Here is a 144,179-nt window from a genome sequence, read left to right as displayed (position 1 = left end):
ACCCTTATATACAATGAGAGGGCGGGGAGGGGTATTACTCAGAAGGGTGGTGGGAACGGGTGATTGGCTGGTAGGTGTGGTTAAACTGTTGACTACTGTTAACGACTGCAATTGGTCTTACAGGAAAAAGCAAGGGGTGAGATAGCTAAAAATAGCTTTATCATGTATAATGAGATAAGAATCCAATGTCTCTATTCAGACCAGATCTCTCCATGGTTTTAAGTTTGGTAATGTGCTGGTCCCCGGGGGGGGGGTTACCGTGCGGCGTGTTCTGAGTCCGGTCCTGGGTCAAGTGTCTGTAGGCTGTCCGTTGAGGGTGAAGCAGGGTCCAAGGCAAGGGGCCGGGCGTGGTCAGGAACTCAGGGAGAGCAGGTCTGGGTGCTGGCAGGAACAGGTTTCCAATGATGTTGCTCCCGCAACCTGGGACTGGGCTGACTGGCCTGTATCTCCTCTGAGGCCTAGGGCGGTCCCGTCCCACAGGTGACTCACCTCTCCTTGCCTTAAGGCGAGCACTCCTCCTGTGAGAACTTAGTTCCCTCCGCCTCTCTACCCTGAGCCTCTGCAGCTCCGGAGAGGCTGGAGGGTTACTGGACCCAGAGGCAACCTCACCTTCCTCTGACAGGGCAGAGAGAGGCGCACCTGCAGGCAATGGGTCCTCGATCACCTCTGGAGCCAGAGCGGATTCAGCTGGTGTCTGCTCCTGAGGATCCGGCACAGGTGAGGGCCCTTCAGGTTCAAGCCCCAGCCCCGGCTCAACCGGTCCTGGAGGCGGGGACTCCTGTGCAGGCTGGGAATCCTCAGGTTCAGCCTTTGAATCCGATTCCCAGGCCATCACAGGTAATAAGTTGCAATTCAGCAACTTCTCTTTCCAATCTATTTCTGAAATTCTTTTGTAATAAGACAGCTACTTTGAGATCTTGTATAGAATGTCCTAGGAGATTAAAGTGTTCTCCTACTGGTTTCACTGTCTTGTGATTCCTCATATCAGATTTATGTCCATTTATCCTTTGGCATAGGGTTTGGCCTGTTTGTCCAATATAGAGAGCTGAAGGGCACTGTTGGCATTTGATGGCATACACAATGTTAGAAGATGAGCAATTAAATAGGCCTGAGATGGTATGTTTGATTTGTTGGGGCCAGTAATGGTGTTGTCCTGGTGTATGTGGCAGCAAAGTTGGGAACTGGCTTCCAATATATATAGAATTCTACTTAGCATAGAATCAGCCTCTTCTTAGGGGCTACAATTCGTGTGGGAGAATGATCTGGATCTCCGGATGGGGAAATACAGGAAGCGATGTGGTCTAAACCCCCACTTGAAACGATTTCTGTAAGAATACAGGAACGCATGCTGAAAACAGTGTTAAGATGACATTGGATTACACTCCGCTTATCGAGGGGGCTGCTAGGGGCGCCTTGGAAGATGGCCGACAATACCATCTCTCCGGCTCACACGAGGTAATTAAGGGGCTGATGATGGGAGTAAATCAGCCTCCCAGGGTCTCCCCAGGGGATGGGGAGACACAGCCTCGTCCAAGGTTGCCAATAAATCACCCCCGAGTTCGAAAGAAGGAGGGGGTGTGGGCACTGGACAGAAAGCCCTCGAGTGAGATTCTGGATCTCCCAGACGCTGCTTCTGAGTGCGACCTAGTTGCATTGCTTAAGATAAAATAATTGGATGTAAAAAGTAAATGCACATGTTTCGAGCGAAGGAAAGGGTGTTTTATCTGCTAATCAAATCTACCGCTGAGAAGTTAAGAAGTTAAGAGTGATGGGATGGATTGAACAGAAGACTACAGCAAAGAATCACAGCTATGTCGGTATGTTGAAACGGAACGGAAGGGAGGGGGGAAACTTCTTCTTTTTCAATATGTTTTACCTAACAACCCCTCCCCTAGAAGAACCGTCACAATGATTTATAGCAAGTGAGACTGGAAAATAAACTGTGTATATAAACAAAGATTAATTAAAGGCTTTGCTTTGTGGAAGATTTGGAAAGGAAACAAAAGGCTTTTTTGGTGACGCAGTCATAAATCGGGATCCGCCATTACGAGACAGACTTTGTTGCGAGATTTACAGTCAAAGAGGCAGGTGAGCCACTGTTCTGCTATCTTGTTTGGATTATATGTCTATTTGGCAATATCCCCCCTGGAAAGACTGATTTATGGAGCAACTGGTCTGGGAAAATTAATGAGCAGACGCTTAGACTTTATTTCATCGGAACTGTCGAAATGGCGCCTGCCGCGCGAATAAGACTTTTGGATCAACATGTAAGCCCACACAGAAACATAATATTGTTTGCTTCATCTCGCTTGTAGAAACAACTCAGAGGTTATTAAGAAGAAAAATAATAACAACAAGAAGAGTGGAAGATGGGACTTGTGAAATATTAAAGCAGCAGAAATATGAGATGATTGGACCCTTTCTGAACTCGAAGCATGGGTACCCCCAACAAAAATTTAAAATTAAGCAAAATATTTGGATTTTTATGATATGTTTTGGTTTAATTTGGAGTAATTAATGTGATATGATTGGATTGTTAAATGGAAAACTAATATATATTTTTTTAAAGGATTACACTGCGCTTATCCAGAAATGGCAACGGTTGCTTTAATTTATGTTGTTGGGGTTGTGGTCACACTGGAACATTGCTTCATATGTGGTGGGATTGCTTCAGTTCAGAGATTCTGGACCCAAATTTTTGACACTATTTCCACCATCACCTCTCAGGTACTGTCTCCAGACCCAGCCCTGGCGCTCCTGTCCTTGGAGCCTGGTACCAACTCACCCATCATGCACAAATCTCTTGCGTTTATGCTACTTACTGCAGCCAGAATGCCAGTGGCTTCCCATTGGAAATCCAATTCACCACCTTCCTGAGAGGAGTGGCCTGCGAAAGTGTGGGATATTGCACTGCCAGAACACCTGGCGCACAAACGGAGAGTCCTTAATAGTTCATCAAAAATAGACTACTTTTATTTGACTTGGTATAAGTTTTTCTCTTGTGCTAACTAGTTTGCACAGCCCAATAAACCCCTTGCTCCATAGATAAATATGTTGAGAGGCTTTATCCAGAACTAATTTGACTCACCTTTTTCTTCTTGTATGTGATAAATGTACGTGGCACTGCATTCTCAGTTTTAACCTGGTTTTCCCCTCTCATTTTATTTTTGTTTTTATTTTTTACATTCATTATTCTTACTGCATTTCATATGCACATGTCAATAACCTTTCTTTATGAAAAATGACCATAATAATAAAGTTTCTTATTCAAAATGAAAAACTCTTTAATATGTGATACTGAAGTATCCTTTTGGTCACAATATAATGCAAAATATGCCAGCTTTTGGAGGTGCATCTTTTGGATTCCAGTGCTCCTGTGAAATTCTGATGCTTCCCTAGCAACTTGCTAGAGCAGCAAATGGATGATATCATTGCTCTTCTGCAGTGCACACTGTTTTTTCACAATATGGATAAGCCAGCCAAAGAAATCGCCTGCACTGCAAACACTTCTTAAAGTCATACATTGTTTTAATGAACCCAAAATAAGCAGGATGATGTTCTGAATCTCTGAATCCCAATTTTGCTGTCACTGCACTCAACAGGGCTTAAACAGAGGCTAGGCTCCCTGCTCTACCCGTTTACTCCTGAATGTGAGTTTAGTTTGAAATCCCAGCTTTGGAAGGGAAGCATGCAATCTAACAGGAGAAATGTAGGAAAGGAAAACAAATTTGCAATGCTCAGCTCTGCCTTGATACCAAAAAGAAACAATCCAAGAATCCTTATTCCATTTCTGTGAAGCAGCTAGGGTTACATTAACAGTTTGTCCTTTAAAAGCATGTTTGCTCAGATTTTTAAGTGTTTGTGTTTTCATATAAACAGAAAACAAAATCCTAAATAGCTCAAATGAAACCAAATCCTATGACTTTTTAAAATTAAAAACAAAATCAATCTCTCTCCTCTCTTTCCCCTATAAGTGTGTGGTTCCTGAGACAAAGTGGGCTGGATAAGTTCAACCTCAGTTCACAGAAGAGAACATTCTGTTCTCTGCACAACAGGCAGGACTGCTGTAAAACAAGATCAACAACATGAGCTCAGCAGCAGCAGAAGCCCCACAATAGAGACGGAGAATTAGTCAGAGGATTGCTCCATCTACATTGGAAACACACAGAGACGGGAGTGCGCATGGATGTGAGATCAAGGTCAGTGAATTAGCTGACTTTCTGCCCTAGGAGCTGTATTGTTGTTCTCCACCTGAAAGGGCTTCTCCCCTCCTCCCTCAATTTAATTATAGCTAAGGCAAGCCCAAGGAAACAATTCTCTGCTCAGTCACAATACGCTCACATGTGCTTTGTGCAGAAGGCAGTTAAAGTGCGTCAGTATTTTTTGTGTCACACATCTCTGAATGCTGGATTCCACCAAGATTTTTCACTGCACTATCTTAATCTCATTGATTTCAGTGGGATTGCACAAAATAATTCAACACAGAATTCACCGGGTTAGTGTTTTGGATTAAAATGGACAAGAATCTGTTTCCTTTAGAAATGGAGATAAATAATAATAATAATAATAATAATAATAATAATAATAATAATAATAATAATAATAATTTATTATTTATACCCCGCCCATCTGGCTGAGTTTCCCCAGCCACTCTGGGCGGCTCCCAATCAGTATTAAAAACAATACAGCATTACATATTAAAAACATCCCTGAACAGGGCTGCCTTAAGATGTCTTCTGAACGTCAGGTAATTCTTTATCTCTTTGACATCTGATGGGAGGGCGTTCCACAGGGCGGGCGCCACTACCGAGAAGGCCCTCTGTCTGTTTCCCTGTAGCCTCGGCGCTGGATCTCAGCGCCGAGGCTACAGGGAACCGCCAGAAGGCCCTCAAAGCTGGACCTCAGTGTCCGGGCTGAACGATGCAGGTGGAGATGCTCCTTCAGGTATACTGGGCCAAGGCCGTTTAGGGCTTTAAAGGTCAGCACCAACACTTTGAATTGTGCTCGGAAACGTACTGGGAGCCAATGTAGGTCTTTCAAGACCGGTGTTATATGGTCTCGGCGGCCGCTCCCAGTCAGCAGTCTATCTGCCGCGTTCTGGATTAGTTGTAGTTTCTGGGTCACCTTCAAAGGTAGCCCCACGTAGAGCGCATTGCAGTAGTCCAAGCGGGAGATAACCAGAGCATGCACCACTCTGGCGAGACAGTCTGCAGGCAGATAGGGTCTCAGCCTATGTACCAGATGGAGCTGGTAAACAGCTGCCCTGGACACAGAGTTAATCTGCGCCTCCACGGACAGCTGTGAGTCCAAAATGACTCCCAGGCTGCGCACCTGGTCCTTCAGGGGTACAGTTACCCCATTCAGGACCAGGGAATCCTCCACACCTGCCCGCCTCCTGTCCCCCAAAAACAGTACTTCTGTCTTGTCAGGATTCAACCTCAATCTGTTAGCCGCCATCCAACCTCCAACCGCCTCCAGGCACTCACACAGGACCTTCACTGCCTTCACTGGTTCTGATTTAAAGGAGAGGTAGAGCTGGGTGTCATCTGCATACTGATGAACACCCAGTCCAAACCCCCTGATGATCTCTCCCAGCGGCTTCATATAAATATTAAAAAGCATGGGGGAGAGGACAGAACCCTGAGGCACCCCACAAGAGAGAGCCCAGGGGTCTGAACACTCACCCCCCACCACCACCTTCTGGACACGGCCCAGGAGGAAGGAGCGGAACCACTGTATAACAGTGCCCCCAGCTCCCAGCCCCTCTAGACGGTCCAGAAGGATGTTATGGTCGATGGTGTCAAAGGCCGCTGAGAGATCCAGCAGAACTAGGAAACAGCTCTCACCTTTGTCCCTAGCCCGCCGGAGATCATCAACCAGCGCGACCAAGGCAGTTTCAGTCCCATGGTGAGGCCTGAATCCCGATTGGAAGGGATCCAAATGGTCCGTTTCCTCCAGGCGTGCTTGGAGTTGTTCTACTGTCCCTTCCAAGCCCTCATCTGTGCAATTAAACCTATTAGCTACCACATCTTAACCTTTATTATTCAGAATGGTCAGTGATTAACTGTTCACACACTTCCAAGACCTTGCCAAAGGTCAGAAGCAATATGAACCTTATTTTATGTCTTGCATCTTAAAATCCGTATTTGCAGATGCATTCAGATGCCATGCATGAGCTTACCCCACACTGATGTTGCACATTCAGCACAGCTTTGCAAAGCAGTTGGAAGAATGGTCTCTCGAAGGTGGCGTGCACATAATCCATCCTATGTATTTATTCTTAAAAGGCCTAGGGCTGCTCCAAGACACTTTGCTGCTTAAAGCAAGGGGCAAGATAGAAAAAAACCCCTCCCCAAATTCCACATACAGAAACTGAGTGCACTGACAGATGAATCTTACTTCAATGCTGTTGACACGACAGGGTCCTCCACTAGGGTCCTCCACTGCACCTGAGAGCAGCAGACTAGCATAGGGAGCATAGGATAGCCCAGGTGGCCCCTCTTGCCACTCCCTGCCACTCAGCATCCACCACCTGAAGCTGCCTCGCTCTGCCTGAATGGTAAGGCCTGCCTTGGACAGAGGCAGTTCTAAAAGCTGCTGCTTCTGTTACACAATACTGTAACTGCATCCTAGTCAGTTCCATATAGCAGGCAGAGAGATGATCAAAGACCAGGGCTTGGGCTGGGAGAGGCGACTGGCTGCATAGGCACATCGTATCCTGTGACTGGCCTGGCCACAGTATAAAGTACCGGTAGGTATTTTAGATGTTCAAAAACCACTAGTGTGTAATAATCCTTTTTCAAAATTTACAGAACGCATTGACATTTCCTGCCAGGAATTCGTGAGGCAGCTCTTAGAATGTGTTTCCTTTAAAAAATAAAATGGGAGTGTTGGAAGTTAGGTGAAACAAGGGAAGTTGTCATCCTCCTTGTGACCTTTCCATGCAAATTGTAACAAATCTCTACCCCAGCAGGCACCAGATTTAGCATGAAGCTCTGACAGCCTTCTTCCTGGAGAAGAAGAGGAGGTTAAGGGGAGATATGATAGCCATGTTCAAATATATAAAAGGATGTCACATAGAGGAGGGAGAAAGGTTGTTTTCTGCTGCTCCAGAGAAGCGGACATGGAGCAATGGTTCCAAACTACAAGAAAGAAGATTCCACCTAAACATTAGGAAGAACTTCCTGACAGTAAGAGCTGTTTGACAGTGGAATTTGCTGCCAAGGAGTGTGGTGGAGTCTCCTTCTTTGGAGGTCTTTAAGCAGAGGCTTGACAACCATATGTCAGGAGTGCTCTGATGGTGTTTCCTGCTTGGCAGGGGGTTGGACTCGATGGCCCTTGTGGTCTCTTCCAACTCTATGATTCTATGATTCCTCACAAAGTAACCAATCTTTTTTGTCTTTGCATGCCTTGCAAATCTGGGTGCAAGGGCTATAGAAGGCAAACATTCCAAGCTATGAAGAGGAATGAGGGAAGAAATCCTGTGTAACAAGAATTGGAAGCGGCATGCCTTTTTTTCCAAAACTGCAACTTGAGGATGTCACTGCGGCTATTATCACGAAAGCTCAGAATCCTGTCAATCACAGTCAGGACCAATTTGGACAACAGTGCTCCCCACAAGGAGCCCTCAAAACACCTAACCCAGCAGGAGGCTAAGGAAAGGCTTATGCATTTTCTCTTCCTCTTATTCCAGGCTGCCTGTGCTTTCTAGCCTCACATCCCTCAACAATAGCAGGCACTGAACTAATAGAGTGCATGACAGGGACTACAGGAAATGGAGCACAGAGATAGGTGCCATCAGTATAACAACAGCCCCAAATTCCAGGTTCCTCCTGATCTTGTCCAACGACATCATATACACAGAGATGATATGTAAGAGGTGGTGATCTGACCACTCCTGAAAAAACCAACCCTGGACCCAGGGCTTTGTGACTGCTACTGCCGGCTCGCAAATACCCCATTTCCAGGACATGGGATTGGAAGGGTTGTGGTGCAACAGCTGCAATGAAACCAGTTCTCTGGACCCGTTCCAACAGGGATTCAAGCCTAGTCATGGAAATGAATTGGCCTTGGTCACCCAGATAGATGGCCTTCGTAGAGAGGACAGGAAGAATATGACCCTGCTATTCTTACTTGGTCTTTCAGAGGTTTTTGATACCACTGACCAAGGCAAAGGCACAGCATGGGAGGAGCGAAGGGGACCATTGCCCCAGGCACAGTTTTTCCCAGGGCACGTTTTGCTCCTCACACCACCCCTGCCAGCCCTGTGCTGCTTTGCCAGCGTGGGTCTGCCAGGGCATCAGGAGGATGCAATAGGCATGTGCCCTTCCCATCAGACGGATTGGGCGGATTGGAAGGGTGCTTGCCTACCCTGCTGCACCCTCCTCACATTGCCCTCTGTGCCCCGCCCTGCCCTCAGCACAACTGGACAAGCCCACCTCAGATACTGGGAAGATGCGCTTCGCCAGTGGACTAGGGTAGCCTCCCAAACCAACAGTGTAAGACGGATATTGGGGACAATGTTTTGCAGTGACTAAAGTCCTGTCTCCAGAGTTGGTTTCAAATAATAGTGTTGGGTGGTTATCTCTCGGCCCCCTGGCAGTTGTGCTGTGGGGTGCTGTTGGGTAGCTTCCTGTCCCTGATGCTGTTGGAGAGAGAGGTTTGGAAGAGAGATTCTTTACTCTCTTATAGCAGAATTAAGCACAATGACAAGTGCTACCAAGCACATTAAAACTTGGTTAGATTTACATCTGCCCTCATCCACCTTTAAACAAACATTCTCCACAAAAATACTTAGGCTAGAATAAATCACCAACACCTAGTATTGCAAATAAGTGAAGATTTTACTCATAGAGTTTCAGGAGTTACAGCAGACAAGTCTCCATCTGTTGGCAGTAAAACAAAGATAAAATGATTCCAAATGCTTCAAAAGAAAGGACTTGGTTTTCTTGCAAAAAAAGATCATGCAATCTTTGGGTTAGCAAAATCAGGTTATGAAAATCTATTTTTTGAGAGATCCAGTTCATTTGGCTTTTCCTGCAGATGAGAGTCTTGCTGCAGCTTGTTCTAGGAAGCAGAGAGAAAAGGAAAGGGGGTGGGAAGCAAAGGCTGCTGGGATCCTGTTAAGCTCCACCCGCAGGCAACTTGAGCTCTAGGTTGGATTGCTGCAATGTGCTTTGTGTGGGGCTGCCGTTTGAGGTTGACCTGGAAGCTGCAACTAGGGTAAAGTGGGGAGCTCCATTGCTCACTGGAGCAGAATATCAGCATCCTCTGACCCCACTGCTCCAAGATTTGTATTGGCTGTCAATTAGCTACTGGGCAAGGTTCAAGGGACTAGTTTTGGTATACAAAGCCCTATACAGCTTGGGACCAGGATACCTAAGGGGCTGCGTCCCCTATAGACGGTCAAACATGGCAGGAGAGGGCATCCTGCAGAGACCATCCTACCGAAAGGTCTGTTCTGCATGATGTCAGAATTGGGCTCTTTCCCTTTGCACAACAGACAAGCACCTTCTCTATTATTTTTTTAGCAACTGCTAAGGAAATTACTCTTTCAACAAGCCTTCTAAAATCTTAATCCCAGTTGGTATCTGTCATGGATTTGCATGATTTTATACATGTGTTATTGTTGTTTTAAACTGTTTTTTATTTATAATTTTAATTGTTTGCATATATACAATTGTGTTAACTGTTGTTTTTTTTATGTGTGCAACACTTTTATATATGTGCTTACATTGTAAATCGCTTCAGGATGCCACATGGGAGGCAATTCATAAATGAAATGAAATTTATAAATAATAGAGGAGATTAAGAAAAGAACTTGCAAAATATATCAAGATAGTTGACAAGCGCCATCCTTGAGTACATCCCATCGAGGAAATAGCAGTGCTTAAACAGAGGAAGAACCAAGTTCTACCATGTGGCTTTGACCTGGCAAAATGCAGTCAAACTTGTAACATACTCATTCCTGCGCTACTACCAATCCATCCACACACACCAAATTTGTGGGCAATACTTCTTGAAACTAAGCCCAGACTAGAAGGCTGTGTTTTACACATTAAATGTGCAGTTCTGACTCACCCGTTGCACAGAATTCATGTTCCTTTTCTCAGGGAGGTTCTTCCATTTTTTAGAGACTACACTTTTACAACACTTGTATATTTGTGATAGTGAATGTGGCTTGAAATATGGATGCACAATAGTTCTGGACATCCCTTAGTTCTGGACATTCCTGATTCCTACCACATTGTAAGCTTTGTTAAAGTAATTTTAAACTAAGCTAAGCTTTTCCCATTCCTCCTGCCATTTTGCGAACATTTTGCTGTTGTAACATTCATTCTTATTTCTGTTAATTTTTTGAAGGCTGCATATTTCCCCTCTACAGCACTAGATCATACATCTTTCCTTGTTTTTTATTTTTTTAAGTGAGTAAGCTATTCCCTGCAGCAAGTCTGCTTCTCCTTTCCTATCCATTAGATGAAAATCGGAGGACAGCATCCTACTGGTGCTGGGTTGGAGTTACTGTTAATTCTCTAATCAAATCGCAGCTCAAGTGTCAAGAAAAATATACAAGCAATTCTGTCTGCAAGATCAGTACACACAGAAAATTGTTAAAGTAGGCAGATGACAACTTAGCTAGAAGGAGAAAGCAGCCAGAATTTGCTGGGTATTCACCACACAGAACAGTTCTGACAGATGACACTTCCCCATTGCAATGGCAACGAAGACATTCTTACATTACTGTCAGTGCTGTGGAAAAGCTTTTTAAGACCTCTCCTGCACTTGGTTGGCTTCAATGCAAATTGAGAGCCACCTGCCTGCTAGATGTCCACCTTTCCACTTCACTCCCCTTGGCTCTTCCACTGCAGAGCCCTGGTGCAGTGAAGAATTAAAGCTCTAGGCTTCTTCACATGGCACAAACATTCTAGGGATGAAAAGGCCCATCCTGGCATCCAGTAAAAGGTGGTGGGTATGTTTAAGGATATGTGTCTGATATCAGACAGACAGAGTCAGTGCTAGCAGGAGCTGATCAGGAAGAGGAAACAGTCATTCATGTGCTATGGATTTTGAAGGGAGCATTTACTGAGCCCTTTCATGGGTGCTAGAGGAGGCACCGGTGGGAACAGCTCAGAATGCAGGCACCACTCCGGTGACTCTGGCATAGGTAAATGAGCCATTAAAATGTCTGTCCTTTGGCTCTGCCCGTCATTTCACCCTACCAGGTCAGAGTTTGATCTGAGCATGGTCATTATCACTCTTTTGATTCATGTCATGCCTGTGTACCTTGGGCCTGGCATTAGTGTTTGGCATTTCTAGGTATCTGTCAATGTCCATCGCTGAATAGAGTGAGAGGAGTTAGCCTGTTTCTGCTCCCCCACAGAAACCAGCCAGCTCTGCACAGCCCCCAAATGTCTGGAAAAGGCAGTGGGACTAGGACAGTGGGACATTGCTCTTGTTGAAAAATGGGAAATGGTCCCAGAGGCCCCTAAGATGAAGCAGAAACTACTGGGTTGATCTCCCATTTCCTTATTAGAGAAGCACCTAGCAACAGCAGAGGATGACACTTCATACCCTCCAACATTTCTCCGATGAAAATAGGGACGTCCCATTCCATGATGACCATTTTACTGTATACCCTAGCCACTCTGGGCAGCTTCCAACATATATAAAAACATAATAAAACATTAAACTTTTAAAAAAAATCCTTCCCTATACAGGATTGCCTTCAGACAGCTTAGGGGGTTGGATAACTCCATACCCTCCAACATTTCTCCAATGAAAATAGGGACATCCAAAGGAAAAGCAGGATATTCTGGGATCAAATCAGAAACTGGGAGAGCTTCTATAAATCAGGGACATCTAAGGAAAATAGCAACACTTGGAAAGTCTGACATTTTTGCACTCCTTTGGGCCCTTCCAGCATCCAACTCCATATTTCAAAGTGTTAATATCACAATAAGTTAAGCCGTAGCAAAACCAAAAGAAATACATGACATTTGTTTCCTCTTCTGATACTGGGTGCTGCTCTCATTGGGAAATAGGGGACTCCACCACCACCCCAGTGTTATTACAGGAACGATGGAGGTGATCAGAGGGAGTGGAGCAGGAAAGAGTGAGCCTTTCACTTTGCTTCCTTCAGCACCTTTGTCTAGGAAACTAGAGGTTGCCTTGGGAAGCGTACCTGGTGGCTGAGTGACAATGCAGCCTCCCCCCATTTTAAGGGGGGATGAGCGAACATAGGTAGGACCCCACTGTATACATTAGAGTTCATTCTAGAAACTTTATATTATTGAAGTTATTCACAGGGTTGCATCAAGTTTGTGCAGCTCATGTGATATAAATGCAAACCACTTTTGTCTGTTCATCACTCTTTTCATGTGCAGCCACTGTATTTAAAAATGCCACCTCCTCTTTCCATTATTGACTGTCATCTGCTTCCACTGACTTGGCAAACCCACAGGAAGGCTTTGATCATGTTCAGACGGGGGAGGAGGGAAAGAACCATATTCTGTTCACCCTTCTTCATGTGAATGGATTGTCTTCTGTATGAATACTGTTGCCACATTAGTACCCCAATATTCATAATTAATTTCTGGAAGTATCCATGTTTTGATTTCTGCTTCAAAGGGATTCTTTCAAAGCAGTTTTCTTTGCTGCTTTTATCATACCCAAATGATCTGCAGCCTGAGTTCTAGAGATGCTCTTTTGAAACGAAGGGCTTTCCCCTAACATCAGTGCACTAGGAGAAACACTGGGCACGATCCAGCCAAGTTAAGCATTAAGCCCGACTAAACTCAGTGAGAGTGCATGGATCAGTGGCAGTTAGAATTGCTTTCCTTTGAATGGACCGTTCCCCATAATGAATATGTTCTTTTGTAAATCACCTTGGTTAGTCTCTCTCCCCACCATGCCCCAATATTTACTCAACCTCAGTCTTGGTTTCTGTGTTTCCTTTGTAGGTGTAAAGCTAAAGGAATTTGTCAGGGGGCTGCCAGCTTTCAGAACCAACACACATGGCAAAAACTGCAAGTCTACAATAAATGAGAACTGACTTCACAGAGACAACTTGATTTATACTACCCCCCCCCCCACACACAAATTTTCCAGGTTCTTAAATTCTAGCAACACTAAAGCAATTTATTCTGCTTGCAAAAGATGATTTATTCCAAGTATTGTTGTGGCATTGCATAAAGCATTACACATATGCAGGGCTGGCCCAAGACATTTCGTTGCCTGAGGCAGAGCACCAAATGGCATCCAGCAACCACCCACCGACCGATCAAGTCGTGGTGTAAAGGATCCAAGGCCAGCCAAGTTATCTTGGCACCTGGGTCTGAACATCCCACAAGAACCTCTCCCCCTCCCTGGCAGAAAAACACAACAACAATAAATAAAATAACTCACAATTTTCTGCCTTTTCATAGCACCCAAAATCCACAGAAGTTGACTAGACCATGAAGGTTATGCCACAATAAATTTCTTAGTCGTTTTAAAGTAGCACCCATTGTTTTGCTAGAATACATGGTGTTCCCCTAAATCCTTTTAAAATATATATATATAATATTTATTACTTTTAAACACTACAAAAAAGGAAAGAAAAAAGAGGGGGGGAGAAAAAAAAGACAATACAATATAAAAAAATTACACAACACTAACACAATAAACTAAACTAAACAAAACAAAAACAGTTTAGCACACATCATACAATTTCAGTCTCTTATCTTGCATTCACTTGTTTCAACGACCTCCTCACACCTCCCTTTTTGTATTCCACTTCTATTAATTGTTTCAGTGATTCCTTTCCATCTTCCTCTATTTTCTGTCCTATAATTATCTTAACATATTCTAACCTTATTTTTCCTTTAATACTCTAATAATCTATTTATACCTAATTCCTTATAACATTTCTACTAAAGCCATATAACTTCATTCCAACATTTTTCTAACATTCATTAATTTTACAATATTTCTATAAATAGTCTTTAAACTTTTTTCCAATCTTCTTCCACCGACTCTTCTCCCTGGTCTCGGATTCTGCCAGTCATTTCCGCCAATTCCATATAGTCCATCAACCTGGTGATCTTCTGTCCGATGCTCTTAGCTCTTTTCCAAGTCCCTTCTGCAAATCTTCTTCGTATTTATACAAAAACTACTTTGTCTTCTACTGATCTTATTTTTATTTTCCTTCCTTTAAAGCTGAAGAATAGACCTTGGGGAAACTCCCACCTAAAGATGATTTTATTCCTTCTCAGCAGGGCAACCAAATCTCCGTAGTTAGACCTAAGATCCAAAAGGTATTTCGGGACGTCTTTAAAAATTTCCACTCTTGGCTGTTGTACTTCTAGATTCTTCTGGTAGTGCCAACAGTCTCTTATTCTGTTCTTCTCTTTTTTCCCTCCTCTTCCAAATCTGAAGGCCCTCACAGTTTTAAACTCTTCTTGACCCAGATCCAAGTCCCAAAAATCAGCAAATTCCTGTGTGAAGAAGTCTATCAAACTTTCCTTCTCCAATTCAGGTAGGGCTCTGATCCTCAAATTCGTCTGTTTTTCTTTAAATTCAATCATAGCAAGCGTCGACTTATGGTCATCAAGTTGCCTCTGTAAGGCTGGGACTCTCTCTCTCACCAATTGTGTTACTTTACATTCAGCAGCAACGGCTTTCTCCCTAGCTTCCTCCACAGTCTGCCGTATCAAAGTAGATTCCTGTATCAATTTATTGATTGTTTCTGTATTGATATTCACCTTTTGTCCCAGATTATTTATACTTTCTGTATTTAAGTCAATTTTAATAGTTGCAGCGTCCACTTTCGCATTTGTCACATCTGGAGTACTGTGTCCAGTTCTGGGCACCACAGTTCAAGAAGGACACTGACAAACTGGAATGTGTCCACAGGAGGGCAACCAAAATGGTCAAAGACCTGGAAACGATGCCTTATGAGGAACGGCTAAGGGAGCTGGGCATGTTTAGCCTGGAGAAGAGGAGGTCAAGGGGTGATATGATAGCCATGTTCAAATATATAAAAGGATGTTACATAGAGGAGGGAGAAAGGTTGTTTTCTGCTGCTCCAGAGAAGCGGACACAGAGCAATGGCTCCAAATTACAAGAAAGAAGATTCCACCTAAACATTAGGAAGAACTTCCTGACAGTAAGAGCTGTTTGACAGTGGAATTTGCTGCCAAGGAGTGTGGTGGAGTCTCCTTCTTTGGAGGTCTTTAAGCAGAGGCTTGACAACCATATGTCAGGAGTGCTCTGATGGTGTTTCCTGCTTGGCAGGGGGTTGGACTCGATGGCCCTTGTGGTCTCTTCCAACTCTATGATTCTATGATTCTATGATCTATTTTCTTGTTAAGCTGTTCCAGTGAATCACTTATCTTACTTAATGCAACCGCTAAGGCCTCTTCTGTCGACATTCCTCTTGATTTTAAATATACTGTTACAAAAGCAATAGCGGAAGAAGCAGGGGGGCCTGATATTGAGGCTCTCCTAGATTGCTGCCAAGTCCTCCCAGACCTTAATGTTTATTCAGGAATTGACTAGTCCGTTTTTTCCTTTCCATTTGCCATAACACTTAACTGATTCAAGGTCAGTCCCAGAGTCTCACAGCTTTTTATCTTGCAGCTGGAAATTCCCCAGTCCAGCTCTTGTAACAGTTTCAAAAGCTTCCTCTAGGGGGAAACAGTTTCTGTTTACCGTATTTTTTGAACCATAGGGCGCACTTTTCCCCTCCTAAATAGCAAGGGAAAATGTGTGTGCGTCCTATGGAGCGAATGCAGGGGGGAGGCAGGCGGGAAAAGCCCCCAAGAGCCGCACACAAGCTTCGTGCACTCTTGTGGGCTTTTCCCCAGGAGGGAGAAGGGACTGACTGGCTGCATCAGTCCCTTCTCCCTCTTCGGGGAAAAGCCCCCAAGAGCGGTGCCCCCTTTAAAGGCTGCACGGCTCCTGCGGGCTTTTTTACGAGGTGGGGGAATCCCCCCACCTCCCAGAAAAGCCAGGAGAAGCCGTGCAGCCCCTTTAAAGAGCGTGCGGCTTCTGCGGGAGGTGGGGGAAGCTGCAGCAGATTCCCTCCTCCTGGGCTCCCTTTGAAGCGGCAATGTGGGAGGGGAGCAGCTTACACTCGTGTAAGCAGCTCCTCTCCCACTTTCCTGCTTCAAAGCAACTACGGAGGAGGGAAGGAAGGGGGCCATGGATCCTCCGCTGCTGACGGCTGCAGCGGATTCCCTCCTCCGTGATTGCTTTGAAGCAGGAAAGTGGGAGAGGAGCTGCTTACACGAGCTTCTCTCCTACTTTCCTGCTTCAAAGCAATCACGGAGGAGGGAAGGAAAGGGACCATGGATCCTCCACTGCTTGCGGCTGCAACAGATTCCCTCCTCCTGGGCTCCCTTTGAAGCAGCAAAGTGGGAGGGGTGAGGCTTACACTCGTGTAAGCAGCTCCTCTCCCACTTTCCTGCTTCAAAGTGGAGGGAATCCTCTGCAGTTGCGAGCAGAGGATCCATGGCTCTGCTTCCTTCCCTCGAAGCAGGGTGCAGGGGTGCAGGGGGGAAAGACGGCAGGAAATAGATGCCGGGCAGGAAGACACAACCACACTTTGACCACTGAAAGTCCACCCCAGCCCCCCCAGATTTCCACTGAGACGGCCAGGCTAATCTCGATGGCCATAAGTCTGGCTCAGCATTATTAACTGGACTTAGATAAGCCATGGTTCCCCTTCCTACCCTCCTCTGAGGCTCGATTTAAAGCAGCAAAGAGGACAGGAGCCGCCCGCTTTGCTGCAACATTTTATTCAGAATATTTTTTTCCGTATTTTCCTCCTCTAAAAACTAGATGCGCCCTATGGTCAGGTGCGCCCTATGGAGCGAAAAATACGGTATATTAGTCAATAATGTCCTCTTTTAAACACAGCTCAAACAATGAAGTTAGTTTCAATTTTCAGTTACTTTTACTCCTTTTTAAAAGCAGACGGAGACAGTAGAAACAATGTATTTCTCTTATTAGCTAGCTGTCAACGAACATTCTAATCGCTGTCAGTGAGCCTTCCAAAGAATGTCAGTCCTGCTAGCAGCCCGTTTCCAGGGTCTGAGCGGCGGTATTTTAACTCTCTTCGCTCTCTCCCGCAGGCATATTCAGTTCACAACTTCCCCCCTCTTCTCCTGCCTCCAAGGGGGGGTTTTATGTTCTTTACCGATGGAAATTTAGTCCTTTACAATAGGCTTTCCAAGGCTTCAGCTTGCAGCCTCAATGCTTCAGTCTATTTACAAAAGGGGAAGGCGGACTTCCTGTATTGAACCTCCCCGTTACGATACCAAATTAAACTTTTAGAAATCCAATTCTCCCGCGTCAGCTCTACTCACGGGTAATTACTTTAAAATCAAATTGTCCACAGGAAAAAGTCAGCACTTTCCGGCAACAGCTATGCGGCTTTGCTCCGTGGAAGAAGCAGACGATTCGAAGCACCGCGCTGCTCACCCCACGTCGCTCCAGACCCCCGAAACCGGGTTTCCCCGCGAGTAGGGGAGGCGCAAAAGGTGCCCGCCGAATCCCACGCTCACAGGCTTCTCCCACCTGTGATTTTTTTGCGGGTCTCCGCCTTCGCCATGACAGCCAGACCCAAATTCCCACGGGGCAAATTCCTCCCGATCAGAGGAATTCCGCCATTACCGGAGGCACCAACCCGGAAACCTCCCCTAAATCCTTATTGCCCAAGTACTACTAGCTTCTTGTTCTGAAATCCAAATTGTGAACACAGGAACACAGTACTAATTTTAAAGGTTTACCGTATTTTTTGCTCTATAGGACGCACTTTTTCCCCTCCAAAAATGAAGGGGAAATGTGTGTGCGTCCTATGGAGCAAATGCAGGCTTTTGCTGAAGCCTGGAGAGCGAGAGGGGTCAGTGCGCACCGACCCCTCTCGCTCTCCAGGCTTCAGGAAGCTATCCACAAGCCTTCGGAGCACGGCGGGAGTGCCCACCGGGCTCCGAAGGCTTGTGGATAGCACCCTGCAGCACGGGGAGCGCAGCGCCAACTCCCGCTGCGCACCCCGGGCTTCAGACAGCTATCTGCAAGCCTTTTCTTTATTCCCCCCCCCTAAAATCTAGGTGCGCCCTATGGTCCGGTGCGCCCTATAGAGCGAAAAATACGGTATTCTCATTTCACTTTTTAATATGTGTACTTTTTAATATGTGTTTCACACAGCCTCTTCTGACTCATGGAGCGGAAGAGCTATGTATAATCAGTGTACCGATGACATCTTGATCCAAAACTCTAAAGGAGCACTCCCACTGGCTTCATATGCACATTATAGGAACACGGGTGGTGCTGTGGTCTAAACCACTGAGCCTCTTGGACTTGCGAATCAGAAGGTTGGCAGTTCGAATCCATGCAACGGGGTGAGCTACCGCTACTCTGTCCCAGCTCCTGCCAACCTAGCAGTGCAAGTAGATAAACAGATACTGCTGTGGTGGGAAGGTAAATGGTTTTTCCGTGCGCTCTGGCTTCCATCATGGTGTTCCATTGTGCCAGAAGCTGTTTAGTTCTACTGGACACATGTCCTGGAAAGCTGTCTGTGGACAAACGCCGGCTTCCTCAGCCTGAAAAGTGAGCTGAGCGCAGCAACCCCATAGTCGCCTTGGACTGGACTTAAACATCCAGGTGTCCTATACCTTTTTACATATTTAACAGCACTGGGGAGAAAACAGGATGATGTGGAACCCCATAGCAAAAGTGCCAGGGGGCTGAGGAACACTCACCCAGTGCTAATCTCTGGACACGAGTCTGAAGATACAGATGGAACCACCGTAATTCAGTGCCACCACCAACTTTGCAAAGCAAGGGGTGTTGGTGACCAGTCTATAGTTATTACACTGGGGCTAGAGTGGGTTTTTTAGAAGTGGACGCACCACCACCTCTTTAAAGACAGTAGACTCCACTCCATCATGCAAGTATCTGCTTACCACACCTCTGACCCATTCAGTCAGTGATTCAATGAGCTAATATTAAAATATTGCTTCTTTTGATAAATCAACAGTTGGCATTTTTCTGGTTCCATACCACAGCTTGTACTAAGTGAAGAAACAAAGTCATTGCCAGGAATATCAACTCACAGATACAAATACAACTGTTGAAATATCCAAGCTCTGAAACTTGCCACTGCCTCTGCTCTGTTTCCAGCTACTGGCATAGGAGCAAGTGATTACTAGGGTGATAGATTATCCGAGAAGGTCTAAAGTTCACAGGACAATAGTTCTTTGCATTTATGCTGAAGGGACTGGATGGACTTTTCCACATATATCCTGAATTTCAACAAGTAGCATTTTGGAATTAAAAGCCAGCAACAATGTGCTGCAGCAGTCATTGGATTAAACATAATTCAACAACAAAGCAGCTGGAACTGCAAGGTGCATAAGATAGTTGATGCCCTATACTCTTCTCACACACCCCCCCCCCGAGGCAGAATTTGGTGACTACTTCAGTTGATGAATGCTGGCAGTGGGGAACAGGGGCAGCTATCTGGTTGTTCCTGCTGAGCCCCCTGGCTCTTTCCTTCTGTAGGAGGACCCACAGCTGTGTGCCCTAGCCTGTGCCTCCAGAGCTAGCCTGCTGCCCTCAGGCCTGGTGGAGTAAAATTTAACAGCCACTCTCGGCAGCTTCTGCATGCAGAAAGTGGGTGGGAGTGGTATAATTGGAGCAAACACAAATCTGTGGAAAAGCTGAATTGCCATTTCTTGCGCTTCAGCTTTAAAGAGAGTTTTTACAGGGAAAGATGGGACATGGCACTGCAAAGCATGGACCTGTGCAGAACAACAGGTGTGTTTCCGAGCACAATTCAAAGGGTTGGTGCTGACCTTTAAAGCCCTCAACAGCCTCGGCTCTGTATACCTGGAGGAGCGTCTCCACCCCATTGTTCTGCCCGGACACCGAGGTCCAGCGCCGAGGGCCTTCTGGTGGTTCCCTCCCTGTGAGAAGCAAAGCTGCAGGAAACCAGGCAGAGGACCTTCTCGGTAGTGGCACCTGCCCTGTGGAACACACTCCCATCAGAAGTCAAGGAAATAAACAACTATCTGACTTTTAGAAGACATCTGAAGGCAGCCCTGTTTAGGGAAGTTTTTTTAATTTATTGTTTTATCCTGTTTTTACTATTCTGCTAGGAGCCGCACAAAGTAGCTGGGGAATAAATGTGCCAGATGCACGGGGTATAAATAATAAAATTGTTGTTGTTGTTAGGATAAGTCTTAGATTCCGATCACAGATGGTACTCATCATCTTTGCCATGGGATATGCCAAGCAAAGGAAAACACGGAGCTGGAACAAGGAGTTGTGTGCCATATGCAGGCTCCCGAGAGGTCCAGGAGAGCCAAAAAGGTGCCCTCTCCCTCTCCCCAGCCCAAACCATCCACGAGGGCACCAACCAATCCTGTTTCCATTCCACAACTGGATTAAAATGGATCTAAATGATCACTTTTCTCCAGGACTGTCTGGAAGAGACTGCAAACCTTAAGGTGACCTTCCTTAGATGGTGAGAACAGTAAATTGAGTTCACTTCCTGACAATTATTTATGTTATTTGCTACAGTTTATAAACAGTAAAAGTATCCTCATCGCAATACAACTTAGAAATGGAGTTGCATTTGTGTTTTGGGGGGAGGTTGGTGGGGGGAGGGGAGTCAAATAAAAGGCATGCAATGCTGACCTAATTAAGACTGCTAGACTGCAATGAGGTTCCAGAATCCAAATAAGCAGACGAGAATAGATTAAGCTCTGCCATTTCACTGTTGACTGAGTAATAGACCACACATTTCATTTACAGGTGATTTGCACAAAAACAGGATTTTGTGCCAGCACTCAGTTAGAAGAGCTAATTAATAAAAATATTTTAAAAGGATAAGACGCAACAGAGTTGATAAGCCAGTAGTACCGTATAAAATCCAGATGTGTCATTTGCAGCTCCTTGTAAAGAGTAGATCTCCCTGGTAACTGTTGGTGTTACAGTTCATCTCTTGATTTCGCAGGCCTTTACATGAACTTTACAGGTAGGCCCTTTACATGAACTAGGAATAAGCCAGGAAGTCTCTGATTAAACAGAGTTTCCCCTTTTGTCAAAATTGGGAATCTATGGTTAGCATAAACCAGGATCTTAAACCAACTGACAGCTGTGAAGGGAAGAGTGATCCTTCACATCTCATTGCTCAGTCAAGCTAGGTTCACCTGAAGTGGGCCGTATGGTCCTCTGCTCTTAAGACCCCAACCTATCTAATGTGAAAGTGGGCGAGCTGAATAGGATACCAGCTCAGGCTGCAGTCCTATACATCTGGGGTGGTAAACTTCAGCCCTAGGGCAAAAGGTGATCCTCAAGCCCTCATGACTCTTCCCCACGCCCAGCACCTTTCACTGACTCTGCTTGGCAGCTTCCTGGAGGGCTTTTGCCCCAGTGGAATGTCTCTTACTTGCTTGACTAGAGGCTGGTAAGAAGTGTGTGTGTATACATATTTTTTGCAGATGGAATGTCACCTACTAAAAACAGGTAAGAGTCACCTCAGTTGCTCCTCCCACTTTGCCTTTGACCGCACCCATTGCTGACATGCAGCACTCCAGAAGGGAATGTGCCCCTCAGGCTTTAAAAGGTTCCCCACCAAGCAGGCATGCCTAGAATTGCACTGCAAGTGGTCTTGCACTCGCTTCCACCTTGCACCACAGTAGCAACCATGCAACTGCATTAAAGCATCTAAACTCTGCAAGATCCCAAGTAAGAGCCAGTGTGGTGTAGTGGTTAAGAGCGGTGGACTTGTAATCTGGGGAACGGGGTTCGCTTCCCCGCTCCTCCGCATGCAGCTGCTGGGTGACCTTGGGCCAGTCACACTTCTTTGAAGTTTCTCAGCCCCACTCATGTCACAGAGTGTTTGTTGTGGGGGAGGAAGGGAAAGGAGAATGTTAGCCGCTTTGAGACTCCTTAAAGGGAGTGAAAGGCGGGATATCAAATCCAAACTCTTCTAAGGCAAATATGAGGTGTGGCATGGGAGATGCAATGGCATTGTGTTCGTGATCATGTCTGAATAATGGTTTCTAGAGTTAGGATAGGATACTGTTGCTTACTGATTATCTTCCTTTTCACCATTGTATTCCTTCTTCCCTCAGCAGAGTTCAAGGTGCCATGTTGTTGTTTAGTTCTTTAGTCATGTCCGACTCTTCGTGACCCCCTGGACCAGAGCACGCCAGGCAATCTTGTCTTCCACTGCCTCCCGCAGTTTGGTCAAACTCATGTTTGTAGCTTCGAGAACACTGTCCCACCATCTCGTCCTCTATCGTCCCCTTCTCCTTGTGCCCTCCATCTTTCCCAGCATCAGGGCCTTTTCCAGGGAGTCTTCTCTTCTCATGAGGTGGCCAAAGTCTTGGAGCCTCAGCTTCATGATCTGTCCTTCCAGTGAGCACTCAGGGCTGATTTCCTTCAGAATGGAGAGGTTGGTTGGCTCTTCTTGCAGTCCATGGGACTCTCAAGAGTCTCCTCCAGCACCAGAATTCAAAAGCATCAATTCTTCGGCGATCAGCCTTCTTTATGGTCCAGCTCTCACTTCCATACATCACTACTGGTCAAGGTGACATACACAGGGTTATTCCATTTCCTCCTCACAACCACCTGAATAAATTACAAGAAGAAATAATGACGTGCCCAAGATCATCCAATGAGCTTTTAGCACCACCTTGGCCACTGAGTCTTCTTTGTGCAACCACATGCTGCGTATGGTTGTCTGCAGAGACATTCCAGTGAGGGAGCACTTGCTCATGCCTGGGAGCTCCACACAATCAGGACACCTGCCCAACCTGAGTCGTGTGGTGCTCCTACACAAGCAGGTGTCCATGTGCTGGAGCTTCTCTGCAGACCACTATCCCATCCAGTCATTGCAGGAAGACCTGGTGGTGGGGCAAGGCTAAAAGTGCAGCCCTGCTCTGCTGTCAGTGCAAATATGCCTCGCACACTTGTTAACACATGAGACTCTTGAGATCTAGAAATGTGCAGCTGTAGAGCTTTTCAGCAATGACCTCCCTAGCTATAATCTCCTAAAGAGAAGAGGGGCCTGTAGGAAACACAGAAATGCACTATTGGCACTTAGTCAGCAGAAGTTGGGCATATTGTCTGAGGAACTGTCATGTCAAGCTTTGAAGAGGTAGAAGCAAATTTGGAGACCTATGAAACCAGTCAGGCTGTATAAGAAACTGGGCTGCAAACAGTCCTGTGTGAAGCTCATGCCTTCCCATTATCTCCATCCTGTAGTTCAAGCTTCAAATAGGTAAGAGGACCACTTTTCCCCATTACTTCATCTAAGTTACTCTGTGGATGTCCTTGTGGCTCTTTTATAGGTTTGTGAAATCCATATGAGATGTGCATGTGCTAGCCTGTTCTCACAGATGGCACTATCTTCTCCTGGCGACGGGCTGAAAGGAGCAAATTCTGAAAATGTTGCATTATCTCCTCATTTAGGAGGAGAGCATTTAGGGACTGTAATTAAGGAGGTGTTGGAAGGTTTTTACATCACGTTTTCCAAGAAAGGTTTTGCAATATTGTTCTGTTTGGAGAAGTGCTATCCCTTTTGATCGTTCTCCCCGCCCCCAAAAACGTCTGGCTGAAAAACAACACTCACTCCACCCTCTCTTTGCAGCCTGGCCGCGAGAAGGGCTCCTGGGCTGCTCCGTCCCTCCGTGGCCCAGCAGCAGCAGGAGGAAGCTCCCTTCCTGCCATTCCGCCGCCATCCCCGCCCCCCGCAAGCCCCCCAGCCGCAGCCGAAGGAGGCGGGAGGCGAGCGGCAGAGCCCGGCCTCGGAGCCCACCTGCTCCCGCCCGCCCGCTCGCCCGCCCGCGCGGCACTGCGGGGGCGCCTGCGCAGAGGGAGGGGCGGGGGCCTCGCGCGGCGGAGTCTGCGAGGCGAAGGGCGGGGCTGGCCAAGGAGGGAACAGAGGGTTATTCGAGGTGAAGCGGGGCGGAGTCGCGCCGAGGGGGCGGGGCGGGGGCGGGGGCGGGGCCGGGAGGGAGGGAGGGAAGACGCGGCGCCGAGAGAGGCAGGCGCGGGGGGGGGGGGCTGTGCCCCATTCCTCGCTGCTCTCTCTGGGTGGTTCTGGGGCTCCTTCTTCGGGGGGGGGGGCGCTCGGCAAGGGGGTCGAGCTGCGGGCGCAGTTCCCTTGGGGCACGTGTCAGGTCACCTCCAGAGGGGGCTGCGGGGGACCAACGTGGGGATCTGGTGACTGAAACGAGGCAGCGCCTCTGATGCGGGGGGGGGGCGGGGGGGAGGATGGAACAAAGTGTTCGAAAAACCAGCCCCAGGAAGCGCATCCCTCTGACTCACAGGGAGAAGCTGCAGGCAGGAGCAGCAGCACAAACAGCCCCCATCACGGCCAATGTGTCATTTGCGTACACGCGTGCTACGGGGGGGGCGGCCTTTTTCTTAAGAGGAGGGCCCTATGGTGCCCCCCCCGGAGTGTACTGCTATGTCTAATCGTGCTATTTATAAATATGTACCAAACCGGGTTTATTTATTTCTCTCTCTCTCTTAAGCCCGCGTGGGCGGCGTATCCTGAAGCCCCCTCCCCCCCCCCGCAAGTAGGTGGCTGCGCGCGTGAAAAAGCGAGGGGGGAGCGACCTCCTCTTCCTCGCAAGCAAGCCATCCGCTCTCCACGCATTCGCCCTCCCTGGAAGCTGTTATAGGGGGGGCGGAGGGGGGGGAGGCACCTGATTGCAAGACTTCATTTGTGTCGAGCAAACGTGCCAGGCTGTCCGATCTTGTATTTGCCCTTAAAAATAAAAAAGTACAGGGAGCCCCGCGGGGGGGCGAAAAGAAGGTCTGCAGCAGCTTCCCCGGCGCCCCAGGGCGAAAAAAGGGACGCGGTGATCCGGCGTTTCCTCCGACTGACATGCAGGCTGATGACGGCCGGGGCCAGAAGTCACGCCCCCGCCCCCCTTTGCTCCCCCCCCCCGCCTGCCTGCCTGCCTGTCTCGGAGGTGGAGGTGCTAATTTCAGTGCGGCTCACGTGGGTGCGGGCTCCCTGCGCTTCCTGCACGAGCTGGGGGCGGGCTTACCAGCCCCCAATCTAGGGCAGTTTGTTCAACTGCAGTAAAGGGAGCTCGATGTTCCAGCAGCGAAGGGATTTCTGAGAACTGGGACTGTGTCCTCAGATGAACTCTCCTCCTCCTCCTCCCCCTCCCTTCTGCTGCCTGCAGAACAGCTTTAAAAGGGCGATGTCTGTACTTTTGCCTGAGCAGCGCGTGGCTTCGGTGCACGTACATCTGCAGCCTGCAGTGCAGTCGCTTGGTGCGGCCCCACCACCGTTCGCTCTGCATTAAAGAGGCGAAGGCTGCTGAACTTCGGCAAACAAAGTTGTGTGGAGGGGCTCGGGGACGCTTCGGGGACCTCAACTTCGCCGTGTTGTAAGAAACGTGGTACACGTAGCCAGTTCCTTATACTGTACGTGCAAGCAGCCGAATACTTGCTCACATCCCTCGATGTGGAGAATTGTTCTTCCTGTAAGGCAGAGAGCACCGTTTCAGCCCTCCCACCACTTCGCCGCCCCTCCCCGCCTCCGCTTTCTGCAGATTTCCTGTACAGAGTACATTTCCTAAAATGTGTCATTAGCAGAAGCAGTTGTACTAGGGCAGTTCTGAAGAGCCTTGCATCCCTTCATAATGCCTCGCCTCACTCCAGACAGACAACAGGATCAATTCCCTCTTTGTCTCTTCATCTCACATTCTTCGGTTCTTGCCCACCCACCCAACGCCTGGGAATGTTCTTCCCATAATTATGTCCAAGGCCTCACCCACTTTTTATTCATATCCCTTCCTAGGACCTTCAGATAGGGGAAAGCTGCTAGATTCTTCATGTGTTTCCTGCATGTCCTCCTGGGCGTCAAAGTTGAATATGTCAAAGGGGTTTTTAGAATAAGCACCACTCAGTGGATAATACTGGTGACAAGGCCAAATGCAGGGGCAGGTGACCCCAGGAGCCACCTGCTGTGTTGAGCAAGGGGTCTGCAGGGACACCTGCTATCCTCTATCAAACAAAGTCAAGGCGCTGCCCTCCACATGTTGTTGGACCATAAGTCACATGGTCCCTGACTGTTGGGCATGCTGGCTGAAGCCGAGGGGACCAGGGGTGCATCAACCTCTGGAGAGCGCCGTGTCTGCTCTCTACAGGCTATCTAGTCAACTATCCACCCAAAAGCAGAGACAAAGGGCTCAGGCCAGTCCTGGGGAATCTGTCCGTCCCCACCCCACCTGCAGGGCTCCAACTTCCATCAGTCACAGCTAGCATGGCCAAATGTCAGGCAGGATGGGAGTTGGAGTCCAACAAAATCCCTAGGGCTAAAGGTTAATCACTTCAGGTATAAATAGTTTACATGGCATGATCCTAGCATGCAAATTTATTCCCTTAAATCATGTCTGCAAATCACAGAACTCATTAAATGGGGGGTGTATGCGTAATTAAAATAAGGTATTTGAAATTAGAGGAGGGGGCACAAAGGATGTTCTTGCCCAGGGGGCCATTGAGTGTTGGGCCAACACTGATAGCTGAATATGGCCAAACTCTCTCTCTCTCTGTCACTGGCCTTGGCCTTTGGCTTCACATTCCCACTCTAAAAGGAGAATAACAGGCTCATTCATGAGGATACTGTAAGATTGAGCTAATACTTCAATGTGAAATAGCATCTGAGACATAAACCTCACTATTTTACCTACCAAGCACCAGGGCACCTTGTTTCACTTTTTGTTTTAGTTCTCTTTCAGCATCCTAGTACTAATACTATTCTATTTATTATATTCTTACATTTATTTTAGGTTGTCAATTACATGTTTACTAATATGTGGACAGACAGCTGGGTGCCCTACCATGTGAGAAGAGGATGGCCTTGGACTTGTATGTGGGAGGGTAACACAAGAGTGTTCATATAGTAGATCTTCACTCTCACCCCTGCTCAGGTGGGGAGGGGGTGCCATTTTGTGGATGGCCTCAGGTGCCAAAATGTCTTGAGCCAGCCCTGCACTTTTACCTCAGGTCTTGTGTGTGGAAAGAATGCTGCTCTAAACCTAAAATTGTATTGGGGTTTTGTCTGTTACATTGCAATATCTCCATTCACATATCAGTAGTGTAAGAAATGGAGCTGTCTGGGCCAACTCTGTACTGATAGCTGTGAATGATCACTTCAGAAAATTCAACTGCCCATATTAAATCCTCAGGCTCTCTCAGGCTGCATCCACATTAACTCATTTGTAACACAAATTGTAGCTACACTCAATATGCCAGCAAATATGGAAAAAAATCAGCAATGGCCAGAGGATTGGAGATGATCAGTCTACATCCCAATCCCAAAAAAGGGCAGTGCCAAAGAATGCTCCAACTACCACACAATTGCATTCATTTCACATGCTAGCAAGGTTATGCTCAGAATTCTACAAGGCAGGCTAAAGCAGTATGTGGACCAAGAACTCCCAGAAGTACAAGCTGGATTTCAAAGGGGCAGAGGAACCAGAGACCAAATTGCAAACATGTGCTGGATTATGGAGAAAGCCAGAGAGTTCCAGAAAAACATTTACAGTCATACCTCTTGTTATGTCCGCTTCATGTTACGTTCTTTCAGGATATGTCCCGCGGCGACCCAGAGGTACCGAAAAGGGTTACTTCCGGGTTTCGCCGTTCATGCATGCGCACTCGCGCAAAATGATGTAACGCGCATGCGCAGAAGCGGCAAATCGTGACCTGCGCACGCACAGATGCAGGTTGCATTCTGCTCATGTTGCGAACGGGGCTCCGGAACGAATCCCATTTGCAGCCAGAGGTACCACTGTACTTCTGCTTCATTGACTATGCAAAAGCCTTTGACTGTGTCGACCACAGCAAACTATGGCAAGTTCTTAAAAAAATGGGAGTGCCTGATCACCTCATCTGCCTCCTGAGAAATGTCTATGTGGGACAAGAAGCTACAGTTAGAACTGGGTATGGAACAACTGATCGGTTCAAAATTGAGAAAGGAGTACGACAAGGCTGTATTTTGTCTCCCTCTTTATCTAACTTATATGCAGAATTCATCATGCGAAAGGCTGGGCTGGATGAATCCCAAGCCGGAATTAAGATTGCTGGAAGAAATATCAACAACCTCAGATATGCAGATGACACAACCTTGATGGCAGAAAGTGAGGAGGAATTAAAGAACCTCTTAATGAGGGTGAAAGAGGAGAGCGCAAAATATGGTCTGAAGCTCAACATCAAAAAAACGAAGATCAGGCCACTGGGCCCATCACCTCGTGGCAAATAGAAGGGGAAGAAATGGAAGTAGTGACAGATTTTACCTTCTTTGGCTCCGTGATCACGGCAGATGGTGACAGCAGTCACAAAATTAAAAAACGCCTGCTTCTTGGGAGAAAAGCGATGATAAACCTAGATAGCATCTCAAAAAGCCTTGTCGAAAAATATCCATGTACTGAAAGCTATGGTTTTCCCAGTAGTGATGTATGGAAGTGAGAGCTGGACCACAAAGAAGGCTGACCACCGGAAAATTTATGCTTTTGAATTGTGGTGCTGGAGGAGACTCTTGAGAGTCCCATGGACTGCAAAAAGATCAAACCTCTCCATTCTGAAGGAAATCAGCCCTGAGTGCTCACTGGAAGGAAAGATTCTGAAGCTGAGGCTCAAATACTTTGGCCACCTCATGAGAAGAGAAGACTCTCTGGAAAGAAAACCTCTGATGTTGGGTAAGATTGAGGGCACAAGGAGAAGGGGATGACAGAAGACGAGATGGTTGGACAGTGTTATAGAAGCGACCAACATGAATTTGATGAAACTCCGGGAGGCATTGGAAGACAGGAGTGCCTGGCGTGCTCTGGTCCACAGGGTCACGAGGAGTTGGACATGACTAATCAACTAAACAACAAAGCACAAAAATATGCAATAGTTCTAGACTCCATGAGGACCACAAACAAAAAAACAAGCACTCAGTCTCTATTGATTCTAGAATAAGATGTCATGTGTACATAGCCTGATGGAGACCAGCTCTTTCCAAAGGCCACACAGCCTAGAAACTCCCCATGTTGAGTTGATGAAGTGAAATATGGAAATATCCTTTAGTCAGAGTAGAAACTACCAGAGCAAGGTCCAAGTTTATTATGACAGCTTTTATTTTAAAATTGTGCTCTTTCCTACAGGGTGTAACTTTGTTAGCTGGAACAGGTTCTGTAATATATATTTTTAATGTGATTTTCTTAGCTGAAACTATGAGCTGTCTGTATTACTAAGGCACTTACTACATTGCTATTTAAACACAATTGGATGCATTCTGAACTCAGATTCCTCTGACCTATTTTGAATGCTCTGAAACCTAGACTACCTTCCATCACACTAAAGCCAATGGATCCTAGAAAGCATTTGAAACAGAAAGCTGTCTTTTTTTGATTAATAATAAATACAGTGCAAAGTATACATGCAGTTATAGCTAAATGATTTAAAGGTCAAGCAAGAAAAAAAACCTAGGCCCGAAAGTAGCAAAGCTCTTGATACTTAGAATTTTTTTAGCACTTTTCCTTGTCGCTGGCTAAATCTAGCCGGAGTAGTCGTATCTGCCCACCAGTGGCGTAGCGTGGGGGGTGCAGGGGGGGCCGGCCGCACCGGGCGCAACATCTGGGGTTAGGGCAAATCCACGGGTTAGGGGGCGCAAATCCACGGGTTAGGGGGCGCAAATCCACAGGTTAGGGGGCGCAAATTACTTGCCTTGCCCCGGGTGCTGACAACCCACGCTACGCCACTGCTGCCCACCAATAACTTGATGCCTCTTCACCAATAAGCATCTTGAACTGTCACTGAAGGTTCAGACTGAAAGACCTTGTACACACTCAGAACACCATAGAAGCCCCTTGTGATAATGTGGTTTTTACATATTCTTTAGCATTGCTGAAATATCAGTGTTAAAACTGTGTAAAATTTCAGAACATAAATATATCAGATTATTAAAATTTCACCATCCACTATGAAAGGAAATTTCAGTCCAACATCAGTTTTATCCAATATTTCAAAAGCCTATTGTCAGAAAATAAAAACACATTTTAGATATTCTGCATTTATTTTATGATTCAGCCCTTGTTGAATAAGTAATGAAAGCAAAATCAACCAAGAGAACCATATACAATAACAGTGTATTTAATTTTTCAAACTTTTCAGTCTGAATAGATAAGGATCATATCACTTCTGAAAAGTTCTCAGGATTCAGTTTAGTACATCCTACATAGCTATTATAAGGTGTCATAAAGGCTGCAATCCAATGCCATTTACCTAGAAGTTAGTCCCACTGAATCCAATGGGAGTTACTTCTGAGTAGCCATGCATAGACTTGCACTGTAATACTTTGATATACAATATTTAATATTTATACATTAGTTTCAGTTCCAAACGGTTGGCTATATTATGTCTTAATCTCCTAAATAAGACAATACTCTCACAGTCACTCTCCTTTGGAACTTATCTTGAAAGTGGGCTTAACAGTCTTGAGCAATAGGGCAAGCAACACTCATCCTAGATAATTTTACATTAACCAATTCTCCATTGGATGATATTCAATTATGGCATTCTGCTTGCACAACAGGACTTCCCCTTTCTCTCCTTCCCTCTTCGGTCCCCCCTCCAGGTCATATGCTCTGGAGAGTTGGGGGACACACTAAAGAGCTGATGGGGGCAGAGGGGAAGAAGAAGGAGAGGACCTGCTACATACGCTGGTACAACATTGGATCTCACCCATATATTCTTTAGTTCATTCTTTAATTTTATTTCATTTGGATTTTTCTAATTCTTGACATGTTAGTTTATCCATGTCTCATTTCAGCCCTTCTGTTTTTTAAAATAATTGGCTCAACTTATGCTCTCTGTTTAGAAATATATCTTTACTTCTTTGTTACTCTTTTGCTATTGAATAATGAATCCTTTTCCTATTCAGTTTAGGAGTCTGTAACTAACTTTTATTTACATTTTTCTTTACTTTTACTTCCTCCTCCTCCTCCTGATGCCTAGCATACTTGCCAACTGGTTGAATGGATTTCTTTCAGCACTGAAGAAATCCTGTAAACCTTTTTATTTTATATATACCCGATTACATTCCCTTATATCTTTTATCTTTGATTGTCTTCCCTTATATCTTTCTTCTTTCCTTCTTCTTCCTCTTCATTTTGTGTGGCCAATGAGATCTGGACAGAGTTTCTTTGTAACTAGTATTTATTGTTTGCTTGCTTGCTTTGTTTCCTGAAACTACAGATTCTTGAAGCCTATAGAAGAGCGTACAGGGATGGAAAAGTCAGGAGGTTTTACTCCTAGCACCACAGATGCAAGAATTGAAAAGTCCAGGAGTTTCTTCTATCCTTTGGCATGGTAAAGGAAGCAGGAAGAAAATGAATGTTTGCGTTACATCACACTGCCTTCTTATCTCTCTGAACCGCAACATATTTTGCTGAAAGACTAAGAAGTCAAACTGTCAGAGAGGCACTGTGAGATGGGCCTGTGAATTCACGGGGCAAGTCCATTGTATTTCAGGCTCCACTACCCCATCTATAAAGGTTGCTGGGAAGATACATAAAACAGGAAATGCATCTGCACTAACCTCAGGTATAGATTGCTCTGTACATCTAAATGAATGAAGGGGAAAGCTGTTAACTCTCTCTTGGTTCACATTTATCTGGAACTTGCTTATATGCTATAAGAATAAAGAAAGTTCTTTTCCCTTCCCTCCCATTTACTCTCACAGTGTCCCTGCCTTTATTCAAGAATGGCACCCTGACCTGAATGCTGATCTGTTTGTCACTCCTTTACCCTAAGGTCACTATAGTCCTCTGTTTTGTCCCTCCACTAGAGGCAGCTTATGGTTTGTTTTCTTCATTCTGGTCAGTAGCCATCTCAAAGTCCTTTCATGACTTGAACTTCATCTCAAGCAAAAGCTGTTGGTTGTGCTCAGTGTCTACACAAGAGACTTTGCCACAACGGGAGCACCCGTCCATTAGTTAACTGATTAGCTAATAAGCACCTGTGACAGCAAAGCCAGACCAGCATCTGGAGATGCAGTCCCTCAGAATTCCACCAGAGGGCTGGAGCCTCTCTCTGATTTGCTCCCAAGACAGCCAGTCAGAGGGAGGCGGAGCCAGCACTTTCGGAGGGAAAGTGAAAGAAGCCATTTCTGAGGGACAGACTTAGATAGGGCTTGATTTGAGATGAGACGTAGGGCTCAGGTTGAGAGATAGGGATCAGGAGAGGTTTGTCTGAGGGAGAACTGGTTCTGTTTTGAGTGGAACATCCATTCTGAGGAGAACATCTAAAGCCAGAGAAAAGAGCCTCTCAGCTTAGATAGGAAGACCCAGTTGAGGGTCTTGGGAAAGTAAGAAAGGATTTAAACTGGAGGGTTGAGTCTGAGGCAGGAGAGGAAGAAACTGTGGGAAGACACTCATATTCTTGGGTCTCCTTCCAGTCAGGAGGCCAGAGATCTCCTGGGAAAAGACGACCCTCAAACCAATAACAAGGGCTGTGGGGACCCCCTGGGTCTGTTATACTAACTGGGATACCTCAAGAGTGAGATTGTTAAGAGAGAGGGGAACCGAGGAAAAGTGGCCCTCACTCGGGAACCAAATTGCTAATCTGTGAAGGAAGCTGTGCAGCATCAAAAGTATTTAACTAACACCTCTCATAACTAAGTAAAGGAACAAGAAACTGAGTTAAGCATTTTACCACCTATTCTGGAAACCTGAGCATCTACCTGAAGTGTAACAACTGATTTTTAGCAACTGAAGTTTAAGAAAAGATGTGCACATACTACTGTGTTTAAGCCTGTGACATCCTTGTATTTAGTTTAAGTGATATGTTACCTTTTACTTGAAAGAACAAATTGCCTGGCCCAACTTTGTTTCACAAACTTCTCTCTGTAAATAAAACTCTTCTTGTTTGTTTGTTCAGCTTCTGCTTAAGACTCTGAATCACTAAGGTAAATTGTAGAAATGTAATTGGTGTACTGTGAGGTCGGTCCACTATATTTAATTGGGGGCAGTCAGCGGAGTGAATCCGCTCATTGGGATAGAAAATCTACCTGCTTCACTAGCCAGTTTGGAAATGTTACTAGGACTTGACAATGGTTATTATAATGAACAACTGAATGCATTACATAATCAAATTACTCATTTTTAAATGTTTTGACATGATTGTCTGGAACTCTGGGAACTTTAGTTCCATAATAGAGCTAAGGATCTCTGTCTAGGAATTGTCAATACAACAAAACAAAATTTAACAGCGATAAATGCAAAGGTTTGCATTTAGGTACAAAGAATCAATGGTACAAAAAAGAAAAGAAAAGAAAAGAAAAGAAAAGAAAAGAAAAGAAAAGAAAAGAAAAGAAAAGATGGGGGAGACCTGGCTTGGCAGCAGTACTAGCGCAAATAATGTGTCTTAGAAGATCACAGGCTGAACAAGAGCCAGCAGTGTGATGTGACGCTACAGTAACAGAAACATAGTGCCCAAATCACGGGGTTGTAATAGGATCTGCACAGTTCAGACCATGTCTAAAGTACACTGTCTAGTTCTGGACACCACATTAAGAAGGGCATTAAGAAATGGAGTGTGAACAAAGAGGATGATCAGGTTGGTGAGGGATTTTGGAAACCAAGTCCTTTAAAGAATGATTGAAAGAGCTGTATATGTTTAGCCTGGAAAAGAGAATATTAAGAGGTGACATGGTAGTGGTTTTCAAATATCTGAAGGACCTTTATGGAGTAGATGGAGCAGACATGTTCTCTCTTGCTCCAGCAGGCAGGACTAGAACCAATGAGTGAAAGTTAAAAGGAAGCAGATTTTAGTTAAGCATAACAGAAACCTCTAATAGCCACAGCTGTTTGACAGGAGAACAGACTGCCTCAGGAGGTGGGAGGTTCTTATCTCACTGGAGATGTTTAAGAAGAGGCTGAAAGGCCACGTGTCACTGATTCTGCTCCTGCATTGCCAATTCTGCACTGAGTAGAACTTGGACTAGATGACTTTTTAAGCCAATTCTGATTCCATCAAATATCCCTTGTTGCTGTTGACAGTTTTATAAATGGATTCCAGGAGAAAATGTGGCCACCTCAATTCATCCCATCTTTAGACGAATGACTTTAGGCCATTTGTTACCAGAAATCCCACAACTTAATTTGATCAACATTTTCATCCACTACGTTTAAGTTACTTTTCCAACTTTGGGCACATGCTACTTATCTGTATCTAGAAGACTTGTCCATTCAAGAAAAAAGGACTTCTTGTTGCTGTGTATGACACACACACTTTATCACGACCATTTCACAACCCTTTATGCACATCCAATGACACAAGAATGCACCTAGGTGGGTTCTCTGAATGGTAAGCTTGCAGAAGCTAAGCAGGTCTGGATGTGATCATCGCCTTAATGGGAGACTGCCTACAAACCACATGCAAGATACCTAGAGTTCCTTGATGGAAGAAAGGGAAGAAAATCAATAATAAAGCATGGGGAAGGTCTTAAAATGGTTCTCATGGCACATATATCAGTGGTGCTACATTGTTTCATTCATGAATGCCATTGCCTTGGAGGCAGGGCCTTCACCTTGGGAAGATTTTATGGATGTCCTCGCAGAAGATGTTACTGGCTTTGGCAGTGTATTCCTGTGCAATTGTGTGGCCTACTCCCACAGTTCCGTGAGGTATCTTGCCCAGGCAATGACTGTGGGTAGACCTATGTGAAGAAGAAATATGAATTGTCCACTAGGCATGAACTGGTTCTTTCCCTGCCTGTTGCATCATTTTCGAAGTGGTTTTGTGCAGTGACTTCATGAAGGCAGGGAGCACCTATTTCCACAAGGATGCCCTGAGCAAATACCTTGGGAGTAAGGTAGATTTTGTTTTTAACCAGAGACTTGAAGGCCTACCACGTAATCTAATAAAATACTCATTCCACACACCATCTGTGGGGACGCCAGGAACAGGCTTTTGCTCGTGCTTACATAATCCCCCCCCCCCCCGCCGCCGCCAAACCTACTCTCTGAAGTTTGCCTTTGCTCCCACCTCTCTAGTTTACAAGTGAGAACTGCTCGGCTTGTATTTTGGATTGGCGGAGCCGCGGCGAGTGACATCAACCCCATCACTTTCGATTGGCCCGCTGGTTGCTGGGACTAGAAGGACTTGGGGTGGGCCAGTTAACCCCATCTCTGCCGAAAGTGCAAACTTCGGAGCTCTTGGGGAGGGCGCGGGGCAGGACGGGGGAGAGCTGGCCCGGGAGGGAAACGGGGCCGAAGCGGGCGCAGCGCGGCGCCGCGGGGGGGGGGGGCGAGCCGGGGGGAGGGAGAGCCCCGCCCCGCCCCCCACGCCGGCGCGGGCGAGAGCGGCGCGCGTCGCCCTTTTAAGCGGGGTGTGCGCGTCTCCGGAGCAGCACGCGGCTTGGCGAGCGGAGGCCGGGATTGGCCGCGGCGCGGGCTGGCGGTCCCGCCTCCCCTGCCCAAAGGCCTTCTGAGTGGCAGCGCGAGAAGGTAAACAGAGTGGGCTCGCTCTGGCGGCCGCCCGGGTGCTGCGGGCGGGGCGGCGGCGGCGGCGGAGGCGCTGCTGCCGCGGGATGGGCTTGGGCGAAGCGGGCGCCGAGCGAGACGCGGCCGGAGCAGCGCGGAGCGGCGGGCGGGAGGCGGGCAGCGGCTGACAGGGAGCTGCCTCTCTCTCCGGGCGGGAGCCAGCCAGCCAGCGAGCGGGGAAACACCCCTCGGTGCTCCTGGAATTACTTGAAATCGCCACTTGTGACACTGTTCTGGCGAGGAGGCAGCAGCCGCCGCCGCCGCCGCCGCCGCCAGGATCGCAGCCCAGCCCGCGCGCTCCCTCCCTCCCGGAGCTGGCCGGCGTCGAGGGCGCGAGGGCGGCCAGGTCAAAAGGTGGGGCTGGCGGCGCTTCTCCCTCTTTCTCCGGGGGGGCGGCGGTCACGGATGGTCGTGGTTATGTAAACGCCGAGGCGCGGAAGTGGATCCTTCGGCGTGAGCGCCTCCCCCCGCGATCTGCAGCCTGAAGGCAGCGCCCGGAGCCGCCCGGAGATCGCGGCCCCCCCGCGCCCCCTCGCCTCGCTCGCCCGCCTTCGCCCCTCCGCCTCTCCCCGGGGGAAGCGGGGCCCATCGGCGCCCGCAGGATGTCCGCGGTGGCGTACATGGACTTCGTGGCTGCCCAGTGCCTGGTGTCCATCTCCAACCGCTCCGCGGCCCAGCCCGACGTGACCCGGGAAGCGGAGCTGCTGAAGATGCCCGAGGAAGAGGAGGACGAGGCCGCCGCCGCCGCCGCCGCCGTCACCAAGGAGATGAACGACCCCCGGGACGCCTGGAAGGATTATTGCACGTTGGTGACCATTGCCAAAAGCTTGTTGGACCTGAACAAGTACCGACCCCTGCCGACCCCCTCCATCTGCAGCGACAGCCTGGAGAGCCCCGACGAGGACGCGGGGTCCGACAGCGACGTGACCACCGAGTCCGGCTCCAGCCCCTCGCGCAGCCCCGCCGAGGGGCAGGAGGCGGGCGGCGGGTCCGACCCGCTCTCGCTGCTGCGCGGCGCCGCGCCCGCCAAAGGGAAGCTGGCCGCCGAAAAGAGACACAAGTGCCCCTACAGCGGGTGTGGCAAGGTCTACGGCAAGTCGTCCCACCTGAAAGCCCACTACCGAGTGCACACAGGTTAGTGGGGGGGGGGTCCCGGGGGGGGGGTCGGGGCTGAAGCTGTTTACAGAAATGCTTCCGTTACATAAAGGCAAGCAGGGCTCTCTTCTCGCTGCTGCTGCTGCTTTGCCTTTAAAAAAAAGATGTCGGTTGTCCTCGTTTGAACCCTCTTAAAGATGCGGCGGTGATTTTCGCTCTCCTGGGCTTCCCGGCCCGTTTCCGCCTTCGCGGCGCCCGAGAGAGCAGCCTGGCTTCCTTTGGGTACAGGGTGTCGATGCAAACGGCACGTCCAGGCGGCGGGTGGGTGGGTGGGAGAGCAAAGGGTGTTTTCACGGGCTTGTCAGGCTCCGGAGCCTCGGGTTTCCCCCTCCCCTCTTGCTTAGGTGTGCTTACACTGAGAAGCTCAGGCCAGCAGAGGAGCTGTTTAGTCCCAAAATGCTTATTTGAGGATGGAAGGAATGCAAGGGCTGGGAGAGGGAGACAGAGAGGCATGCACTGCTAGAGCTTCTAAGGGATGCATCTGATTTCATGATGACTCTTTGCTTCTTGCCAGGGCATCTGTCCAGGGGTCTGCCTGCAGATCTTGTATTGTGTTGTCTAGAATTATATTTCAGTGAAGTAAAATAGAGAATGGCAAGCTAACTTCATTCCTCCTCAGCTGTTTCCTCAAATAGCATATTTTCTAGAGCTGCATTTGCTTGGGCCTCCATGGCACATCTTGGTTCCATAGAACTCACTGGGCGTGGCCTGGTTTTGGCAGTTGTTGTGGATTGATGAAGTCCTTTCTGAACTCTTGTGAAAAGACGCATGGGTGATCCTGATGTTCACTGCATTTTCATGTATGATTGACGGGGCAGAGAAAGGGATAAGCGTGTGAAGTCTCTGTCTTTGGAAACTTTCCCATCTATCTTTTGAGATGACTTTCAGTTTTCATTTAATCCTCAATAATACAGCAGCCATCTTCATTTGAGGCATTTGAATGAAGACATGTTGCTTGACTGCCTGATGTCTTAGGTATTAGAATCAGCAGTTGAGTGTGTCTTCAGTAAAGGGTTACTTCTAGGGGAATGCTTACTGTTTTATTCCCAGTTTAGAACCCAACCCACTGTAAGGGTCACACCCTCAGCTACTGAACACAGCTGGTTTTTCATTGCAGTATTCAATGTGCATTGCCAAAAGAAAAATGAATTGCTTCACAGGTGCATGTTTAAGTAAAGCTTTTGTGGAAGACCAAGTGATTGGTGAATGTCACTTTTTTCCAGCAAAGGACATGTTATCCATTTATGTGCACACATGTGTTGGCAGCTTCTAATCATGGTATGATAGCACACAGGGCTATGTATTTCTGGGGTATGGCAGTGGCAGAACATGGCTCTTTCATAGTTATGTGGTTATACATTTGGACTCAAGTCCTAAGAAAATGGGTGTCTATATTTTTAGTCTTAGACATGGGTGTACCCTACATTCAACTGGTACTTGCCTTGGCAGTGTCTATAGACTGGGAGAGAAGGGAAGTAAATGCTGAATTCACAACCCTAATTATCCATAAAACAGGATATTTTGTGCCCTGAGTTGGATGATATAGCAGTTTTGCAGCATGTTAACCTAGTAATCTAAAAAGGTGTCTGTTTTAGCAATTAAATTCTAATTCTAAATTCTAAAAGCTGTGTTTTTAGATTTTAAGGTTTGGCTGAGAGCACTGCATGATGCATACAATCTGCATGGCTTTTTAAAAGTTGAAGCTGGCCTGATAAGGGGAGAGACTGAGTGAGGCAAGAGAGAAACTCATGTTGCTCAATATTAGCATTTTTCTTGTAGATTATTTTCCCACCACAACTTCCCCCCTTAAAAGCCAACTGGAAGAGGAAGAGATCTTTGTTTTAGGAACTGACACAAGACCAGTAGTGCTGCAAACATCTGTGTACTAAAGTATCTTTCTCCTGGAGGGAGTGGCAGAATGTGGATTCTGGCTGAACTCCCCGCTGAAGTGTCTTTCTGGCCTAGTTCTGTCTACTGTGGGAGGGAGTCCCGGTGCCGCTTTCCTGCTGACAGAACTGGCATCGTATGCAGTTCAGAACGGAAGATGAACAGGAAAAGGAGGGTCGTGTGTCACTCAGCAGTGATTCCTGTGGTTAAAACACAGAACATAGGAAAGAAAAGAGCAAGAGCAACACCAGCCAGTTTCCTTAGTAGAGCAGGAGTTCCAGTTCATTTGTGAATGTACAGAAGTCCATCACCTGAGGCTGTCCCACCAGCTTTCGGTGCCCATGCTGAACCAGTCACATCAGAATTGGATTGGATTTATGTGCTTTTGGCAATTAAAATGTTTCAGTTATCATATTATTTTGCAAAGTATGGATTTAATAGATTTGGTTTGAAATGTGTACTGGATTGAAATTCTCCCCAATCCCTACCTGCCACTGGTTTATATTCTACCGATAATGACATCTGCTCAATGGTCTGCAAGTTAGGAATGCAAATTACTTGCGTTATTAATTGACCTGCTAGGTGTGTACATACATGCATTTATGTACATACACTTGTGTACATACATTATGTACATACATACATACATTCAAACTTATGTTCTACTTCCCACCAAGGATTTTGTTCTCTGCCTTTTACTAGCTGGAAAAGTGTTATGGGTGAGAAATAATAAACTCTATGCTCTGTTTAGCTCTTTGAAATTCATTTGTATCACTGAGTTATTTACAGCTAGTAATAGCTTGTAGTGGTTAAATATCCCCACCCCATACAAAGTTATTCCTTTTGCTAGTAAATCCCCCACATTTTCTAGTGTAAAGTTGAATTATTTTTATTTATAGTGGGGGGGAAAGACAATACCATTGTATTAATGAGAAAATCAAAGGAGCCTTGTTTAAAGGTTTAAGTCTGTGTCCTTAGCAAACAAGACACTTGGACTCTACATTTGAGTGTAAAGCTTGCTTGCCTGATTAAAACCCCACGAGGCCCATGGCATATACTGTGTGTTCCGTAGCTATATGGTGGCATTTCCTCAATGGTACCTGCCTGCCCCCACTCCATGGGCTGGCTCCCATTGGACATTGGGGATCTCTTTTTAAAAAAAGCACATTTCTGCTTTTATTACGTACAACTTTTAATGTATACTTAAATAGGCCCTTTTCTTCATTGGAACTTGCTTTCTGGGCCATCGAATCCACTTTCCCATGCAGCCTTTCACAGCCACTGTGTAAAAGAAGGTGCAGGTAAACCCTTGGCTGCTCCATTGTCTTACATTTTTAATGCATGCGCTCACATTTTATTCTGAAGAACGGTGTCAGAATCCTGCTCAATCCCCCTTTCAAGTAAAATGTTTTTTCAGTGAGTTTTTATTCATTATACAGTGCAAAACTACAGGTGTCATAGCAGTCTGTGCCATAGCTTATGAGGGCAGCTGTACCGAGCAACTTACCAGAGCACAGGGCATACTATTCTAGTTGAAGGGGCTTCCTCAAATTTAGGGTGTATCTGTTCCATGTCCAAGTGGGAGGGGGGCCTGGAGGCACTTGCATGGTCCTTGTGGACACTGTGGACATTTTGCACCTGGCTTTCAACCACCTGCGATCAAGGAAAGATTCCAGGGTGCCAGGATGGCAACTGCCATCTCCACCACCTGGCAGCAAGTGCCTGGGAATCATTGGATCTGGACTGTTCTCTCACATTAATAGTCCATCCTGTAGAATTCTATCAGTTATATTTTATCTGCACATTCAGAATGAATTTCTGGAGCCAAAATGCTTTTTCTGTGCAGTCTGAACAGGAGCAGTTGCCATTAAGAAAAAATATTGGAATAGGCCAATATATATGTGGAATGTGACTTTTCCTCTTTGAGTTCTCAAAGCTCTTAACTGAGCTCAGGTTGTCATCTGAACTGGCCAGATATTTAACTGAGAATCAATCACAGTCAGCCCATCATTTGAAGAATAAGACTTGAGAGCCATCTTGCCCCCAAATGGCCACTAGACATTCTGTTTGGGGACTGTAACCTTGGTTTAAGGAGCCATTAGGAGTTTCTAACCCTGCTTTGGGGGATCTGCATCAGCGTAACCCTAACCAGCTGAAAATCTCTCTGAAAGTTGTGGAAGGTCATAATGTGTGAGTTAAGGTGAAAGAGTTAAAAAAAAAAGCATTTATGGGTCTGTAAACCATGATAATCACAGCTGTCTCCCAAACAGGCTCTTTCTCCCTTCTGGGGTCAGAAGTACATCTTGCTTTGAGGGCTGCATGTGACATAACAAAGGAACAAACAAAGCCCCAAATCGCAAAGTTAGCAATGGATATGAACTTCATGGTAAAACTGTGGAATAACAAGTAATTGAGAAGTTCAATACGTGTCATTTGGATCTCAATACAGATAATGGTTTCCTATCCTTCTACTAGTATTTAAACTTATACAACTACCTTGGCAAATCCTTAAATAATTTAAATTATAATTGAATTATTACTGGTGGTACTCTTTGATGTCATTGCCACTCAATCCCCAGTGCAGCTATCATCAGCCTCTGGCAGCCTGGTAGTGCCAGTGGCGTAGCGTGGGGGGTGCAGGGGGGGCCAGCCGCACCGGGCACAACACTTTGGGGGGGGGCGCTCGCACTCGCAGCTCTCTGCCCCTACCTGGCTCACTCTCTCTCACTGCAGTTCTGGCTGTCCGAATCCAATCCGAGCTGCCAGGTCGCCGCCCACTGTGGAGGGGGAGGGTGCCAGGCGTGCGTTGCGGTGCGGAGCGGAGAGAGAGCGAGGGAGGGACTATCTGGGGGAGGGACAGTGCAGCGGCCGCCCACACCCGACCAGCCCAGGCAGCAGCAAGAAGAAGCTGGCAGCGGCGGCAGGTTAGGGGTTAGGGGCGCAAATTACTTGCCTTGCCCCGGGTGCTGACAACCCATGCTACGCCGCTGGGTAGTGCTCAGGGATGTTGCAGTCCAGCAGCGTCTAGAAAGCCTCACAGCTACCTCTCTGGATGTTGATTATATGTGTGCCATTGGAGGTCTCCATGTAAGTTTCTCGTTTCTAGCATACACACTAAAAACAAGCAAACATTGGTATCTTTTTAATAGAACTTTGGGTCTAAATCCATGATGGTAATTAAATTCAAAGTGCTGCAGTTATCATGGATAAGATGGAAGTTACATGTGGTTTCAACATCTATCCTGTGTTTGAGAGAAAGTTCTCACAGTAAGTTGTGTCTTCCACATCAGAAGTCCCAACCTTCCCCTATTATTCACTCACAGGGAGAAATGCAGTGTGTGAATGGATGGATCGAGGATATGCTCTTGTGAACACAATGCCTACTTGAGGTGACTGGCGCGACAGTAAGGATTTCTCTTGGCAAGAATCCTTTTATTTTTAAAACTCTTATGCTAGTGAAAATACTGTGTGAATAGTGAAATGCATTATATTTGACTCTAGTACTATATTGATAATGCCTGTTTAAATGGCAAGATCAGTTTCTATTACTCACAAACTTTGTTTTCTAATGTTCATTTCTTCTTCATCTCAAGTATAAAACACACATATTGTATCCTAAGGGGGATAAAAATGCATATTGAAGAGGAAAGCAGTGAGCAATAAGAGTCAGTTACTCATAAGCTTCATTCTTTCACACCAAAATTGGTAACTATAATTGCCACAAATGGACATTCTGAAAATGCCAGCATTAATGATTTATTGCTCCATGTTGTCCCTTTGCAGAAAAGAGCATGTTCTGTATTTGTTTGTGCTTTCTAGAAAATGAAGTACATTACTTTTCCGTAGCACTATAATATTCACATTATTTGTTTATTTATATCTATAGAGATAATATACAGATACATGCACACAAACACCCCTCTCTATATTTTAACTTTCAAAAACACCAAATTTAAAAACACCAAAAGAAACTCAATGCAGCTAACAAATCAAAACATTACACAACTTTTAAAGCATATCTTGCAGTTCCTGTTCCTTGGCACAGTCCTGAAACCAAACTGTTAACATCATGAACTAACCACAATAATAATTTCTAAAATAGCCATCAAATTAAAGCAGTGTTAACTGGAAACCATCTAAAAGCTTATATATACACACACACACAGAGAGAGAGAGAGAGAGAGAAGGCACACATCCCACCTCCCCTTCCCTCCACCCCCCAGTTGTACAGCTTTCATTACCAATCTCGACATACGACTAAATACCTGGTGACTCCCCTTCCACCCTTTTCCTGGTGTCTCCTTCCCCCCCCCATCGCGTATTCAAAATTTTTAATCTTCGAATATCTTCTTCTGTTAAATTCTATTAACTCCTATCCTGCTGGATTTACTCAAGACCTGCTAGGTGGTATTTACTTGTTTATACTGCTTCTTAAAATGTTCAATAAACATCTTCCAATCATCCTTATATTCTTTATCATCTTTTTCTCTTACCCTGTTTGTTATGCTTGCCAATTCAGCATATTCAAACATTTTAAACTGCCACTCTTCCTTGGTGGGTACTGTATTTGTTCCCACCTTTGTACCAATAAGATTCTAGCAGCAGTGGTGGCATATAATAATATTTTTTTGTTTTGATTTTTAGGGACTTCTGTTGTTACCATTCCCAAAAGGAATGCCTCGGGCTTTGGGGGAAATTTTTTTTTTAATATCTTTTTTAATGTATTGTAAATTACTTCCCAGAATTCCCTGATTACTTTACAGGACCACCACATGTGGGAAAAGGATCCCTCTACTTCATTGCATTTACCTTTTTCTTTTTTCAACATTTTCACTAGTTTGACAGGTGTTAAATAGTATGTTCTTGCTGGCTGACTAAAACAATAAGGTGATGGGACCTGACATATCTCAGTTGGCAAAGTGTTCCACAGGCTGGGCATCGGAAAAAGCCCTGCCACCGGTTAACATCAGTCGTATTTCATGGGGTCAAGGGATCTGGAGATGATGACCAGAACATATGGAAGAAGGCAAGTATTTGCTGAACTGAACTGCCATCCCAAGACTGCAATGGCTTTGGAAATCAAGTTAAGATTCTAATATCTGGACCTTCCATTTTCCAATTGCTTGCAAAGAGCCCATTCCCTAATATTTCAAAATATTTGACTCATGTAATATGTAGACTGGCTCCTATAATATGTAAACTGTTAATGCCTAGGAATGTTTGGGCTCAGCCAATGTCACCCTGCACTTTCTGAACCAGAACAGGAATCTGCAGTATATTTATTGCATCTTGCAAAGTCAGTGGGTTACAGTTCTCTTTCTTAACCATACAAAAAGGAAAGAAAAATGGTTACAGCGTTCTCAATTCTGTAAATCAGTAAAAACAAAGAAAGAAGCAAGTTTGAAGCTTTTGAAAACAGCAAGCATATTAAGTATATCAATTTTCTAAAAAATGGAAACATCTTGCCATCTTGAAATTTGTGGTTTTTAATACAGGAGACTCCTGACTCCTTGTATAGATTACAGAATGCAGCTGTGCAGCAACAGAAATGTCTCACAGGGACAGGTAGATACCTAACCCAAATGCTGTATCCACGCTTGAGTAATCCAGAGACCTTGTCCTCCATTCTTGCTGCTTGGCTGTCCTGCACTGTTCAAATTACCTTTGTTTCTTCCAAGTAAGAAAAACAATTTTGCTAAAGTTGAGATATTGGTGCTAAAGTCTATGAAGCTACTGTTTTGTGTCTCAGTGGCTTCTCTGGTCTCATCACTCTTCTTTATGGGCCATGTTTTCCTAGCAAGCCGATACCATGCCTCTAGAAATGCACATACTGTGGCTCTAAATGCATTTTCTTCTCACCAGCATCAGTATCTTTGTGGCTTCCTAACAAGCTGACTATTTATCACATATATGAAGGAAAATGATGCTTTGCAGATCTGCTGCCAGCTGGCCATGAAGTATCCAGATGCTTGTAAACTTCAGGATTCAGTGAGAGTGGAATTCTTAATCTTGAGTCTTTGGAACTGGGTGTTCAGACTCTGTTGCCCAGCCAGGAATCATTTCCTTGGGATAATCCATGCCAGAAGAAGAATGAAGGAGTAGCATGGCCAGTGCCAAACATTGGGGGATGACAGCAGCATTCTGGAACAAGGAAGAAATCCTGATCTGGACACATTCCTATACTTCTCACCCATCCATTGAGACTTCAGTCATTTCTGGGCAATTTGGATACATCTCTGGCTAAGATTGACAAGAACTGCATAGCCTTGTGCTGATGCAAGCTGGTGGGCGGGTGCTTGGACAGCGCAAGAGCTCAGAAGACCCTAAGCACTCTCGGAAGAAAGCAGGAATGCCACACATTCCAGAGGCCTTGGGAGACAAAGAGGAATGCAAGGTATTTCAGAGTGTTTTCTTTGTATTGTTTGTGGTAACTGGATTTTTGAGTTTGGGGATTGTGGTGACATTCATTAATTCTTCCTATACCCCTTTTATTTATGGGGTGAATGCAACCTTTCTAAGAGCTCCGTTTTTCCTTTCTTAGTTTTCACTTTATCTGTTTAAAAGCTGCCTCAGGCTGATGCGCAACAGTAAATGGAAGCACAGTAAATCATCTGCAGGATCCCAGTGTTCGCTTTGCAACTGTGGGCATCCAGAGGCCCCTGAGGAGCCCACCCTAAGGTTGCAAAGGACACCCACCCACAGCTGTTTGCTGAAGCACTGAGGTTCCATTTAGCTATCACAGATAATAGTTGTAGCATGTTATATGCTGAGTTCTATAAGTTGGTTGTGTTGCAGGAAATACTTCTTTTCTTTTCTTTCCTGCCCTGAACCTATTGCCAATCAGGGATACATCATGGTAACCCATAGTAAATAGTTACCTTGAATGCACAGATTGCTCCCACTTCACTACTCCTTGCTAGTGAGTGGGAGCAACAAACAGTGATACAGGATTTAGTTTGATATTCCAACTGGGGGTTGTGATCTTTTTTGCTCCAAACAAGCCACTTTGCAAAGTCAAGGTGTGTCGTTGACTTACCAATTGTGGTTTGTATGAGCAAAACAAACCACAATCCATGATGCATCTGTAATGTTAAATCAAGGGTTGTAGTTTGTTGCTGCCCATTGGCAGGGAGCAGCAATTTGCACATTCACAGTAAATCATTAATTTTTGGGTGAGCCTGTGTTTCTAGTATTATGAAAGGGAGAGAAAGTTCTCTGTATTTTCTTCAAACTAGTCACTTTTAAAAAATTGTCTACCATGCATGCTCCAATTCATCTTTTTTATAAAAGAGCTCCAAATGCTTTAGCCCTTTTTGTGGTGCAAATTAGAAATGTAACCTGTATCCCAAATGTGATTGCACCTTAGATGTCTGTAAAAGCTTTATGATAAATGTTTTGTTTTGTTTTCATTTCCTTTTCAATCCGTATCCTAATGACTCATAACATTAAGGCTGCAGCTGGGGACAAGGATATAGAGAAGCATACACTTGCCTTCCATATGTGTATCTGGTCCTTCACCCCTCCCAAGTGGCAGGCGCCCTCCTTATCCCTGAAACTGCTCTTTAAATTCCCCCAAGTTCCAAAAGGGGTATATATGTGTGAGGGATGCACATTTCAAAGGGAAATGCACCCCACCTCTCTTTTTTGAGCTTGAAAGAAGCTCTTGGGTCTTAAGGTACATGGGTGTAGCCAGGATATTTGTTGGGGGGGCAGGCCTTTTATTAGGGGGGCAGAACCTCAGTTTGTTATGTATTTTTATTGAATTTTATTTATTTAGGGGGCAGCTGTCCCCATGCTCCCCCCCCCCCGGCTATGCCCATGGCCCTGGGCCACCTCTGAAGAGGGAACTCCACGAAGGAAGGGAGGAGAGCATGTTCAGAATGTGGGCATGCACTCTCTATGGATCTGACCAGTGAGCCAGGTTTGGGATTCAGATTAGGGTCTCTGGATTTGGGATTTAGGTGGGCATTGGCTTGTTCCCTATGCTGTCAAACCTATGTGGCTACGCAGTGTCACCGGCTATCATTCCTATCAATTAAGATGGGCTGGGGAGCGGCTTCCCCAATTTCATTTGAGAGAGCTGGGAGTGGGAGCCAGGCCTTTTCAGAAGCCCCTACACTTCCATATAATTTCTGCTCCAGTGATAGCTGCAGATGCCCAACCCTCTTGTAGTTCAGAAAGTTATTAGCATTCTGGAGGAATATTTTAATTCTTAATTTTACTGCTGGTTAAATATTATATGCTGAAGGAGACTCTTGGGAGTCCCATGGACTGCAAGAAGATCAAACCTATCCATTCTGAAGGAAATCAGCCCTGAGTGCTCACTGGAAGGACAGATTGTGAAGCTGAGGCTCCAAGACTTTGGCCACCTCATGAGAAGAGAAGACTCCCTGGAAAAGACCCTGATGTTGGGAAAAATGGAGGGCACAAGAAGGGGATGACAGAGGACGAGATGGTTGGACAGTGTTCTCGAAGGGACCAGCATGAGTTTGACTAAACTGTGGGAGGCAGTAGAAGACAGGCGTGGCTGGCATGCTCTGGTCCAGGGGGTCACGAAGAGTCGGACACGACTAAATGACTAAACAACAACAACAACAACAAATATTATAAACACCCAAACACAATTTTTAAAATGTGGTTGGTACTCTTTCTCAGGTAGTTGAAGACCAGCAGCAAAGACTTGAGCCAAAGCAAGGCCACTGAGAAACAAGTGGGAGATGCCAGAGGCAATACCTTTTTTAAAACACAAAAGGGACCAGCCTTCCTCCCTACCACCCCCTCCCTTAAAAAAGAGAGCCCAGTGAGGGCTTAGTCGCCTCCAGGAGCCATAAAATATGGAGTGTCAGTTTGAAAAGCAAAATGGACTAAGAGAGGGAAAGGGACTGAGCTGGCCGGCTGGAGCCCCATTGAGGGCAAGGCTGGTGCTGGGAGCCTGGGAAGAGCAGCTCCCCCATTAGAGGGAGAGGAGGCAGGGAAGCATTTTGTTTCAGGTCTCATGTGGGGGATCTAGCTATCAGTGTTTGATTGTAACTTCTATATTTACCTCTTGGACTTTTTTGTAAGTAAAACGGCCTATTTGGCAGCATAATAAGTTTAAAGCACTGCTTTATGCGCAGTGCACTTTTTAAATGGCCAAGGTATGGAAGCAAGGAGTGTCAGCTGTCCGGAGGATTTGGTTCTAACCCCCTTTTCTTTCTCTCTGTGCCCTTAGAGTGCACTACTGGAATAAAATGAATGTTGCGTAGTATACTCCGACCACGTGGGCGCATCGCAGCATTTGCCAGACCAGCCATTTGTTTGCAGGGATTCGGTGTCTGGACTTCACTTTAATTTACAGGCCTCCCTCCAGCTGATCTACTGAAACGGTTGCCAAGTAGGCAGATTCCAGGCCAGCCAGCCAACTGCAGGGTAGTAAAGTACATACAAGACAAACAACTGACCTCCTTCGGCAGTAATTTACCTCAGGCCACTGGCATAATCTCTGTAAGTTTTAGGAACAGCAGTGTTCCATTGCTGCAAGTTTGTGAGTACAGTATGGCTAATTCTTGCTCTGCCCCTAGGGAACATTATACTCTAGGGTCTGGATGTGTTTGGTTTCCATCCATAGAAGTAGAGCTCTGTAGCTCTGTTTTTTATTTTCTTCCAGAGCAGGGCTAAGACAACATGGAGCTTTCCAGGTGTCGCTGAGCTCCAGTACCCAGCATCTCTGACCATTGGCCATGTTGCTTGGGTCTGGCAAGAGCTGGAGTCCAAGACCATCTGGAGAGCCACACGTTTCCCCATCTGTGCTCTATCTTGAGCCTTGGTCAACAGTGTTTCCTGGCAAAATTCAGGACCGTTGTTAACTTGCTCCCTGTCTTCCGCTCCCCATTTCTGTTTCCACATAGGACCCATTTTCCCTCTGCAGAAGCTGAACTCTCAGAGCAACTGACACTTTGCTTACCAAGCTGATATGTGCAAGAAGGTGAATGCAAGTTGTTTTATTTTATTGGATTTTCTGCTACTCTGTGGGCACTATTAATAATCCTGTTAACTGCCTCCATTTCTCATCCTAGAAACCACTGTTATACCAGAAACGGTTTGGAAGGGAAGCTGAATACCTGGGCACTTGTCACAATGAGAAGCAAAGGTTGGCTGTGATGGCCAAATACCTGAGCAAGTTCAGTAGAATGAAATAGAAAACTCTACACTTAACTCTTCAGAGAATATGGCAGGAAAAGTTTGGCAGACTTCTACATTCATGAAGGCATCTAGATAAGCTTTCTTGTATAAGCTAGAGGAAAGCAATGTGTTGCCAGAATCTATCCAACACTGTATCTAAAAGAGGTGTCAGCAGCAGGCGTTTCACAGGACTCTAATGAAAACAGATGCACTTTTACCTCCTGACACTGGTGTGGATGTAGGATTCACCACCTCCCTAGAAATTCACGCAGGTACAGAATGGTCATTGGGCTGCTGCATCCTGTCTGTTTGTGCTTTCTCATGGCTTTCCTTTCTTCTCAAGGAGCAAAGAGTGAACTTCCCAGGAAGTAAATATGGTAGCACCTGGTTGTTGCACCTGACCCATGTAATCGGTATTTTTCTAAATAATTTTTTTTTTTTGGTACTGGTCATCTCTGTGAATCTGTTACAGATACTGCTCTACTACATCATATCTCAAAACTATTGCTAATACATTTGTCTTTTGAAATTATCCTTCTGCCACTTCACATGAAAACCACCATTGTTAAATATATAAATGGTCACTAACACCAGGCACCCACCAACCCTGGTTTCTGACCTCAGCAATGTTATTCTCTCCACCTACCATTTCCGTAGAATGAAGATGTCCTTATTAATAATGGCTTATTTCATATTTGCAGAAATATTTCTGTTTACTACATTTCCACATGGCACTACTAGAGTATCTAGGCATATTTTCTTGGACCTTCAAAGTCTGTCGTAATAGTTGTTCTCACAGATTTGCAGAGGGAAACAGACATATGAGACTGCCAGTTACTAATACCGTGGTACCTTGGTTTTCGACCGTCTTGGAAGTCTAACATTTTGTAAAACCCCAAGGTGGTTGTCACCAATGGAAGCGAAAGCCTTTAAAAGACTTAATATGGAGTCCAAATGGCCAAAATATTGGGAAATTTTGGAACAAGACGGAGATAAATTGAAATTGCAGAGTTTTGAGAAATTAAAAAACAAAGTGCGAGACTGGCTTCACTATTATCAGATAATGGAGGCTTACAAACTGGACAAGAAAATTGGATTCCAGGTGGGAAAATCGAAATTAGAAACAGAATTGTTAGAACCTAAAACTAAGGTTTTGTCAAGGATGTATAACTTGCTGCTGAAATGGAACACTCAGGATGAGATGGTGAAGTCTGCTATGATTAAATGGGCACAGGATGTTGGACATAATATTATGTTTGGGAACAGTTATGGACCACCGGTATGAAATTTACGGCATGTAATGCCTTAAGAGAATATTATGAAAATGATTTACAGGTGGTACATGACCCCAGTCAAGCTTGCAAAAATTTATCAGTTGCCCGATAATAAATATTGGAAATGTAAAGAGATTGATGGTACATTCTTTCACCTTTGGTGGACGTGCCCAAGGATTAAGGCTTTCTGGGAGATGATCTATAATGAAATGAAGAAGGTACTTAAATATACCTTTTTGAAGAAACCAGAGGCCTTTCTCCTGGGCATGGTCAGCCAATTGGTGTCAAAGAAGGACAGAACTTTTTTTATGTATGCGACAACAGCAGCAAGAATACTTATCGCAAAATATTGGAAGACACAAGACCTACCCACTCTGGAAGAATGGCAGATGAAGATGATAGACTATATGGGATTGGCAGATATGACCGGCAGGATCCGAGACCAGGGAAAAGAGTCGGCGGAAGAAGATTGGAAGAAGTTTAAAGACTATTTGCAGAAACATTGTAAAATTAATGAATGTTAGAATGATGTTGGACAGAAAATTAAGTGGTTTCCAGCTGTAATGTTTTAAGAGATATGGAAAATAAGGTTCTGAAATAAGCAAAAACTAATGGTGAGGATTTGCTGAATTTACAATTTGAATTGGAATATAAGAAAGGGAGGTATGAGGAGGTCCGGAAAATAAGTTAAAAGAAAATAGGTAAAGGGAAATTTTATGTGTTTTTAGTTGTTTTTGTATTTTTCCTTTTCTTTTGTATTTTTGCATTGTTGTTACTTTTTTTTGTCTTGTTTATTCTGGAAAAATTCTATAATTTTTTTTTTTTTTTCAAAGGAAGTCTAACGTTTTGGTTTTCAAACGCCCAAAACCCAGAAGTAACTGCTTTGGTTTTTGAACGCTTTTCAGAAGCCAAGCGTGCCATGTGGCTTCCGTATTGAGTTTCCTGGAAGTAAATGCTTCAGTTTTCGAACGTTTTGGAAATCAAACAGTCTTCCGGAACAGATTATGTTCGAAAACCAAGGCACCACTGTACTTGATATTTAACCAGTCCCAGTCCCTCAATAATAACCCCATGTAGCACAATGAATACAGTTCTTTCCATGGGATTTGTATAAATCCATTCTTTTTGTTATAGATATCCTTTGTACTGTGAGCTGAGGTTGGGCTTTTCCATTATGGTTTCCCTGCCCTCAGTAATCTGTTGCTCGGATGGGACTCTGAAGTCTTTAGGTGGTGAGAAAAAGGGTTATTTTGTGAAGAAGAGGGAGGAGAAATCCAAAGGGCAGGGAAAGGAAGGCAATGTGTTTCCTTTGGCATTGGGGAATAGTGGTCCTCGGAGGCATGACATTTTCATGCCGTGTGCACTTAGCCCACCATGAGTCCAGGGAACTTGCAGGTGCCTGGAATGCCCTGCTGTTTTAGGAAAAATCAGTGCCTAGCAGTGTCCATCCACTAACTCAGTTTGTTCTGTAGGGAAGGGATGGGGAAAGCTGTGGCCCTCCAGATGTTTGACTCCAAGCATGGCCAGCCTGCCCAGTGGTCAGGGATGAAGAGAGTTATTGTCCAATAACATTCCTGTGTGGGAAATACAACCACTTCCCGCTGTACAGTGGTACCTCGGGTTACATACGCTTCAGGTTACATACGCTTCAGGTTACAGACTCCGCTAACCCAGAAATAGTACCTCGGGTTAAGAACTTTGCTTCAGGATGAGAACAGAAATCGTGCTCCGGTGGCGCAGCAGCAGCAGGAGGCCCAATTAACTAAAGTGGTGCTTCAGGTTAAGAACAGTTTCACGTTAAGAACAGACCTCCAGAACGAATTAAGTACTTAACTTCAGGTATCACTGTACTCTGCTTATCTTTTTTAACTACCATCCAACAGTTGCTAGCAGGTCAATGAGAAGGGTAGTTTGTTTGCTTTGTGTTTCAGAGAATCCTGCTAATCATAAAGAAGAGTACAGAAAATCCCCACAGCTCACATCCATTTTCCGTTAGCTGCTGTCTATGAAAGCAGCTGTGAAGACCCATTTTATAAGCACCACAACAGAGTCGGAACTTGGATCATAGTATTTTCCTGGCGGTGGAGTTTGGTTAATACATGTGGTTATGCAGAGTCTTTCTGTTGCCCATGTACATTCTGACAGAGCGAATGCCCTGAGCCCTTGACGATTTCCAGCCCATTGCTCACCTTGGTTCTCTCCACTGCCCCCCACCCAAGGTATGTGTTATTTCACCTGCCTGCATAAGCAGGAGTCAGGGTAAACCTGACACAGACGTCTTTCATTACGAGAAAAGTCTGCCATTCTTTCTTTAAAATAATATTGTGCTTCATTCTTGGATTCAGTTCGTCAGGGACATAATATTACTCTTCCCTCGAGCACAGCATAATGCGGGCTTACTTATTCTAGCAGAGGGCTTGTCGCACACCCCATTCTGTCTAGCAAAATTTAGTCTTGGAGTTGTCCATAGAAAGTCGAGTGCCCAGAATTCAAAGGACATCTGCCTAAGGGCATTGTGTGCCCAGTCCTTGTTATTTTCCTTTGAAAGTGACCAGAAACCATGTGCTGCCTTTTGTTCATTCAGTAGAACTCCCTCCCAGATGAGATTAGACAGGGACTTTGGGCATATGACTAAGGTAGTGTTTGGTTTTATGATATTTTCTGTTGTTTTATTGTTCCATTTTCTGTGGAATGTTTTTATGTATACTGTTAAGAAATGTGGTATATAAATGTCTTAAATAAATTGAAATTAAAATAAATGGTATTTGGGAGGCATTTTGATTGTTGACTCTCAGGGAAGAAGAGCTTAAAATACACTGATGGCTATTCCCCCCCCCCCATGCAGCACTTAGTGGAAAGTGGCTGCAATCCTGCACCTACTGAGCTGGAAGTTATTCAGACTTGACTCAGTGGACTTACTTCTGAGTAGGCACGTATAGAGAGGATTGTGCTGTCATTTTGTAGGCGGGTGGAGTACTTTGTAAGTGGTCCTAGTGGTGACAAATGAAATGCTCAGAATCTGGTTTCTGAACATGTTGTGCTGAAACAGGGTATTGGATCTCCATTGGAGCTTGTCTGAGTGGCCTGCCCAGTGAATGCTCTCTCAGTAATACAAATGACGTTCCAGATCCGTGCAAGCTGTCACTATTTTTTGCTTCATCTGTTTGACTCCCAGGTTGGGCCCAAGTGTGGATACGGCTCCACAATATGCCTCTCAATACTTTGCCTTGGTTAGGTCAGCAGAAGAGAGGACTTGGATAGCAGAAATGTTCTGAGGTATCCCCAGGCGACCACATTATGATGCTGTTTGAGAACACTTTAAAAAAAAACATGCTTCTGCCTATAATAGTTGTCTGGCCACATAATGAGATGCCTTAGTTTTCTCCTTGATTTGTTAGCTGCTTCTGAAGCTACCAGTTCATCTTTTATAATCTTCTTCTTCTTCTTCAGCAATCACTTGTAGCTGCGTAAGATTAAGATTGCCGTCCATAAACATGGTTTTAACAGTGAATCCGTAAGTGACTGTGGAGGCCAATTCTGGACCCACATGTCTTTCCACAGTGGGGACATTGGTTCCCGGGCGGGAGTTGATCTCTTAGCACCTTTCTCCCTTGCGTCCTGAGTTCGAGTATCTTCAAAGTCCATGACACCTTTGGGAAAGGCTGTTCTCCAACTGGAGCGCTCGCAGGCCAGGGTTTCCCAGTGTTCTCATCTTTTATAATACTGCCATTATGAAATAATGGGAGGACTTCAACATCACATGCAGGTGATCGTTCTGTCTCGGCAAGCGTTTTAACTTTCCAAATGGAGCAACCCCTCCTCTTTCCCTGCACACTGTTCTGGGGGTGCTCTGCCCCCCAATCCAATTGCAGGGAAAGGAGGGGGGAAGCCCCATTGCACAAGTAAGTGGGGGCCCTTGCACAGGGCTCCTGCTGATGGGACTCATGTGTTGAATCCCGCCCAATGATTAGACAATCATTCTCCTATTTCTAAGCCCTCAGAGATGCCTCATGGGGAATGAAGCTTAGATTCTTCCATATCTATTAATGTTGTGTTTTTTTGTCTTTTACCAGGTCTCCTAGCCTGCCAGTACATATTTGCATGGACACGCCTAACTATATTTCTCTTTAGCATGGATCAATATTAGTGAGTTTGAACCAGTGAGTCAGCACCATTGCTGCAACTGTGATATTTATTTCTAAATTAATAAAAGCTGAAGGGTGATAGCATGCCCATTGAGCAGCAAAAGCTGCTTTGTGCCCACTCCAGAAACACAGGGGGTGGTGGGAAGGGTTAATGAAGCATTCCCAGGCAGGCGCTCCCACATTCTTAACTACTGTTGTGGAGATAGATGGCAGAGACTAAAGAGGAAAAGTGGCCTAAAGTGAACAATGAGGTGAAGTCTGAAAGATCCAGCTTTGCTTTGGGGAAATATAACTTTCAAAGTGTTATTTCCAATGTGTAATGTAATGCAATCTAGAGCCAGATTAGAGAAAAATTGGGAAACTAACAGACAGAGAAAAACAGGAAAGTTGAGGTGCAGTGGTTGGGTAAGGAAAACAAAAATAGGGTGATGATTCAAGTTTTAGGCCTTCTAGCTGTAACAGGTGGGGGCTCCATCACAAAAGGGGGCAAAAGCACACAGAATCCTTCTCCAATGTTATTTTGCTCACACTTTGTAGAAATGAATCTGTCTCCAGGCAGTGGTGAGGGGCCAGCAATGCAGCCCTTGCACCAAAGTATGACTTTGTTTTGAATCTCTGAACCCTACTAAATTGGTTCAGAAATAGAAAGGCACTGGCTGGTACCTCTCTCCACAGAGGGTTCCTGTCTAGTCCCGAAAGAAAACAATAAATGTGGCTTGGAAGCCGGGAAATGAGGGGAGAGAGAAGGTAAGGGGAGTCTAGCTAAAGCCTAGGTCACGGAAGGAAGGAGCCTGCTCCTGAGGCTCATGCTGGGGCCCAGTGCATCATGGAAAGAAGAGTCTGTGTAGCCCTTGCAAAGCAGCAGAAAGACTGAGATGTGGAGACGCTTGGAACAGCTTGTGCGCAAGGACTGGACCAGAGCGGTGTGTAGCAACTTCAAGAAGGAGGCGGGGTGCCTTGTGCACCCATTTATGTGGAGGAAACCAGGCCTGAGTGCCTCACCCTGATTGTATGTTTGGGTAGGGGGGCTTTTTTCACAAAGGCTCCAGGCTTGTACCTTCGTGATATTTCACATCAGTAGATACCAGTGGCGTGTTCCTGGGACATCCTGAGTTCATTAACTGCCATGCCACAGGGTGAAAGCCCAGCCATAAAGGTGTGTTTTCTTAATCCATTTTTAGCAAGATACCATGGTCTTTACCGAAAAGGCATGAAGGTTTCCTGTAATGTAAAAATGAATACTCCAGACCTAATTAACCCTTGCTGAAAGGGGATGGACATGGACTTCTCAGAACATACTTAATTTAATTTGGATGAGAGTATTTACTCTCAGTGGGAGATACCCACAATTCAGCCAGTTATTTGTTGCATTAGATGTGGCACTGGATTGAATTGGGGGAATGTGCAGCTTCCTGCTTGTGACCATCATGTGCTGGGATTCTTGCTGACTCTCCCAAGAGGGGTGTACTCTGTCCCCCACAATGATGCTCATCACTCAGGGCAAAGCCTGATGACGCAGGGAGTCCGGGGTGGGGTGGGGGGAATCCACAATTCCCGCTGAACCAAGCTTCTCAGTAACAGTGCCTCTCATTTTGCTTCTTCGGTTTATCACCTCTCTGAGCACGTGGGCTCAAAGCTGCTATTGTCATCCTTCAGCTTTAAAACCATTTTCACTCATAAATACAATATATTTAGGGGGTTTCATGTTGGAGTTCAATGAAACATCCACCAATCCCCATTGCATTTCTCCTGGGACTCGATAGGACTTTCAGAGTTGGATAACAACCTGCCCTTTGCTGTTATCGTTAAGAATCTGTTTGCTACTTCATTTATACCTAGTGATGCTTTTTCTCTCTCACAATCTGCTTATATTGGCATGACTGGCAAGTCTGGGATTTCAGTTAGGCTACAGCATGATGTCTGAGGCAGCTCCTGGATTCCTAATAGTCACGGTTTGCATTTTGTAGTTTGGTTTTGCTTTGCTTTTGGAAAACAAGTTTCCAGCCCATGGGGTTCTAGAGTTGTATTTGGGAATATGCCGCCGTCTGAATTCAGTGATCCTTTGTGGATCCAGGGACACTGTGATGCACACACCCAGCTTGACAGGGAAGAAGGTGTGGCTCTGTGCACAAACCCCTTTACATGTGCAGATCTCCTCATGCCGTTGAATTTAATTGGAAAGTCCACATGTGCTGAAGCTCCAAGTGTACATTGCTGTGCCAACGCAGCTCTGAAATGGCACAGGTAACTGTAAACAACTCTTTTGCCCTCTGCAAGTTTTCTCTGCCCTTAAAAATCAACAACTTCTTGCCTAACTTCTACATGTGTTCATTTGTTCAGAAAAATAAGCAAATGTGCATATGTACGTAGTCTGATTTGCATAACTTATACTGAGAGCAGAATATGAAGTTTCCTGATACAAATCAGTATCTTGCTTTGCCACAGAATCTGGACAGTTCAGGCCTAAGTAGGAGCACTCTCTTTGTACAGGTTCAGCTTGCTGCCCACTGAGAGGCTAAAATGTTATTTTGAGATCTTGTTAAATGTTGAGATTGGAAGCAGCGAGTGGATATGGATATCTGGCAGGTTATATCATCACAGATTCATAATGTTAATGTTAGTGTCTCTGAGAACAGTCTGTAGGAGTAAATGCTATTCCTAATGGTTGTTTGCTTCCCGTAAATGGTTTGGGTAGCATTTGTCATTAGTTATGTGCTTTGACACCCTCAATCACATCTGTCCTTGTTGATGTGTCAAAGGTGATTGGTGGGGAGGGGGAGGGGGCAGTTCAGTTTACTTAATCAAATCCTCCAGGGCAATAGATAGAGCAGATTTATTTTTCTCTATTTAGTTGGGATATGGAATCCTTTTTAGTCTCATTCCTCACAGCTACGGTTGACCTTATTAAGATGCCAAGTGAGGAACAGTCAACCAGCTCATAAATACAGAAATAAATAATCACATCTACATCTTACAAGCAGCTGGTGCACATGAAAGAGATGCTGGGAAGAAAATCAGCACAGGTTTGTAGAGATGATTCATAGAAAACTAAGTTCTCCTTGTTCGCAATCTTTGGCTGGCACTGCATGGCATTTATCCAAGTGGAATGTTCGGAAGACCTTACAGTAAATGATATTCTGACCAACGTTCCATTCCACTTCTGTGTTTAACAACAAAACCCATTCATTTTTGGCAGTGATTGAGGAAAATATCTCACTATTTGGGTGAGTGCTCCAAACAAAACAAGTCAATAGAGCATGGAAGGATTTAGAAGTTTGACTTTCTTGGTAGCTGCCACATATGTGAGGGTCAACTAACTATCGCAGTGTCCCAAGCACAGTTTTGAGATCCATCTTTCTGGGATACATCTATAATCCCCCCTTTAGCACATTTAACTTAGAAATCCTGTGCATATTTGCTTCAAAGTAAGTCTCAGTGGGGAGGTGTGCAGAGCATTGCAGTCTGAGAACTACAATAGATGTTTCCTTCCATCAGAAGAAGAAGAAGAAGAGATTTGATATCCCGCCTTTCACTCCCCTTCAGGAGTCTCAAAGCGGCTAACATTCTCCTTTCCCTTCCTCCCCCACAACAAACACTCTGTGAGGTGAGTGGGGCTGAGAGACTTCAGAGAAGTGTGACTGGCCCAAGGTCACCCAGCAGCTGCAGGTGGAGGAGCGGAGACGCGAACCTGGTTCACCAGATTACAAGACTACCGCTCTTAACCACTACACCACACTGGCTCAGTGTGGCTCAGCCACATATCAGTGCCCAGCTATGCACACTTAAGTTCCATAGAAATCGCAGAGGCAGACATTGTCCATAACTCTGCATAACTCTGCGCTGAATAATTGCTGTATTGTTTTAAAGGGATGGCTTTATTGTGTATTTTAATGAAGAATTTTTATTATTTTAATATAAGTGTAGCTGGTTTTTATACTTTGTGAACCACTTGGACACCTATTTTGGCATTAAGTGGTATATACTTTAATTAATTATTTAATTAATAGGCCTGTCTATTTGGATCAAGTTTCATGTACTACACTGGAGTACAGTGCTGGAGCATTCTATCCGCTATATTATTTGGCTGGTTTCACATCTTTGAATCTGAGAAGTGTGTCTCACAATATTCTTAATATGTACAGAATTTTGAAATGTTGAAGATGCTCCTGTATGGGATGTGAGAAATTGTGTCATGGTGATAACAATGCTACTGAAATCTATAACTGTTAGTTTATTTCATAGGTGTTCTGACATTATGGTTATTATTTTGTCCACACCAGGTGAGCTGCTTTTTTAGGTCTCATATTCTCAAGCTTTTAGCTTAATATTTTTTCCAGGGCTGGATATATAGACCCAAAGGTTCCTGGGACAGGAAAAACTTTGCATCCATTTCTGGATTGTCCTCCTATATATAATTAATTGTTACTATTTTTTATACAGTATACCACTTACATGCCAGAACGACTTCTAAGTGCTTTACAACTATAAAATCAGTCATAAGATCCACACATAATTAAAACACACTTTAAGGATTCCAGCAAGGCATTAAAACATCCTTAATTAAAATGTACAACAACCCAGGCAAGTGAAAAAGTACGACAATTGAAGCAGTGAAAGCACAGTTGAAACAATGAGATCAGAAGTTCTTGGGAATGATTGCTGGAGCAGGTCTGTTTTCAGGAGCCACCAGAATGGTCACCCTAATGATTGAGGGCATCCCACAATATGGGGGCCACCAGTGGAAAAGCCCATCTTGGAAGCCTCAGTGTGAGCCAGTGTGGTGTAGTGGTGAAGAGCAGTGGACTCGTAATCTGGTGAACGGGGTTCGCTTCCCCACTCTTCCACATGCAGCTGCTGGGTGACCTTGGGCTAGTCACACTTCTTTGAGGTCTCTCAGCCCCACTCACCTCACAGAGTGTTTGTTGTGGGGGAGGAAGGGAAAGGAGAATGTGAGCCGCTTTGAGACTCCTTCGGGTAGTGATAAAGCGGGATATCAAATCCAAACTCCTCTTCTTCTTCTTCAGGCGGCGGCAAAACTAACTGGCTTCCATTAGCTGAATGCAGTGCTCCTACTGGGCAGTGGAGGGAAAGAGGGATTTTCATGTAACTGGGCCAGAGTTATTTAGGGCTTTGCATGTCAGCAGCAGAACCTTAAAACTGCCCCAGTTGCGTGGCATGTGCCTGATAAGAAGTGTCACTCGTCACTTGGGCTGCAAGAGAAGCCCCACCTAGTGTCCGCTGCAGTAATCCAGAGGTGAGGTTCCCAACACGTGTCCCAGCGGCCAGAACAGGGTGCAGCTGATGCACAAGACAAAGGGCTTCAGCACAGAAGCTGCCTGGGCCTCCATGGGCAAATATGGTTCCAAGAGCTCCCCAAAGCAGGATACCTGTCCTTTCAGGGGGAGTGCAACATCTCCCAGAAAAGGCAGACTCCTCAGTTCTCAGGCTTCTGAACCACTTACTCAAAGGGTCTCTGTCTAAGCAGAATTCAGCTCCAGTCTGCTGACCTTCATCCTCTCCATCGCTGCATCCAGTCACTGGTTCAGCTTATGCCTATTGGATTTAATAGAAAAACTGTGTGTCATCAGCATACCAATGTCACTGTGCCCCAAACCTCCTGAAGGGATCTCCCAGAGGCTTCATTGGCTAAATAGTGTGGGGGATGGAGTTATGCTTTGCAGCACCCTGCTCCCCAGCTGCCCAAATGTAGACATGTAGTTCCCCAGGGCTATTCTCTGGAACCAGCCATGCAGGTAGGAGCAAAACTACAGTAGCACAGTGGCTCCAACTCCCAAGCCATGGAGGTGGCAATGGCACCCAAAGTCCCCGAGAGATCCAACAGCAACAGTCGGATTGCCCTCTCCTTGAAGGAGCAGCAGGGCATGAACCCTGACGGGAATGAGTCGAGAGAATCTGCTTCCTCCAAAGTGCCTGAAGCGGAGCTGCCACTGCACTCCTGAGCCCCTTACCTTGTCCCCAAAGGAGATGTCAGAGACTGGGCAGAAGCTGTCAAACATCTCAGGGTCCAGCAAGGGCTTTTGCAGGAGCAAGCATAGAGGACAAGCAGAGGCTTGACAACCATATGTCAGGAGTGCTCTGATGGTGTTTCCTGCTTGGCAGGGGGTTGGACTTGATGGCCCTTGTGGTCTCTTCCAACTCTATGATTCTATGATTCTATGATTCTATGACAAGCCCACCTCGTGGCAATCCATAATGTGGATGGATTGCTCTTCTTGGAGGAGTTATCATGGACTCAGTTTGTTCATGTTTTCTTTGAAGACCTAACAGTGTCTGCATTTGGTGTGTCTGACCAAAGTTGACTCATACTTGCCTTTATTTTTAATAATACATATTTGCAGGGCGTGGGAGCGAGGGAAGGAAGCAAATGCCTCCAGACCCAACCAAAACACAAACTGAAAAACATTAATAAGGAAGGATAAGTTGTTTGCTTATTATTTTAAAAATTGCAAGGTGTTTCTTTGTTTCTCATATGTGGTTTCCAAATTGAAATTGCTGTGAAGGATGACAAAGAGTTGGAGTACCATTTTTAGGCACGGCTTGCTGGCTTCCTGTCTCTTAAAGTAATTAGGTCACAGTAAGATCCTTGGTCATCATGCCCTACTGACATAGAACCGCCGAGAATTTGCAGGTTAAGACAGCAATCCTAAGCTCCTGGGGAAGGCCGGCTACCCTGGAATTTCCTTCCTGTCAGCAGAGGCAGAAGTCTGCTCCACTGCCACCAGCGCTCTGGCAGCATGGGAGGTGAAAAGGGGCATGTTGAGGGTGCGTTGAGGAAGCTCTGGAGCTAGTCATAAAGCCCTTCTGTTCTCCCTACCACCACCACCCCATGGTCATAAAACTACACCAACCCAGAGCCTGGCGGAGCTTAGGATGTGATGGCTCCTCCACTGTGGGATCTCCCACCGACCTGTATAGGATAGCGTTGCCCAGTTGTAGTATGAGATAATCACTTTGGGTAGCTCTTAGTACTGTGTTGGAAATGAAATGCTATGGATCTGAGTGTGGATGAGAGAAGCTGTGGCCCTGTGGTAGAGGTCATATTTTAATATCTGATACAAGTAGCTGCTCAGCAGCTTAAGATAGTGAGAGAGTGGGATACATCTCTTGGCATGACAATTTGGAACTCGGTGCAGAATAGGGCTGTCTGGCCTCTTGGCCAGGCAAAGCAGCTGTTCCATGTCTCTCAGTAGTATTTTAACTGGAGGTGCCATTGTTGGGGTTTATTGCAGTTCAGGCTTTTGATTCCTGCTACACTTTTTGCAGTGATAGTGCAATAATTTGTGAGATACCGAACTTCTTTTGTTCACAGCACCTACTTACCTTAATGGAGCATCCTCAAAGTATTACTTGTGCTGAAATACTTGAATATATCGGATGACCTTCTAAGCCAGGTGTGGGGGAACCTTTGACCCTGCAGGTGTTACTGAACTACAGCTCCCAGCATCCTTGGCTGTTGGCCATGCTTGCTGGGGCGAATGGGAGTTGTAGCTGAGCAACATCTTGGGCAAGAGCCAAAGGTTCCCTGCACTTCTTCTAAGGAATCAAATGCTAGGATTTCAACAACCAGCCTTAGTTATCATAATTTGCTTCCTTTAACTGCTTTGTTTCTTCTTTCCCTTCCCACAGGTGAGCGACCATTCCCTTGCACATGGCCCGATTGCCTTAAAAAGTTCTCCCGCTCTGATGAGTTGACGCGACACTACCGAACCCACACTGGGGAGAAGCAGTTCCGATGCCCACTCTGTGAGAAGCGGTTCATGAGGAGCGACCACCTGACAAAGCATGCGCGTCGCCACACTGAGTTCCACCCCAGCATGATCAAGCGATCTAAAAAGGCCAGCTCTGCCTCCTTTTGAATAACAGACTACAGTGGGGTTGGGGGTGTGTGGGGAGACAACCATTGTCGAGAAAGGCATAACTGATCAGCACAAATACATCCGCCAGTGTACAGAAATATTCCCCTACTTGCATTTTTAAAGCACATGTAGCCGGAAGATTAACATTTTCATCCTCTCCACCCTGCTATGCTACCAACAACAGTCTTAAATCAGTCACTGCTGGGTGGGCGTTGGGGGGGGGGTCAGCAGAAATAATGCAACTTTTCTTTTTGTAGTTTAAATGATTGACACTGGTGTATATATGTCTGACTGGTGGTTTGACCTGTGACACCACAGTAGTGATTCCAAGCTCTTTGTGATTGCTGTGTCATGGGCATGTTTTGTTGACTAATGTAATGCTGCTTGTATTTAAATGAAAACAAAAACGACAAAAAAAGTTTAGTACAACCACTTTCCAGCTCACTTAAGTATTTCTCAAGTAAAGGAAACAGAACAGAAACCCAACTCCATAGCACATGTTTTAGAAGAAGATTCACTTCTCTCTGTGTGTGTCTCTCTCAATGGTCCATCCTGTTCAAGACTGTTAAGAAAAAAACCATTACATCTGTTGCTCTTATTAGCTGATTGATGTACAAACAAGGAGGTGAAATTTATACTGAAGAACTGTTCTGTATATCCAGGTTGTTGTTTTTTAAAAAATGAGCTACACTTTTGATTATATGTTGCTCTTTTTTTGAGTGAAATCATGCATACAAACCAATGACAAAGCAAAAAGGAAAACAAGATATAAGCTTGTATCATGTGTTTCTGTGGCTCTGCTCTTCATTTGCCATTTGGGTATATTTGTGAAAAAGTCATTGTAGAGAATGTGGGAGAGGTATGAGACCAACAGCAGTGCCCCCACTTCTAGCTGACTTTCATCTGAAAACGATGTACCGTACTGTACTCTATAAATACCACTAACAGTGCTTTATTCTGCTGCGTTTCATTGGAATGGATGCATAAGCAGCAGCTACCATCCTTATAAGCTACCACTTTTGTAAAGGTTTTTTCCTTATGTCTCCCTCTCTCTGAAAGGTGCATTCTCTTTATCCAGTTGCCAGATTCCTGTCAGCCAGTGGGAACTGTGTGCATTTCTGGAGGGAACAAAACTTTCTCCCTCTCCTTACACAACATTCTCTATGCTAACAGAGACAAGACAATGAAGACTCATTGGGTTTTTTAAAACCACTTTCCAAGAGACTTCTACCTTTTCATAAATTGCAGCTGTTGTACAGAATATGAGAAGAAAACAAACAAACCAACAACAACAACGAGGTAATTGAACCTACCACACAGGGGGTATGTCAAAATATTTCTTAGGACATGAACTCTGCCACTATGTACCTTGTGATCTTACCCTGTGTGTTAGGCTTGATACATTGAATGATAATGGCAATACTTTGTCCGTTAATGCTAAGGCTTGCCCTTTGAGAACAGGAGTGAAAGCGTCCTTGGGAGAACCCCTTGCAGCTAGCCAAGCCGCCATCTTCGTCAATGTTAAAGCATGAACTTTCCCTCCCCCATCTCTTGTAATGGTGGAGAATTATGTTTACAGACTTTCCCCGCTACCCAGAAACATTCTACTGGTTCTATGTTCTTTACTCCTCCTTCGCAAGGAGAGAGAGGTGCAACTGTCCTATCTAGGGCCAGATTCATCCCTGACATAATCACCCTGCAGCCAGTGGAATTATACTGGGATCAATTTGCCCCATCTTTGTAAAGAATCTGTACATACAACTCTTGTAAAGTACACCTGCAATGGCAGAATCTTCTTGTTTCACCTGATAAAAAGCTAGCTTCCTAGAAAAAAATAAAAATAAACAAACATCTCAGAGAGTAGAGTATTCTACAATCGTCCGTGGCTTCCAGCACTTAGAACTCAGTATGCATCTAGCATTTTTAACCTGTGTGGTTCATTATTAAAAAAAAAAAAAAAAACTTCTTGTCTATGCGAAGTGAATGGCTTCTAAGTAAAGGTGTTAGGGGCACTTGAACAATCTATGGGATTTCAAAAGCAAAAAGGGATGAGTTTTCTTCAGTGAAGACATGTCAGGAATCCAAGCACACTTTCTACCTCCGTTTCAGCTTTTTGAAACGTTTTATTTTACGATAAACCAAAATTAATTTCTGGTGTCCAAAATAAATGATAGGGATGTTTGTTCTTCCTTATAAAAACAGGTAGCCTGGCTATTTCTATCGCTCTAGTGTAAAAAGTATTCTGCTTTTCCAGTACTGTTAATGCTGCCTTGTTTGATGGGGGTGAGGATCATGCGCTAGGCCAGCCACTCACAACATGGGATTATTCCAGCCAACCTCCCCTTCTATCCAAGACCAGTTCTCAAGAGCCTCTGCTCTCAGTTAGTCCTACTCCTTCAACAGTCACTAGAACTGTCGACCGTTGCTCTGAGGTAGGACAAATGCAGTATTAGCGAAATAGAGCCTGGATGCTGAATGCTGTTCTTTCACCTTGACTGTAAAGCCACAGGCACATGAACATCCCCTCCTTGACAAATGATCAGGTCGCTTAGGCACATGGAAACTGTCGTGTGGCTGCAGCGTGATTAGGGCACTTGCCTCTTTTTCTGACGGGTGTGGGTTCATTTCCTTGATCTCACACTACATAGCCCACCAGGAAGATTATAGTCTGGACCCTTGAGTTGGCAAGTCTACGGTGGCTGAGCATTGGCCTGCATTCAGCTAAGTAGTCCTGCCAGCAGAAGTCCACCCCAGCACTTCCCTGCTCCCCTCTGCTCCCCCTGTGGGCCCTACATTGGTTCAGGGGAGCCCCCCCCCGAGAAGCTGGCAGGCAGGTGCAAGAGGCAGATAGGCTTGTGGAGATGGAGCTTAGCTCTGTGCTGAATTCCTCCCAGTGTGCTCACCACATTGCTCCTATGTGTAGGTTACAGAAATGGCATTGCCTTAACCACATCAGCCAAGCAGGTTCTAATGATGCATCTGCTGTGCCCTAAAATGTAATTTCGCACAGCTTTTAGGCATAATATGTTTTAAAACAAAACCAACATGTGAATTATGATCTTTCTTTAAAAAACCATTCTTGGGTGCTAAGCCTACCATGGAATGTATAATCTTAATTTTAGGTTTGTTCTCTTAATAGATCTTCCATCTATATTTTTAAAAATTGTGAAGCCCTTCATTGTCACTGCAGTGACGTATGCCTGACCACGCTGCTTATTGGTGGCAGCTGTCAGTGTGGCCACCAGGTTGTGGTGGGTGGGTTGTCTGACTTGCAGGTGAAGGCTTTTGTCACCAGAGCATCTGCAGTGAAGTGTGTTGAGCAGCAACAAGCAACATTTCAGTTTTTGCTAATAGACAACCCAGTCACCACAAAGAGCCATCGTGGCTGCACTGAGGGGGAGCAGTTGCCACCCCCACATCAAGCAGGGCCATAATTTGTACCAGTCCTTGGACCACGGATGGACGTGGGAATGCTTCCTGTGTTACTTTGAGCAGATATGGGTGTGCATGAGAAGGTCTTAAAAGGGTGGATCCACATGTTTTAGAGTTGAGGATTCTGCTTCTTTGCCATGATTCAAGAGAAAAAGATAAATTGCAAGGATTTCTCTTTAACCCCCATACCACTTTCTTTCCTCCCCAAGCCACATGGGGGAAACTAGGGTGTGGTGGCTTAGAGGGGAAATCAGTGGGCAGGATTAGGGACATGCTGTCCTGTTTCTTCCTTGCAAATTATTCTTTCTCCCACTTGCTTCAGAGCAGCAGTAATAAGAGTTTCTGGCCCTGTGATTGCTGACAAGCGCATGTAGACCCAAATATGCATGAGAATGGTTTGTGAGAAAGGTAATTGAACCTGCTCATGCCCCACAAAAGGCCCACACATGGCAAGCCTCAGAGTCGGAAGCAGAGGCCTGCTTCTTCAGCTGTGGTTCTCAACACACTTGAAAGCGAGTTTCACTGAAATCAACGGGACTTGATTCCAATTGAATATGCTTCGCATTGGGGTGCAAGTCTTGCTTCTTAGGAGTCTTCCAAAAGTAACCTCAGAAGCTACCCAAAGTTTATTAACCACTAACAAAATTAAATGAAAAATAGGAAAAGTTTGTCTCTCTCGGTGTAAAAGCAAGCAGTAAATTTCATGGTCAAACTTGACAATGCAGTAAAATCAGTTATTATTGGTTCTTAACAAAAGGGAGTTTAGGAAGAGACTTTTGCAGCTGTTTTCTGGGAACATCATTTGCCACGTTACTCTGGAAATTCTTAGGAGTGCTGACGTGAAGATGGCTCCTCTCCTCACTTCAGAAAGACCATTCTAGAGAAGCCATGGCTTTAAAACTATAGCTATACAACATCTTTTGTGAACAATTTTGATGACTTATATACAGGTCTCTTTTCTGTTTGCTGATGGACTTAGCCCAGTATGCACCAAACCGGACATACTCTTCAAATGCTGTTTTACTACAGATTAACAATCTGTAACACTGTAAAATACCAACCTTTACAAGTTTAATCCATTTTATTTTTGTACAGTATTCGTATCCTTTCTAAGTTATTTTCCTGTCCTGTTTTTGTAAATCACATGAAATTGTAAAAAAGAAAAAAAGTAGTCATAGGTGTTTTTTGTACATATGTATATATAAATTGTCCAATAATAAAAAATAAAATAAATAAAAACAAACATGTTACTTTGAATGATTTGCATCCATGAATGACTGCACAGAATTTAGTGTCCGCTTTATGCCTGAGTGGGGATTTGAACCCTGATCTCCCTGTAGTGGTTAGTCCAGTACCAACCACTACACCACACTGCCTCTCAACTGCACCACCTAGGCAAAAGTTTAACCTGCCCCCTGAAGCCCAACAGTAGCAAGGGTGCCATGGAAGTCTTTGTGGGGAGGCCACGCCACGAACTGGGCCCCACCACTGAAAAGGAATGCCCTTTCTCCAGCTGCTGATCCACCTCTCCTCTGAAGGCTCCAAGTCATAGAGGACTTTAAAGGTGCAGCCGAGATGGCCCCCTCCCCCCAGCCCCAGCCAGCATAACTAGTGGTTAGGAAGGATGAACATTGTGGTCCAAAACACCTGAAGGGAACCACCTTGGCTGCCCCTCAGGCTTTGAATTGTGCTTGGAAACCTGCAGGGCACCTGGCTGGCCATGTAAGCATCACAAAAAATGGACATAGATTTGCATATGCGGATTGATATGTATAGATGCGAATTTAGATATTATTGCTACAATTTAAATAGAAATACATTGTGTTACCAGGGTGTGTCATTTTAGGGGGTGAAACTTAAATTTTGCAAATTTCTTCAGTGAAGGGTCTTAAAAATATGTTTTTGGGTGTGAGGAATTCAAATCTATTATTTTTGTGATTGGACAACATTTATTTAGGTAAGTCTATGTCTGATGAAGAAGCACATAAACTGCTCTAGGAAAACCAAAGAATTTAATTTTGCCTTAAGAAAATGTCAGCTAATGGTAAATACCACTACACAATATTAATGCTATATAAAATAAAATATGCAATTTTGCACACATTTTACTTAACCAGCAAAACTAATTTATATTAATTTAACTAAAATATCTTTTGAGTTCCCAAGTCATGTTGCAACTTTTTACCACCCCTTGTTTTTGGAATTTGAAAGTTGAAAAATTCTGCACAATGTCTCATGCTCACATGGGAGGTGGTCTGGTGAGCTTGGCACCTGCTCTGTCTGTTTCCCCCTATATTTCGTTGATGGGCACCTTCAAGGCCATGGCTGCCCTTTGGACTGCACCAGACACTCCTTCAAACTGTCCTCTGACAGTGCTTCAAAGAGAGGGTTGTCCTTGTTAAGTAGGATTAGCGGCTCTGCAAAAACTAGGAAAGTTGTTTCAGGAGAGATGGTTATGAGATATTTTCCTGACTAGTTGCAGTCAATATCCAAGCAGCCACATTTTGTACCAGCAGAAGATTCTGGTTCTTAACAGTCTTCAAATAAAGGCTGCAGGGAACACCTTGAAATTATGGCCATGTCTATTTTGCTAGGCCATGGACAACTGGCCAGGCTGCCTTTGCCCAAGAGAGGCTGCAGCTGGTCCATCAGTCTCAGCTGCTGGATTGTCCTACAACTCAAGCTGCAGATACCATCCTTTCAGAAAAAACAACCCTGTCTAGATGCTATTACCACTTTGAAGCTGAATGGGTTGAAAGAGGCAATCACCACTGCTTTGTGCAGGTTGAAATGGTCTTTGTCAGTTTCTTGCCATTTGGTCTAACAAAACTGGTGATTATATACAAAGATGAGCCCTTTACTCTGTCTGGATTAATGGGTTTTTATTTTGGCAGGATGGTGAGCAATCTTGCAAATCAGCAGTCGTCGTTTGTATATAGCAAGGCTGAGTACGCACCAAACATTTAAAGCACATCCCATCCTTTTTAAGGGTGCTGGGAATGGTAGTGCTGTGAGGGGTAAACTACACTTCCCAGGATTCTTTGGAGGGAAAATTTGCCTTAAACATATAGTGTGTACATCATTCACAACTACTTCAGTCTCGCAAAAACACCCAACGGCAAAATTTAAGCCCATTCATCAGGCAACCTGGGTGAGAACTATACCTATAAAATTTGTATGTGGTTATATTGAAATGAAATGGAAATTAAAGGTTCACTTCTAATTTGACATAAAGAGATTAGACGACCAAATACAAATGAATGCAAGCTTTTGAAGAGAAGGGGGGGGAACACTCTATGCAAACTTGAGCTTCAGGTTGTTGGCTAGACAATTCCTTAAACTGACTTCCAATCAACAAAGTTCAGTTTATCTGCTTAATGATGCATATATTTTTTACTAACTGTTAAAAAACTTCCCTTAGGAATAATTTTTCATTGACTTAATTTTTCACTCCTGGGTCAAGTTAGGGTTCTTGTTTTCTCTTAATCAAATTATGCTCAGTACTAACACAAGAAGAAGAGAATCAGATATAAACTGCTGTGACAAGAACTTGAGGGGTGGGGAACCCATGGCCCTTCAGATGTCAGAGGACTACAGCTCCCCTAACCATTGGACCTGCTGGTTGAAGCCGATGGGAGTTGGGAGTTCAACAGGATCAGGAGGAGCAGAGGTTTCCCACCCCCATTTTATAGCAGAGTTTCCGGCTTCCTATCCATGGAAGTTACTGGTTGATAGAGGATGTGAAGAACATGTTGCTTCACCACTGAGGTAACACAACATGGGATGCAACTTTCGTGCTGTACTTCTCAAATTGAGTTATTACATGTAGTAGTCATGATGAAAGGCATGCAGCCAGCCTGGTGCAGGAATAAATGGCTTAAAGCAGGCAAACCCTCTCAACAGACAAAAGGAATCCTCCTTCATGCAGCATATTCTGTAGCTGAACTGTGCAATTTGCTCCCACAAGACGTACTGATAACCATGGACTTGAATGGGGTTAAAAGAGGATGGTTGTTTTCCATTCACTGTCATCCAGCCTGCATCTCAGTACCAGTTGCTGGGATTCACAAGGACGGAGATTTGCTCTTGCGCTCAGGCCCTGCTCTCCCGCAGGCATCTGATTGGCCACAGTGAGAACAGGAGGCTGGACCAGGGGAGCCACTGGCCTCATCCAGCAGGCTCTTGCGTCCCAATGATTCTAATGTGTTTAACACCTTGGACGAATAGATTTACCGCTCAATCTTACACAAGTATGTTTAGAAATAAGTCCCATTGAGTTCAATTGAGCATTCTGACATAATCAAAAGGTATAAAGTACCCATCAAGTGTATGACGTTTATGAAATGCAGGCAACCAATAGGTTTACAATGAGTAAAGAAAAGCCGCAGACCTACTGCACCTCTTCTATTTCATGACCTTTAAGCTCTTGGGTACCCTTGTGAATGTATGTGTCATGCGCATCAGTCAACTGCAGATAACACTTCACATATTTGACAAGCTGGTCTCTAAAAGTAGGTCTATGAAAGTAAATTCTCTTGGATAATTAAGCGGGACTAATTGCTTTACGACCACAATTAGGTGCAGTTTATAGCGGTCCGGCACGCTCCTCAGCCAAGCTGCGCCGATCTGCTCCGCTCCGTCACGCCTTGCAGAGTAAAACACAGCGGAAAAACTGTTGCTTCAGATCCATGCAAACACACCAGGCATTTGTGTGTTCATTTATTAGCCTTTTATTACAGCAGAATATTTACAGCTCAGCATTTCTCAGATTCTCCTGGACTGCTAGCATTCATGGCCGCCCTTCTCTTTCAGAGACAAAGAGAACAGTAAGGAAAAAACTCCTCCCACCTTCCAAATCCGACGTCAGAATGTGAGGCGTCACTCAGAACATCTTAACCCTGTAAGTTCTGAATCTCCACACCCCCTCTCGTCTTGCATTCTGACGAGACCTGTGGATGTACCTTTACAGACCTCTGTGAGATCAATCCCTTCCCCAATGCCTTGCGCCTTTTCCTGGCGTTTCTGTCAGGCACCTGTGGAACATCCTCACAACTCTCAGGTTCGTACTGTGCGAAACCAACCCACACCCCTGTGGCCTGATACCTCTCAGGTGGAATACCCTTCGTTGTGCGATTGGACCGCCTGGGCACAAACTCAGGTATTTCCTCTGACTCACTGCGGCCAGTAGGTGTGTCCTCTGCATCACGGGATTCCCCCTCTGACTTAAAGCGTTTTCGAATCCTTTGCATTATGCTAACAGGAGAACTAGGCTCACTCTTGGGCTCTCTTTTAACAACTTGTGGAGATGCCCCATCCTGTTCCTGACCTTGGTCAGTGACCTGGTCGCCATCAACAGACTCAGCCCCTGGCTCTCCTTCCTCCTCATCAGAACCTTCCTGCTCTGAATCAGAAAGACATTCTGAGAGAACATCGCGCCTTGCAGGAGTCTTTGACCTACCATCCTGCTCATAGAACTCAGCATGTTTACTGATCAGCAGCTTACTCTGATCACCTGCTGGGTACGCAAACCTCCATGCTTTAGAAACCGGCTCATACCCACAGAAGATCATTTTCTGGAACTTGGGTCCACCTGGCCCTCGCAGAGCCTTAGGCACCGGCACAGATGCGACTGCCCCAAAAGAACACAGAAAGTGGATCTGGGGTTTCCTGCCGTGCAGCATGAAAAAAGGTGTGTCCCCTACCATTGAATTGTAGGACCGATTCCAGGTAAAACTCACATACTTAATTGCCTCCATCCAAAAGCTTGGAAGTAATCCAGAATCTGACAGCATCACCTGTGCAGCTTTGACCAGAGCCTCACTCCTGAGCTCTGCCACCCCCCTCTGTTGAGGAGAAGTCACCTTGTGACGTATCCCTTTCTGGTGAAAGAACTTCTGTAAAGCAGACCCAGTAAACTGTGCACCTCAGTCACTAGTGACTGCTTGCACCTTGGTGGAGAACCTTAGTTCCACCTCCTCAATCCAACTTTTAATCAGTTGTGCTGCATCTCCCTTGGATTTCAAAGCGTGAGTCCAGGAGTTCTGGGTATGGTCATCCTGCAGCGTTAGCAGGAACCTGGCTCCTCCCAGACTTGGCTCCTCCATGGGACCCAACAGATCTATGTGAACAAGTTCAAAAGGTTTTGTGGTTACCCTCTCCACCCTGGGGTAACTGCACCCTTTTACCTTTGCCTTTTCGCAAGCCTTACAACGTAGGGTCCTTCCACATTCCCTAATTTTACAGCCTTTGGTGTACTCTGATAACACCTGTATTTCTTCAAGAGAACTATGAGCTTCTTGTGCCAAACACATGCACATGAAACATGAGTGGGAACTGTAGCACGCAGGGCTTGTGCTCTCTCAACCTTCCCCTCACCCTCCAGAGGCGTTTTAAGAATGAAGAGATCATTCTGCCCCCTTTCAACTTTGACTAGCTGCTTCTCTCCCTTGTAGATTGTGCACACATCATGTTCAAAGTAAACTTTAAACCCCTTTTGCAACAAATAAGGTACAGATAAAAGACAGTGACGCATCCCAGGTACAGTGTAAACCTCCAACTGCTCCTGCAAAACAGAAAGATAGATATTTGCAACATTAGTTACATTTTTCTGTTCCCCATTTGCAAACTGAACAGTTTTCCCAGCCGGAATTGCCTTGCAATTCCACATCTTGACAGCAGGGGTCTCTGGAACCAGGTTGCGATTAGCTCCTGAATCGATGACAAAGTTTAGTTCATAGTCTCTCTCAGAGCTGTCCTTCAACATCGCCATAGCAACAAAACAAAATAAAAAAATTCCTTCCAGTAGCACCTTAAAGACCAACTGAGTTAGTTCTAGGTATGAGCTTTCGTGTGCATGCACACTTCTTCAGATACCAACATAGCAACAAAAGTCTCGCTGCCCCCTCCCTCTGTGTGCTGGCTCTCAAGAATGTGCCCAGCGCCATCTTGCCTCTCCCCTTCGGATGCAGCCATACCTTGGCTTTTGCGTTCCACTCCTGCTTCACAAGCCTCACGGAGTGCCAGCCATGCAGCCTCAGGCCTCTCAGCATCTAGGACAATAGGCTTCAGCGCATCACTAACATTCTCTGCCAGGAAAGCAAGCACACACTTCTCAGCTTCACTTAGCTGTGCAGCTGCCCCAGCCACTTTCTGTGGCGGCAGGACTGCCTCCCAAAGGTTTTCTCTGACCAATAAAAGTTCTACGTGGAGGCTCCACATCCACCAGCTTTCACGCGTCAGCTTTTCACATGGCAGCTTAAGCTCAAAGCCATGCTTTTGGGACTGCGTCATCTTTCTTCCCAGTGCCCCAGCTGTACTCACGTTTCAACAGCTCTCCGGCACCTGTCTTCTCAGCTGCTCTCAGTTCTCAGCTCTCAGCTCTCAGTTCTCAGTTCTCAGCGTCTTTCAGCCAGCTGCTCTGCCTCAGAACGCAGACCTCCGCTTTCGGTAGCGTCTTCCCAGCTGACCCAGCTGACTTCAAAGCACACTTCGCAACAGTTTTATAATGGTAATTAGTCCATAACCTCTTGGATAATTAAGCGGGACTAATTGCTTTACGACCACAATTAGGTGCAGTTTATAGCGGTCCGGCACGCTCCTCAGCCAAGCTGCGCCGATCTGCTCCGCTCCGTCACGCCTTGCAGAGTAAAACACAGCGGAAAAACTGTTGCTTCAGATCCATGCAAACACACCAGGCATTTGTGTGTTCATTTATTAGCCTTTTATTACAGCAGAATATTTACAGCTCAGCATTTCTCAGATTCTCCTGGACTGCTAGCATTCATGGCCGCCCTTCTCTTTCAGAGACAAAGAGAACAGTAAGGAAAAAACTCCTCCCACCTTCCAAATCCGACGTCAGAATGTGAGGCGTCACTCAGAACATCTTAACCCTGTAAGTTCTGAATCTCCACACCCCCTCTCGTCTTGCATTCTGACGAGACCTGTGGATGTACCTTTACAGACCTCTGTGAGATCAATCCCTTCCCCAATGCCTTGCGCCTTTTCCTGGCGTTTCTGTCAGGCACCTGTGGAACATCCTCACAACTCTCAGGTTCGTACTGTGCGAAACCAACCCACACCCCTGTGGCCTGATACCTCTCAGGTGGAATACCCTTCGTTGTGCGATTGGACCGCCTGGGCACAAACTCAGGTATTTCCTCTGACTCACTGCGGCCAGTAGGTGTGTCCTCTGCATCACGGGATTCCCCCTCTGACTTAAAGCGTTTTCGAATCCTTTGCATTATGCTAACAGGAGAACTAGGCTCACTCTTGGGCTCTCTTTTAACAACTTGTGGAGATGCCCCATCCTGTTCCTGACCTTGGTCAGTGACCTGGTCGCCATCAACAGACTCAGCCCCTGGCTCTCCTTCCTCCTCATCAGAACCTTCCTGCTCTGAATCAGAAAGACATTCTGAGAGAACATCGCGCCTTGCAGGAGTCTTTGACCTACCATCCTGCTCATAGAACTCAGCATGTTTACTGATCAGCAGCTTACTCTGATCACCTGCTGGGTACGCAAACCTCCATGCTTTAGAAACCGGCTCATACCCACAGAAGATCATTTTCTGGAACTTGGGTCCACCTGGCCCTCGCAGAGCCTTAGGCACCGGCACAGATGCGACTGCCCCAAAAGAACACAGAAAGTGGATCTGGGGTTTCCTGCCGTGCAGCATGAAAAAAGGTGTGTCCCCTACCATTGAATTGTAGGACCGATTCCAGGTAAAACTCACATACTTAATTGCCTCCATCCAAAAGCTTGGAAGTAATCCAGAATCTGACAGCATCACCTGTGCAGCTTTGACCAGAGCCTCACTCCTGAGCTCTGCCACCCCCCTCTGTTGAGGAGAAGTCACCTTGTGACGTATCCCTTTCTGGTGAAAGAACTTCTGTAAAGCAGACCCAGTAAACTGTGCACCTCAGTCACTAGTGACTGCTTGCACCTTGGTGGAGAACCTTAGTTCCACCTCCTCAATCCAACTTTTAATCAGTTGTGCTGCATCTCCCTTGGATTTCAAAGCGTGAGTCCAGGAGTTCTGGGTATGGTCATCCTGCAGCGTTAGCAGGAACCTGGCTCCTCCCAGACTTGGCTCCTCCATGGGACCCAACAGATCTATGTGAACAAGTTCAAAAGGTTTTGTGGTTACCCTCTCCACCCTGGGGTAACTGCACCCTTTTACCTTTGCCTTTTCGCAAGCCTTACAACGTAGGGTCCTTCCACATTCCCTAATTTTACAGCCTTTGGTGTACTCTGATAACACCTGTATTTCTTCAAGAGAACTATGAGCTTCTTGTGCCAAACACATGCACATGAAACATGAGTGGGAACTGTAGCACGCAGGGCTTGTGCTCTCTCAACCTTCCCCTCACCCTCCAGAGGCGTTTTAAGAATGAAGAGATCATTCTGCCCCCTTTCAACTTTGACTAGCTGCTTCTCTCCCTTGTAGATTGTGCACACATCATGTTCAAAGTAAACTTTAAACCCCTTTTGCAACAAATAAGGTACAGATAAAAGACAGTGACGCATCCCAGGTACAGTGTAAACCTCCAACTGCTCCTGCAAAACAGAAAGATAGATATTTGCAACATTAGTTACATTTTTCTGTTCCCCATTTGCAAACTGAACAGTTTTCCCAGCCGGAATTGCCTTGCAATTCCACATCTTGACAGCAGGGGTCTCTGGAACCAGGTTGCGATTAGCTCCTGAATCGATGACAAAGTTTAGTTCATAGTCTCTCTCAGAGCTGTCCTTCAACATCGCCATAGCAACAAAACAAAATAAAAAAATTCCTTCCAGTAGCACCTTAAAGACCAACTGAGTTAGTTCTAGGTATGAGCTTTCGTGTGCATGCACACTTCTTCAGATACCAACATAGCAACAAAAGTCTCGCTGCCCCCTCCCTCTGTGTGCTGGCTCTCAAGAATGTGCCCAGCGCCATCTTGCCTCTCCCCTTCGGATGCAGCCATACCTTGGCTTTTGCGTTCCACTCCTGCTTCACAAGCCTCACGGAGTGCCAGCCATGCAGCCTCAGGCCTCTCAGCATCTAGGACAATAGGCTTCAGCGCATCACTAACATTCTCTGCCAGGAAAGCAAGCACACACTTCTCAGCTTCACTTAGCTGTGCAGCTGCCCCAGCCACTTTCTGTGGCGGCAGGACTGCCTCCCAAAGGTTTTCTCTGACCAATAAAAGTTCTACGTGGAGGCTCCACATCCACCAGCTTTCACGCGTCAGCTTTTCACATGGCAGCTTAAGCTCAAAGCCATGCTTTTGGGACTGCGTCATCTTTCTTCCCAGTGCCCCAGCTGTACTCACGTTTCAACAGCTCTCCGGCACCTGTCTTCTCAGCTGCTCTCAGTTCTCAGCTCTCAGCTCTCAGTTCTCAGTTCTCAGCGTCTTTCAGCCAGCTGCTCTGCCTCAGAACGCAGACCTCCGCTTTCGGTAGCGTCTTCCCAGCTGACCCAGCTGACTTCAAAGCACACTTCGCAACAGTTTTATAATGGTAATTAGTCCATAACCTCTTGGATAATTAAGCGGGACTAATTGCTTTACGACCACAATTAGGTGCAGTTTATAGCGGTCCGGCACGCTCCTCAGCCAAGCTGCGCCGATCTGCTCCGCTCCGTCACGCCTTGCAGAGTAAAACACAGCGGAAAAACTGTTGCTTCAGATCCATGCAAACACACCAGGCATTTGTGTGTTCATTTATTAGCCTTTTATTACAGCAGAATATTTACAGCTCAGCATTTCTCAGATTCTCCTGGACTGCTAGCATTCATGGCCGCCCTTCTCTTTCAGAGACAAAGAGAACAGTAAGGAAAAAACTCCTCCCACCTTCCAAATCCGACGTCAGAATGTGAGGCGTCACTCAGAACATCTTAACCCTGTAAGTTCTGAATCTCCACACCCCCTCTCGTCTTGCATTCTGACGAGACCTGTGGATGTACCTTTACAGACCTCTGTGAGATCAATCCCTTCCCCAATGCCTTGCGCCTTTTCCTGGCGTTTCTGTCAGGCACCTGTGGAACATCCTCACAACTCTCAGGTTCGTACTGTGCGAAACCAACCCACACCCCTGTGGCCTGATACCTCTCAGGTGGAATACCCTTCGTTGTGCGATTGGACCGCCTGGGCACAAACTCAGGTATTTCCTCTGACTCACTGCGGCCAGTAGGTGTGTCCTCTGCATCACGGGATTCCCCCTCTGACTTAAAGCGTTTTCGAATCCTTTGCATTATGCTAACAGGAGAACTAGGCTCACTCTTGGGCTCTCTTTTAACAACTTGTGGAGATGCCCCATCCTGTTCCTGACCTTGGTCAGTGACCTGGTCGCCATCAACAGACTCAGCCCCTGGCTCTCCTTCCTCCTCATCAGAACCTTCCTGCTCTGAATCAGAAAGACATTCTGAGAGAACATCGCGCCTTGCAGGAGTCTTTGACCTACCATCCTGCTCATAGAACTCAGCATGTTTACTGATCAGCAGCTTACTCTGATCATCTGCTGGGTACGCAAACCTCCATGCTTTAGAAACCGGCTCATACCCACAGAAGATCATTTTCTGGAACTTGGGTCCACCTGGCCCTCGCAGAGCCTTAGGCACCGGCACAGATGCGACTGCCCCAAAAGAACACAGAAAGTGGATCTGGGGTTTCCTGCCGTGCAGCATGAAAAAAGGTGTGTCCCCTACCATTGAATTGTAGGACCGATTCCAGGTAAAACTCACATACTTAATTGCCTCCATCCAAAAGCTTGGAAGTAATCCAGAATCTGACAGCATCACCTGTGCAGCTTTGACCAGAGCCTCACTCCTGAGCTCTGCCACCCCCCTCTGTTGAGGAGAAGTCACCTTGTGACGTATCCCTTTCTGGTGAAAGAACTTCTGTAAAGCAGACCCAGTAAACTGTGCACCTCAGTCACTAGTGACTGCTTGCACCTTGGTGGAGAACCTTAGTTCCACCTCCTCAATCCAACTTTTAATCAGTTGTGCTGCATCTCCCTTGGATTTCAAAGCGTGAGTCCAGGAGTTCTGGGTATGGTCATCCTGCAGCGTTAGCAGGAACCTGGCTCCTCCCAGACTTGGCTCCTCCATGGGACCCAACAGATCTATGTGAACAAGTTCAAAAGGTTTTGTGGTTACCCTCTCCACCCTGGGGTAACTGCACCCTTTTACCTTTGCCTTTTCGCAAGCCTTACAACGTAGGGTCCTTCCACATTCCCTAATTTTACAGCCTTTGGTGTACTCTGATAACACCTGTATTTCTTCAAGAGAACTATGAGCTTCTTGTGCCAAACACATGCACATGAAACATGAGTGGGAACTGTAGCACGCAGGGCTTGTGCTCTCTCAACCTTCCCCTCACCCTCCAGAGGCGTTTTAAGAATGAAGAGATCATTCTGCCCCCTTTCAACTTTGACTAGCTGCTTCTCTCCCTTGTAGATTGTGCACACATCATGTTCAAAGTAAACTTTAAACCCCTTTTGCAACAAATAAGGTACAGATAAAAGACAGTGACGCATCCCAGGTACAGTGTAAACCTCCAACTGCTCCTGCAAAACAGAAAGATAGATATTTGCAACATTAGTTACATTTTTCTGTTCCCCATTTGCAAACTGAACAGTTTTCCCAGCCGGAATTGCCTTGCAATTCCACATCTTGACAGCAGGGGTCTCTGGAACCAGGTTGCGATTAGCTCCTGAATCGATGACAAAGTTTAGTTCATAGTCTCTCTCAGAGCTGTCCTTCAACATCGCCATAGCAACAAAAGTCTCGCTGCCCCCTCCCTCTGTGTGCTGGCTCTCAAGAATGTGCCCAGCGCCATCTTGCCTCTCCCCTTCGGATGCAGCCATACCTTGGCTTTTGCGTTCCACTCCTGCTTCACAAGCCTCACGGAGTGCCAGCCATGCAGCCTCAGGCCTCTCAGCATCTAGGACAATAGGCTTCAGCGCATCACTAACATTCTCTGCCAGGAAAGCAAGCACACACTTCTCAGCTTCACTTAGCTGTGCAGCTGCCCCAGCCACTTTCTGTGGCGGCAGGACTGCCTCCCAAAGGTTTTCTCTGACCAATAAAAGTTCTACGTGGAGGCTCCACATCCACCAGCTTTCACGCGTCAGCTTTTCACATGGCAGCTTAAGCTCAAAGCCATGCTTTTGGGACTGCGTCATCTTTCTTCCCAGTGCCCCAGCTGTACTCACGTTTCAACAGCTCTCCGGCACCTGTCTTCTCAGCTGCTCTCAGTTCTCAGCTCTCAGCTCTCAGTTCTCAGTTCTCAGCGTCTTTCAGCCAGCTGCTCTGCCTCAGAACGCAGACCTCCGCTTTCGGTAGCGTCTTCCCAGCTGACCCAGCTGACTTCAAAGCACACTTCGCAACAGTTTTATAATGGTAATTAGTCCATAACCTCTTGGATAATTAAGCGGGACTAATTGCTTTACGACCACAATTAGGTGCAGTTTATAGCGGTCCGGCACGCTCCTCAGCCAAGCTGCGCCGATCTGCTCCGCTCCGTCACGCCTTGCAGAGTAAAACACAGCGGAAAAACTGTTGCTTCAGATCCATGCAAACACACCAGGCATTTGTGTGTTCATTTATTAGCCTTTTATTACAGCAGAATATTTACAGCTCAGCATTTCTCAGATTCTCCTGGACTGCTAGCATTCATGGCCGCCCTTCTCTTTCAGAGACAAAGAGAACAGTAAGGAAAAAACTCCTCCCACCTTCCAAATCCGGCGTCAGAATGTGAGGCGTCACTCAGAACATCTTAACCCTGTAAGTTCTGAATCTCCACAAATTCTAGAGTAAGTATGTTTGTCTTTAATATGCCAGAAGACTCTCGGGGCTAGAGACAAATATTTCATTCTGAAAAACACGTATTTAATTCATTATTAAACCATTTTCCCATGTGTGTTTGCAACCATTTGGCTTTGTTTATTTGTTTGTTTGTTTGTTTTGTTTGTTTGTTTGTTTGTTTGAAAGGTCTGGTTTGCTTGAAGTTTAAAATACAACTTTTGGTCCAAATTGGAGCCAAATTATTTAGGGAATGGTTCATACATCATGTTAATTATCTAATTATTACAGCATTAACTGGTGATTTCCAAGTGTGAATCACAGATCAAGCAAGTGTGAACAAGCATCACAGATCAGGCAGAGTATTTTTCCAGCCCCTGCCCCCATCACCACCTTAGATGCCATGGAGTTAACTTGCATGTTCAGCTGCAAGTACTGTAATCAGGGAGGAGTCAAGTTATGAACACAGAATGCGTAAACCAACCTTAAAGGTTAGCAGATAACGGTGAACTTTATATATATATTAAGATTAGATATATGAAAGGGTTGAGCACGTGTTTAATTTGTAATGCATTGAAAGTTTGAAATATCTAAAACTGCAGAAGCATTTGAAGGTGACCTTCTCCAAAATGACAAAGGCTTAAACCTAGAAGGTGCTTATGCTGGCAGGTAAGTGTCTAAGATCCACAGCTGCTCAACTGGGGCAAAGTTATATCCAGTGGCACAGAAGAACATTGCTAATGTTGCCCCTTCAAAAGCACCTTGTTGACCCATCAGAAAGAACAAGATGCTTTCCATAGCTTCCGAAGAAGCGCTCATCTTCACAGCCCACCCTGCTCAGCGCCTCCATCTGTCCTGGGCTGCGTTGTGTTTCCAACCGTCTTGCCTGATCTTGGACATCAAGGAGGTCCATCAGGGAACATGGAGCTGTAGCTGGACACTTCCCCTAGATGAAACAGGTTTATGCACTGAATGTTTACATCACTGGAAATAAGGAAGATACCTTAGCAGGTGACCTAGCAGGATATTTTTGGATTTATTTTTGTCTGCCTGTGTCAGGGGAAGTCAGAATGCAAACCACCACCCACCTCGGCAGAGTTCTTAGGCACAGAGGAAATGTTTGCTTTTGCAGGCATGCTGCTGAAGGAAGAAAGACCACAAGATACAACTAATGAATAAAGGTGGGCACTGTGGGAGCGTCTGTTAATTTATTTGCTACTATAATGCCAGCACAGGGACGCAGGTGGCGCTGTGGGTTAAACCACAGAGCCTAGGACTTGCTGATCAGAAGGTTGGCGGTTCGAATCCCCACGACGGGGTGAGATCCCATTGCTCAGACCTTGCTCCTGCCAACCTAGCGGTTCAAAAGCACGTCAAAGTGCAAGTAGATAAATAGGTACCGCTCCGGTGGGAAGGTAAACGGCATTTCCATGCGCTGCTCTGGTTTGCCAGAAGTGGCTTAGTCATGCTGGCCACATGACCCAGAAGCTGTACGCCGGCTCCCTCAGCCAGTAAAGCGAGATGAGCGCCGCAACCCCAGAGTCGGCCACGACTGGACCTAATGGTCAGGGGTCCCTTTACTTTTACCTATAATGCCAGCATCCTCAAAAACACAGTGCTAAAATAAGCTGTACTTTAGTTAACTGTAAGTTACTGGCAAAACTTGAACATTCCTCATTGCCTTATACCTGCTGCATTGCCTAAATGTCTGTGATAAAATAACCATTTGCATATTTTGTATAAGGTTTCACCATAATTGCTTATTTAAAGTAATGAAAAGCTGTTCTGCTGCCTTTCCTTTCCCAGTGTTCCTTGGCAGACCTCAATGTTTGTTTGTTTAAGGATTTGTTGCTGTGCCTTCTCTCTTTAGAAACCAGGAGGCTTACCCATACAGACAGTCGTGCAACCTAACAATAAATATAATCCTTGCAATAAATGCAGAAGGAGCAAGCATCTGAACTCGTAGCAGCTAGAAAATCAACAGCAACCACCATTCACAACAACTTGAGGTCAGCAGTCTATCTACCTCACCGTTGTCATTTTCAGACTGATCTGGTGCATGCTTACTCAGAAGTAAGTTCCACAGCAGTCAGTCGAGAGTGCTCTTATGCAACCCTGCATAGGGTTACAACCTAACTCTCTCCTCCAAAAACACCTCATGCTGTAAAAAAGCAAGAATCTTCTAAGGACGAAGTAGAATTTCACTCGGAAGTAAGTTACAGAGCTTTGGGATAGACCTCAAAATGGCCCTTTATGAGATTTAACTTGGTTCACTGAATAATCCCTAAGTAGGGTCTCTCCCCATGATTTTAAAATATAGACGGGGGAAGGGCAGGGTGATGGGAAGGCTCCAAGAAGAACAAGGGATTTAGAGGCCAATGTGTCTTATCTTGAATTGGGCTGAGAAGCCAGTACAATTGCCACAGAACCAGTTAAAAATCTTAGCATCACCTAGTCCCCCGAGGTGAGCTGCAGAATCCGGTATTAGCTGAAATTACAGTGGTACCTTGGTTTCCAAACTTAATTCATTCTGAAGTCTGTTCTAAAACCAAAGCGTTCTAAAACCAAGGCGTGCTTTCCCATAGAAAGTAATACAAAATGGATTAATCTGTTCCAGACTTTTAAAAAACAACCCCTAAAACAGCAATTTAACATGAATTTTACTATGTAATGAGACCATTGATCCATAAAATGAAAGCAAGAAACCAGGCTGCCATCTACTACCCAGTATCAAAACTAGCAGTGATCTACCCATTGCCATTGGAGGGTCAGGCGGGAGGGGGTAGTTTAAGTGGGAGAGTGTGTGTAAACACTCAAACTGGAGGGGCGAGGAGCGCGCATGGAGAAGGAGGTGGCTAACTGGATGCAGGAGAGGGGAGTTTAAGTGGGAGGGAAGGAAAGGGAGGCAAAAGTTCTCTTCCCCTGCCCAAGCCAGCCCCCCCCCCCTTTTTCTCCCCTGCATGTTTTCCAGCATCTGCCCACACTCCCCATTCACCTGGGCTTCTGTCTCCTCTTTGGGCAACATTACAAAGCGGCAGCCCCAGGCTCTGCCCCAGCCGGGCGGCTTGGAGCCTGCGTGCAGTGCAAGCTTGTGAATGCAGCGCCTGTGCTGGCTCGCCTGGATCTTGCTTGGGATGGGGGAGGGAAGGTGAGGGGGAGGGAAGGTCAACCTGCCCAGCATAGTTTCCCCACCACACGCTCCCCCCCAAACACCATCTCTCTGCGCGCTGGGGAAAAGTCACCAACTTCCAAGTCTCCCTACTTCAGAGTCACTTACATTCCAAGGAGCCACCCAACTCCACTTTGCACTGAGGAAAGAGGCGCTTCCCAGCAGAGGAAAGGGAAGGGAAGGAAGTGCGGCAGCCACTACTGGGGCCACGGCGCACTCTCAAAATGGAAGTGTGCACTCAAACTGGAGCATGTTTGGCTTCTAAAAAAAGTTCCAAAACCGGAACACTCATTTCTGGGTTTGAAGTGTTTGGGTTCCAAGCAGTTCAAGAACTAAGCTGTTCAAAAACCAAGGTACCACTGTAAAACAAACTCTTTCCAAACGTGGGAAGCCCCCCCCCCCCGCCATTGCACCCGCTTCCTCCTGCTGCTTGTTCTTCCCTGGCTGGCACTGCAGAAACGCAGATAGAAGAAAGCCTTCAATATAAAGCGCAGACTTTTTTCTCTCACTTTCCACAGCAGCAATGAGGGTGGGAAAGCTTTCTTTTATTTGATGCAAAAGTACATATTAATGCAGAGATGTTTGTTGGCTTGATCTGCAACAGGAAATTGACTACCTATTTGCACACTTGTTAATGTCTATATACTATTTACAAGTTTTGAAATCAATACAGGTTACGATGAAACAGACTTTGGACTGAAACTAGTTGCTTGAGCTTCAACAGCAGATGTGACAAGTCTGAGCTTCTTTTGTTTTGCACTCCAAGAGTAAAGGTTTGTTGGGGGGGGGGGGAATAGTATGACTGCAAAACACCAAGTCCCAAGCACATTCCTCCCAATAAACTCTGCTCCCCGAATACAAAAGCCTTTGTCCCCATCCTTCCTGACCACTGACCATTTTGGCTGGGGCTCTTTAGCACATGGGTTGCCAGCCTTTTTTGACCAGTGGGCACCAGCCACAAAATGTTTGTAATGGGGGTGTGGGAGAATATTATTTATTCTAAACAGAAAGTTAACTCAGTCTCTGCACTAGGATCAAAAATTGAAGACAGCCAGCTGACCTCTTATATGCAATTCTGCGGTGGCAGCAGTAATAACAATAACAACAGTAACAACAACAATACTAACAAAAACAACACATTATTTATACCCCGCCCATTTGGCTGGATTTCCCCAGGCACTCTGGGCAGCTCTCAACAGAACACCAATAACAATAATAATAAAACAACAACAAACATTAAAAACTTCCCTCAACAGGGCTGCCTTCAAATGTCTTCTAAAAGTCAGAGAGTTGTTTATTTCAAATGTCTTCTAAAAGTCAGAGTTGTTTATTTCAAATGTCTTCTAAAAGTCAGATAGTTGTTTATTTCCTTGACATCTGATAGGAGGGCATTCCACAGGGCAAGTGCCACCACTGAGAAGGCCCTCTGCCTGGTTCCCAGTAACTTCGCTTCTCGCAGTGAAGGAACTGCCAGAAGGCCCTCGGCGCTGGACCTCAGGCTGAACTTACTATCTCTCCATCTCCAATGCCTGTTTCTTCTTTTTTCCTGGCTGTTTCATGCAGGCACCCTTCATCCATATTACTATTCTGCATGCTACACAGGTTGCCAAGGGACTTCTGGACTGTGGGGTAACAGTATGGCTCAAAACTATTTTGAGAAGGGACACAAACATCCCACTCAAATATAAAGTGGAAGATGTATTCCCCCTTCTCAAGCACTTCTCATCACCCGCATGGTGAAACAGCCACACAGCAGTTCATTACTGTGTATTATAGTGGCCTCTGGTGGTGCATGTGATGATCTGGAGCTTGTTTTTTCTGTAAGGCATACCATTTGGTTAGGATTTTGGTCTCAGCAGTAGCTTTCCCCCAAAGACGAGCTCTGTAGTTGCATGATGAAAGAACACTGTTGAAAAGCTCTGTTGCAAAGGTACACACTGTGCTTTGCAACGACTCATACTGTATACATACTACTAACAAGTGTTTTTGAGGCTTCCAAGTTAAGGGAAGTGATGAAAGCAACAGCTAATGTTGCCCATCGTACCAATGTTGACAGAAGAATTCTCAAAATCAGGACAGTGGAGAAAAGCATGGCCTCCCCTACTCAAAGGTCACTGTTTGGTTTTTGCCATGGAAATCAAAGTACTTTGAAGAGCTATACCTGCAGCATCAGGAGGGGGAAAAGAACAACCTCCCCCTTTCCTATCAACACATTAATCTTTTTAGTTTTGTAAGTTTTATAAGTTTGCCGAGCTGCAGAACAACATAGTTAGTAAAGTAAGACACACTGACAGTCTCTATGTAAACGAAACATTGGGCATCCCTGTGGTTCCAGCATCTCTGTTTTTAAGTAAAGGGGGTATAAATAATAATTTAAAAATTTATTATTATTATTATTATTATTATTATTATTATTATTATTATTATTATTAACTTGTACACCACCCATCTGGCCGGGCCTCCTCAGTCACTCTGGGCAGCCTCCAACAGGTTATTAAAAATAGGATAAAACAGCAAACATTAAAAACTTCCCTAAACAGGGCTGCCTTCAGATGCCTTATGGAAGTCAGGTACAGTACTTGTTTATTTCCTTGACATCTGATGGGAGGGCGTTCCACAGAGCAGGCACCACCACCGAGAAGGCCCTCTGCCTGGTTCCCTGTAACCTCACTTCTTTCAGCGAGGGAACCGCCAGAAGGCCCTCAAAGCTGGACCTCAGTGTCCGGGCTGAACGATGCAGGTGGAGATGCTCCTTCAGGTATACTGGGCCAAGGCCGTTTAGGGCTTTAAAGGTCAGCACCAACACTTTGAATTGTGCTTGGAAACATACTGGGAGCCAATGTAGGTGTTTCAGATCCAGTGTTATATGGTCTCGGCTGCCACTCCCAGTCACCAGTCCAGCTGTCACATTCTGGATTAATTGCAGTTTCTGGGTCACCTTCTAAAGTAGCCCCACATAGAGCACATTGCAGTAGTCCAAGCGAGAGATAACCAGAGCATGCACCACTCTGGTGAGACTGCCTGCGGGCAGGTAGGGTCTCAGCCTGCTTACCAGATGGAGCTGATAGACAGCTGCCCTGGCCACAGAATTGACCTGCACCTCCATGGACAGCTGGGAGACCAAAATGACTCCCAGGCTGTGCACCTGGTCCTTCAGGGCACAGTTACCCCATTCAGGACCAGGGAGTCCTCCACACCTGCCCACCCCGTCCCCCAAGAACAGTATTTCTGCCTTGTCAGGATTCAATTGCAATCTGTTAGCCACCATCCATCCTCCAACAGCCTCCAGACACTCACACAGGACCTTCACCACCCTCACTGGTTCTGATTTGAAAGAGAGGTAGAGCTGGGTATCATCCGCATACTGATGAACACCCAGCCCAAACCCCCTGATGATCTCTCCCAGAGGCTTCATATAGATGTTAAAAAGCATGGGGGAAAGGACAGAACCCTGAGGCATCCCACAAGTGAGAACCCAGGGGTCTGGACACCACTTTCTGGACACGGCAGAAGGAGCAGAACCACTATATAACAGTGTCCCCAGCTCCCAGCCCCTCAAAACGGTCCAGAATGATGTTATGGTCGATGGTATCAAAGGCCACTGAGAGATCCAGCAAAATATGGGTTGTTGTCATTCTTGTTTGTGTAGTGGAATTAAAAACAATAGTACCCAAAAAAGTGAGAAACATGCCAAAGTAGTAAGTGGAAAGTTGTGCTACAAAATGCCAACTAGGCTTTGGACAACTTGGAGATGAGAGAGAATTTTGGCAAATGATACAACAGCCCATTCCCCTCTCAAAATGTGGACATATTAAGATCAATCTGAAGACTTATCTAAGGCATCTGCTGCTTTGGGTTTTCAATGGAGGAATGTTTCGCAATCATTCTCCCCAGTACTATTGAAACCTCAAATTTAAGCTCTATTTTTTCATGTATTGTGGAGGCTTTAAGAATGACTTTTTCAGGAATGCTCACACTTGAATACACCTGATAAAGAATCAACTGAATACACACATACAGAATAATTTGATGCCTGGATTTCAATCTTGAATTAATTTTCAAATATGATTTGGCTGACCCCCTCACATAAGGGTGGGGAGACCGGAAGGTGATTCAGCTGCCTTTTCCAGAGCCTGGCCAGGCTCTCAATTGAAGTACCTTCCCGCCTACTAGAAATAATAACCCGAACTGAACTAAATCTATTCGGGGGGGGGGCATTAAGTGGTGATGTCAGGGGAGTAGGAGGACTTTGGATCCAAGCTATTTCCAAAGCCCTCCCCCGACATTCTCAGAACACCCCTTCAGCCTGACTAACACTGGCAGGGCCAGGCCATCAGATATTCTTGCGGCAGCCCAGAGTGGGCACCAGATTTTCATCTTGTGTCAGAAAGGGAGCTCCAATATATCCTATGATCCCAGAGACAGCCTTCCAAGGATCACAGACTGGGAATGACAAACTTATTCCATCCTTTCCAGTTTTGTTTGTCTCGGGCAAACTTTACATCCCATTTTCACAAAGACAAAATTAATGTCTGAGGAAACCTGCTGACCAAGATAATATCAAACTGAAAATGTTTCTCATCCCATTTTGAACATGAGTATCATGGTAGTTTTATTTGCATTTTTCTCATATTTAAAGAATTGAGTTAAGTTTCCTAGTTTAGTCATGCACAATGATTCAAGTAGCAAAGATGTAATGAATCGTTTCCAATATAAATTTATTATACAAAAAATAGTTTGGTAGCTTTTTTCCAGAAGATGTTTTTTTACATAAAAAGGTTTACAGGGTTAAAATTTAAGCATATCCCATATTTTAACTATAGTTCATTGTACAAAATGAGAACCACCAATTAAACAAATAGTTTCTGATTAGACAAAGAAAAAAACCACACTGGATATTTTATATTCTTGGCAAGTGTCTGAAACCTCTCATCCTCTCCCACAGCACAATTAAATTAAGATAGTACCTTAGCAGCAATTGTGAAGTACTTTTATAGTTGAGCATCTTGCATTAATTCCATACATTACATCTTTAAAAAGCTTGCATAGTCTCTTTTAGCTCAAAACCATGGGCAGTGAAAACAGTTATATTTTCCTGCTGAACAAATTTGGTGAAATCTTTACCAGTTCACCAAAAACTGCCAAAGCTATGTCTGAACATTTAAAAGACATATAAAAAGAATTTAAATACAGCAAAGCTACAAAGCTGTGAAAGACTACATGGGTGTTTCCCTCACAAATTCACTTCCAAAGCAGGCTGAAAGGTGGCCAATATTAAAAGTGCCTGCAGAGGACAATGACCTGTAAGGTAGAAGGAAGTATACACTATACTCATGTAAGTCTCTTCAAGAGAGTTGTGCATTTAAGTAAATAAATAAAATAAAAATAAATAAAAGTTATTTGGACTTTTCCAACTAATTTTGATCAAGGCACCTGGAAGACCTTTACGAACACAGAAATCGCAGCCGTCTCCTATGGAAGCACTTCAGGCTGAACTTGTTCGATTCTAGCATAGAAGATCCATTGTAGACCAACAGCACCGACATCCTCTGTGCATAAGTGAGGTTCTGCAGGAGCTGTCAACAAATCAAGAAAGAAGGCTCCATTACAAAGAGTCTTCCATTGCCAATCACATTTGTTTCTTAGTCAATATACACCAGTACTTTCCACATCAGCCATAGTCCGTTTCTCAGGAACAAAATGCTATTTTACTTTCTCCTTTTTGGCACATATCCATTTTGGTAGTTATATATTAACACTGCATTTTAACGTTTCAGACCTTAAAACATAATAATCACAATGGGTTGGAGCCAAAGGTTTCCTTTTTATCAAAAGAAGTCCTTCCATAGGCAAACTCCCTCTGCCAAAGGAAGAGAATCTCTGGATCCTAGTCCAGCATAATTAAATGCTTGCCAAAATGAAAATACTAACTTTCCCCCTTAATATTTGCAGGGTTAGGATCCCCCTCAGGAAGAAATTCCATGGGGCCAGGGCCAAAATTGGAGGACCTGCTTCAACCACCTTTATTTGATATTATAAAGAGATGGAATTAAATCAGAGCTGCCTACAAGTCTCAAAGAACAGAAGCATTCAAAGGGTTATGATGCTGCTTCCAGTATGAAAATCCCCAAGCATAAAGGATTTTATAAAACCATACCTATGCACTGGATTGCACTTGGGATGTCAATGAATAGACTGATTTAAAACAGGTTTTAGATGTTCTGGAAAATGTTCCCATCAATATTATGCATCACCAGGGGGTTTGGGCTGGGTATGCGGATGATACCCAGCTCTACCTCTTTTTCAAATCAGAGCCAGGGAAGGCGGTGAAGGTCCTGCGTGAGTGTCTGGAGGCGGTTGGAGGATGGATGGCGGCTAACAGATTGAGGTTGAACCCTGACAAGACAGAAGTACTGTTTCTGGGGGACAGGAAGCGGGCAGGTGTGGAGGACTTCCTGGTCCTGAATGGGGTAACTGTGCCCCTGAAGGACCAGGTGCGCAGCCTGGGAGTCATTTTGGACTCACAGCTGTCCATGGAGGTGCACGTCAGTTCTGTATCCAGGGCAGCTGTTTACCAGCTCCATCTGGTACACAGGCTGAGACCCTATTTGCCTGCGGACTGTCTCGCCAGAGTGGTACATGCTCTAGTTATCTCCTGCTTGAACTACTGCAATGCTCTCTATGTGGGGCTACTTTTGAAGGTGACCCAGAAACTGCAATTAATCCAGAATGCGGCAGCTAGACTAGTGACTGGGAGTGGCAGCCGAGACCATATAACACTGGTCCTGAAACACCTACATTGGTTCCCAGTATGTTTCCGAGCACAATTCAAAGTGTTGGTGCTGACCTTTAAAGCCCTAAACGGCCTTGGCCCAGTATACCTGAAGGTTATACCCACATTGTTCAGCCCAGACACAGAGGTCCAACTTTGAGGGCCTTCTGGCGGTTCCCTCACTGCAAGAAGTGAGATTACAGGGAACCAGGCAGAGGGCCTTCTCGGGGGTGGTGCCTGCTCTGTGGAATGCCCTCCCATCAGATGTCAAGGAAATAAACAACTACCTGACTTTTAGAAGACATCTGAAGGCAGCCCTGTTTAGGAAGTTTTTAGTGTTTGATTCTATTTTTAATATTCAGTTGGAAGCCGCCCAGAGAGGCTGGGGAAACCCAGCCAGATGGGTGGGGTATAAATAATAAATTGTTGTTGTTTGAATAAAGAATTGTAAATAACGTAGAGTGATAGCCAAGTAAGTCATACTCAGACGTACTTTAAGGCAACTGATTTTCATGGGTCTACTCAGAGTATCACTACTCTGTCACGCACAGCACCCACATAAGTACGCACCTTTGGTGTAATAAGGAAGTACTGAGAAGTGCTCGCTTTGCAAGCCGTTTCAACCACCACATCAAACACTCTCCTTTCATTAACTGGGTCCATTCCCTGCAAAAGAAATAAACATGTTAACATTTTCTCTCCTGCTAATGAATACAGTATACCCTTTCATGTGCTGGCATATGTACCTGATTTATTTCATCCACCACTCTGAAGGGGCATCTGTTGAGTTCCTGCAAAGCCATCAGGTACAGCATCGTCGAAACACTTCTCTCCCCTCCACTCTGATGGTGTGGAGTCAGTTCGTGAAGTTGGGTGCTACTGCGAAACTTGACTCTAATCCGAATCCCGTATTTGTCATATTCCTCCTGTCATAACAGGATAGCAGTGTAAGAGATCTGCAAGTTGGCACATAAGGTAAAGGTAGACCCCTGACCATTAGGTCCAGCCGTGACCGACTCTGGGGTTGTGGCGCTCATCTCACTTCCAGGTCATGTGGCCAGCATGACTAAGCCACTTCTGGCGAACCAGAGCAGCGCATGGAAACACCGTTCACCTTCCCGCCAGAGCGGTACCTATTTATCTACTTGCACTTTGACATGCTTTCGAACTGCTAGGTTGGCGGGAGCAGGGACCGAGCAACGGGAGCTCATCCCATTGCGGGGATTCGAACCGCCAACCTTCTGATTGGCAAGTCCTAGGCTCTGTGGTTTAACCTACAGTGCCACCCATGTCCCTAAGTTGGCACATAGTCATGTACAATAAATCAAAGAGAGAAAATGCTGCTATCACATCAAATCAAAGCTTATTTGCTTTCATTTCCCATCTTCTTGGCACTCAGTGCCATACACATATTCCTGACACTACATATCCCAGTCACTACTCTGGTAAGCATACCAAACCACAATTAATACCAACTCCCCCCCCCCCTTCAAACTAACTAAATCATGGACTGGAGTCTTGTTTCAGCTTTATCTAACAACCCAATCCCAATCCCAGCTATGCTCCAGTACTAGCATGAAAAAACACAAGCACACTTGCAGCAGTGTCAAACTGAGCCTTAACACAATACTCCTGTTATGGAAGAGACTGCTTTTCCACTCAACAGGCAGGAAGGGGCACTTGCACAACATCTTTTCCAGACCATTTGGAAGCCAAAGGCTGTGCTCACACAGCAGCACAAACCAGCACTAACATTTTGTAATAGCAAATAGGCACTTCCCTTCTGCTCCCCAACTGCTAAATTGTGACTAGCAAAATACTTGCCAATTATGATACATGGAAGGTGGTAGATGCAGGGCTAACACACACACACACACACACACACACACACACACACGGTTTGTGTGCATGTGTAATGCATTTCTATGTGGTTGCAGGGATTTCCATCAGTAAGACTCGGGCCAGAAGGCAGGCTTTACCTCCCCACAGGGGACTCCCAAAACACAGCACTTCACTTATCCCCATAGGAGTGCAAGAGAGAAAGGAAGACTATTGAGGTTAAACTGCTTTCTGGTCTGAGTTGATGGTCTGATTTCTCCTTCTCAGTTGTATCCTACACAAGGTATCCTACATATGCTCATTCCAAACCAAGCATTGCCAAATGTGTTCTCTGGGGCTGACTCCAAAGTGAGCATGTTCTGCCCCTTTCATCTAAATAAACCTACTCAAGGTCTCAATTCCTAGTGCAGAGCACTGGGAACTACTTTTTATGTATTTGGAAAACACTTAAATAAAACTTATAGAACTGCTTGGCAGGGTTTGGTATAGAATATTATTGTTACTGCCAGTCTCGAAACAAAACAGTTTATACTTTCCAAGAAAGCCTGCTACTACCTTCCAAGAACTGTTTCAAAAGTGACAATATGAGAAAACAACTGGGTATTCCTTATTCTTTAATATAGGTGTGAAGATCCAGATGGAGAGATTTCCTCTCAATCTTAGACAAAATGTAACACTGATAATCATACCTCGTTTTCTGTATGTAGGTCCACTTCCCCGGCACACTGCATGGAACTAAAAAAGCCGCTGAACTTTTCATTAATTTGCTCAACTAGCTGTTTCAAAGGGTTTAGCCACTTTTCCTTAGCCTAAAAAGAAAAAAACACTCATGTTAAGAGGAGCAATTTTCCAGCAGATACACATCTTTGTACTGCAGCAATCAGGAGGTTAAAGTTTTAAATATGCTATTTATTAATGGTGTCCCTAAACACCATCTGACATATGGGTTAGAAGGTGCATGTGCACCAATGTGCTGTGCCAGTTGTGATCCAGGGACCGGGGGTGGGGGTGGAGGAAATGAAGAGGGGAGGCTACACTGCCAGTTGTCATCCCCCTGTGGAAAACAAGAGCGCCAGGCAGAGGCTGTGCTGTGTTGACACTAGACCTGTGCACTGAATGCCAGCATGTGCAGGGTGTGCATGAATGGATATTCTCATCAAGTTGTCTTGGTTGCTGAAAGCCCCTGTGCAGGTCAAACACAAAGTATGCTCCTCCCAACCTCACTCCCATTGGCCACACAGACCTGCTGATGTGAATGAAGCCACCCCACTGCACATGGAAGCTACTCAGTGGTGACCGGATGCCATGTGCTATCCATGTTACCATGGATGGGTGCTAGGACCGTGCTGCCATGCTGCGGCAGTGGGGGGGTGGGTGGGTGTGGGTGTTCCACAAGTCCTTAGTCCTGTGCTCCAGCTGGCTGAAACTGCCGGCGGCTGTGTGTACTCGGCTTGTGAGTTCCTTGCCTCTGTGTACCACTGCCATTCATATACCTCTTGCAAGCATGGATTTGTAGACTGTACTTATATTAGGATGGTTTAGAATCATAGAATCATAGAATCATAGAATCATAGAGTTGGAAGAGACCACAAGGGCCATCGAGTCCAACCCCCTGCCAAGCAGGAAACGCCATCAGAGTACTCCTGACATATGGTCGTCAAGCCTCTGCTTAAAGACCTCCAAAGAAGGAGACTCCACCACACTCCTTGGCAGCAAATTCCACTGTCGAACAGCTCTCACTGTGAGGAAGTTCTTCCTAATGTTTAGGTGGAATCTTCTTTCTTGTAGTTTGGATCCATTGCTCCGTGTCCGCTTCTCTGGAGCAGCAGAAAACAACCTTTCTCCTTCCTCTATGTGACATCCTTTTATATATTTGAACATGGCTATCATATCACCCCTTAACCTCCTCTTCTCCAGGCTAAACATGCCCAGCTCCCTTAGCCGTTCCTCATAAGGCATCGTTTCCAGGCCTTTGACCATTTTGGTTGCCCTCCTCTGGACACGTTCCAGTTTGTCAGTGTCCTTCTTGAACTGTGGTGCCCAGAACTGGACACAGTACTCCAGGTGAGGTCTGACCAGAGCAGAATACAGTGGCACTATTACTTCCCTTGATCTAGATGCTATACTCCTATTGATGCAGCGCAGAATTGCATTGGCTTTTTTAGCTGCCGCGTCACACTGTTGGCGTCACACTGTTGGCGTCACACTGTTTATTAGAAGGCCAACAGCTATTTATACACTCCCCTATATTATAATGCCTTATGGAGTGAAAATAATGGCAATAATAACCAATACACATAATACCTGTGAAATATTCTGCCTATAGTCATCCAATTCTTTTTTCTTCTCCTCCAGCTCCACTGTCATCTGTGCTATTTCTTCTGTCCTTTTGTTACATTCCTCAACAACCTGGCAGGAGGACATGACTCTTTTTAAGAGGTGACATCTTCCAAGGGGACAATACAGACCTTTTACAATCCAAATCCAAAGACAGAAAACTACAAGGCCATTACTTGTTGAAATAGAAAACAGACACGGAACCTGGTTACACATTCACAATACAAAATACATTTCTAGCTCAAGTGAAAAGAATATGAGGCAACACTGCACTTCTAACTGGGAGAACCTCAAATATTCAATAGCAGCACAGCTGTTTATTTAAAACTGGATTGGCCTCCATCAAATATAAAAATGGGTGGGTGCAGGGCCTGCCTTTTAGGTGGAAAGGGAGCATGAGGGTGGAGAGGTGAACGATTCCGCCTTTCCTCAGCTCCCCACAGTACATCACCAGAGAGCAAGGGAGGGCTTGGGAAGAGGCATTAACCAAACCAGTCTTATCATTATCATCAATTGTACTTTGAGCCAAAGCTAATTCTCTCCGCCCTCCCCCTGCAATCTCTGTTTTTTTCTTTCCTCTTTTTAAAAAATCAGAAGCAGCCCAGAACACAGTGGTCTCTGAGAAAAAAGGCTATTTAGAATTCTAATAGATTCAGAATATGGCATTTGACAACACATTGTTCCTGCTGCTTAGCTTATTATTGTTGTTATTACTAAGCAACGTAGTACAGTGTGGGAGTTAAATACTGGGGATACATACTGAAGCGCTGAGGCCTGTGAAACAGGAAGCTCTTGATTTCTCCTCATTCAGCAAAGCGTCAATTTCATCCAGTGTGTTTGGAAGAGCAAGGAATGCCTAAAAGAAAGGACCTTGGTATCAATGCCAACAACCCTGCAAAAACCTCGATTAGGATTTGAATAGAAATTGTTCCTTCATATGTATTCTCTGTCTTCTCCACGCAAAGGACCTACCACTTGCTTGTTCTTCCTGTTGCTTTGGACATAGCCAAAGAAACCTTTTATTATTATTTTTGACCTCTCTTACAAGCCTGAACTCATTCTGCGCTTTAGCCAGCCTGACCTTCCCCCTACAACTGTTGGCTGCTTGTGATTTCCCCTTTCTTCCATTTCTTATACACGCCCTTAATTCTCAGCTCATCTGTAAGCTCCTTATGCAGCAGGAGTAGCAGGAAGCATTCTATGGGCTGTGCCTTCCAAAGGCTGCCTGGAGTGTTCTAAGGTCTGCAACAACCCAATAATCCCCCCCTTCCACAACACATTTTAAAAGGGTATTGGATGTTAATCAGCCAAAGGCCTGGTTAAAGAGGAATGTTTCCGCCTGGCACCTAAAGTTGTATGATAAAGGTGGCAGCTGAACCACCCTGGGGAGAGCATTCCACAAGTGGGGAGCCACTGCAGAAAAGGCTCCGTTCTCATGTTGCCGCCCTCTGGACCTATTGCGGAGGAGGCACACAAACAAAGGCCACAGAGGATGATCTCAGGGTCCTGGTAGGTTGATGTGGGGAGAGCCGTTCCTTGAGGTATTGCACTGCTGAACTGTTAAGGCTTTATAGGTTAAATACAGCACTTTGAATTGGGCCTGGGAACTAGTAACTAGTGCAGTCTATATTGTTTCGCATAAACTTTTTGGAAATTAAGCAGTACATAAATTCTGTTTAATAAATAAAATAAATCATTATAATAAAGGAAGCCTTGTTGGGAATTACATCAATGATTGATACTATGCTCTTTATTTTAACTGTAACTAATATTTATAGATATAATGATGATCCAAAATTTTCTGAGATTGTAAAATATTTATTCTGGTACAATCAAACCTAAATGCCTCCATCATTGTACATTTCGGCTTCCAAATGCTGAAAACCCGGAAGTAACTGCTTGGTTTTCGGAAGCCAAATGTGCTACGCGTCTTCAGTTTTGAGTTTCCCTATTGTATTGTGGCTTCTGCTTTCATTTTTTGGTTTTTGAACGTTTCGGAAGTTGAATGGTCTTCTGGAACAGATTATGTTCAAAAACTGAGGTTCCACTGTACAATAGTTAATGTATATACACTGATTAATAATAATGAACGTGATTCATTAAATAGGCAATCAGTATTTATAATTATTAATGAATTTATAATCATGCAATACTATATACTAAACTATATTAGAAATCTATTATGGCAATATTCCATGCAATTAAATATGCTATGTTACCTGACAGCATGCAGGGAGTGGGGAGGGCGAAAGGTTTCTACAAGCCAAGGCACCTGAGGCTATGCTTTGCCAGGGTTACCTCTTTATGCCTTGCCATGTCTTAATTTGCTCACCAAGTTAAACATTCAGTGTTACAAACTTAGATAAAGTTCTCTATTGGATCAAAATTTTGAAGTGTCAGGGAGGATTTAAAATTTACAGTGTGCTGTGCGTTGGAAGGAGAATTACATGAAAATGATGGATCAGTGGTATTTAACACCTGTAAAATTAGCAAAGATGTACAGAACTGCTCCAAATGTTTGTTGGAAATGTAAGGAGAAGGAGGCACCTTCTACTACATGTGGTGAACGTGCAAGATAACAGGAGCATTCTGGGAAATATTTACAATGAGTTAAAAAAATGTTTAAAATAACATTTGGGGGAAAACCTGAGGCTTTTCTACTAGGTCTTTTAAGTGCAGAGATTCCAAAGGAGCAGAAACGACTATTCATGTACATGACGACAGCAGTGCGAATATTACCGGCCCAGAGGTGGAAAGACGATAAAGTTCCGACCAGAGACGAATGGCTGATGAAGATGATGGACTACGCCGAAATGGCGAAAATGACTGGGAAAATCAGAAACCAGGAAGAGAAGAACTTTAAGAAGAATGGGGAAAATTTACAATGTACAGTGGTACCTCGGGATGCAAACAGGATCCGTTCCGGAGCCCCATTTGCATCCTGAATGGAACGTAAGACGTGACGGTGCGTGCGCGGGTCAAGTTTTGCCGCTTCCACGCATGATGTCATTTTGAGCGTCTGCACATGCGGCGAAACCCGGAAGTAACACGCTCCGTTACTTCCGGGTTGCCGCGGAGTGCAACCCGAAAGTGCTGAACCTGAAGCACATTCAACCCGAGGTATGACTGTACTTAAGAGAACACTGTAAACAACTAAAAACTTTGGCAGGATTTGAGTAATGCTTGTAATATACAAAGACCTATAGTAAAAAAGGATTCTTTGTTAAACAAATAGAGAAATTAAGGGAGACAGTCGGGGGGGAAGAAATTGATAATGGTAACCATGGAAGGGCGGAGGGGAGTCGAAGGATTCAGGGAATCCTAAATGATGATGTTGATGATGTTTGAATTCAAATTGGTTATGTAAAACTCAATAAAAATATTTTTTTTAGAAAATAAGTTTTTGAAGTGCCTTCAAATATATGGTAATATGAGGTGTACTGATGACTTTGAAAACATTTTCCTATTCATTTTCTTGAACTGTTCTAAAAGATAAAGGCCAGGAAACAGGCACTTTCGGAACAGAGCAAAAATGGTCCTATGTGATTGTGCAACAGTTTCCATCAACAAAAGATGGCTCCGCCTGGGGTTTAGTTGTGTGTGTGTCTGTGTGTCAGTCCTTTGTTGTGGCACTTACGTTGCTGAAATGTTCTGGAATATTTTGATCTGGACGAAGGTTGCAAGCTTGCATAGCTTTCCTCATTAAACCTTTACAGTTCTCCAAGAGGGCACGTCTCCTTTCATCCAGCTCCAAAAGCTGCTGCTGTAATAGACAGAAGGGGGGGAGGCAGTATTATTTTTTTCATGAAAAACTCAGCAAAACGTTGACCAAAGCAAGGCCTTCAGAATTTGGGAGGAAGGGCAGGCTATAAATTCAATAAATAAATAATTACTCTGAAAAACTAAAAATGGAGCCACAAGTAGAAAGGGCCCTGGGAGGACACCAGCCAGGTGTGGAAGGGAGGGCAGCTCCATCCAGCTGATTCCTGTGGGGTCTGCAGCTGAAGTCTGAGGGAAGAAGTGTCTGGCAGGACCTGTCTTCCTGCCTTGCTCCGCCAGAGTCCACTGCTCTGCTCCCAGACCGGCTCTGAGGGAGGAAAGTGTAGCTGGGCAGCTAGAATCAGCACAGAAGAGGACCTTGAAACACCTTGTGCTTGAGTTTGCTCTTTCCCTTCTGCACTTCATTTTTCCTTTTCACCCTGAGCAAAGGGACAGTCCTACGACTGATTTTTGTAAGCCATTCTAGGACCCTTTTTGGTTAAAGAGTGGGGCACAAAATGCCTTAAGTAAATACATCATCTGTAGCATTGTAGATAAAACCCTTAAATAATTTTTCAACACCTGCAAGTGTTATTCAACCTACATCTCACAACCTAAAAATAATTGTGTGAATTGGTCCACAAAGCTGTTTCTCACACAAACTTTTTCCACAAGATAAAATCTAGACCCATCTCAATGGAGGAAAACACATCTATTTGGATTTCCAGCGTTTATTTATTTCACCCATACGCACACAGTCCAGGGTGTCCTGGCCTAGGACTTCAGCGGCGGCGGCTACAGTTTTCTAGCACACTATCATTGCACAGTGTGTGGTCGCTGGCGAGTTGCGCAGGGAGTGAAGTGCCCGGCCAAGGGGAAGGGCAACCTGACTTCTGCCCCTGTGAGGGAGGCTGCCATTGTGGCCTCCTAGGAAGAGAAGCGAGAGGAAGACGAGCCGGGAAACAGCAGCTGCAGGGAGCTGCCAAAGCGAATGCCAGACTCCAAGGGCAGCCACCCTGGGGTGGCAAAGCAACAGGGAAACCCGTGCTGATCCCCACCCTGGGCTGGGGAAAGACGGCTGTTGTGTGTACTCCAAGAGAGCTGGCCAATTTGCCACAAGTACCATCTGATCTGAATATCCAGGAACTTGAGGCACTGGCACGGAGTTTGCTTGCTTTTCTTCCCCTCCTTTTCCCCTTGCTATCTCTTGCCTGTGAGAAAGTGAGCCAGTGGGGTGTAGTGGCCAAAGAGTCCATGAAGCTCCCTGGGTGGCCTTGAGCCACTCGCTGTGTCTCAGCCTAATCTCACAGGGCTGCTGCAAGGATAAAATGGAGTAGAAGAAAACAATGGAGGAAAGGTGGGCTATAAATGCCATAGATAAATCAATAAACCTAAAGGCACAGACCAGTCTGATCTATTAATCTCTGTACAGCAACATATTCATCCACAGAAGGCATTTCAGAATCACAGGAGAGAGAAAAATGCCCAAGCTTCAAGGGTTAGGAAGCAGCTCACAGCAAGAGGAGCTGCCATCTTCCCTTTCCCCACTTGCTCCTGCTTTTACCAGCAGCTTGGCTGAGCCGCCAGAACTGTGCTGTGAATAACGGCTGGGGGGGGGGGGCATTCAGGTCATGGAGGAACTGGTGAGACACTGCCAGAACTCTGCTAGGCTCCAAACAGTCAAGGACAACATCAAGGTTCAGCCACTTCTCAGAAGTTGTTTCGATTGTTGGGAGTGAATAAAATAACTAGTAGACTCATAGAATCCTAGAGTTGGAAGAAACCACAAGGGCCATCAAGTCCAACCCCCTGCCAAGCAGGAAACACCATCAGAGCACTCCTGACATATGGTTGTCAAGCCTCTGCTTAAAGACCTCCAAAGAAGGAGACTCCACCACACTCCTTGGCAGCAAATTCCACTGTCGAAAAGCTCTTACTGTCAGGAAGTTCTTCCTAATGTTTAGGTGGAATCTTCTTTCTTGAGGTCTGACCAGAGCAGAATACAGTGGCACTATTACTTCCCTTGATCTAGATGCAATACTCCTATTGATGCAGCCCAGAATTGCATTGGCTTTTTTAGCTGCCGCGTCACACTGTTGGCTCATGTCAAGTTTGTGGTCAACCAAGACTCCTAGATCCTTTTCACATGTACTGCTCTCAAGCCAGGTGTCACCCATCTTGTATTTGTGCCTCTCATTTTTTTTGCCCAAGTGCAATACTTTGCATTTCTCCCTGTTAAAATTCATCTTGTTTGTTTTGGCCCAGTTCTCTAATCTGTCAAGTGCCCGAGTTTGCTTTTTTCCTCTTCCCTCCCAATCATGTTTCCTTTTGTGTCATGACTTTTAGGTTGTAAGCCCAAGGGCAGGGATTGTATAATTATGGATTCCCAAAAGCCCCTCTGGAACACTTTTTGGGCTGAAAAGCAGGTTACAAATCGGGAGTTATTAATACATTTGTCTCTCCAGATGTCCCATCCTCTCTGCTCACTGGCAACGCTGCCTGGGGCTGATGGGAGCTGGAGTCTAGAAGATCTCAGGTTAGCTACGTCTGGTATTAATGCTACAAACCAACCAACAAACAATGCACTATGGTAGCTACCTGTAATGGGATAAGGGGTTGCTTGTGCGTAAACGCCAAAACGCTCCCAGTTGCGTAGTTGGTTTCAAACTCTTCCTAACCGGACAGCCATAAGTTCGTGGCCGCCTTAATCACTGGCAGTATCCGTCAGTGGGCGTTTCCTGAACTTCTTCCAACATAAAAGTTCTTTGACAGAAAGTCTCCTCCTTGATTCCCTGCGCGACAGCTTTCTGCGCAGAGTGGGCGTTCCAAGGGGAGTTCCTGAGCTCTCACCGCTGGTCTCGCTGGAAGCGTCTCTGAGCCTTACCTCCGACGCTGTCTCCTCCTCCCCTCCTTCTTCAGCGGAAGCCCTCCCTCTTCCCCGACTGGTTCCCTCCTCAGCATCCGAGGGTCTCCCAGCATCCGAGAGCCTCTCCACCACCCTGAGCTCCGATGGCAGTTCCCTGACACTACCAGACTTCAGCATACCATTCTTGTTACAGAGGAAATCAGGAGTCAGTAAGTGCTGAGAGGACACTCTGGCAGGAGTTCTGCCTCGCCCTTTGCACTAGAGATGCTGCTGGCAGGAGCTCAGGCACATGCAGCCCCCTCCCTGTGAGCTGCTCCTAGTGAAACAGGGGCAGAGAAATTCTCTTATCTGCCAAAAGAACAATTTTCTGAAGGGTAAAACATGCACCATGCTGGACTATCTAAAATAATAATGATAAACTTAGTCTTTAGGATAATTATTCTTTCTGCCTGTTCAGAAAGAGATATTTGGCAGAGTATTGGTATTTCCTCATATGCTTTATTTGACGCCATTAGGAGTAAAAGGATGGGAGTCTACTGAAAAATAGTAGTCAGTGACTAACACTTCCATGCAGAACTGAGCTGAAAAGATTGCCACTCTAACAGTATTCCAAAACTTTTAATTATGAAAAATAACACAGAAGGCAAACATGATTGTTGTGTTCTTAAAATTCATTCTAAAATAAATACTGCAATGTATGTGCTGGATTTTTCTCCCCAAATGTGCCACGGTACATGTTCCAAAAAATAAAATAAAAATCAATTAATCCAAACAAGACAATTATCAAGTCTCTCTCAAAACAGTTGTCAAACACAGAGGTGGCTGTGCCAATTATCTGACGAGCAGATGGGGCTAACAATCCTCCCTACTGTTCCATATGGGTCATAAACACATATTTGCCTCTCACATTCATTAAGAAAATTAAATAACCAAAATTGCTTAAGATAAATATTAGAGTTCTTGATCTAAGGTGCTATACTGAACAAGAAAAGCACATACAGTGGTGCCCCGCAAGACGAATGCCTCGCAAGACGGAAAACTTGCTAGATGAAAGAGTTTTCCGTTTTGGAGGTGCTTCGCAAAACGAATTTCCTATGGGCTTGCTTCGCAAGACGAAAATGTCTTGCGAGTTCCTGCGGTTTTTTTCCCCTCCCCCCCTTTTTTCTAAGCCGCTAAAAGCCGCTAAACCGCTAATAGCGCTAATCCGTCAATGGGCTTGCTTCGCAAGACAAAAAAACCGCTAGACGAAGAGACTCGCGGAACGGATTATTTTCGTCTTGCGAGGCACCTCTGTAAAATCTGCCAATGTGCATGTGTCATTTTTAAATGTTCATGCATGTTAGCAAGAAAAACATATTCTAATCTAAGAGATAATGTTTTACTTTTCTTAATGAATCACTGTGCTGACAGAACCCAAATATGCAGCATTTGTCTTCCACAGAAAAAGGCTCAATTGGATTTTGCCTGTCTGCCACTACTTGTACAAAGCCTTTTTTAAAGACCATCAGCACAGTTCACTAACAAAAGAAGTTAATTGCTGCTATTAATGGTGCTCTATTTACCTGCATTTGCAGTCCTCAAAACTCAAGGATAGGCTTCCTTGAGCAGGTAAGGGAAACTATCAGGGAAATTGCTCTCCCTATCTGTCAGGGTGTGTAAAAAGGATGTGAAATGCTGGTGCCCTAGGTAAGCATTGTGCCTTTTCATATTATTTTGCACATCTTGATTGAATATACTCATGAACAAGGAAGCTGTCCTGCAGCAAGTAAGACCACTGATCCCTCCTGGCAAAATATTGGGGACACCAATTGGCAAAAGCTCTCCAAGGGTTTCAGAGAGGGACTTTCTCAGTCCTACCTGAAGACACCTTTTGCAGGAAGAGCATGTCCTCTCACACAGGACCCGAAACGGCATTCCATATATAAAAGTAGGTTTTCAAGCTCATTCAACAAGTGTGAGAGTGCAGGTCTTACCTCTGCAGCTCGTAGCTGGACAGCACAGGCTTTATATTCAGCCTCAAGGCTGCTCTTGTGGAAAGCTGCTTTCATGTTCTGTAGAACCAAATCTGTTTTCTGTTTGTTCAAGGTCACACAACTCTGTGGAAAACAAGTATCATTTAGAAGATTTTGCTAAAAAGAAAAGCATTTATTATTCTTCAATCTGGTGTTTATCCAGATGCAATGCCTCTTCTGTTTGATCAAACACTTGGCAACTGAGAATAAAGTTTGCTTTTCCCAGGTGAGTAACAATTCATTCCAACCTGCCAGAATGATAGCGCAAAGCACTTTTTATTATTTATTTATGTATTATTAAAATTTATATCCCACCCTTCACCTTGTAATATACTTATGAGTGGGCATTTTTGTAGACTTTATTCCTTTGGAACATTTGCACTGTCATGCATCAGGCTCATAACAACATTGATGTTAATGGACTCCTCTAGGTGACAAGCAATTGAGAAATAAAACGTTCAATACATCTATCAATTAGGTCTTCGTTTTGGGGAAGGGAGGAGTTCATCATTATTTGAATAAATTCATAAAAGGCCAACAGTACCAACAGCAGCCTTTGAGAGATGTGTGTTTACCTTTATTAGATGCATAAATTCTGTGACGAGTTTTACTTTTTCAGTGTTAATTTGTTTTACTTCAATATTCGCTTGCTCAGACGCTTCTTCCAATATTCGCTTGCTCTTGACGCCATCTTGTTCCATTTGTCTCAAACTGTGCAAGGAAGATTTATGGGCAATGCTGTTTGAATTACTACAAAATTCCTAGTTCAACCCTATGAAGGCTAGATTTATGTTTTCACAATGAGGAGGCATGATAACTGCCTTTCAAAGTACAGAAAATCAGACTATCCTGTGCAAGCTGAAGAACTTAAAAGAGTAAAGTCTACAAAGCTTTCACAATAAATAAAAACCTAATTTTCAATAGTGCCTCTAAAACACATCTGCCCTATCATTCAATTAACAAGCTCTGTCCTGACTGACGTTAACAAGCACAGGAGAAAACAGGGATGCCTGTCATCATTAGCTCAATTCTTCAAGCTAAATTCTGTCAACTCTTAACCATTTTTGGGGTCAGGCCTGAAATCCTAGCTGTCATGTTACGCAAATTGCCCACCAAAGGGATAGCAGGTTCTATGAACACCAAAGGAGTTATTTATACAGCCAAAGTATAGCATTATTTTTTTGGGGGGGGGGGGATGCGGGTGGCGCTGTGGGTTAAAACCACAGAGCCTAGGACTTGCCGATCAGAAGGTCGGTGGTTCGAATCCCCGTGACAGGGTGAGCTCCCGTTGTTCAGTCCCTGCTCCTGCCAACCTAGCAGTTCAAAAGCACGTCAAAGTGCAAGTAGATCAATAGGTACCGCTCTGGCAGGAAGGTAAACGGCGTTTCCGTGCGCTGCTCTGGTTTGCCAGAAGCGGCTTAGTCATGCTGGCCACATGACCCGGAAGCTGTATGCTGGCTCCCTTGGCCAATAAAGTGAGATGAGCGCCGCAATCCCAGAGTTGGTCACGACTGGATCTAAGGGTCAGGGGTCCCTTTACCTTTACCTATAGCATTTTTAAATCCTCTTGTCTGGACGCAAAGGTCTGCAAGTGGAATTATGTTTGCAGGCTGCTCTTTTCCATTTCCCTACGGCAGGACCTGGAAAGCCGCTCTTGGGGGTTAACGGAACCTCCAGATCAGCACAGAAAACCGTGTCTGGGGCTGCAGGAGGAATTGGTGGAAGCTGAGGGTGAGCCCTTCACAGGAGTCGATGTACCTTCCACTTGCACAAGATCACCTTTGGATCTAAGCCACTGATTTCAATGGGAAAATCTAAGAATATGCCAAACTCTTCCAATTTAAAATCAAATAGATTTGAAAGTGCTTAAATTTAGCTGAATCCTGCCTACGTATTCTTCTTCCATGTTTTTAAGCACCAATGGGTAATTTGGCAAGTATGTGGACATTAACTTACAGAAAAATCACCCAACAATTTTTAAAGAGGCACACACAGAACTTCAAATTCTCAGCACATACCTTTCCTTACTTTCCCCACAATTTAATAGAATCATAGAACTGTAGGATTGGAAGTGACCCCGGGGCCATCTAATCCAACCCCCGGCAATGCAATATTTATATAACTTTCATAAGCCAAGTAAATAAATTTGATTGTCCGTACTGCCTTCTTTTAAATGACAAACCGTACAATGCACCTGCAAGTATGCGCTTATGCGCTTGCCCCCTGGTAACAGCGCAGCCAAGAGAACAAGGTTTAGAGCAAAGGGAACGGAACTGTCCAAACCCCGCAAGGAAGCAAAGTAAGAAAAACTGAGGGGGACTAAGGACTTAAAGGGCAAAAATATGAATATGAATATAAATAAAATATAAAATACATAATATAAACAAAATATTATGTAAATTCTAATGACATTTCTATTTGCCTTTTTAAAGTCTTTTACAAAGGGTGGAAAGATTAATTGGACTTGTAAATCATTAATCCCCTATTTCCAACTTGATCTCTCATATCAATTTTATCATGAGTCAGAATTTCACAGTACTCAGCAGAAGGATGAGGTTTTCCTCATCATTTAAATGGCTCCATGATCATCAATGGACTATCAAAGCAGTAACAGTTCTGATCCAGGTTTGGCTCAGTTTTCTGAGTGCTGTTTCTCTACATAATAAATATATAAAATAGCTATACCTGTCACTTTTCATACTAATTTTTGATTCCAATTGCTTCCTTTTGTTTTTTCTATCCAATAGCAACTTTTTCTGTTGTCTGAGGTGATTATCTCTGTGTTCCATACGTTTTTGTTGTTCAGAGAGAGAAGCCATTTTAGAATCCAGCAACTCCAGCTGCCTTGCAATTTCCTAAAGTAAAAAGTGCAGAAAAAAATCCCATTGTATAATGTGTTCATAGTGCACAGGCAACCATTTTAAAAACAGGGAGTATTCCCTGCCCCCCCAAATGCTAACAGTGTTAATTAAATTAAGAAGGTGCACAGCATTTTAAAGTTCAGGTGCAAATATTCTTGTGATATTTGAAAGTGACTTTCAAATTGTAGCTTTAGTGTTAAATGTGGTGAAAAACAGATATAAAACACCAGCCAAAATTGCTGACCAAAGACTTTACAGGATTAATAAGTCCCAACATTTCAAAACATGAACTGCTGTTTTTCCTAAACCATCACGATAAATCAGCTTACCTTCTGTTGATTTTCCAACTGCCTTCTTTCGTCTGCATCCACTGTGACAGTAAGGAACTGTGCCGGCTTCAGTGATGTATTACTGGTAATGGTCTGATTTGTGTAAAAAGACAATTTTACCACATATCTTTCTTCTGCTGTGTAGATGCTTCTCAGTTTGGTTTCTTTTATGACCTGCACACACAAAATTACCACACTACAATTATATCAGCTCCAGAGGGATAGCTATTAACATCCCTAATGTTAGTCTATTGCAACAAGAAATTCAAATAATTTGTAGCAAATTTATTACAGCATACATTTTAGTGGATTACAGTCACTAGCATTAGATGCATGCAGTGTTATCCTAAATTGGCATGAATACATACACATGGGAGCGGGATAGCGGGAGTGGAGTTGCAGGCAGCAATGTGAGAGGGAAATAAAGTGAAATGCAGAAACTACAGACTGTGCTCATTACTTGAGATATGTTGGTGCACTGTGGCTGGATGGCAGCCTTACCCTCTCCCCTTGCACCATGAGTGACCTGGGGCTCCCCAGGGCTCAGGAACCAATGATGTGGGACAGCCACATACAGCTCCCAGAAAGAAAGCTTTCTGTCTCAGCACATTTTAAGACCTCTTCTGACTGGGAGTGCAAGAAAGGAGGCTCCTTTGTTTCCTCCCTTCAAATGAAGGGCAGCTCACCAGGCCTGAACTTTAAAGGGACTTGGGGGGGGGGGCGACTACTGGCCTTCTAAGACTTTGGGAGATGAACTTCATGTGAGGTAGAAATGAAGTGATGTCTTAACTGCTGCTGTTTCCACTTTTTCAGCTTGTGTTTTGCGTGTGTTTTGAGACGATTGTTTTTAGGATGCTTTATCTGTTTTATATTTTATTGTAAGCCAGTTGAGATCCAATTGATAGGAAAGCAGATTATAAATTTAAGCACAGTATTTATTATTATTTGCATTTGTTAGTTGCTTTATATATTAAAAAGTCTCAAAACAACTTTACAAGAAAAATACATACAGGTAAGTACAGTTATAAGTCAAGTTTAAAATACATTTAACACAAAATATCAAAATGTTTATCCAACAATACACTAAATAGTCAAAGATGAACAACACAATAGAGACTGACTTAACCACTAAAAGACTAGATTCCACCAATAGGGGTGGGGTGGAGAGCAAAGACCCCTGAAGGAGACCCCCTCTACATCTCCCTCCAGGCTGGGTCACGTGAGGAGAGGGGATCTTGGAACTGGGAACCTGAACCACATAAGGCTTTATAGGTCAAGTCAAACTCTCTGAATTGAGCCCATAAATTAACTGGTATTCAGTTCAGCCAGAATCAGTATATTGTCCTCAGACCTTCTAATCCCAGCTAATAATCTGGCTGGTGACTTCTGCAGAACCATCAACCCAAAAAATCAAGCACCACTTTCTCTCCACTGCTGCTGGGAAACAAAGAACAGATACGACTTTCAGTGTTCGAAGAAACCCAACTCATCTCTGCCAATGGGGCAAAAAGACTGACCACCCATCTTGACACAGAGGGACAGCACATAGGAGAGGTGTAATTTGATTGTATGTGCTTTTCTTAGCTGCTTGTTGCTACTGTGCTTTGCTAATGTGCTTATATAAAGTATGACAAGTTCATGGCCTCCTGATCTGGTCTTGCTTGCTTCTAAGGTGCAGCAGCATCACACCAAGAGTCTTCCCAAACACTACAGATTTCTCTCTCTCTTAGTCAACATGTCTCACCCTTTCGATCATATTTCTGGTTTTCTCTGTGCCGACAGGGACCTCATGAATGCGATATTTATCACACAGGTAATTCATCACAGGGTGGGGAGCATCAAACAACTCTCTCAAGTAAGAGAAAACTCCATACCGGCTGAAGAAGGCAAGAGAGGCAGTTAAATACATTCCCCCCAATTAGTAGGATGAATAATCAATTGTCAGAGCAAGAGTGTTGGAGAAATGAATAAATATGAGCAATCATATTTTAACTGAGGTTAAATATTAAGATTCTGTAACATCAAAAGCCAAATTCTGCAAGCTTACGACAGGCAAAATTGAGCAAATAGTAAATGCTTATTTAATCAGCTAAATTAATTTGATTCAGTATGCTGGGCATCGTGGTGAAAACAGCTAGGTCACTGCACAATTGCTTTCACACAATAACTTATACCCATTATTATAATGTAGGGTTTTAAGATGAATAGCTTAAAACTTACAACAGTTCTTCAACTGGTTTCCAAGGTCTGCTTTCAGCATAAGATTCACTTGGTGCACACACAGCATTCACTCTGAGCCTCTGAACATCACGCACCTAAACAAGATTGCATCAATGCCAAGAGAACACTCTTAGCTGTCTTAAGACAAATGTTTGAACTGAGCTTTTTAACAGTTCTCTTGAGTAAGTAACAATAGTAGAGTATTTCAGAGGATCTTTAATTTAGAACCACCTACAACTCCTTATCTCCTGCCAACCTAGTGGTTTGAAAGCACGTCAAAGTGCGAGTAGATAAATAGGTACCGCTCGGGCGGGAAGGTAAACGGCGTTTCTGTGCGCTGCTCTGGTTTGCCAGAAGCGGCTTAGTCATGCTGGCCACATAACCCGGAAGGTGTACACCGGCTCCCTCGGCCAATAAAGCGAGATGAGCGCCACAACCCCAGAGTCGGCCACGACTGGACCTAATGGTCAGGGGTCCCTTTACCTTTTACAACTCCTTATCTGAAAGCCATTTCAATCAATTAAGGACAGGGTTAAGAAGTGCCTCACTTTTCTTTTTTGAATTATCTGCACCCTGTTTATTAAGTGAATTTTCCAAAAAGCCTAGCACCCATTAACTTTATATCAGAAGAATAAAGAAATGGAATCTTCATATAGTCACTGTTATCAGGCAACAGTAGAGCAGGTTTTTCCCTCTCTCGCTCAACAAGGTGACTTCTTAAAAATATAACATTTCATGTGCTTCTCTTAGTTGGCGGCTGGAAATGCACTGGAGAAAAGAAAAATTAGCAGTGCTTCATGCTACCAGTGTGGTGAGAGAGACGCTATCAAGAGCCTACTTATTAGGCTTTTTGCTGTCTGGACTTCGATACCAATCTGTTTTTAATGTAGGAATTGGTCCTTGCCTCTCTCAGAAAGATTTCCATATCTTCTTGGCTTTCAAAGACAAAGGCCCTCAAGTCGTTGGATGAAATGTGATTTTCTACATATTTAGCATGCTTATGATCTTTCATATTGATCTGTGCAGAAAAAAAAACATCCAACAATTACAAACGGTGGCTGAAATTAATAGAAAAAGAACAATAAAATGCGCATGAAGGCAAAGGAGCCAGTAAGATGATACTTGGGTTCTAAATAAATGGCAAGTACATTTCCAAATGTAGTTAAGGACAGATATGTGACTGAGGCTTCAAATCCTGTGCACACATATCTGGGAGCAAGTCCCACTGAATGCACTGAAGCTTCCTTCTTTTTTCATCGTTGGTGTAGTGTGTTTTAAATGACTTATAATGAAATTATATATTTCAAGTATGACTTACATTAAATGGGCATCAAGAAATAAAATAAAATAAAATAAAATGTGCTCTATTCTTTAAAATGGCTCAATACTCATTATGCTGTGGCTATATTCTAGAAGTACCTTAATTCATATGCTGGTGGTTACATTGTGGCCCTGTCGTTATCTTCGTGGCAGAGGAGATGCTGCAGTATGGTGCCATCCTGATGCACCCTGGAAACTTAGTAAGTCCCAGGTGATGTGGGAGGAGCCCAAATGAGGACTTTTTCTTGAGGGTAACCTCAAGATTAGACTACTGTAACACACTGTATGTGGGCCACCTTATGCCTTGTTCCTATAACTGGTGCAAAATGCAGGTGCTAGGGTGCTTAGTGGGACACCCAGCTTTGAATATATTTTAACAGTGTGGAAAGATCTGCACTAGCTGCCTATTAGCTGCAGAGCCAATTTCAAGGTTGATGTTGTTGGTATTGAAAGCCCTGAACAACTTGACACCAGGGCACCTAGCAGACTGCCTCCTCTAGTACAGAGCAGGCTGATCTTAAAAACTTCCAAGGAGACATGGCTGGTGGTTCCACAACCAGTAGATTGTCACTTGTTGACAATGCAGAAGCAGGGCTTCTTGTGGATAGAACCCAACCTCCAGAATACCGTTCCTCACACAATCCATGAGGTGGAGACTAGGTCTGGGCGATATATATTCATATATATATTCATATTTTATATATATATTCAGGTTTTTGGGAGTGACTATCGATCAGGGCATGACTTGGAGCGCAAATACCACTGCTCTGGTGAAGAAGGCCCAGCAGAGAATTTATTTCCTCAGACTTTTAAAGAAGAACAATCTGAGTGAGAGACTGCTGGTGTCCTTCTACCGAGGCTCCATAGAGAGCATTCTCACATACTGTATTTGTGCCTGGTTCTCCAGCTGTACAGCTAGGAAGAGGAAGGTGCTCCAGAAGGTCATAACCACAGCCCAAAGGATTATTGGTCATCCCCTCCCATCTTTGGAAGAACTGTACGGTTCCCGTTGTCTTAGGAAAGCAAACAATATCCTGCAGGATGCATCTCACCCGGGACACAGTCTGTTTGTACTACTGCCTTCTGGCAGGAGATACAGAAACATCAAGTCAAGGACAAATAGACTGAAAAATAGTTTCTATCCAAGAGCTGTGGCCTTCTTAAATGCAGTAACTTGATAGTGTGACCTGGGAGTTTGATGGGTGTGGGTGTGGGTGTGGCTGGAATGTGGTTTGTTTGGTTGTTGTTGTTGTTTTGCTTTTGTTGTTTTTAAGGGATGGCATCCAATTTCGTTGCACTTGTGCAATGTTGCACTTGTGTAATGACAATAAAGAATCTATCTATCTATCTATCTATCTATCTATCTATCTATCTATATCAATATATTGTCCAAAACAGGTCTGAAGTTCACATCGTGATAACTGTTTCATATCTGAGCTGGCAATATATCACAAATCACAATGTGTGTAATGGCTAAGCAATATCTAGTTTTCAGTATCACGATAACTCACCAGCTAAATGTTGAAATGTCATCAACAGCTAAACCTCACAGAATCACCAGCTCAACACTGCAACTACCACAATGTCTGAAATAAGGATGGAACTATACAGAGGCGAACAAGACAATATCCAGGCAACTGCTACTACTTAAAGAGGTCTAAAATGGATAAACAACAACATTATCAATCACCATAGTTTGTTTCATCAGCAGGCAAGCCAAAATGCATCCCAACAGGACTTTTGGTTTTGGACTTGGCTACCAAATAATGGCATTCAGGACAATCCAAACCACGACAATGAATCATAGTGAATCCAAATAATTTGGGGCTGCCAGCAGTTCTGCTAGGAGGCAGAAACAGCAGTGGCAGAAACAACTTGCCAGGACTGCAGCAGTAGTGGCGACAACCTGCAAGGCCTAGCAGTGGCGGCACAATGAGTGGTGGCCTGTGAGTCCTCATGGTGACAGGAGGGGGGCAGCAGTAGCAGCATGCAAGGCCTCGTGGTGGTGGAACAAGCAGTGGCGACTGCAAGGCCTTGTGGCAGCGACAGAAGTTGGCGGCCTTGCAGCAAAGGCACAGCGACAGTCTGCAAGGCCTCTTGGTGGTCATACATAGTGGTGGTAGTAGCAGCAGCAGCCTGCAAGGACATATGGCAGCGATGGAAGGCAGCAGCAGCAGTGGTGGTGGCCTGCGAGAACTAACAGCAGTGATGGGAGGTGGTGGCAGTAGCGGCCACAGCCCACAAGGCCTCGTGGCGGCGATGGAAAGTGGCGGCAGTAACGGCACTGGCCTTCAAGGTCAGGATTTGGCAGCAGAAGCAGTAGTGGTCTGCGAGTCCTCAGAGTAGAGGCCTGAGGGGACTTGTAGCAATGACAGGAGGTGACAACAGTAGTGGCATCCTGCAAGGCCTTGCATCAGCAACGAGAAGTGGTGGCCTATGAGGCCTCGTGGCAACAAAAGCAGTGGGGCTTGTGAGGCCTCGCCATGGTGGCAAGAAGTGGCGGCCTGGAAGTCCCCCTGGCAGTAGTGGGAGGTGGTGGCAGAAGTTGTGGCAGCCTGCTCAGCGAGGCCTTACAGGTCACCCCTGCTTCTGCCACTGTCTCCCGACACCATGGGAAGGCCTCACAGGCCACCGCTACTGCCAATGTCATGACAAGGCTTTGCAGGCAGGCGTCGTTTTTGTCACTGCTGCAAGGCCTTGCAGGCCACCACTACTGCTGTCACCACAAGGCCTCACAGGCTGCCGCCAGCACCCACTGTCATGGCAGGGCTTTGCAGGCTGCTTATTGTGCCACTGCTGCCACTGCTTCTGCCCGCCCCCCAGTTGTTGATTCTGCCACCGCCAGGCTGCTGCTGCTTCTGCCGCCTAGCAGGCCTGCCTGCCATCTGGGAGTCCCAGATTATTTGTATTCACTATGATGCATCACTGTATTTTGGATTGTCCTGAATGCCACCACTTGGTAGCCAAGCCCAACCCTTAAGTAGTAGCAGTTGCCAGGACACTGTCCTATTCACCTCTGCATAGCCCCTTCCTTATTTCAGATGTTGTGATATATTGACGTATCATGATGTTTAACTGGTGATATACTGCAATATTGAAAAACAGTTATCGCCCAGCCCTAGTGGAGACTGTAATAAGTCAGCCTCTTAAAACATGTTCACCAATGTTTTCCTAGATTCTGAAAAACTGTCTTTGTTTTGTACAATGCTAAGCTTTATTTGTGATGCACTTTTATCAAGTTTTACTGAATGTTGCTGATGAATTTTTATTGTTTTTATGAAAACCTCTTAAAATGAAATTTATTGAGCAGCATGCTTTTTAATAAGTAAATTTACTTTTGATGGATGGACAGAGTAATCCTAGGACTCAGCTAGAGTGGTAAAGACAAAGTGTTTTATATGTATTGTATATGCAATATAACAATGTGACACCAGAGGGCGCTGTGGAGTCCCATCTTTCCCAACCAGATTTCCCTGTATGAGTTTACGGTACGTTTAAGTAAAACACTTCTTTGACATGTCTAGATCCAGCCACAATCTTACACATATGTATATAGTTTCTATTCTATTAACATTCCCCGCTCCCCCCCCTGCATTTTCATAGTTCTTGTTTTTATCTGTAACCCATCTCAGAAAAAGGTGAGGTATAAATAAATTAGCCCTCCTCCTCCTATCTGCCGGCAGGTCAGATGGTTAGGACTGAGGTCAAGTATCTCTCTATCTGCAGGGGAAGGCTCCACATAGAAGGGCATGTCCCTGGTGGTAGCCAGCATTATTCTCCAAAATGAGTGTTCTGGAGGCCTGCTTTCATTTGCTGGGGTCCTCCTCATTACCAGCCTAAAGCTGGTACAACTAATTTCCCTCTCTCCATTGCAACCAATGGGACTGGGGAGAGAATGAGAAAATGCAGTAAGTCCGCCCCCCATACTTCCCACCCTGGGGGAGCCATTCGCCACAGGATTGCGGTGTCGTTTGACCTAATAACCACCCTGTAACTTCAAAATGAAACTAACTGAAAACGATAAAAATACTGCACTTTGTCAAAAAGGTTATTCACAGAAGCAGTTTGAAACAACCCATTGAAAATAAGTGATTAGATCTGGTTATATGATCCAGAATTAGCTTTAGAAATGAAGGTGCTAAAGGCCCCACAAGCTGTATGATAACTTTCCCATCCTCTTACAAGGCACTGCTTTTCTGGAAGGCTCTTAAACCTCACTGATGGCAAAACTAGGAAAGGGTGAGGCGGGGGGACTTTCTTGGAGCAGCCCAGCAAGAGTGGGGACTCACCCTGGACCTTTTAACTTTAATATGCTGGTCATATGTCTATGTTAGTTCATGGTATGAACTACATACATACATACATACATACATACATACATACATACATACTTTTCAAAATACAAAGCCTCAAGTTGAACAGAATCCGTTCCAGAAATCCATTCGACTTCCAAAGTTCCAAAGATTGAATCGGAAGCAGCGGAAGCCCCGTCAGACGTTCAGCTTTCGAAAGAACGTTCGAAAACTGGAACACTCACTTCTGGTTTTCAATCATTTGGGAGCCGGAACATTCGACTCCCAAGGCATTCAGGAGCCAAGGTACGACTGTATTCTGTACTTTCGCAGAAGGCAAGATTCACACCACAGACTTAACTCAATACATACAGGTACCTGTATGCCAAGCTCGACTATTCACATTAAAAAATGGATTATAGTTTTATAAGCAGTAGTGGTATTACATTTTAGTGATGACTAAGTCACACAATAGTCAGGCAAATCAGCTTACTGCAAGCATCATGGGATCACAGACTTCTCTTTTGAACCGGTTTCTGTTTTCTCTTAGCCACGTAAGAGCAACGTGTGTGTCTTGAAATCTCCTTCTGAGCTTCTCTTCTTTCATCTTCATCATATTCTCAAACTGCACAATGCCATTCATTACTCCTGTAATTTTGAGACAGCTTTAGGAGCCATGTTCACAGGGCTTCATGATCACAACTACAGCCACTATAGAGGGAAGAGATGTCTTGCACAAAATACCCATAGCTAGACCCTTGACGCATATCCAACTAACTGCTTCTGCTAGCAGAAGCCCATGCAATAACTTCCACTAGCGCAATCAGGCTTTTCCCGCCCCCCTTGCAACCCCACAGAACAGCATGCAGGAGGAGGAGAGGAGAGATCGTTCTGGAGGGCGAGCAGAAATCACAATGCAAAGCTGAATTCCTAGCATATACTTTCCACTCTTTGCAAGCAGCCCATGGAGAAAGCTATGTGGAATTTTGTTAAAGCATCCAGTCTGAATTCAGCTGCTGAATTCCCTGCCATACTAGAATAAATCCTCACTGGAAATTTGGGCCAGGATTCAGAGCATTATACAGGAGGTCCACATGTACAGTGGAGCTTCTAAGCCGGCTCCAGAAACCATTCACCAAAACTGGAAGAATTTCAGGATCAGCATCAACATACAGCTTTAGGAGTTGCCTGGGGGGTGGGGAGTCCTGGGAGGGGGTATGTTTGAACACACCTAACTAAGGCTAGGATCCAAAGAGCCTATTGAGAACATGTGCTTCCAACCCCTGCTCTGTCATGTTAACAAAGAAAGTCAACGGGAATTGATATCTTCAGGGCTGGGGATTTGGGTTGGTTGTCAGTTATCAAAGCCAATTTCCTATTGTGAAATTCAGCTTTACCACTTGGCAAAAATAATTAAGTAAATAAAAAGGGATGGGCATCTGGGGGAAAAAGACATTAGTAATTCCACCTGCCACTGAACCCAATGTATTTTGACTATGCATGATTTTGGCTTCAGGCGCAATCCTCAGAACGTAACCCCCATGTAAGTTGTGAGCTTACTGCAGTACTAACAGCAAGCACACAGTTAAGCCCATTTACCATCTTTGTCCTTTAGCAAGTTCTCCTTTTCTCCTGTCAGATGATTTAATTCACCATCAATATTTAGTTTCTCTTCCTGCAAATGGTTAAGCTCAGCATTAATTGAATCCATCTGAGGTTGAATATTCTCAGGACTGTCTGTATTTCTTAGCTCATTATTCCAGTCTTCTATCATCTTACGAGTGTTTTGTATTCTCTCCTGTCGGTCCATTTCTACCTCCTCCTTCATCCTCATTGCCTGCATAATTCTCTCAATCTAAAAAATACACACAAGCATTTCTCAAGCATGCCAATAACAAAAAGAAGTTTTTACAAAAGTAAGAATATTCTAGCTAAGATAAAATGGAAGTCATTTATTATCTAAAAAAACCCAAAAACCCACCAGCCATTATCATTCTCTCTAGTACCAAACTTGGGTGACCCCTGGCCTATTAGCTTGGAAGCAAAACAGGATCATACAAAATCCAATTGGCTTGCATTGCTGATCATAGGTTACCTGCACTTTCCAATTCTGGGATGTCTACGTGCTGGTCTACATAATTTTTTACAAGGTCATGACCTTTTATATCTAAAGTGCTATAGAAGCAAATGACGCTAATGACTGCAACTATTTACCTGGAAATATGCTAGAATCTAGCAGGTAAGAAAGGCAGGGGTCACTATTACAGAATCCTCAATATTGGCATTTACGCTTTTGGACTAAAATGAATGCCTCTGTCAGAAAATTAAACATGTTATAAAATCAGCACAACATGGGAGAAACGCAATGGGTTCAAATTACTAAAGTTTTAAGGTAAAGGGTAAAGGGACCCCTGACCATTAGGTCCAGGCATGACCGACTCTGGGGTTGCGGCACTCGATCTCGCTTTATTGGCCGAGGGAGCCGGCGTACAGGTCATGTGGCCAGCATGACTAAGCCGCTTCTGGCGAACCAGAACAGCACACTGAAACGCCGTTTACCTTCCCGCCGGAGCAGTACCTATTTATCTACTTGCGCTTTGATGTACTTTTGAACTGCTAGGTTGGCAGGAGCAGGGACCGAGCAACGGGAGCTCACCCCATCACGGGGATTTGAACCGCCGACCTTCTGATCGGTCCCTAAAGTTTTAGAGAGAGTTAAATGCAAAATATAATACAATACAAAACTTACTTCTTTGTCTTTTGACTCCAAAGCATCTTGATGCTGTTTACATTTCTGAGATGTTTCTCTGATAGCTGCAGCCTATATACCAAAAGCATTTTTAAAGTTAGAAATCAGCTGTAACTGTAATAAAAGAATCTAAGGCAGTATGGACAGGCGACTTTTCTACTACACCATGGATTAAATTGCATATTGTAACAACTATTTCTGGAGAACAATCGTTGCCTCTTAATTCAAGGCTGAACACACTACCGTTAACAAGTATATACCGTATTTTTCGCTCTATAACACGCACCAGACCATAACACGCACGTAGTTTTTAGAGGAGGAAAACAAGAAAAAAAATATTCTAAACGAAATAGTGGATATATGATTTTTGTGGTTCATGCTGTGGCCACAGACATGTGATCTGACAGTGAGTTTGGAGTAGCCCAATGCAAAAATCCTGAGGATCCATGTGGATCTATGCTTTGTAACCACGGAGGAGGGAAGGAAGGGGAACCATGGATCCTCTGCTCACGACTGCAGCAGATCCCCCCCGCCACCCACAGGCATTCACTGCATAACACGCACAGACATTTACCCTTACTTTCTAGGAGGAAAAAAGTGAGTGTTATGGTGCAAAAAATACGGTAGTTGGCAGTTTAAATAACTGCAGCTTTATGGAATCAACTTTTGAGATTCGATATAAAGCTGGATACATGTATAAATTTTGCCATTTGTATCCTGATGCCTCGGTTGTAGCTCACTTCACATGTAAGTTTCTTCCTGTGGGGCATCACAAACTTCCACAGCAAGGCACCGAAGGCTGGCTACAGATCAATGAAACTCAAACGACTCCCTATGGGTGGGTGGATAGGGGAATGATGTTTGGCCACACTCATTATGAGCTCTGCAGCTTGAACCAAGAACCTCAGTCTGAAGATGAGACCTACTCCAGTGGTTGGTCCTGGGCTCTCTATATGTTCATCTACTTCAGGTGCTGAAGGGAATAGGAGTATACAAAATCAGGCCCTGCTATTGGCAGGTAATATGAAGTCTCTGGGCTGGCCAATCTCAGCATAAAATACTAGGAGTTTGGCCTTTGCCTTTGATAGATCAAGAGAGACATTATTTCTCTCTTTGCTGCATTTCAGGTTCTCCAGCTTAAGGCACTGACTTCATGGACTCTGAATTGGAAAAATTCAATGAATTCCAATAAAACAAGCCAGAACCCCAGCCAGGCCCAAGCTCTGAAGACCTAATTTTGGACTGCAAGTTATCCCCAGGTGAAATAGCAAGTTAGGATGTCCTTAGACATTGCACTACCTTCTTTGTGAGGCATACTGTGATTTAGATGGTGTCAGGAAGCTAGACCATGTAGAACTTTCTGTTCTGACTCTACTCCACTGACTCCTTTCTAATTCTTTGCTCGTTAAAAGTATTTTTGTTTTACATTACATAGGGTACCTTCAGCTACATGTCTAAACTACTTGTATGTCCATGAGACTTACAAAGGAACTCTTAAATACATACTTTCTCTTGGATTTTGTTATTCAGACTTGCACACTGCTTCTCAGCCTCTTGGATCTGATGTGTCATGGGAGATTGTGATTTTCTTAGTGCATTTAATTCCTCCTTTTGACGACCTCTGTTTTGTTTCACCTGTTCATATTGCTTGCGGACATCTTCATATACCTAGGAAGGAATGCAAGCAAACAGATTTATTAATTTACATTGTTTATTCAATGCATTTATATACCACCTTTCTGCCAAGGCACCCAATGTGGCTTACAATTATAAACCACTAAGACAAATTATATAACATGCAAAATGGAGGAGGCAGCAGTCTGAATGAACAGGCCCTGATGTTATCTGTGAGGACATTACATCTCTGTGCTCGATAGCCCAAACAAGTCGTCTGAAGTTTCTGCTTTGTTCACCATTTAACCTGTCAGGAAATGCAAACATGTCCCTGTTAGATGGACTGGAGTTGGTGAATAGTTCCAGGCAATTACTTTGACATCTGTCCATCTATGCTTAAGGAAGGCAGGTCCATCTCATGGAATGGGAGCCTGTGGCCCTCCACTTGTTGCAGAATTACAACTCCCACTTTCCCTGACCACTAGCAATATGGGCTGTGGCTGATTGGAGCTGATGGCTATCATCCAGAGGACAACAGGTTCCTTAGTCTAACTTTTAAATTTCTATTCTGTTATTTTATTCTAATTGAGGATAGAGTGTGGTGTGGGGAGTGCTATAAAAACATATCACCATAATGTCCTAGTATGGCACTAGTATGGCTCACAGGTAGACTACTGGCGGCTACAATAAGAGAAATAACTGTGTCTTTGTCAGGAATGCTATGTCCAGACATGTCTGTAGGTTGAAGACTTCCTGGGCCAATGAAAGACTATGCAGCAAGAGCACCTCTGGGTTGTGCTCAGATGTGCTTGACACACAGTCTGGTGTACTCCAAGCTACTGAAGTGGACTTATGCTGCCTCTACCACTCATAGTGACTATTTCACCTCTTCTATAGGAGGTGGAGTTGTATGCCGCCTTCGTCTGAAGAACTCAGGGCAGTTCACAGCATAAAAATACAAAATAAGAACACAAAAAGCAAGAACAAACCCATAACCTCTCCTCCCATAAGCACATTTAAAAGAACCTAGAATGTTAAATAGCCCAGGGCCTGGTTGAAAAGGAACATTTCCACCTGGCAGCTAAAGATGTATGATGAAGGCACCTCCCTGGAAAGAGCAGTCCACAAACACTGCAGAAAAGGCCCATTCTTGTCTTGCCACCCTCTGGACCTCACATGGAGGGGGCCCATGAAAAAGGGCCTCAGATGTTGATCGCAAGGTCCAGGTCGCTCATGTGAGGAGAGGCAGTCCTTGAGATAAGTCCTGAACCGTCAATTTAAATACCCTGTAGCTACTCAGTTGATCTTTGGATTCTCACTTTGGAAGACTTCAGTCATGGAAATAGGAATCTGTAACATGTGGAGGAGGACCCCAGGTCCTCCCTCTCTGATCTAGGCCACTGTCCACTAGTTTTCAACCCAATGGCTACAAACTAGCCCAGTGGCTACAAGCATTCTTTAAAAAGCGTGTGGGTGGGGGGAAAGATGGGAGACTTTCAGAAATATCAATTCCGCATCCAATCGTTCCTTCTTGGCCTTTTCTGCACTCCTACAGAATTACAGCATGCCAATAGCCCTGGATGCTCTCCTAGGAAAAGCAGCTAGACCTTTGAAGACAAATCCTTAAAGAGGTTATTATATAAATTTAAAGAATATATACATTCTATGGCCTTTGCAAATCTGACTGGGTTTTTTGTTGTTCTATTGCTGTTTAAAGATTTCTTAATATGTGTGATGGGATAATGAGCTGCTTGTGCGTAAAAGCTTGATCCCTCTGGGGTTTGGCTGGTCATCCAAACCGATGCACTAACGGAGCCCCCAAAGCATGACTCCGTCAGTCGCTGGTAGAATCTGACAGTGGGCGTCTACGGAATTTACGCCAACATAAAAGCTGTTTGACGGACATGCGCCTTCGTGACTCTCTGCGTGACAGTTTCCGGCGAAGGGTGGGAGTTCCCAACGGGGGTCCCGTTACCTCTCCACTACTCTCACTGGAAGCATCCCAGAGCCTCCCCTCCGCTGTGACTCCTGCACTCCCCCTGCTGGTTCCCTCTTCTGCTGCAGATTCTCTCCTATTCTCCTGGAGCCTGTCCACCACCTGTCTCTCCGATGGCAGTTCCCTGACATCCACCTCCCCCCCAGGGCCCCCTTCACCCCCTCCCGCCTCCTCTCCCACTGGCGGTGAGGGCGGAAAGCCCCTGAAGGAACTCTCCTCGTCGTCCGAGGATTCTAACACTTCTAGCCACGGCGTACCGTCTCTCTTCCCGTCTTCCTCTTCTTCATCGGAGTCGGCTTCTTCACCCACCCCTGACTCTGGGAACCCTTCAAACTCTCCTTCCTCATCGGTGGTCCCAAAGTGTTCCCTTCTAAATCGTGCCACGGGTTGCGGTTTTCTTGGGAAACGCTGATGAAATGTTTCTATTAAAACCTCGTCATTGACTACCTCTGCTGGTACCCAAGTGTTTTCCGACTCTACTTCCCCCTCCCATTCTACCAGATATTCCACCTGATTCCCCTTCCACCTGGAATCAATGATTCCTGCCACGTTCATGTCGCGCTCTCTCTCTTCTATCACGGGCGTTTGGGTGGCCTCTCTCTCACGCTCCCCCCACTCACGTCCCTCTCGGTACGGCGACAGTAATGACCTGTGAAATACTGGGTGTAATTTCATGTGACTGGGCAGCCTGAGTTTGAATGCCACTGGGTTGACCTGCTGTATGACCTCAAAGGGTCCCAATCTTTTGGGCCTCAATTTCTTACTCCCGCCCTTGAACGGTAGCCCTTGGGTGGACAACCACACCCGGTCCCCCACCCTTATAGTTTCACCTTCCCTCCTATTTCTGTCTGCTTGCTTCTTATATTCTTCCTTGGCTTTCTCTAAGTTAAGTTGAAGCTGACGGTGGATCGCCTCCATCTCTTCAAAAAAATATTCCGCCGCCGGCACGCTCCACCTCTCCCCTCCCTCTCCTGGGAATGCCCGGGGGTGACACCCATAATTTGCCAGGAAGGGACTCATCCCTGTGGACACGTTCTCCGCGTTGTTGTAGGCAAATTCTGCTAGAGGTAACTTATCCACCCAATCATTTTCTCTGTCTTTTACATAACACCTCAGGTATTGTTGTAAAACCCCATTTGCCCTTTCCGCTTGCCCATTGGTTTCTGGGTGCCGGGCAGTTGAGAAATTGAGTTCTACGTGCAGTAAGCTCATAAGTTTCCTCCAGAACCTGGAAGTAAATTGTTTCCCTCTGTCGCTCAAAACCCTCAAGGGGGCGCCATGCAACTTAAAAATATGTTCTACAAACAACTTGGCGGTTTCCTCCGCTGTGACTGCATGTGAACAAGCTATAAAATGACACATCTTGGTTAATTGATCTACCACCACCATGACAGCTGTTTTGCCTTTGGATTTTGGCAGGTCCGTCATAAAATCTATGGATACTGCCTCCCATGGCCTTTCGGGCGTGGGTAAGGGTTGTAATAGCCCCGCTGGCGCCACCCTCTCTCCTTTCGCTCGCTGGCACCTGTCGCAACCCCTGACATATTCCCGTACGTCCTCCCTCACCTTGGGCCACCAAAACTCCCTGGTAACCAACCACATGGTTTTGTGCTGTCCAAAATGTCCCGCTGTGGGGCTGTCATGCAACTGCTTGAGTACTCTGCCCCTCAGTTCCCCGTCGGGTATGTACAGTGCCCCTTTGTAATACAACGCCCCGTTCTTTTCTTCGAACCCCCCTGTGTTCTCCTCTGTCCTCCGGAGCTCTCTGAGTTTCTCTTGGGCGTATTCATCATTCTCCGTACCCTCTATCAGTTCCCTCTGCCCCACCAATGCCGCCGCACACACCCAGCGGTCTTCAGGGATTACATGCCTTGCCTCAGGCGCTCCCTCCCCCTCTAAGTACTCAGGTTTCCTGGAAAGAGCGTCCGCCCTCACGTTCTCGGAGCCGGGCACGTAACGAATCTCAAAGTGGAATTTGGAGAACTCCTGGGCCCATCTCACTTGTCTCTGGTTCGGCACTCGGGCTGTTCTCCAGTATTCCAGATTTTTGTGGTCAGTTCGGACTTGAACCTTGTGCTGCGCCCCAATCAGCAAGTGCCGCCATTTCCGGAATGCTTCATGAATGGCGAGCAGTTCTCGGTCGTACACTGTGTAGTTCCTCTCGGATTTGTTCAACTTCCGCGAGAAGAATGCACACGGTCTCCATTCAGACGTATCTTTTCCCGGCTGGAGAAGAACGGCCCCCACCGCTCGGTCTGACGCGTCAGTCTCCACTCTCATTGGTTGTTGTAGATCCACGTGCAAAAGTTGCTCTTCCGACGCAAACGCCTGCTTTAAGCGTTCGAACGCCCTCTGCGCTTCTCCCGTCCAAATAAATTTCTTTTTGCTACTAAGACAATCCGTGATGGGCGCTGTTAAATGGGCAAAGTTTTTGATGAACTTCCTATAGAAGTTTCCGAAGCCCAGGAACCTTTGCACGTCCTTCTTGGTCTTTGGTGTTTTCCATTCCAGTACCGCTTGAACCTTGCTGGGATCCATGGCCAATCCCTTGTCAGACAACCGGTACCCCAGGAATTCCACCTCCTTGGTATGAAACTGACACTTCTCCAGTTTCACCCACAGCCGGTTTTCTCGCAGCTTGCTCAGTACCTCTCTTACATCTCGCACATGCTGCTCCTCATTGTCTGAGTACACCAGGACGTCATCTAAGAACGCTACGCAGTTCTTGTAGAGCAGTGGCCCCAGGACGTGATTCATGAATGATTGAAAGCAGGCGGAGCCCGCTTGTAATCCAAAAGGCATAACGAGGTACTCAAAGGCCCCCAAGGGGGTGAACATAGTGGTCTTCCACTCATCCCCCTTTCTCACACGTATCAAGTTATATGCCCCCCTAAGGTCCAGCTTGGTAAAAATTTTCCCTTTTCTCACCTGTGTTAGAATGTCATCAATTCTAGGCATAGGGAAAATCACTGGTTCTGACACTGCATTTAGGGCCCTGAAATCACATACAAGCCTGGGCTTGCCCGTGTTTTTTTTGTCCACAAAGAACACTGGGCTGCCCCCCACCGCTCGTGACTCTCTGATGAAACCTCGCTTGAGATTCTTGTCAATGAACTCCCTTAACTCCTGCATCTCACTGTCTGACATTGCATACAGCTTGCCCACTGGCAATTGTGCTCCTGGGAGTAAGGTAATTTGACAATCAAAGGGTCTGTGCGGGGGCAGTTTATCTGCTTCTTTTTCGCTGAATACGTCAATCAAGTCAGCGTATTGTGGTGGCACCCTCCCCTTGTCCATCACTTCCATCCCTGCTAGAGTGGCCCTGGCGCCTGCCTGAGCCTCTCCCTCCTTGCAGTGTTCTAGGCAATGTGCTGATCCAAAGGAAACCACTCTCTGATGCCAGCCTACTAGCGGATCGTGTAGCGCCAGCCAGCTCATACCCAAGATAATAGGAGCTCCTCCCAAGGTGGCTACGTTAAACGCTATCAGTTCGGTGTGTCGTGCCACCCTCATTATCATTGGTACAGTCTGTTGGCTCACTTCTCCTCCCAACAGCTCCCTCCCATCAATCGTGGTAACCTGCAAAGGCTTACTCAATGGGATAGTCTGTATCTGGTGTTCAGCTGCAAACTCTTTGCTCATGAAATTACATGAGCTACCTGAATCCAATAGCGCTTTTATCTTCAGTGGGTGTCCGTTTGCCAGTTCCAGCAACACCTCTATCACAAGCGCTGGTCTTGGAGGTTCCGGCGTGGGCACATTCATTACTCCCTGGCCTGGCTGCTGTGCCCTGATGTTGGCAACCAGGCGTTGGCTTTTACTTGCTCCGTGATTTCTTCTTCCTCCTTCCCCCCAACAGTTCCCGCCATCCCTTGCCATTCCTTCCTTTGCGGACAGACTCTGGCAAAGTGACCTGGCTGTTGGCAGAGATAGCATCTCTTGCCGCTCTTTCCCTCCTTCCGCCCTTCACTGGTGTTTGAAACTGCGCGCGCGCGCGCTGTTCCAAGTTCCATCGGCTCTGCTGGCGGGAAAGGCTGCTCTGGAATCTCTGGAATGCGGAAGTCCTTCCAACGTTCCCCCTTTCCTTCCCGCTTTTCCATAGCTCTAGCTTCCTGGCGTGCCCCTATGGACAGCGCTGATTTAGTCAGCTGATCCATAGACTCCGCCCTAGGTGCCCGGGAAAGTTCATCTTTCACTGCCGGAGAGAGACCTTCTTCAAACAGCATTTGAATAGGTTCACTAGCAAGGTCCCACCCAAGTCTATGAATCAGCATGGTGAACTCAGTCCAGTACGCACGTACAGATCGGCTCCCCTGTTTACACGCCATTAACTGCCTGCGCACCACTCCCTGCTCGATCTCGCTGGAAAACATCAAGTCCATGGCGCGGAAAAACTTCATTGTGTCCTTTAAGATTTCATTACTGGCTGCCATCAGGGGCCGAATCCAGTCCCTCGCCCCTCCCTCTAGATGGCCAATCACGTACGCCACTCTAGAGTTCTCGTCGGGGAAGTCATCAAACAGTAGATTGAGAGCATATTGCATCTCTGTCCTAAAGGCTTGATAGTTCCGGGGATCCCCCCCCAAATTTCTGCACCAGTCCAGGCACCTGTCTGGCAAGTGGGGTGGTCTTCCCCTTATCTGCATCTTGAGCCCTCCTCTCCTCGAGCCTCGCCGTTTGCCGTGCCAGCTGGACCTCCAACGCCCTGTACCTTTCTTCCAGGCTTGGACCTGCTCCAGCTCCAGCTCCTGCTCCTCCGGTTCCGGCTGGTTCGCTCATGATGCCTTCTGCTTGCACAAGCTGCTTTCAAAGACTGTCAGATTGCTGTGATGGGATAATGAGCTGCTTGTGCGTAAAAGCTTGATCCCTCTGGGGTTTGGCTGGTCATCCAAACCGATGCACTAACGGAGCCCCCAAAGCATGACTCCGTCAGTCGCTGGTAGAATCTGACAGTGGGCGTCTACGGAATTTACGCCAACATAAAAGCTGTTTGACGGACATGCGCCTTCGTGACTCTCTGCGTGACAGTTTCCGGCGAAGGGTGGGAGTTCCCAACGGGGGTCCCGTTACCTCTCCACTACTCTCACTGGAAGCATCCCAGAGCCTCCCCTCCGCTGTGACTCCTGCACTCCCCCTGCTGGTTCCCTCTTCTGCTGCAGATTCTCTCCTATTCTCCTGGAGCCTGTCCACCACCTGTCTCTCCGATGGCAGTTCCCTGACAATATGTTACTGATGTTACTTGTAAGCTGCCTTGGAAAGATCTGTATCTTGAATGGCAAAGATATTAATAACAGTAATAAAGAAATAATGTAAAATGCAATTCATCTTGTCATCTTTATAATAATTGTGATTTATTTGTTTTCCTCTTCTATTTCTATCCACTTCTACAATTCATTCAAGTACACTTGTTACATTACACTTCTTTTTGTTTTTCCCCAAAAGTCTAAAAGAAATGAAAAAAGAACTTACCACCCAGGGCCTTTTTCTCTCAAGCATTGCAATTAAATCCAGATGGCGTTTATGTTCATGGTATCGCTCCACATCTTGTTTATACCTTTCATTTGTTTGCTTCATTTTCTCTAGGTTGCTATGTTTCTCTTTACATGAATTCTGTCAGAATACGTATTTCAAGTTATTTAGTTGGTTCAATTAAATTGTAATTGTGACGTGCCCTCTTTGAAACTCAAATACACAAGAATTAGTATTTCTATCAAATTAGCACCTCACTTCTCTAATGGAAAATGGATCTTACTTGTCAGAGTGCAAGTCAGAAGCCCATATACAAAATGAAGGTTTGGTATCAATAGTAATCTAATCTATCAAGAAACAATGAAATGTTACATGCTTTGCATTAGGTCCTCTCAATCCTTGCAAATGGGAGATACCAGGATAGCAAAGAGGTATTCCACAGCATTTAACTATGATTCTGTTCCAGTGATATCTGCTGCTGTTGCTGAATAATTAAACTATGCATTTCCTTTTCCTAATATGGAATCAAACGTGGTTCATAATTCAGCTATAAGAACCAGTAGATAAATGAACAGTGTAGACAAAACAACTGGGACTTTAACATTTCTGTCAGCACAATGAAGGCGAGCCATGTTCCCACTTGAGACGGACTTGAAACCAGAGAATCAGAAGTCAGCAAATTGTTAAAGCATGAACCCTGGTTAGCCTGAACCTCGTTAACAATCAAGTCAATGTAACAGTAAGTATATAAATTTCATTTAAATATTTGTACCCCAATTTTCTTTTCTAAAGCTAGGCAAAGTGGCTAACCAAAAGTACATACCAATAAATACAAAAATATCAGAATCTATATACACACAATAATTCAATCACTAAATAAAGGAGTTTGAACTACACTAAACTCATGAATGACTAATCAAACAGTAAACCTAAAACAACATTTCAGTTACACAATACGACTATTTCACCAGCAAAATACAGTATATCTAACAACCTCAGTGAGCAATCCTATACTGTACTTGAAATCTGCAGATGAGAAGCTGTAGGATACAGTGAAAGCCAAAGATGCCCCTGGAACTTCCAAGATGCCACTGGAATTGTACCCGCCATGCCAGCAGCAGGGACACTTGCAGCCCTGCAAGTGTCTTTCACTTTCAAGATCCATTCCATCCCAGATGCTGCACAAACGAGACTTTTGATTTTGAGCTGAGGCATATTAGAAGGCAAATTAGAAGGGAACCCTAGACTGACTTGGCTTCAGCTGGCCTCAGAAAGAGACCCAGTGGTGAGAAAGGGAGGCTGGGGGCCCCACCACTGCCTGATCACTCTGATTGGGAATGGGGATGGGGCAGGTGTCTCAAGTTCATCAATGCTGCTTCCTGGATGTATGAAGCACTCAGTTAGCAGAGGGTAGAAAGGGAGGCAAGGGGTGCTGCTGAGAAGCCTACTAGGCAACATATTAGGCAGGGGGTAGGCTAAAAGAAAGATCCCTTGGGTTGCCAGGGCATCCAAAACAACATGCTGGCTCATGGAAGAACCAATCCATTTGTAGCTGGCAGCTGTTCTACTTAAAAGCAATTCATGTGAGCACTTGGGAGGTAGAAAAACTAAACAACATGCAGTGATGCCTGGTGTCTCCATAAATTTGTCATTGAGGATCACACTCTGGATGGTGCTATAGAATAATCATATCTGGCAGCTTTGGTGCTGGGGATAGGAGGGCATAATTGGGGTGTCTGTCAGCCTGAGTGCATTGTCTCCTCCTTCTAGCTGACATCAGTGTGCAACATTAGCACACTGGCCATGACTGGTAGACTTTAACAGTGTTTCTATTAAGTGGCTGTATCTGCCATTTTAAAACCATTTGGGGATTTTTCAAGCTTTGTTTTTCCCTACCCTCCCAGGCTGAAAACATAGGATAAGGCCATTGTTGGTCCTTCTTAAATAACCCGGCAGTAAAAGCAGCAACTACTAGGCCCTTGACCACCTTCAAAAACCTCCTTACAGTAAAGGAACATGGCAAGAGAAGGGTATCCACAATATACAAAAAAATACTACTCCAGAATCTCACACACATCATCTCAACCAAAAAGCAATGGGAGCACAACATAGGGTTAAAAAAAAACCGAACCCAATGGACTAAACTGGTCTAAGCCTCCCTTTAAATCCATCTCAGCTAAAAGAAAGAAACTCACATTGAAGCTTATCTATAGATAGTACCTAACACTACAAAAGATGGCGCTTATACACCCAAGAACCTCACCAAAATGCTGGAGGTTGCAACTCTATAGGCACATACCTCCACATGTAATGGGATTGCCCCCAAACCCAACCCTTTTGAACATAAGTTACTTTGCATATTTTTTGGGACTTAACAGCTACTAGAAGCCACCCCAGAACTGAACCTATTGAATATTTTTCAAGACAATAATGCACTCTCACACCACAAAGAACTCATAAGCCACCTACTCTCAGCAGCCAGGAGCATCATAACACTAGAAAAGCTAACCAACAAATTCAAACTAGAGTGGAGATAAGCAAAAGAGAATGCCTTCACCTCAGTATGGCTCCCCTTTATTACATACACAGCCCAACAAGAACTCACCGACAGCATTCGAATCAACATGGCTAATTTGACCCAACAACTCCTCCCCCTGAAACATGCAAACAAAACTCACTGCAGTCAGCTGAAGGCAACCAACCAGGCCCTGGGCCCCCCAGTCCCCTTCACTGCCAATGACAACCAAGAAATGAATAGAAAGAAAACCTACCCACGTGATGCTGACACAAAAACCTGGCACATACACTATGTAAAAGAATGGAAGTTTACTACCCCCCTTTTCCTCCCCCCATCTCCCCCAACCTTATACTGTCTAAACCATTACTGTCTCGTGTTGAATATAACTGATCTGTAGAAAGGACTGAACTGAAAGCAGAGACGCTTTATGTACTTATGTTACCCAATAAAATTTTTAATTAAAAAAACCTTTTTTAAAAAAAGGCAGTTGTTGGTTTAGTGGGGGTGTAAATTGCCTCATCCTTCCCACATTGGAGTATAGGATTGCTCTGCCTGCCAGTAAAGCTGAAATCCATACCCATTTACATGGGAGGAAGTTCCAATGAACTCCATGGGACATACTTCTGAGTAGACATGCATAGGACTGGGCTGTAATATACCTCTGCCACCAGCCAGGATACCAGAGGCTGTACTGTCTGTCTGGCAGGAAGAACAGAGCAAGAGCTAGCAGATCGAGCTAACAGATGGGGCCAGGAAGAGCAGCTGCTCCGGTGCTTTCCTCCCTCTGTGTTCTGTTTTCTTTACTGCTAAGTTTATTGGATTGGAACAGGGACTGTCTCGCCTTTTAATCTCTACAGTTCTCCTAACATTTCAGATGTTTTGTAGGTGATAAATAATTACAGAAATAAAAGTCACTAATTCAGAGAAGCAAGAAAATATGTTAAAAATCAAAAAGGAAGTTCTTCCAGAAAGGCAGTGAGTCAGATCCTTATCTCCCCCACCTGCTGTGGGCCAAGTTTGACAAGTGGGTGGGACTGCCGCCTTGTCAATCTCCTCACATGACAGTTATAGCAGGTGACCTGCACAGGCAAAAGCACAGCACTGTGCAAGCCCCAAGAGTGGACATTTGGTGGCTGGCATTTCCAAAGCCTGGTGCCAAGCAATGTGCAAGCTCTGCTGACTGGCTGGTTGTTGATGGCTGCAAAATGCCATGCATAAGGCTTTGCAAGCACCAATGGTCCATGCATAGACCCTTTTGGCCTAGCTGCAACTTTACCTGCCACACACCTGACATCATATATGAGCTCAGGTGTTGGGCAAGTTGGGCATGGTTTGGCCAAAATAATCTGGCAAGCCAAATGGGAAGGTTTGCCTCTACTATATTAGGGGAACAGTTTACCTACGAGATTACCTTACCCCACATGTGCCCACTTGACCTCTTCAACTGGCAGAACTAGGAATACTACAGGTGCTACATAACACCCGATAGCCATTCCACATTGGTAATGTGGCAGCACCTGCACTTTGGAACTCCCTGCCTACTGAGATCAAGAAGGCTCCTTCACTGTACTCTTTTTGGCACCTGCTAAAGACATTCTTGTTTAGACAAGCCTACCCAGATGCCTAGAAAGTTGAGGTAATTTTAATGTTTTTTCATTTTAACTTTTGTATGTTTTAAAGTATGTTTGTGAATTTTTCTCTGCCTTATTATCTTTGTGTAAAACACTTTGTGAGGGGTCCCCCCCATCAAGCAGTATATAAATTTTATAAAAGAAACCAACAAACAGATGTAAAAATCCCAAATGCCTCTCCCTGCTCTCAGCTGTGCTGGCTGCTGCTCAGACTTCTGCTCAAACTGTCTCTTGCAGTTACCATGGATTTCTGCCACACTGATTAGATAAAGGGGACACAGAAACCCAAACAAATTTATTGAAATATCAACACAGCCAGTTCCAAAAGTAAGTATAATTCCTATTTAGTCAGTTTCTAAAACTGAAGCTCCAGCCTGTTCTTCTAAGAAGAGATAGGAAAGCAGGACATATGAAATTCAAGAGAAAGAGAGATGAGAAATAATAACCTTGGTAAGCAAATTATAAATAGTAGGAGCAAGGAATGAAAAAGCAGGATGGGCAAGATAGTATCTGCATCTCCATGTTTAGCATGGACTGGGCTGCCAATTCAAAAATAGCACCTTTGCTCTGACTAAAATCAGAAAGCAGCACCCCTAACCTCTGGTCCTAAGGAAGGGGCCTTCTGCTATCACATTCTCCTCTTAGAACAGTAAAACTGTTGTGAATTTATTTTAAAAGTAAAAAAGAGTGAGAAAAACTTTCTCACAAATATCAGCCACGTACCTCAAGTTCTCGCTCTCGCTGTCTAAAGTTTTTCAGATCACAGTGATATTTGTACATTTCTGGAGGACCAACCGATTTCTCTGTGGCTTCAAGTAGTTCAACCTTGGATAATTTTGCAAATTCTCCAACTTTGTCCTGCAAAGCAAGAATCCAAATTACCTATGGTGCTTTGTGTAATAATGTAATACACTTTGTAGCAAAAGGTACTTTTCAGACCAATGTAAAATACAGTGGTACCTCAGGTTACATATGCTTCAGGTTACAGACTCCACTAACCCAGAAATAGTACCTTGGGTTAAGAACTTTGCTTCAGGATGAGAACAGAAATTGGGCTCCGGCGGCGCGGCAGCAGCAGGAGGCCCCATTAGCTAAAGTGGTACTTCAGGTTAAGAACAGTTTTAGGTTAAGAATGAACCTCCGGAATGAATTAAGTACGTAACCAGAGGTACACTGTATCAATTGTACTATTACTAAAGCTTCTTAATTACAAGCACCTTCCTCCACCACCATCCTCCCCTGGTGTGAGCACATTTGTCACTCAGGCAGGGGATTTTGGTAACAGAGAAAATCCTTTAGCATCTAACCAGCAGCAACCTGTTGCCAACTCTCCACCCACCACTACTTCTGGGCTGAATGTGTGCACAAGAACTTGGAGAAAAGCTAGTAACAGAATTCTGTATGCAAGAGGCAAAGACAGCTTCAACTGCCACTGAATGGCCTTCTCAGGTCTCATAAAATTCAGAAGAGCAACAGAGGCAAGTTGTTCAGAGGGAAGACTGCAATACACCTCTGTGTATTTCCCACCCTTACAGAGCACAAGATTATACCCACAATTTTTGTCCTGCAGAATTTCGAAGAATAATTCTTGAAGGCACAGATGCTGATTTTAGGGCTCTATCACTTCAAGGAAGTAGACAAATAAAGCAAAATTATTTATTTAAATGTCTGAAACAATTCTGATGAGTTGTACATGATCATAAAGAACTAGAATTTTTTCATCACTGCATCAAACAAAAGCCATGTTCAAATCCATATGTATTTTCTGCATCTCTGACATTAATTTTACTTTACCACAATAATTTTGCTCTTCCCTTAGCATACGATCCTTTAGAATTTAAAATGAAGAGAGAACAATACACTCTCATAAAAATTACTACATACCTGTGGAAGAAATTGGCACAGATTGCCTACTTGTATATTTAAGGCTGCAATTTGATCTTCTACCATTTTGAGAGTGGAAGGTTTCTTATTAATAAACCAAGCAGACTGGTTGTTTGATACAGACATTTCCCGTGTGATAACAAGTTTGGATGGTTTCTTAAACCTAAGAAAGAGAAGGGAAAGTGTTTTTTTAAAAAACCAGCCATGAAATGCTGGTTAAAAATCTGGTATGTGGCAGCTTCTCCCTGCAAAAAAGCCAGTAAGATAATTTATTTAAAACATTTAGACCAAACAGAAACAGAAACAAGATTGTTACTCACACCTCAATTTCAACAACTGCTTTGTTAGTACCCCGCTTCACATAGTGACCAACCTAAAATTAAAATAAACAAATATTACTAGATTTATCTGGCAGCGGAAGAAACCAAGAATAAAATATTAATTACTGATAGATGCTAAAGAAAGAGGCGAATTCTCCCTGCCGGATATATGAGATTATATTTTGAAGCGTCTTCTCTTTGCTGGTTAAAGGAACGGATATCATTGGGAAACAGCTGCATATTAGATCTTGAACGACGCAATAATAGATTTGGTTGACACGCTTAACTTAAGGTTAAAGTTCATAAAGCTTTTTTGAATCATGTTAAAAGGAAACCGATGTATGAAGTATGGGATAAATATAAAAAATTATTAGAACATAAAACACCATGATGGCTCTCTCCTCTTGAAGCAATATTGGTGGAAAAAAGAAATATGAGAAATGACTGGCCAACATATAAAGAATCATTAACAGAAGTAGATCAAGAGTTAAAGTTAAGGAGGTTTGGAGACATAAGAGAATTAGTACCCCGATTGGTTGCAATATCAACTTAATGAAGTGTTTAAGATGGATAAAAAGAATGGTTTTCTAAACAAAACCTCCCAGTTCGAAAGGGAACTGTTAGAAAATAAAACTACCGGTAAGTTAATTTCTAAAATGTATGAACTTCTATTAGACTGGCAAACGAAAGACGAACAGGTCAAAACGGTTATGATTCACTGGGTGAAGGATTTTGGTTGTATCACTGAATTAGCAGCATGGGAAGGATTAAGGACAATAGAATTAAAATTTACAGCCTGAAAGAAAATTATATGAAAATAATGTATTGTTGGTACTTAACTCCTAATAAATTAGCTAAAATGTATAAATCAAAGTCTAAAACATGTTGGAAATGTAAATAGAAAAAGGTCACGTTTTATTACATATGGTGGTCATGTAAGATGATAAAAGATTTCTGGGAAATGATATATAATGAATTGAGGAAAATGTTGAAAATAACTTTTTCTAAGAAACCAGAAGCTTTTCTTTTAGGTATTTTAGGTCCCAAAGGAGCAAACGAAATTATTCATGTACGCGACCATGGCTGTATGGATGCTGTTAGCCCAGAGATGGAAAAGATGGCACAACTCTGACCAAGGAAGAGTGGAAGATAAAACTGATGAACTATGCCAAGATGGCATGCAGGAAGAATTAGAAACCAGGAAGAGACTGACTTTAACAAAGAATGGGGAAAGTTTATAATTCATTAAAAAAATTACTATAAATTTGAATTATGGATAAAATATTATAAAAATAGAGCTATGAAAGAGATGCAGAGGGGGAAATCATTATATGAAGATCCACAAAGGGGGTAAGGGCCTGGGGCGTGTGAGTCTCAGGCTCCCCACCCATCCTAGCTGATGACACAAGAGGGTGGGCTTCCCTTCAGATCCACAGATCTCAGCAACTGCTTTGAAGCAACTGTAGCAGGAGTAATCTCACTAGGTGCAGAACTGACATAAAAGACGACAAGAAACTTGAGGGAAATCTCTGGGTACCATGAATTAAATGGAAAGATGGCAATACATTTCAAATTAACCCACAAGTCTTCCCATGTCTTAGAGCAGGGGCCCCAAACTGTGGTCCACAGGCTGGATGTGGCCCTACAGGCTCATAAATCCAGCCCACCAGCCGAAACGCCCCTTCAGCGCGTGGGGACTGACTGAGTAGTCCCCGCGCACTGAGGTAAACCCAGCACAGCGCGGCATTTCCTTGAAAAGAATGTTCGCATGCACACATTCTTTTCAACAGAAACGCCTCGCCGCATTTACCTCAGCGCGCAAGCTTCCGCGGCATCCGCTCCTGCAGCCAATCGGAAGCTGCAGAAGCCTCACCGTGCAGGGACTGACTAAGCGTGTTCCCCATCTCCGCCACCCGTGGAAAGAGGAGGGAGGAAGGAAGAAAAAAGAAGGGAAGGGTGTTGATGGTGGTGGAGGAGGAGGCAGCAGTCACTAGTGACGTCGAGAAGCCACCAGCGTGCTGGAAAACGCCAAGCGCCGCTGGGGGCAAGACGACGGTGGCAGCAGCAGCAGCAAGCAAGACTCCCACCGGCAGTGCTCCCCGCTGGCTGCTTGTGTGCCCCGAGACTCATGCAAGCCCCACCACACGGCTCAGTCCTCGTGCCCAGGCAGGTGGTGCTGCAAAGCCGGGCTATGCCTCTGCTGCTGAAGAGCCGCAGCCCCACTGCCCTGCAGTAGAAGCAGGAGGGGTGGGCTGGTGGGGCAGCAACCTTTTCTCCCCTGCCAGCGAGCAGAAACAACAGCAGCAGCAGAGCATTGAACCGCAAGGCTGCCTTTTGCAAAAAAAAGAAGAAGAAAAAAGCGGGGGGAAATGGTTCCAGTTCAAGTGGGTGGAAACACCGGGCTTGCTCGCTCTTGCTACTGCTGCCAGACAAACAGGGCAGGCGGGCGGGTGCCTGTTTCTTTCAGCAGCAGCAGCACCTCTTCTGCTCACTCCTCCCCTCAGGGGAAGCCCAGCCCAGCCACCACAGCCAAGCAGAAGAGGGAGGGGATCCCTGCCGGGCAGAGGGGAAAGCCCCCTGCAGGAGTCCTGGGATGGCGAGGAGCAGGAGAGCCACCCACGGCCAGAGAAAGCGCCGCCTCACCCTGGCCATGCCGTCAGCTCTGGCACACCTACAGGGCCACGATGTGGAGTTTGTGATGCACCAGGCGACAATGACAATCAGGTACAACTCGTCGCAGAGTGCTGTGGACATGAACATGGGCCGCTCCAGCATCCTCTTGCGCCACCACCTTGAGCTCACCTTCCACGCACCCCACTTCTACCTGCGCTGCCTGGGCAAGAACGGCGTCTTTGTCAACGGCGCCTTCCAGAGGAGGGGACGGGCGACACATGGGCAGGCCCGCCATGAGGATCGGGGGGGTTGGAGGACAGGCGTGCAAGCTGGGGGGGGGTTAGGGAGACACGCAGGCAAGTTGGGTCATGAGGATGGGGCTTAAGGAGACACGAGTGCGGGCTGGGTCGTGGGGATCTGGATTAGGGAAGCACATGCATAGGCTGGGTTGTGGGGAATGCTGCACACAAAATTAGTACTGTATGCTGCACACAATTGTGTGCTGTATGCTGCACACAAAATTACACAATTGTGTGCTGTATGCTGCACACAATTGTGTGCTGTATGCTGCACACAAAATTAGTAAGCAAGGGTGCTGCAGTACATTGAAATCACCAGAGTATATCAAAGCTTTAGAAAAGAAAGGTATCTTAACACACACAAAATTTGGAAGTCAAATTGGGAAAAGAGCCCAATGCATTTTCTACAAAATTCTGCCCTCTATTTTCCATCCAACATATTAAACAGTCTTTAAGCTGTTACCACACTTTAAACATATTACCATAAGAATACCATTCTATAAAATTGCAAAGAGTTATCCTGACCTTGTCTGCTCGTCCTATGAAGGAAGGTTTTCCAGCCAATCCCAGGCATAAGGCACATACGATACTTGATTTACCTGTTCCATTAGCTCCAACTATCATGTTTAGATGGGGTCCTGGAAGCACCACACAGGAATCATAAGTACTGAAAGGCAATGCCATTATAATTTAATGTTTAGAAAGTGGGAAATCAAGGAATCTGAATAATCAAATGCAGATTATTATAACACCAGTTCATTATATTTAGTTTGCCAGTGTTTTTTCCCCCCAAAACTATCACAGTCCTTCGTGTTTTAGCCCCCCCCCATGAATATATTAGGAGTAAATATCTGCAGACCCCATATTCTATACACTGATGAATTTTGAAATCAAAACTAATGTACAGTGAGAACTCTGGGTTGACAGAGATTGGAATTTGGCATTAATTCAACATAGCCCGTGACTAGACAACAGAATTACAAAATGTAATTTTGCCAGATAGCCAGGGTCTTTCGGAAAACAGCAGCTTCGGACATGGAAGGCCAAAAAGATATTCACAGAAGTGGAGTTCTAGAAGGGACCAGAAACCTAGCTAATATTGACCCTCCGTATATTCCCTTTCCCTCGATGGACCTTTAGACCTTTCCCCGTCCCTTGTGCCACCGTGTTGCCGGCGCCTCCCCGGGGCCCAGGGAGGGTCTCCTCGCGAGCCGGAGGGGCAGCGGGCCTTTGCTGAGGCTGGTCAGCCCCCCCCCTTCCGGGGCCCAGCAGGGAGGTCCCGAGCGCCGCTCCGCCGAGTTCCGGGGGGGGGGGCGCTGCAGGTTTCTTCTAAGGCACCACATGCGAAGTTGGGCCTCGAGTCCAAGATTCAAGTCGAACCAAGCAGCGCGGAAAGAGACTTCCCCGCCCGCTCGGCGCTCCCGCCCTCCCTGCAGCCCAGACGGGAGATGGGGGGGGGGTCCCGGAGGGCCATTTGGGAGGCAGGCGCTGGAAGCCGCCTGGTCAGGACAGGGGTCCTCGGCGGGGGGGGCTGCCCCCCCCCGCGGCGCCCACGAGCCCCGCCCCCCGCGGGGAAGCCCCGCCCACGAGGCCCCGATCCTCCCGCCCCGCGCGCGCGCGCCGCGCTCACAGGAAGTTCTCCATGTAGATCTTGAGGATGGAGCCCTCCACGAAGGGCGGCTCGGCCTCCGGCGGGGCCAGCGCGGCCAGCGGGGCCGTTCTTCGCCTCCAGCGGCGCAGGCGGCCGCTGCTCGGGCTCCCGCCTTCCGCTTCCTCCTCAGGGCTCTTCGCTCGGCGCTTCGCGGGCGTCGCCATTTTGCCGCCGCTCCCGCGCTCGGGCGCTGCCAAGGTTTAGCAAGCCGGCGGCGCGCGCCCGATTCCCATTGGTCGCCGCGGCTCTACGTCGGGCTGGGACCGCGCGTCATGGGCGGGGGCGACCTTCTGCCTCGGGAGCATTTCCGTTAGCTGAGAAAGAGCGGCCCTGCCCCCCGGGGGGGGCAGTCCATGGGGGCCAATTCCACGGGGAGGGCCGGCGGAAGCGACGGGGCGGGGCATGATATGTAAAGAGCCTCTTTGCGCGACGTCACAGAGGGCCAATAGCAGGCGGCCGTGTGCTTCATTATGCAGTTGGGCGGGTTCGGGCTGCGCGTGACTCGTCCGTCGTGTGACGTGTGCAGAAGGAGGCGCCCAAGGCGGGGCCCCGTCCGGGGGGGGGCTGGCTCTCGGGCTCCGGCCTCCTCCCAAGGAGGCCCCGCCGAGGCGTCTCCGGGCTGGGCGGAGGGGCTCCCCGCGGGGCCCCAGGAAGCCCTGCTTCTCCCTTGGGCGCCTGAAGGCCGCTCCCGCCTTGTCTCTTTTGACAATGTGAATCCTTCCTTGGATCCAGGATAAAAAAATTCCTTCCAGTAGCACCTTAAAGACCAACTGAGTTAGTTCAGTTGGTCTTTAAGGTGCTACTGGAAGGAATTTTTTTATTTTGTTTTGACCATGGCAGACCAACACGGCTACCTATCTGTAATTGGATCCAGGAATTCGCTTCCCCTTCAGATCATTTTTAATTGAATAATTTTCTAATGTCTGGCGTAATTGAAGTTTGAAGTCTTGTTTATTCTGGTAAATTCTACTCCAAGAAGACCCATTTATTCTATGTAGAACTCAACAATGCAGACATGTATGTACGAAGTATTTTTTTCTAGTTGTGATCTCATTGACACCTCTAGATCAGGCACCTCTTAGAAATAATTAAATAATATTTTTGCGAAATGTTAATATTATTTATATTTCTAAATAAAATTGCATTTTAGAATTTAACTTTGAAATTAAAGCAGGTCCATCATATGACATATTTTAAGCCCATAAAAAATACAGTGAGATTGGTATTTTTAGTTTTGAAGGCCAAAACTGTCAATTTTTTTGAAATTTCAAACCCTTATAACTAAAAAAATGAGATTTTAAAAATTAACATTTTAGATTTGAACTTAGTTTTGAGCATTCAAAAAGTATACAAAATATTAAGAAAATTGGATGACACAAGGTTAAATATCAGATCACTTGATATGGAATGACCCATTAAATCATTTTAAGGCAGCAGTCACTTGAAACAAAGGGGGAAAGAAATGCAAATGCCACAGACACAAAAACAAACTTTGGGACTAGAATAGAGAGTCCTAGATTAGTAGTGAATGTGGCTTACATTTTTGCTGGAATAAAACATGCTACGTCTGTATTTGAATCTGCCTATTCCTCCCCCCCCCGCCCCCCCCCCGCCCCGTTCTTTGTCCTCAGAGTGGGTGTCTTTGAAAGTTGGTAGTCATACTTTGGATCCCAAATGCCCTGGAACTTGGGAAGTTTTGGCTCCCGAATGCTGCAAACCTGGAAGTGATCCAGAACGGATTCCATTCAACTTCCAAGTATTGCAGTGTAACACCTTTATGAAAGGATTTTTTAAATGGTACTAACCCCTTGATATTAAAGTGTTTCTGTATCACACTATAATGAAATAACAGGGCAGTGTACAATGTTAAAACCCAACATGCTATTTTAGAAATAAAAATAATAGAGTAAAATAATTAACACAACTAGCTAACTAAGCAACAACATAAACCCAAACCCAAACCACTGCCATGTGACAACAGTGTCAGTTACTCATCACTGACTTTATAGTCTGTCATAGAAAGTTTTTGCAGTTTTCTTCTTTTCTGTGTTTCTCCCTCTCCTTTGTTCTTTTTCTCTTATCCAGTTTTTTATTCTTCTCCAACTGTCACACTCCCAAGTTCTTTTCCCTTGCTGTTTCCTAACTGTCCCTTTTCGACCTTTGATCTGCATTCTATTAACTCCATAGCAGCAGACATTCCTATAATCTTGTGAGTTCTAGATATTCTTGAAGTCTCCATCAGAGGTCAGCATAATATTCATTACAGGAGAGAGAATTTTACAAGTCTATTGATGAGACATTTATGACAATTTTAAATACCATTTTTTTCAGAGGGGAAAAAAGATAGTGGAATATTTTATCTGTCCACAAAGGCAGACATAGAAATATAAATGCTTTATCCCATGTTGATGGCCTTTCAGCTGATTCCCTGGTGGCCCGCTGGAATGCGGAGTTAACCAGGGCTATTGACTGTTTGGCTCCGAAGCGCCCTCTCCGATTGCATGGAGCCCGGACAGCCCCGTGGTTTTCCACGGATCTGAGGGCAATGAAACAATCGTTGAGACGGCTAGAGCGCCGGTGGCGGATAACTCATTCCGAATCTGACCGGACACAGGTTAGAGCTCAACGTCGAGCCTACCAAGTGGCGATAGCGATGGCGAAGAAGAATTTCTTCACCGCCTCTATTGCATCTGCAGAAAACAGCAGCAGGAGACTCTTTCAGGTGGTTCGCAATTTAGTGGAACCACCCGCTACATCGGGGCCCAGTACGGGCCACATGATCTCCTGCAATGATTTTGCACAGTTTTTTGCGGATAAAGTCGCTCAGATTTGGGAAGAGGTAGACTCCACCGTGGGAGCAGGGCCGGGGCAGAAGAGTGCTACAGGATGTGGACAGGCTGCTTGGACAAGTGAAACCAACCACCTGTCTCCTTGATCCTTGCCTTATAAAGCTAGCCGGGAAGGGCTGGGTGATGGGCTTCGCGGGGTAGTGAATGCTTCCCTCTGTGGGGGAGCCTTCCCAGACCCAGTGAAAGGAGTGGTTATCAAACTGCTTCTTAAAAAAACATCCTTAGATGCGGCCAATATGGACAACTATCGCCCAGTCCCAAATCTTCCATTCTTGGGCAAGGTGATTGAGTGAGTGGTTGCTGAACAACTCCAGGCATACATGGAAGAAGTGGACCATTTGGATCCCTTCCAGTTTCAGGCCTCATCATGGGACTGAAACTGCCTTGGTCGCGCTGGACGATGGTCTCTGGCAGGCTAGGGAAAAAGGTGAGAGCTGTTTCCTAGTAATGCTGGATCTCTCAGCAGCTTTTGAAACTATCGACCATAACATCCTTCTGGACTGTCTAGAGCTGGGGGCACTGTTATACATTGGTAAAAAGGTAAAGGGACCCCTGACCATTAGGTCCAGTCGTGACCGACTCTCGGGTTGCGGCACTGATCTCGCTTGTATTGGCCGAGGGAGCCGGCATACACCTTCCGGGTCATAGAATCATAGAGTTGGAAGAGACCACAAGGGCCATCGAGTCCAACCCCCTGCCAAGCAGGAAACACCATCAGAGTACTCCTGACATATGGTCGTCAAGCCTCTGCTTAAAGACCTCCAAAGAAGGAGACTCCACCACACTCCTTGGCAGCAAATTCCACTGTCGAACAGCTCTCACTGTCAGGAAGTTCTTCCTAATGTTTAGGTGGAATCTTTTTTCTTGTAGTTTGGAACCATTGCTCCGTGTCCGCTTCTCTGGAGCAGCAGAAAACAACCTTTCTCCCTCCTCTATGTGACATCCTTTTATATATTTGAACATGGCTATCATATCACCCCTTAACCTCCTCTTCTCCAGGCTAAACATGCCCAGCTCCCTTAGCCGTTCCTCATAAGGCATCGTTTCCAGGCCTTTGACCATTTTGGTTGCCCTCCTCTGGACACGTTCCAGTTTGTCAGTGTCCTTCTTGAACTGTGGTGCCCAGAACTGGACACAGTACTCCAGGTGAGGTCTGACCAGAGCAGAATATAGTGGCACTATTACTTCCCTTGATCTAGATGCTATACTCCTATTGATGCAGCCCAGAATTGCATTGGCTTTTTTAGCTGCCGCATCACACTGTTGGCTCATGTCAAGTTTGTGGTCAACCAAGACTCCTAGATCCTTTTCACATGTACTGTTCTCAAGCCAGGTGTCACCCATCTTGTATTTGTGCCTCTCATTTTTTTTGCCCAAGTGCAATACTTTACATTTCTCCCTGTTAAAATTCATCTTGTTTGTTTGGGCCCAGTTCTCTAATCTGTCAAGGTCGTTTTGAAGTGTGATCCTGTCCTCTGGGGTGTTAGCCACCCCTCCCAGTTTGGTGTCATCTGCAAATTTGATCAGGATGCCCTTGAGTCCATCATCCAAGTCGTTGATAAAGATGTTGAATAAGACCGGGCCCAAGACAGAACCCTGTGGCACCCCACTAGTCACTCTTCTCCAGGATGAAGAGGAACCATTGATGAGCACCCTTTGGGTTCGGTCAGTCAGCCAGTTACAAATCCACTGAGTGGTAGCATAGTCAAGTCCGCATTTTACCAGCTTCTTTACGAGAATGTCATGGGGCACCTTGTCAAATGCCTTGCTGAAATCAAGGTAGACTACATCCACTGCGTTCCCTTCATCTACCAGGCTTGTAATTCTGTCAAAAAACGAGATCAGGTTAGTCTGACATGACTTATTTTTCAGAAATCCATGCTGACTATTGGTGATCACGGTATTCCTTTCTAGGTGCTCACAGACTGTTTGCTTAATGATCTGCTCCAGAATCTTCCCTGGTATTGATGTCAGACTGACTGGGCGGTAATTATTTGGGTCCTCTCTTTTCCCCTTTTTGAAAATAGGAACAACATTTGCCCTCCTCCAGTCTGCCGGGACTTCGCCTGTTCTCCAGGAATTCTCAAAGATGAGTGCCAGTGGTTCTGAGATCACATCTGCCAGTTCTTTTAATACTCTTGGATGCAGTTCATCTGGCCCTGGAGACTTGAATACATCTAAACTAGCCAAGTATTCTTGTACTATCTCCTTAGTTATTCTGGGCTGTGTTTCCTCTGCTGAATCATTTGCTCCAAATTCTTCAGGTCGGGCATTGTTTTCTTTATCGGAGAAGACTGAGGCAAAGAAGGCATTGAGGAGTTCAGCCCTTTCTGTATCCCCTGTTTGCATTTCACCATCTTCTCCTCTGAGTGACCCCACTGTTTCTTTGTTCTTCCTTTTGCTACGAACATACCCATAAAAGCCTTTTTTGTTGCTTTTAACCTCTCTAGCAAGCCTGAGTTCATTCTGTGCTTTAGCTTTTCTGACTTTGTGTCTACACGTGCTGGCTATTTGTTTGAATTCCTCTTTGGTGGTTTCCCCCCTTTTCCATTTTTTGTACACATCCTTTTTTAATCTTAACTCAGTTAAAAGTTCTTTAGATAGCCACCCTGGCTTCTTTAGGCACCTTCCATGTTTCCGTCTCATTGGTATTGCCTGAAGTTGTGCTTTTACTATCTCCCTCTTAACAAACTCCCAGCCATCATGAACTCCCTTTCCTTTTAGTATTACTGTCCATGGGATCTCACCCAGCACTTTCCTAAGTTTTATGAAGTCGGCTTTCTTAAAGTCAAGAAATTGAGTCCTAGTATGCTTGGCTGCTCCTTTCCGCTGTATAGTAAACTTCAGAAGAGCATGATCACTCGCGCCTAATGATCCTTCCACTTCTACCCCACTAACCAGGTCATCAACATTGGTTAGGACCAGATCTAAAATGGCTGTTCCTCTTGTTGCTTCTCCCACTTTCTGGACAATGAAGTTGTCTGCAAGGCCAGTGAGGAATCTGTTTGACCTTATGCTCTTGGCTGAGTTTGACATCCAGCAAATATCTGGGTAATTGAAGTCCCCCATTACTACTATCTCCCTTCCTTTTGCATGCTTGGCCATCTGTTCCAGGAAGGCATCATCTATGTCCTCCGTTTGGCTTGGGGATCTATAGTAAACTCCCACAATGAGGTCCCTGTTATTCTTCTCTCCCTGAATTTTGACCCAAATGCTCTCACTTTGGCTTTGAGATTCTAAATCTTGGATCTCTTCACAGGTATACACATCCCTGACATATAATGCCACGCCTCCTCCTTTCTTGTCTGGTCTGTTTCTCTGAAATAGATTGTATCCCTCCATTATTACATTCCAGTCGTGGGACTTATCCCACCAGGTTTCAGTGATGCCTATTATGACAAAGCCGCTTCTGGTGAACCTGAGCAGCGCACAGAAACACCGTTTACCTTCCCACCGGAGCGGTACCTATTTATCTACTTGCACTTTGACGTGCTTTCGAACTGCTAGGTTGGCAGGAGCAGGGACCGAACAACGGGAGCTCACCCTGTCGCGGGGATTTGAACCACCGACCTTCTGATCTGATCAGCAAATCCTAGGCTCTGTGGTTTAACCCACAGCGCCACCCACATCTCTTATACTGTACAGTGGTTCCGCTCCTTCCTCCTGGGCCGTGTTCAGAAAGTGGTGGTGTTCAGACTCCAGGGCTCTCACTTGTGGGGTGCCTCAGGGTTCTGTCCTCTCCCCCATGCTTTTCAATATCTACATGCAGCCGCTGGGAAACATCATCAGGGGGTTTGGGCTGGGTGTTCATCAGTATGCGGATGATACCCACCTCTACCTCTCTTTCAAATCAAAACCAGTGAACGCGGTGAAGGTCTTGTGTGAGTGTCTGGAGGCTGTTGGCGGATGGATGGCGGCTAACTGAGGTTGAATCCTGACAAGACAGAAGTACTGTTTTGGGGGGACAGGAGGTGGGCGGGTGTGTAGGACTCCCTGGTCCTGAATGGGGTAACTGTGCCCCTGAAGGACCAGGTGCGCAGCCTGGGAGTCATTCTGGACTCACAGTTGTCCATGGAGGCACAGGTCAATTCTGTGTCCAGGGCAGCTGTCTACCAGCTCCATCTGGTATGCAGGCTGAGACCCTCCCTGCCCACAGACTGTCTCGCCAGAGTGGTGCATGCTCTGGTTATCTCTTGCTTGGACTACTGCAATGCGCTCTACGTGGGGCTACCTTTGAAGGTGACCCGGAAACCACAACTAATCCAAAATGCAGCAGCTAGACTGGTGACTGGGAGCGGCCGCCGAGACCACATAACATCGGTCTTGAAAGATCTACACTGGCTCCCAGTTCATTTCCAAGCACAATTCAAAGTGTTGGTGCTGACCTTTAAAGCCCTAAATGGCCTCGGTCCAGTATACCTGAAGTAGTGTCTCCACCCCCATCATTCTGCCCAGACACTGAGGTCCAGTGCCAAGGGCCTTCTGGCGGTTCCCTTGCTCCGAGAAGCCAAGTTACAGGGAACCAGGCAGAGGGCCTTCTCGGTAGTGGCACCCGCCCTGTGGAACACACTCCCACCAGATGTCACAGATGTCAAAGAGAAAAACAACTACCAGACTTTTAGAAAACATCTGAAGGCAGTCCTGTTTAAGGAAGCTTTTAATGTTTAATAGACTATTTTATTTTAATATTCTGTTGGAAGCCGCCAAGAGTGGCTGGGGAAACCCAGCCAGATGGGCGGGGTATAAATAATAAATTATTATTATTTATTATTGTTATTGTTGTTGTTATTATTATTATTATTATTATTATTATTATTGTTATTATTATTATTATTATAAATGTATTTGAATTAATTTAGTTAAGAAAAGAAGTCACTAGTGCAGAGAATGGCTGTAGCAAAACCAATAGAAAAATATATCAAGGATCAAAAGGATAGTCATTAGAAATAGTGGATAAATGGATGGATATGTATTGGAAAGGCCCAAATTCACATAAACATTTTCTGTATTTGACCAAGATGCTCACCAAGTTGTGCGGCTGAACACATAGTTTAAGAAATTATCACTTTCTTTGTAACCTTATTGCAGATAACATAGGAATGGAAAAGCACTTAGAAAAGGAAGAAGTTCAGTAGAAATAATTCATTAGACACTTCACCTGGTTTTGAAACAAACTCCATTGTTTCATCTTAATTCAAAATATCATAGCTTACAGCACAATCCTATGTATATCTATCTACTTAAAAGTAAGTCCTGTTGAGTTCAGTAGTACTCCAGATAATGGTGCCTATGATTAGAGCATCGGCCTTTGGAGTTACGATGGTGACTTGGAAGCCTGACCATTTTACATCTGACCAGGCAAAATCCTCGTTGCAAGATGATATAGACCACCAGCTTACTGAATGATTTACTATATATAAGCTGCAGTAATGGTTCTCTGTATCCTACCAGTCTCCTTTTGTCAAGCAGTACAAGAGATAGGAACTGTTCTCTTGAAGAGGTGTTGAGACATGACCAGTGATGCCACCCAAAACCAGTAAATGAGTAAA

The 144,179-nt window shown here is 45.2% G+C and overlaps 2 protein-coding genes across 2 annotated transcripts; one reads left to right on the top strand and one right to left on the bottom strand.

The window, feature by feature from the left end:
- The first annotated feature begins 35,649 nt into the window (after positions 1-35,649).
- Positions 35,650-66,723, top strand: KLF9 (KLF transcription factor 9). Its single transcript, XM_081881095.1, has 2 exons — positions 35,650-36,683; positions 61,819-66,723. Exons 1-2 carry the CDS (start codon positions 36,152-36,154, stop codon positions 62,046-62,048), a joined length of 762 nt encoding a protein of 253 aa, XP_081737221.1. The 5' UTR covers positions 35,650-36,151; the 3' UTR covers positions 62,049-66,723.
- A 20,408-nt stretch (positions 66,724-87,131) lies between these two features.
- Positions 87,132-135,960, bottom strand: SMC5 (structural maintenance of chromosomes 5). Its single transcript, XM_081881116.1, has 24 exons — positions 135,761-135,960; positions 134,656-134,797; positions 131,219-131,271; positions 130,899-131,061; positions 129,738-129,872; positions 124,866-125,006; positions 117,293-117,454; positions 115,787-115,858; positions 114,637-114,892; positions 113,531-113,685; positions 108,330-108,443; positions 107,426-107,520; positions 106,950-107,082; positions 105,206-105,379; positions 104,701-104,870; positions 102,591-102,726; positions 101,977-102,099; positions 97,016-97,141; positions 94,139-94,234; positions 93,346-93,450; positions 91,731-91,850; positions 89,949-90,128; positions 89,773-89,868; positions 87,132-88,006 (listed from the first exon to the last, which is right to left on the bottom strand). The coding sequence occupies exons 1-24, from the start codon at positions 135,943-135,945 to the stop codon at positions 87,875-87,877; spliced, it is 3,264 nt and encodes a 1,087-aa protein (XP_081737242.1). The 5' UTR covers positions 135,946-135,960; the 3' UTR covers positions 87,132-87,874.
- Positions 135,961-144,179: the final 8,219 nt, after the last annotated feature.

This window comes from Podarcis erhardii (assembly GCF_964252035.2).
Source record: "Podarcis erhardii genome assembly, chromosome: 11".
Lineage (NCBI taxonomy): Eukaryota > Metazoa > Chordata > Lepidosauria > Squamata > Lacertidae > Podarcis > Podarcis erhardii.
The sequence above is the reverse complement of the archived record's forward strand: the minus strand, read 5'-3'. Positions and strand labels throughout refer to the sequence as shown.

What these genes read in the sequence shown, in the direction of transcription:
- KLF9 (XM_081881095.1), top strand. Translation starts at nt 36,152, where the DNA reads ATGTCCGCGGTGGCGTACATGGACTTCGTGGCTGCCCAGTGCCTGGTG. An exon ending in CCACTACCGAGTGCACACAG is followed by an intron (nt 36,684 to 61,818) that starts GTTAGTGGGGGG and finishes CCCTTCCCACAG; the next exon opens with GTGAGCGACCATTCCCTTGC.
- SMC5 (XM_081881116.1), bottom strand. Translation starts at nt 135,945, where the DNA reads ATGGCGACGCCCGCGAAGCGCCGAGCGAAGAGCCCTGAGGAGGAAGCG. An exon ending in CTTGCTAAAGGACAAAGATG is followed by an intron (nt 113,686 to 114,636) that starts GTAAATGGGCTT and finishes TCAAAATTACAG; the next exon opens with GAGTAATGAATGGCATTGTG. An exon ending in TCACAGGCCTCAGCGCTTCA is followed by an intron (nt 93,451 to 94,138) that starts GTATGTATCCCC and finishes TCCTCCTGCCAG; the next exon opens with GTTGTTGAGGAATGTAACAA.